Source organism: Musca vetustissima, unplaced genomic scaffold, assembly GCF_032173495.1.
Source record: "Musca vetustissima isolate MV318-11 ecotype Yass unplaced genomic scaffold, APGP_CSIRO_Mvet_v1 utg4053, whole genome shotgun sequence".
Lineage (NCBI taxonomy): Eukaryota > Metazoa > Arthropoda > Insecta > Diptera > Muscidae > Musca > Musca vetustissima.
Genome location: NW_026874010.1, coordinates 2,165 through 146,343, shown reverse-complemented (window position 1 = coordinate 146,343; position 144,179 = coordinate 2,165). Strand labels below are relative to the sequence as shown.

The 144,179-nt window shown below is 34.3% G+C and overlaps 1 protein-coding gene across 1 annotated transcript; it reads left to right on the top strand.

The window, feature by feature from the left end:
• The first annotated feature begins 95,906 nt into the window (after positions 1-95,906).
• Positions 95,907-138,466, top strand: LOC133329953 (serine-rich adhesin for platelets-like). The gene is made up of 5 exons (XM_061538413.1): positions 95,907-96,094; positions 96,178-97,482; positions 99,973-100,098; positions 134,910-135,894; positions 138,219-138,466. Exons 1-5 carry the CDS (start codon positions 96,023-96,025, stop codon positions 138,365-138,367), a joined length of 2,637 nt encoding a protein of 878 aa, XP_061394397.1. The 5' UTR covers positions 95,907-96,022; the 3' UTR covers positions 138,368-138,466.
• The last annotated feature ends 5,713 nt before the right edge of the window (positions 138,467-144,179 follow it).

Genomic DNA, 144,179 nt, shown 5'->3' with positions numbered 1-144,179 from the left:
GACGAAAATATATATGGGAGCTATATCTAAATCTGAACCGATTTTCACGAAACTCAGCACACATCATTCTAGACTTAATTGAGTACGGTATGCCAAATCTCGTGCAAATCGAAAAATATATAAGGACATTGGTGCACCCTTTACCTAAAATCTGACGAAAATATATATGGGAGCTATATCTAAATCTGAACCGATTTTCTCCAATTTCAATAGGGTTCCTTGGGCCAAATAAATGAGCTGTGCCAAATTTCATCCAATTCGAATCATAAATGCGACCTGTACTTTGTTTACAATTTAACATGGACAGACGAACGGACGGACATGCGTAAATCGACTCAGAGTGTGATTCTATGCATATTCTCAAAAGGAACCATAGGTCTATCTCCATTCCTTTTGCCTGTTAAAAGCATTTGCACACAGACATAATACCTCGTACCACAGTGTGGTGAAGGGTATAAAAATTGAATAAAATAGATTTCTTTCCAAAGGTCGTCTATAGGTAAAAGGCATTCCATCAACCTATAAATACGGGAGACTTACACATGTATTCAATGGCCAGATCTTCCAAAAGTGTCCTTTGGAGACCTGTAGTATGTCTTTCCAGTTTTTCCATTCTCACAGAAGACCATCCACAGGTATTTCGCAGGCAGTGAATATTAGACAAATCATTCACAGACAGAAGATATTCAATAGATCTTTACTGGATAGAAGACCTTCCACATGTGGTTCATAATACGATGACATTCCTCAAACTAATAGGAATTCTACAGTGAGGTAGAGAACCTTAAACCAGTATTCATAAAGAACGACCTCCATTGAGCTTCCACAAAAATTCTTCATATAAAAAACCTTGTTCATTTTATACTAAACCATCCAAAGGTTCCTAGATAGGACCTTCTGCAGATCCTCTATATATTATTTTTAACCGATCTTCATATACAAAACCACCTCCATTGGCGTTCTACAGAAAGAAGTCCTTCCACAAGGTTTCTACTAGACCTTCCACAGTTGACAGAAAATCTTCGAATGAATGCAGAACATGAACGATTTTCCAACAGAAGATCTTAGGCAACTTTTTCACAGACAGAAGACACATAACAGGTCTTCAACGAACAGAAAACCTTCCGCAGGTGTTTCATAAAACGTAGGCATTCCACAAAGAGAAGGTATTTCTTAGGATTTCTATGGTGAGCATACCTTTTATATATAGATAAAAAGCCTTGAACCGGTATTCATAAAGAACAAAATCCAATGGCATTCCACAAGACTTCTTAAAAAATAAAACCTTGTGCAATTGTTTTACTAAGCCTTCCACAGGCCCATTATAACAATAAATCTTTCAAAATATATTTCTCTACAAGTAGATAAACTATAACCGATCTTTTAAAACGAAACCACCTCCACTGCTTTTCTGCAGACAGAGTTCCTTCCACAAAACTTCTGAATGCATAAGACCATCTACAGGTTTTCTACTGGACCTCCCAAAGGTTCTTTTGAAAATGCAAACTATAAATCTTTTATAGATCCTCCGTACGCAAAATATATTTCTCTAAAAGTAGATAATCTATAACCGATTTTTTAAACGAAACTACCTCCACTGCTTTTCTGCAGACAGAGTTCCTTCCACAAAACTTCTGAAGACATAAGACCATCTACAGGTTTTCTATTGGACCTCCCACAGGTTCTTTTTTGAAAATGCAAATTTAAAATCCTCCACAGTATGGATGTCTTCAATATGTATTCCATTTTTAATTCTACGGAAAGGGGTTTCTACAAGTTCTTATATAGGACCTTTATTAATAAAATTCAGGTCTTCCATCTCCTATTGATTTCCTACAAGCAGAAGGTCTTCCACTTGTGTTCTTCAGATCATACCTTCTAAAGGTTTCCGAAATGCCTTCCATATGTCTTTAACAAACTCCTTCTATAAGTCTCTCGGCGTTCCTTCTGGCCGTCTTTATTCAACTAGAAGACAACCGGAATTTGTTCTTGGCAGGAGACAATTTTCTAAAGGCTAAGAAGATATCTAAAAGATGGTATGCATATATTTATACACAGACCTTTCATATGCCGAAGTTCCTATTCTCCGCCATAAGTTGCAGTATTAAGTTTGTCATTCCATTGGCAACACCTCGAAATTTTCACACGATACTGTATATAATGTATATACATATATACGATAATGTATATACATATATGTTTTATCAGTATAAAATTCTATGTCGATTTATGCATGTCAGCGGACGGACAGACGTCCGCAGCCGAATCGGCTTTAATTTCGTTATCATTTGGTAACAATTGTTATTAAGGTCCCGAACGATTACTTTCATTTTAAATGACCAACTCATGGTGGAGGGCTTGTCTGTTGAAAGTTCGGAATTAGAAGATTTTAGCGGCATTTTCTAATAGAAGTGGATGTAATGAGGCATGCCGGATTCTTGGTGCTTAAAAAATTATTCGTAAATATAAGTTCACGTTTTGAAATAGCCCCATATAAATGTCCCTCTCTACTACCCCACCTTAGCTGTGTTGTAGGTCCTAGCCATATTATCCAACCTGTAATTTGGTGTTAGTTCGATCCAACATTTTCGTTTATTATTTCCAATTTTCTGAAACTACCATCATTCCATTGAAAATATCGAAATATCCACACTTCAGAATTTCCACTACTGATGGTGTTGTTGTTTTTCATTCATTAACAGTTTGTTTTGCTTTTTTTGCCATGTGTTTTCATTTTCATGGATGACAGACCGACAAACTAGTCTCCATTGCCCCCTTTTGCTTTGGCTGTAGGCTGGCTAGCCTCTTAATCATAATGTTGTTGTTAGTCATTCAAGCGTTTAGTGCAATCAATTTTAACTAATCAACTGGCCAAGCAAATAAGAGGAGGCATCTCTTACTGGGTCCTTGCATTTTTTACTGCGTTCTTCATCATTTGAGTCCTTGTTTCGGTGTCGTTGTTGTTGATGTTTGCGTAATTGACAGTTTTGAGTTTGTTGTTTCTTCTCCCCTTCTTATATTGTTTTCTATTACTGCAATTTTTCTTTCCTTGCTTACCAAGTATTCGATGAAACCCCCTTTTACTCCACTTCTTACGATTTAAATTTTTTATGTGATTTTTTGTTGACTTTGTTTAATGTTTACTCTTTCTTTCCTCTATCAATTTTTTTACTCTGTAGGTGGCTGTTTGTTTGACAAGTTGTCTATTTTTACTGTTTGTTTGTTTGTCTATTTTTACTGAAAGTTGTTGTTTTTGTTTTTTCTTCAGCTTGGTATATCTGGTGTTACTGATCGGTTAAATTCATTAAATTCGCATGGATACTGCTTGGGAGGGAGTGTTTGTTGTTGTTGCTGCTGATGTGATTACCTTTTTTCTGCTGTTGCAAACTCTGATTGTAAGGGGTAAACAATTTTAAAGTTGTTTGATTTTTTTCCTAAGCGTTTTCTATTTTTTTTTCGTTTTCTGCCTCCTCATATCTGTCTGTCGCCTGTCCGGGCCTGCCTGCCGTTTTTTTGATATCCTTGGCGTTTGTGTCTGCTTTTGTTAATTAGTTTTGACATGTGTTGATTTTGTTATCTTTCTTGTGATTTTTCATGTCTGATATCTATGATTTTCGTAGTTTTTTTTTCATTTTATTTTTCGTTGCCGCCTGCAGCTATCGATTTTCGTTTACTTTGTTTTTTGTTAGATGTTATTTTCGTTGCGTTAATGGGAAATAAGCCGAAAATAAACTTTAATTTTAAAAGAATACAACAGAAGTAATAACAAGTATTACGCAAAGCTAAATTATAGAAATTTTCAACACCTCAAAATACCGGAGCTACTCCCTGGGGTCTGGATATAGTGAATACAATTTTATACACCAGTACTCGTGAAAACCCTTTGCGATCATCTATTTGGGAATTATTTCAATGAACCTAATAATAATCTGGATACTGTGAGCGGACCTTGCAAAAATTTGTTCATTATATGCAGGTAGTTCACTATATCTTCCTCAGAATATCATTCTATTTCGATTTAACTCTGACCGTCGGACTGTTATAATCACGAAAAAACTCGCAGTATTTAAGATAGAGCGTTACAATTTTGCACATACATTGCTAAGACCCTTTGGGTGTTGGGGCAATTAATAAACCCGGGTACAACGGTCAATGTTTTAGTATAGTCTACATATGATACGGCCCCTCAAGGAACATTATCAATATATGCCAACTTTTGTACATAGCTCCTCAGCATTAGTATATTGACGTCACACAACAGCTCATTTGTTTGGCCCAAGGGCGAACCATATTGAAATTGGTAAAAATCGGTTCAGATTTAAATATAGCTCCCGTATATATCTTCGTCTGACTTAAGGTAAATGGTGTACCAAAGTCCCTATATATCTTTCGATTTGCACGAAATTTGGCATAGCGTACTTAATTAAGTCTAGAATGATGTGTGCAAAGTTTCGTGAAACTCGGTTCAGATTTAGGTATAGCTCCCATATATAGTTTCATCCGATTTAAGGTAATTGGTGCATCAAAGTCCCTATATATCCTTCGATTTGCACTAAATTTGGCATAACGTACTGAATTGCGTCTATAATGGTGTGTGCCAAGTTTCGAGAAAATCGATTCAGGTTTAGATATAGCTCCCATACATAATTTCCTCCGATTTTATGTAATTGGAGCACCAATGTCCCTGTATATCTTTCGATTTGCACGAATTTTGGTATAGGGTACTGAATTAAGTCTAGAATGATGTTGCTAAGCGTCCTGAAAAGATCCATAGCTAGATCGATTGACACAACGTACTGAAGTAATATAAATTAGAATCTGGCAAGTTTCCCTGAAATCGGTTCAGATATAGATATATAACAAACACGCGACGTCTGTTAGAATACATATGTAGAATATACCCAAAGTGGTGTAGGGTATCATATAGTCGGCCCAGTCCGACTTTACTACATTCCTTACTGGTTTTTATATTGTTTATATCCACCTGTTGAAAGGTTTAACAAATTTGTCCCGTCCGAACAAAAGAAAATTTTAATTATAGTCAAGTAAAACGATGTTATGTTCAGCCACCCAAACTTTGGAGAATGACAATCGAAATATTTAAAATTAATGGGAACTCCTAGGAGAACATACCGAAAAATACATGAGAAAAAATATGAAGAAAAAGATTAATAAAGATGTTGGAAAAAATCAGAACCCAAAATACCATATTACAGCCAATTCATAGAAAAAACGTGTCAAAAATCCCCAGAATACCGAATCCCCCTGACACCCTGAAAACAAAATACCAAATCACAGCCAATTCGTTTCGAAAACCTGTCCAAAATATCAAGAATTGTGGAGTACCGTTATATAAGGTACCAAATATTGGCGGGGTACCGTTATATGGAGCACAGCCTGAAACTTATTCCAATATTAATAATTTTTTGTACGATGATGTGATATACAATGGTAAACCAAAATACCAAATTTCAGCAAGATAGTTGGGACAACCTGTTTAAAATCCCTAAAATACCGAATGTTGGGGGATATCGTTATATGGGGACTACCCTGATACTTGGCAATATTAATCCTTTTTGGTACGGAGATGTGCTATACAATGAGAACTCTAAATACCAAATTACAGCCAATTCGGTCCGAAATGGTGTCCTAATTCCCCGAAATACCGAATATTGGGGTGTACCGTTATACCAAACATCCTGGGAGAACTAGCCATGTCTGTGCAAAATTACAGAGCTCTATCTTATATATTACGATCTTTATCGTGACGGACAGACAAACGGACATGCGTGAATCCGCTGTCTGTCTACGAAAGCACTTGTATGTGAAGTGCTTTCGAAGGCCCTTTATCAGTAGATAATCTATAGAAGGTCTTCAGTTTATGGAAGAACTGAGGAATAGTGTCTGCCTACTGAAGGTCTAGAATTCTATGAGTGTATCTGTAGAAGATATTCTGTTTATGAAGGGGGTCTTCTAACTATGGAAAGTATGTTGACGCCTTCTGTCTATGGCTGTGTAAAGCCTGTCTATGTAAAACATTTAAATAATATTATTTCAATGCTAAATTTATTGAAGATTTCCTGACTGTCGCTTTCCTCAACTTCCATCGATAAAGGCTTCTTCTCAGTTGTCGATAAGAAGAATAAGCCGTCGTCGAGGCTAACCTGTTAAAGCCTTTTGCCTATGCTAAGCCTGCCTATGGAAGACATTTAAATTATATTATTTCAACGCATAATCTGTCGAAGACCTTTTTACTGACTCTTCGATATTCATCGATATAGACTTCTTCTCAGTCGTCGATAACTCCCATGGAACCCTTTGTCGAAGCGCCTACACATATTTTCCAAATGACAGCATATATTTTTTTCTAGTTATCTATAGAGTTTCTATTTATTAAGAAGACTTTTCAGTTCTAGTGATTTACGGTCATTCCTTTCGCTATCAGTTGTTTACAGAGTCACTAATCTTTCCATTTCGATTATTTTCCGGCAGTATATAATAAAACTATTTTAATTTTTCTATAAAAGAATCAACTCCTCCAGTTATTTTTATTTTTAAGTCGAAGTGTTCCCGTGCCATCATCCAACATCTGTCTTATTGAAAAATAATTCATAATAACAATAACTACAAATCGAATTTTATTTAATTTTCAGAAACTTCACGAGTCCATTACACCTCTCTTAATATTGAGAACTTTACAATATTTCAAAAATCTTTACTGTTTTCATTCCATTATCCCCCAGCCTCTGTTTAACCCACCTATGAATAATACAAAAGTAACAAGTTAACAACATCCCACTTTATCACCTGTGTATATACACATACATAAAAGTATATGTGGCGATGTATATACATGTGTGTGTGTGTTTGTAGGTTTTTTTATTTTTTGTAAAAATATTGTGCCATTAAGTTGTCACCACCTTTAAGCACCCACATTATGTTTTATGTCTTTCACTTTAATGTTTTTCCCATCCCCCTCTCTCTGATTACCACCTTTCAAGAAATATAGGCACAACACACACACACAAAAACTGAATGTCCAACAAATAATGTGTCATAAATTTTAACTCATTTATAACGATTTTGTTATTTTTTGTTGGTGTTCTGGCATACGGACGTCCTATTACTTGTTAACAGCAAGGGCAGCTATTGCCCAAAGTGAAAAGGGGGTGTTGGCATCCATTTAAGTCACCTAACTTCTCATGTAATTTTCTGGAACACCAATATACCGTAACTTATCGTATACTCTACTCGAATCTATACAGTACATTTCGTTAAAAATCGCTATGTGTGGGGACACACATAGTATGCACATGTGTGTATGGTTGTGTGTTTGTTTCTTAATGTTAAAGGTATGCGGTTGAATATGTTTCTGCTCCCTATTTTGACACCACTCATGTTTTTTGAACTGACAGCATACATAATACTTTAGTAATTTTAACAACGACAGCAGCAGCACCAACACCAGCAACAACAATAACTATTGCAACTGCAACAACATCAACACTTGCAACCAATTTGGTGGCAGTAGCCACCGGTATATATGGTGGTAGCTGAGTTGTTCGTAAAGAAAAACGAAACTACATAGCCTACCAGTAACAGTAATAGCTTTGTATTTTTTTTTTTTCATGGTAGAAAACAAACCGATATTTTGTGACTTTTTTCTTTGGGGACAGGCGAGGCGAATTTTATAATACCCTGTCAGGAAAAGTCTGAAGATTAAGTGTATAAGGGCTAATATTTATTGAAAGACCTGCAGCAGACCTTATATTAATAGAAGAATTTTCTATAGCGCAGATTTTCAATATAAGGTAGTCCTGCAGGAATATTCGATAAAAAGAGCTTAACCGGTATAAAGTCTGCTAATGAAAAAAAAGTTTTAAATACTGTAATTTAAATTGAGACTTATTCTGGAGTTATTTTCGCCACACCGATCTATGATGGAACTTTATATATACTTATTCAAGGGTCTTCAGTAGACCTACAGAAGAGTTTTCTATATCGAAGATTTTCTACATAAGGAAGTCCTGGGGAAATATTTCTTTAAAAGAGGTCAGCTATAAAGTTTAATGATAACAAAAACCCATAGAAGATTATCTCAATAAGACCTCTTGTAGAGTTATTCTAACCACAGTGGAGCTTATATAGAATTTTATTTCATAAGTACATTAAAAAAGTGTTTCTAGCTTCAAAAGCGATATAGGACGAACTATTAGTCGTATACTACAATCAGAAGTTCTCTAAGGGGGTTATATCTTGTAAAGGCAAAGGGAAGGTATTTAATAAATTAAAATAAGGGTCTTCTTTAGATGGACTACATATATACGGTCATCTATCACAGAATATAACAGGAGATATTCTTCTTATGTTCAGAAGCTACACAAGAGATATATTCTAATGTCCTGTGGGAGGTCTTAAACGATTAAAAATGTGTATAAGTCTTATTGGGGAGGTATTCTATTCATCTATCTATAGGAGGTCGTTTTTTCTTTAGAAAATATCCTTCAATAGGGATCGTCTTTATATATGTCGAATGTTCTTTTCAAATATGAGGCCTGTATTAGGCTATAAGTTCTTTTGTGTCTTTTGAAGTTCTTCTGTATATTACGGGTCTGTAGAAGGTGTTTTGTCTTTTTTATCCCTGTAGAACGTCATATATTTTAGAAGGCCTTTAGAAAGTCATATGTCTATAGAAGGCCAGTAGAAGGTCCTATGTCCAAAAAGAGGCGCCTTTAGAACTTCATATTTTTTTAGAAGGCCTGCATCGATCTATAGAAGACCAAGGGAAGATATAATGACTACAAAAATCTGTCTGTAAGGGATCTGTCTTTAGGAGATCTGTAGAAGGTGTAGGAAACCTGCAGGAGGATTTCTGTCGGTAGAACACATTTAGAAGAAGGCCGTCAGTCTATTAAAGACCTGTAGAACATCATATTCTTAAAAGATCTGTAGAAAGTCATCTGTCTATAGAAGGCCAGCAGAAGGTCTTATGTCAAAAAGGGGGCATCTATAGATGACTACAAAAAATCTGTCGAATATATTAGGGCTATAAAATGCCAATCAAAGGGTATATTTCCGTATATGTTCATCTGTCTATAGGGGATCTGTAGAAGGTGTAGGAAACCTGCAGAAGATCTCCTGTCAGCAGAAGACATTTAGAAGAAGGCCGTCAGTCTGTAGGAGATTTGTAGAAGGTGTTATGTTTGTAGAAAACTTTAGAAGGTCTTATGTCTATTGAATCGATTTGTAAGAAGATCTATAGGAATTGATATTTATACGAAAGTCTTGTAGGACTTCTTATTTTTGTAGAAGTTCTCTTGAAAATCGTATGCCTGTAGGAATGCTATAGAAATTTGTTTGTCTACAAAATGTGTCAATTAGAGGTCTATAGATGGTTCGGCGTCTGCAAATCAAGTCTGCTTTAGGAAGTTTTTCTCTATTTAGAGGATCTGGGAAGAATGTCTTCTTCTATGTAGGGGATTTCTAGAAGGTGTTATTTCTGTATTAATTCCAGTAGAAGGTCTTATGTCTATTGAAGATCTTTTTTAAACAATTATTAATTTAGAAGACCTCTAAAAATTCATATTTATATACAAGGTTTGTAGGACTTATTCTTTTTGTAAAGGTTCTCTTGAAAATCGTGTGTCTATAGGAACCCGCTAGAAAATAGTTTGTCTACAGAATTTCTCTATTAGAGGCATATAGGTGGTCTTCTGATTGATGGACGTTTCTGTTGAAGTTCTTCGTCTGCAAGACAAATCCTTCTTCCCGCAGAAGACCTCTAAAAGGTCTTCCCTACATTGGGAACATTTTTTAATATTTTCTAGAAGACCGATAAAGGGCCTAAGGTATTTAGTAGACGTGTATAGGGCTTCTAATCGTTAGAAACCACGTAAGAGATTTCCTTTTAGAATTAATTTTTTAGAATAATGTAAAAAGTATTATACAATGGGTACTTTTCTATGTGCGAATGGGAACTTTTCTGCTACAACCCTATTTTTTACAGAGGCTTTAAATATGATTTTCCCCCATATGACAAATCATTCCCAACTGTGACATATGCCATTGCTCTCCTACCCATACAACACGAGTGTTCATACACATATTTCTGCAGTCATACCAACAGCAACAACAACAACAGCCACATCAAACAGGGCACATAATGTTCGAACACAAATTTACTCATTAACTTGTTGACAGTTTAACTGACATTGGCGCCTATTCTTACATTGAGTTCTTGTGCTAGCTCCCTCCTTTCCACCTCCACCCTATTCTTGTACTATTTGCTTCCGAACAATTTTTTCCTACTGTTCTGGCTATTGTTGTTGGTCGGTCAGACGTCTGGTTAAGGTGGTGTCCCGTTAAACAGGACACCACCACAAAAAACGGCCAACCAATTGCATCGCCACTAAATGGTGTGTGTGTGTGTGTGTAGGTGATTGTTAAATAAAAAGTTGTGTCATGTTGTTGTTTGTTGGAAAAATAGGAGTAAGGGGAGCATGGAAAATTTACAAGACAAAATAAACGACCAAATTGGAAACAACAACAACAAAAAGAGTTTAAAAAACATTCCCAACTTTTCGTGGTGATATTATGAGAAGCCAATATGTCGTTAAGTTGTGCTGTCGCGCTGCTGTCACAGAAAATGGCAAAAGTGTTAAATGTCATGTAAACAATAATCTGCATAAATGCGGGGGACAGATGACATGAACACACACACATGTAATGTATAACGACAATGACGATTTAGCCCATCTGGGTGACAACTGTGAGAATGTGAATAGTTTTGGTTATCGTTTCGTTGGTGGGGAATGAGTGGGAATAATTTTTGATTAAAACTTTTACTTTCAATGCAGGGGAAGTGGAAGAAATAACTTGAAATAAACATACTGAATTAAATAAGACTTTGATTAATGATATGTGTAATATGATTGATCTGGCAACTCATCCCGATAACATCCAGACTATTTCCAAAAAAAAGAAAAATTGTAACATTTATCAATCACATTTTCTAATTGCGCACTTTTTTCTTCTTCTCTTTCCAGGTATGTGTTTCCTTGCATTCTGACAGGTATAAATATGAACAAGTGAAAAAAGCGTTAAATTAGGCCGGGCCGAACTTTGAATACCCTCCACCATATATATACTGACAGATACTTGAAATGTAAACATAGGGAACATACCAAAAAGTTATCACATACCGATAATTCTACAAACCGATTTATGTAAACCATTATGTACACCAAATATAAAAATGCAGCAATTTTTACTGGGAATTTTTTCTAAAAATCAGAAAACCCCAAAGCGTGGACTGATACTAATAACGCATGGTTGAGTATACAATCCTCAAACTACTCCACTTTAGATTGCAAAGTTATATGAGACTATGTCGAAAGGGGGACCAATATTGATTACATAATTAGCGAATATGTCAATTTCGAACTCAATATTTTAGTTTTTGGTTCTCAATTCTTTCCTTCAGGATGTATCATTACATGGAGGAGATGCCAAAATGCCTGCCGATATATTTCATTATTGTCAGGTTCGAGTTTTTTATCACGATACCTTTAGAAGGCGGAATGATTACAACAGATGGTCTTAGAATTCCACACTTTGTAGGGTAAAAACTGACTATCTGTTGAATAACGGCTATCCCCCATACTATGACAAAATACGCCTATATGGGGACAACCCCAACATATGGAACAAATCAGCTAACTATTTAAATATAAAAATGGGATAATATGGGGACTACCTCTAAAAGGGGTTGAATATTAATCATTTTTGGTAGAGAGATTTGTTACCATATACGACTACAAAATACCAAATTGCAGCGAATTCGGTAGGAAACCCCCGCTCACGAACCTCAAAATACCCTTATATGAAGGCAATCAGAAAAAATTTGACCTATATACCATTTTTCCGCGAATTCCGTTGAAAAACGCGCTAAAGAATCCCAAAATGCCATATATGAGAACTATGCCTAATCGTGGACCGATATAGCCTACCTTCGAACTTGACCTGCCTGTAGACAAATGACAGCTTTGTGCAATTTTGGCGATCTATCTCAATTCGTTTAGAAACTAGAGTGATTACAATCGACATACGGACATGCTTAAATCGTCAAAGATCATATGTATACTTTATAGGGTCGGAAATGATTATTTCGATGAGATACAAACGGAATAACAAAGTTAATATACCCACCATACTATGGTGGAGGATATAATCTATTTGAAAATGTATGTATCATAGAATTATTGAGGGCCTACAGACATATAAGTTAACAGTTCGGATGGGCTAAATATGAATGTTATCTAAACAAAATCTAAAATTTTTCACATAGCGCCCTTATAAGAGTATCGCACATTTCACAGATCCTTGTAAAAGAATTCGGGAAACTTAAAGCTTTTTGAAATTAAAAAAAAAAACTATCTGCTGGTTTTTAAAAAACGTCTTCATCAAGTTTTATCCCACATATATTTCAAGTGGTTCGGTGTTGATGCCTCGGTACTTAGTTCAATGTTTTTTTTTTTTCCAAAATACATTCCCATTATCTGCAACTACCATCTATAGGTTTCAATTCCAGCATAACAATACCTTCATTTATTAGCAATAACTTTGACTATCACCTAATAAATATAACAAGAAAAAAACTAATTAAATTTTATCGTAAATTTATGACCAACCCACCTAATATTCTAATTGAATATCTGACGATCACCATCAACAATCCAACGGCTTTGGATCTGTTTTGTTAATCTTAATCATGTTTTTTTTTTATAATTTTCCCACTATTTCTCTAAACCATGATTAAATTGGAAATTGAATTTCAAAGCAACAAACATGAACGTACAACAACATTTTCAACAAATTCTCTCACATAGCCCGTACCATGGCTATAATTATTTTCTAATTAAGCCAATGAATAGAAAACCACCGCAATCAGAGTCGCCACCCATAGCGAATTGTGTAGCAGACAAATTACGGTTAGCTTAAATGTTTATGGCAGAATCCATGTTCTGTAGCGTGGAAAACGAACGAAAAAAAAATAACGCCATGCCACCACTACTTGCATGCCAAGTATGTAGGTATGTATGTTTGTTGATACTCTCTTCATTCCGTTGACGTCTCTCTCGTATGGATGGAATAAACGGAAATTTAAAAATGCAAATAATCCAAATAATTGCAGGCTATGTACCTTTACACGATAAACCAACCCCAGAATGAACAGATCTTAAGAAGCTAATAAAGTCAACCTTAGTTAGCTAGGTAACACAATGCCTGAGCCATGTTAATAACATAGAAAGAAATGAGTAATTGAGAATGAGTAACCGGGTTAAGGTCGATCAGGTTGAAATTGATATACCCTATAATGAAATGATTTTAATTTGATTTATTCAAGGTCAATAAAAAAATTTAATATTTTTCACAGATTCAGAAATTATATTTCAAACTTTCGCATTCTAAGTCAGGATTTTTTTTAACCTCTTCGAAAAATAAGTGCCAAAAATTTGGACCTACATATATTAGAAAATGTGCGGGACCACATCAATCCAGTACTTAAAATGTTATGTGAGGTAGATAAAATTAAAAATTCCCAACCTCAACCTGCTTATCATGTTGAAGGACCTAAATAGCAAAACTGCCCCAAACTAACCCTAGAATGTTTTTTTTTCTATCTCGAGGGCGGGAACTCTCAAGATCATTAAAATTGCAATTTTGATTATGACAGGATTTGCTTGCTATTTGTTGGCCCCCTTAAATGAACGTTAATTGCAAATTTATGTTAACAACTTTACGCGATAGATGGAAGAGAGTGACATATCAAGAATCGAACAAAAAAACCAAAGCGGCCAACTGTGAGGGCGACACACACTCAGTCATCCAAGTTGTGTGTTTCTGTTTGTTTTTTTTTTTACTTGGCACTTATTATCTCTCTCCCTCGCTGTGGCCACTCGAGTCGAGTCACCTCGCCAATAAGCCAACAACTATAAGCTACAAGCTAAATTATTATCTTTCATCGCTTTGCAATCATAAATATGAAAATCGTATTGAAATCATGCTTAAGCTGGGGCCAAAATGAAAACGAAACAAACAAACCGACCGACCGAAAAAAACTACGAATAAACAATAAATCGGCAAAGCTTAAAGTTATAATTTTCCAATAACTCCTTCCTGTGGCGCAATCTGTAAGCTATGTAGGTAAATTGTTTGGGGGGGCAATTGCAACAAAAAAAGAGGGTGCTGCCGTTGGTTATACATAGGTGGGAGTGGTGGCATTTGTTTTCATTCGCAAAGCCATAACACTTCTTATTTTTTTACATATCAATTGTTGTTACAACTCATTGCAAGCTTTACAAGAGCTTACACAGCTGTACGAACGAATTGCGTTTTGGAGGGAGTCAGTTGCATTTTTTTTTATTGCTTCGAATTGATTGTTATTTACAAATATGACTCTGCAGTCGTGGAGTTCAAACGTCAATGGCTAATATTTACAACAAAATATTCATAACATCAACATAACAAAAAATGAGACACACACATATACAAACGTAGACATACGCATTTATGACATGACATTTTGGCAAAACAGAATATAACTAAAAGGTATGAAATATAATGTTCAATAATTTTTATGTACAGGGTCGGTGAGTAATAGGGAGAGAGAAGAATGCTGAGGGAAATTATATAACATGTATAATTTGCATTTAATATTCTTATAAAAGTTAATTTATTAAGATCAACCGTGGCGAACTTTAAACATCCTCCAACATAGGTATACTAACAGATACTTGCAAAGGAAATATAGGTAACACATCAAAAATTGGATCTATGACGAGAATTCTAGCAATCGATTGTTGTAAACCATAATGTACACCAAATAGAAATTTCAGCAAGGTTTAATAAGATTTTCTGTTAAAATCTCAAACCCACAAAACGTGGACAGATATAGATAACGCATGGTAAGATGGAACATAAATCCTCAAAATACTGCAACTTAGAGGGCAAAGTTATATGAGGCTATACCTTAGGCGGGAATTAGCCAATATTTGGGGTTATCATTATATGAGGGGCTATTCCTAATTAAAGACTAATATAGCTCAATTTCGAACCTAATATTTCAGATTTTTATCTTGATAACTTCATTCACGCTAAATAGAACATAACGAGAATCGGAAGGTATCATAAATAGGGGCCTATATGTGGGCCCATATATTTCATTCAGGCCAGGTTCGAGTTTTTTATCTCGATATCCTCCGAAGGTAGAATGATTACAACAGATGGATAAATCGTCTTTGAATTCTATACTTTGTGCAAACTGACAATTTCGAGTAAAGAATATCCCCCATGCTGCAGTGGAATACTTTATTTAAAACTTTATCTATGCATCCTAACAGTCCTCACATTTTTGAAGGAACATTGACATGAAATCGGACTAAATTAACAATGTGATAGATGTATATTTGTTTGTTTTTCCGTTTATAACTCAACGAAATAGCCATTTTCGACCCTATATTCTTGATGGGCGTAAAAATTCTATGACGATTTAAGCATAGTTATCCTAACTTCAGTACGTTGTGCAAAATTTCGGATCGGAATAAATTTGACTCCTTGGATCACCATTTACTAAAAATCGGACGAAAAAATATATATAAGAGATATATCTAAATCTGAACCGATTTTCACCAATCTCAATAGGGTTCCTCCTTGGGACAGATAAATGATCTGTGCCAAATTTAATCTCATTTGGATAATAAATGCGACCTGCACTTTGTTTACAATTTAACATGGACAGACTGACGGACGTACGGACGGACATGTATAAATCGACTCAGAAAGTGATTCTATGCATATTCTCAAAAGGAACCATGGGCCTATCTCATTTCCTTTTTTTGTTACAAACAAAGACATAATACTCTATACCTCAGTGTGGTAAAGGGTATAAAAAGGGGGTTATATGGGGACTACCCCCAAAATGTGGCTAATATTAATAATTTTTGCGAAGTACAAAATTTTAGAGAATTTGGTTGAGCTACGCGCCCAAAAATTGGTGTACCATTATATGGAGCTATCCGATGTGGAGAAATTTTGTAGTCAACAAGAATTCGAAGTACCAAATTTCAGTGAATTCGGTTGAAAAATGCGCTCAAGAACCCCAAAATTTGGGGCTATCCTTTAATGAGTACCCGAAAATATAGACCTATACTTATAATATTAAGTGCAGAGATTTGCTACCAAATAAGAACTCAAAGCAATAAATTACAGCCAATTCAGTCAAAAAATGCTACCAAAACCCCCAAAAAAGTTGGGGGTACCGTTATTGGGGGATATACGAACCCAATAAGAAATTATAGCAGTAAATTACAGTCCTCATAACCTTAAAATACTGAAAATTGAGGGGTGCCGTTATACGGGGGCTACCAAAAAAAAGTGGAGCTATTTTAATAATTTTTAGTGGAGAAATTTAGTACCCTATAAGAATGCAATGTTCCAAATTTCTGCAAATTCGGCTGAAAAACACACTCAAGAACCCCAAAATACCATAAATTGGGGGATGTGCCTAAAGGTGGTCTGATATATCCCATCTTCGAAATTGATATGCCTGCAGGCAAAATACAACTATGTGCTAAATTTTGGCGATCTTTTTCTATTCGCTTAGAGGCTAGAATGATTACAAAGACGGACGGACAGGTCTAAATCATCATAGAGTTTTAAGCAGATCAAGAATACATATACCTAATATGGTCGGAAATGAGTATTTCGATGAGTTACAAACCGACAAACAAACTTAATACTATGGTGATGAGTTAAAAAACGTGTCAAAAAGCTTCAAAATGGGAAAATTTAGGAGGTGCGGGGCAGTTATATGTGGGCTACCCAACAAAGTGGTCCGATATATTCCATTTTCAAATCCAAACATTCTAGCACTAGTAACAATTTATGGGCACAATTTCAAATGAACATGTTCAATATTGTGAGCTCTATCATGATTTCAACTTACATACGACCGGACATAGTAAAATCGGCATAGGATTTTATTATGATCCTGTATATGTACTTTATGGAGTCTTAGTAAATATTTCGAGTTGTTGCAAACGGGATGACACCTTGTAGTGGAGTATATATGTTCAAAACCCTATTAGCAATGTACGTGCACAAATTATTATTATTATTATTTCTTCCAAAAAATATTATTAATTCGTATGACTATTTGACATACCTCCCAAAATCATATTATGACAAATAGCTGTCCAAACAAAATATATTTAAAATTTTAAAGAAAATCAATAAATTCTTAGCATTTAGAAGAAAAATGCCACATGTCAAATTGTAAACAAAAAAAATACAAATGAAGTGATAAATAATCAAAACATCGATTTATCAGAGATTAAAGCAATATACACACGTATATTTTTTTCAAAACAAGCAACATAAATTAATTATTATAAAAATATTTTCTGACAATTTATTGTGCAAACTAACAAATTCTGGCAAAGAGTAATAATGCCACACCGAAGCCGCAGGCTAATTTTTGAAATACAATAAAAACAAATGTTTCCAAAGCCTAGTTGAGGCGGGGCAGAAATATACCTCTCAGCCATGTATATGCCTGTAAATGGCAAAAGCAACAAACATAAGGATGTTGAATAAAGGGGCCCAACCAGCCACAATGTAACTGCATCTACATTCGCCGAGCAATAAGACCGTTTGTATGTGTCAATGTTTCGTTTCGTTTTTTCGGCAACATAATTAATCAAAAGGTCATTTAGTTATTATCCATGGCATATGCCAACCAACCAGCCGAACCAGTACGTAGTATTGGATTTCACAGAAGGAACGAACGAAAAAAAAACATCTAATATTTCCAAACGCAATTTTATTGCCAAAGAACGTCAGATAAACCGTGGCTAGCCAGCCATTTGAACTGAGAGAATCACCTGGGCCACATGCAAAATAGTTTACGAGGCAAATAACAATTTTTGAACATTAGACAAACGACCATACGGTGATGTTGCAACAATTGAATGTTCATAAACCCCAAAAAAAAAAACAACAACATTGAAACAAACACTCAAATAATAATAATTGTGTCAAATTGCTGCTAAAAATTAATTCATTTCCGACAATGTTTTTGCTGTTATTTTTTTTCTGAGTAACTCTACTGCAACATTGATAACAACTGCAACATTTCCATTTGCAATATTTGTTGCATGTTCACCTTTGCCGAACTTTAATAAGCAAACAATTGGTCTAGCTGCAGGTTAGCTTTTCCTGTGTGGTTTCTCATGGTTAGAGTTGCCATGTGGTAGTCTTTTAAAATTTTGTCGATAGATTTATATACTTAATAAAAGTGAAATAAAATCTCTCAAAAAAAAAATCGACTTGGATCGATATAAATAATTTTTAGTGCGGAGATTTGGTGATGCTGTTATTAGAACCCAAATTACAAATTTGATTGAAATCCATGTCAAAAATCCCCATATTGGGGGTACCATATTATACGGGCTATGGGGTTAAATATAAAAAATAAAATACGGAAAGGTGCTATACAATGAGAACCCAAAATACAAAATTACAGCCAAGTTGGTTGAAAAACGTGTCCAAAATTCCGAATACGGATATGTGCTATGCAATCATAACCCAAAATGCCAAATTTCATCCAAGTTGGTTGGAACACATGTCCAAAATCACCAAAATACCGAGAATTGGCGAGAGACTACCTAGACTACCCTACTACCTACCTACCTGAGACTACCCTATATAATGGGGACTACTACTACCTACCCTGAGACTACCCTATATAATGGGGACTACTCTATATAATGAGAACCCAAAATGCTAAATTACAGGCAATTCGGTTTGAAAACTTGTTTAAATTCACCAAAATACCGAATACCACAACGTGACCCGATTTGCATCCTAGGGGGTGCTAGCAATGTCTGTGCAACATGTCAGAACTCTTTCTTGAATATTGCGATCTCTATCGTGATATCAACAGACGGACATAATACATAGAATTTCATTCTGATCAAGAATATATGTACTTTGTGGGGTCTCAAATTTAATATTGACTCCACCTTATGATCGAGGGTATAATTAGTATTCGGGTAGGACACTTCAGTCGAAATAATAACGAAGCGATTTGAAATAAAGTGAAGAATTTTTATGGACTTTTGTATATCGTATTTTTGGGAGGACCTAAGGGCTTATATTGGTCACTTTTATTTTGACCTCTTACAGCCCATTGGTTTGGTAAATGAAACTATAACCCTAAATATACCTAAAATGGTGCGGAATATATCAAAAAGTACAATGATTTTATGAAAAGATTAGTAGCCTTTAGGACCAGCAATATATAAGTCTTTAATTGGGACGGGAATTTTTGACAATTTCATGCCTGCTATATTTATTTCCCGACGAATATCTTCTAATAATAATGACATGAATGTATTTATCATAATGTGGGGAAACGAGTCATGGCAACCCTACATCCAACGTGTGTGTGGCAAGAACAACAAACATTTTTTTGCGTTTTGATATTGATATTTCTATTGTTGTCGTAGAAACAAAATATTTATCTTTACATGGCATCAAAATATGAATAAGTTTTGAATTTTGTTTTTATTTATATCAATTTTTTCACATTTGTAGTATTACAAATTGTAAGCGGTATACTGCTGGCCAGTACCACGCCAACATACGTATATATTAGATATACAAACCGATAATAGAAATTGGAAAACGAAATGGTAAAAAAATGCTGAAAGTTTTTATTTAGAATTACAATGAGCCTATCATGCTTCAATTATAGTCAAATAATTATATCGAAGAATATATAACAGAGAGAGGTGGAGAGAGAGATGATTTTCAATATATTCACTTTATCCTCTAATTATTATTATTTGTTCCCCTGGTACTAAAATTTTTAAAATTCCAAATTTTGTGGGCTTGAGCTTTTAATGCCCGCTATGGCACACTATTCACTATTCCGAGAAATATAACTCTGTTGGTTCTCTTTCTGTACATATCCGCACAATCTGTATAACACTTTTTTATACCCTCCACCATAGTATGGAGGGTATATTAACTTTGTCATTCCGTTTGTAACTCATCGAAATATACATTTCCGACCCTATAAATTAAATATATTCTTGATCAGGGTAAAATTCTAAGACCATCTAGCCATGTCCGTCCGCCTGTCCGTCCGTCTGTTGTAATCACGCTATCTTCTGAAGGAATTGAGATAGGGTGCTGAAAATTTGCATAGGTTTGTCTTTTGTATGCAGGCAGGTCGAGTTCGAAGATGGGATATATCGGTCCACGTTTAGGCATAGCTCCCATATAACAGTACCCCCTTTTTGGGTATTTTGGGGTTATTGAGCGCATTTTACAACGGAATACGCTGAAATTTGGTACATTGGATTCTTATTGGGTACTAAATGTCTCCACAAAAAAAAAATATAAATATAGGTCCACTTTTTCTGGTAGCCCCCCATATAACAGTATCTCCTAATCTTCAGGCTGCAATTTAGTATTTTGAGTTCTTAATAGGTACCAAATTTCTCCACCAAAAAATAATGAATATAGATCCATTTTGTCGGATAGCCCCCCATATAAGGGTACCACCAATTTTCGGTATTTTGGGGTTCTTGAGCGCGTTTTTCAACCGAATTCGTTGCAATTTGGTATTTTGTAGTCGTATATGGTAACAAATCTCCCCACCAAAAATTGTTCATATTCGCCCCTTTTGGGGTAGTCCCCAAATAAGCCCCTTTTTATATTAATTTTATATTAAAATAGTTATCTAATTTTTTCCGCGCTTTGGGTTTGGTTCTAAGAGTATGTCGTAATCATTTCATCTGCGGAGGATATCGAGATAAAAAGCTAGAACGTAAGGTTTGATAATTATATATATCGACGCCTCTGAACCATAGAAGCTCTCAAAGTATGGAAGTTTCATATATCTTACGGGCCATGTTAAGTACATTTTACCAAAATTTTAGAGAATATAAATTAAGGACCGTAGTATCTAAAAACGTAAAGAACTTTAAAACATGCTAAGTCGACTTAGCATACTATGGTTCGGAGGCGTCGATATATGAACTATAAACCGCATTTAGGCCCTGTGTGCGAGGTACCAGAAGGAGTGGACCGATATTCCCCATCTTCGAACTAGAACTTGAAGTTTGGAAGAAATAATATGATTGGCAATGTTTGGATGAAATCAATTCTGAAACAAATTTGTCCAGGAAACATGGGGTCAAGAACCAATATTTCCATGAGGCACCTTTTCACCTTGTCAAAGTTTATACACTCTCACCAGCCATAAGGCTGAGGGTATAATATTCAACAATTATCAATTACAATTCTGAAATTTGTATCATGGTTTACATAATCGGTTTGTAGAAATGTCGGTATGAGTCCACTTTTTGCATTTTCCCTGTATTTTCATTTCAAGTACCGGTCAGTATATCTATGGTGGAGTTTATATTAAATTTCTTATTCATTTTGCCTCGAAATATTCACCTGAGATATATAAAGCCGTTGTATTTTTTTTTTTTTTTTTTTTGAATTCAAATATTTAGGATTCAATTTTCTCACACTTTTCCTAGACCATCCATCACTTTGTAATTTTCACGGCCAAATATGATCTCTTATTCCCAAGGAACATAAACACATTAAGCAAAACCATAACATAATTGAGCTAAAGCTAACCGAAAAAAAACGAAATTCCAACTAATCCTGACAGTAGTCCAGATGTGCACCAACAATCTGTGCTAACTTCTTGTACACGGTATACCTACTTTGTGTCATTTTCTAAAGTTAACGCTATATGGCCTGGGAAAATCTGGCTAAAGTTAATTTAAATTGGAAAATTATACAAAACTATTTGGGAAAACTGTACATAACACAAAAATAACAACAACAGCAACAAATCAAACTATTAAAGTATTTCAAATAACTACAACAACGACATGCAGCAATTGGGGAACCAACCATTGGTTAATTTTATTTTCCAGGTCTATAGCTGAGAGATAGCTGCAAAAAGGGGGAACCACATGGCAGCAATGAAAAATTTTGTTTCTAAAAAAAAATAAACAGAAAATCTAGGAAAAATTGCAAACAAACTATTCAATCTTCTATGACCAGGCGAAAATAAAACAACAACAACTTACATACATACCACATGTATCCCAATTGGCAGTGAACAACACCAACAACAACTGTTAAATATAACGTCACGTTTTCACGCTCCAAAACCTCAGCTGCAAACCTTTAGCCATGTTTACCTTGCCTGGTTCCACATTCGTTCTGTGGCTATGTCGTACCTCCCCTAACTGATCACAGGGACCATTGAGAACTAACTACATAATAGTTTCATTTCACATTTGTACATTCATCAGTTAGTCCATCAGCCGGTTTGGTCCCTATTGGCGGCAGTATTGCCTTGAATTTTTTTCCTCCTTGCGATTTGAACTTTTTTTGTTTTTGTTTCTAATTCCAACAACAGTTACTTAATATTTAAGTTTAATTTTTAGCTTGAAAATCATTTTCAAGTGATGAAAATAGAAACAAACAAAAAGAAACAGAAATCAGGTTGCTGTTAATACAAAAAAATATATTCTCAGTTTGTTTTTTCTCATAACTTACGATTTATAAGCCGCCACTCCGCCGACCATCTATCCAACCAATAATGTGATTATCTTTGCAAATTTAACACGATAATACATTATTTGTATTTGAAATAGTACAGAGAGTTGTTATTGTTGTATTTGTTTTTGCTTCAAAATACAACCTACCTATTGACGTCGAGTAAGTCAATATGGTGTCTTATGTTTTGTCTTGGGAGTAAAATACTGGCTAATCAATAAATAAATTATTTCCCCAATGCCCAGTGAACATTTTCGTGAATGAGTCGAAATAATTAATCCGCTGGGAATCACAGATTGTCAAGGTGTAAAAAAATGATTTTCTTAAATGAAACATAAATCACTTGTACGAGGCTTGTTCCCAGGTGGATAGTCGAAAATGTAGGTAAAATTCCGAAATATAAAAAGTAAATAAGAAAAGTCCGAAATCGAATGGGTCCGAGTTTATAATAACCTTCAAAGAATTAAGTATGTACAAAAGGTGGTACAAAATTAGAATTTTATAAAATCGGACAAAAATGTATATATTAAATCTGGACCGGTGCACGCAAAATTTCACATCAATCGGACAAACATTTGGTGAGCCATATCTTTAATAGAACCGATGTCAAAAGAATAAGTTCGCCCCAATTAACGAAACCAGGCAATTACATGAATTCGGACGAAAATTTATATAGAAATTATATAAGACTGAACCGATTTTAAGATAAATTAAGCAACGAAATTTTTGTATACTGTGCCTGTGTATATACCGCTCCAGGTTTTGATGTAGGCCCCATATAAGGGTACCCCCAATATTTAGATTTTGGACACGTTTTCGAACCGCATTAACTGTAATTTGGCATCTTGGGTTCTAATGGTGTAGCTCATCAGTGAAGCCCCCATACAACTGTATCCCACAATGTCCGGTATTTTGTGGTTTTTGGACAGGTTTTCCAAGTAGCTTTAATTTGATATTTTGGATTATATTATGTATAGCACATCTCTGTACCAACAGCTATTAATACTGACTGAAGATTCAGGACATCCCCCATATAACGGCACCCCCAATATTCGGCATTCTATGCATTTTTGACACATTTTTCCCACCGAACAGGCTGTAATTTGTTTTGTTGTGTTTTGAGATTCTCATTGAATGAACGTACCAAAAATTAATAATATTGACCCAAGTTCCTGGGTAGCCGCCATATAACGGTATCCCCCAGTATTCGGAATTTTGGGGATTTTGGACACGTTTTTTTCCAACGAACAGGCTGTTATTTGGTATTTTGGGTTCTTATTGGATAACATATAGCCGTACTAAAAATTACTAATATTGACCCAAGTTTCAGGGTGGCCTCTATATAACGGTACTTTCCGGCATTCTGGGGATTTTGGACACGTTTTCCCCCGACTAGATATTTTGAGAATTTCAATAAACTTTTTCTCACGTATTTTTCGGTATGTTCATGGTCCTATCATAATATGAGTTTTCTTCTAGGAGCCATCATTAATTTTCGATATTTTGATTGTCATCTTCATTTTGGAGGATATAAGATGATCAACCGGGCCGAACTTAATAACATTTTTACTAGTAAATTTGTCGTCTTTATTCTTAGTATTTTTTTATCTAACGAGGGGTGTGAACAGGTCAGCATTTATAATCGGAAAGCTATTTTTATGGCTTATCGCTTCAAAGAACTTCGTTCCCGTTCATTGATTCGCCTGGAGACTATATAAATTGACCCCTTTTAGCCCCAGACGGAAATTTTTGGCTATTGAATTCAGAACTGAAATCACGAACTACATCTGAAGGTTAAGTGGTGATAAAACTTAGTTCTCATTCCGGTAATATGTGGCGGGACTGCATTTGACTATAAATGCCAAGACTTCATAATCTTTTGGAGATTCATGATCAGAAAATACACCCATATACGTATAGATGATAAGGCTTCATAATCTGTAGGAGATTGCTGCTCATGATCAAAAAAAATACAAGGAGAAGAAAATTGAAAATGACAAAATGCATACGAAATGACAAAATACATACATCCAGTTGAAGTCACTTCTACGGAAAAAGACAGTGGCCTTTAAAGCTCTTTAAACTAGGCGGGACGGTTATAATATCAAAACATGAATCCCTACCTCCTTCTTATTTATTTTATTGAAGGGAAAATTACAATTTTTAGAGTTCGAAATGCCAAAACGCTGAAGCCAATTCTATGGAATAATATTGGCAAGAGTTTTTGAAGCTCATGAATCCAAGTGAAACCATTATATGATTATTATATGAGAGAACTTGAACTAATTCCAAAATAGCACTAGAAACCTCAAAATTGTGCAGTATCCTTATATGTCGAAACATGTATCTCCATTGAAAATAAAAATGTGGCGATATTTTAACTTCTAAAAACGCAAAATCTCAAATTATAGACACAATTGTTGCAAAGTGCAGGACCTTCTACATTCTAAATTCCTATAATGGACCGGTAATTTGGAATGCCATAAAAAATTCATATAAACAATAATTTTTTCCAGCGTTTGGTTTTGATTGTGGGTTATTTGGATTCTATTTAAGCATATACAATCAAGTACGTTTAAATGAACACCGGTTATAACGAACTTTTCTTGTAGCGAACACATTACCTTGTCCCGAAGTTTAAGGAGATATTTTTCATACAGATATTTCTCTTTTAGCGAACTACGGATATAGCGAACTTGAATAATTAAATAAATTTATTTAATTATTTTTTAATATAATTGATTATAGTTTTTCCACCTAAGCCTCTGCTTTAACTTACCGTGGATACAACGAACTTTTTCTATAACAAAGTTACTTATCTTGGTCCCTTGGTCAAATAAATCGCCATTAAGTTGGTTAAGTTTCACTTTTTCCATTTATTGGTTCGTTGGGTTATTTGACCGTTTACGAAAAAAATCCCAATTCACGCATTCAATTATTTTATTGTTAAGTTTTAGTTTTTCTTTAGTGTCTATCGTCTATCCAATTTGGCGTTTTGGTGAATTGTTTGGCTCGCCAATAGTTAAACGATTGTCGTTTAACAAAAAAAACAACAACACAACACAACTCAACTTGGCTCAGTTCAGCTCAACAATTTTTTTGCTATTGATTTTTAATATATGATCGCGCAAATGTTTCAAACATTAAAATCCAATAAAATTGTCATGTTAATAGAATTTAATGTAAATTTATTTTCCAACGAACAGTAAACTATTCCTACACTCAAACATTAATAACCAGTGTCGATGTGTGTATGTGTGTGTGTCGGTGTTTTATTTGTTTGGGTAGTTTGTTGGTTCGTTATCTTGGTTAAGTTTTTTTTATTGTTGTTCTGTTACAGACTCCGGCCGCCAACTGACTTACACTCAGTCTCCATGTTTTTTTTTCCTACAAATGTTTGAAGGAAATAAAAATTATAAAACACGACAATAAATATTGTTAAAGTTAAATAAATTATCATAAATAACATTGAAATTGAAATTTTTTGAAAGAGAGTGCAAAAAAACAATACAAGTAACAACAACAATACGAAAACGTCTATTGTTAATTGTGTATGCGAAAATATGAAAAAAAAAACTTGGTGAATGTGTGGCATTTGTTGTTTTTGCTTTTTTGCAAAAGATCAAATGCAACATTCGGCTTGAGTAATAAATATATAAACAGAAGTTAATACGTTGTAGAATGTACGGTTATCTACTGTTTTATGGCATTATGTGAAAGGGTTCTCAGGTCATTTCGAAGTAAAAGGTTCAAAATAATTGAAGATTTTTTTTTTGTAAAAAAACAACACACTCCTATATACTCATAGGCGTGGATTTTCTAAATAATATTTTAACATTTAGCCAAAGGCGTGAATTAATAAAATAATACGTTTTCCATACAGCCAAAGGCGTGGATTTTTTAAAAAATATTTTTTCATGTTCCCATAGACGTGGATGTTTTAAAAAATATTTTTTCATGTTCCCATATGCGTGGATTATTTAAATTATTTTTTCCCTTATTGCCTAAGGCGTGGATTTTTTTAAACAATATTTTTTCCTCGTTGCATAAGGCGTGGATTTTTTTAAATAATATCTTTTTCCTTGTTGCCTAAGGCGTGGATTTTTTTAAATAATATTTTTTCCTTGTTGCCTATGGCGTGGATTTTTTTAAATAATATTTTTTCCTTGTTGCCTAAGGCGTGGATTTTTTAAATAATATTTTTTCCTTGTTGCATAAGGCGTGGATTTTTTAAATAATATTTTGTCCTTGTTGGCTAAGACGTGGATTTTTTAAATAATATTTTTTCCTTGTTGCCTAAGGCGTGGATTTTTTTAAATAATGTATTTTTCTTTTTGCCTAAGGCGTGGATTTTTTTAAATAATATTTTTTCTATTTGCCTAAGGCGTGAATTTTTTTAAATAATATTTTTATACCCTTTACCACACTGTGGTACAGGGTATTATGACTTTGTGCATATGTTTGTAACAGGCAAAGGGAAACGAGATAGACACATGGTTCCTTTTGAGAATATGCATAAAATTACTTTTTAAGTCGATTTATGCCTGTCTGTCCGTCTGTCCATGTTAAATTGTAAAAATCGGTTCAGATTTAGATATAGCCCTCATATATATCTTCGTCCGATTTAAGGTAAATGGTGCACGGAAGTCCCTATATATCCTTCGGTTTGTAGGAAATTTGGCATAGCGTACTGAATTGAGTATAGAATGATGAGTAGTGAGTTTCGGGAAAATCGGTTCAGATTTAGATATAGCTTCCATATATATTTTCGTCCGATTTTATGTTTATGGTGTACCAAAAGTCCTTATATATCTTTCGATTTGCACGAAATTTGGCACATCGTACTGAATTAAGTCTAGAACGATGTGTGTTAAATTTCGTGAAAATCGGTTCAGATTTAGATATAGCTCCCAAATATATTTTCATCCGATTTTATGTAAATGGTGCACGGAAGTCCCTATATATCCTTCGATTTGCACGAAATTTGGCATAGCGTACTGAATTGAGTCTAGAATGATGTTTGGTATGTTTCGTGAAAATCGGCTCAGATTTAGTTAGGTATAGCTCCCATATATATTTTCGTCCGATTTTATGTATATGGTGTACCAAAGTCCTTATATATCATTTGATTTGTACGAAATTTGGCACAGCGTACTGAAATAAGTCTAGAACGATGGGTGTTAAATTTCGTAAAAATCCGTTCAGATTTAGATATAGCTCCGATATATATTTTCGTCGGCTTTAAGGTAAATGATGTACCAAAGTCCTTATATATCTTTCGATTTGCACGAAATTTGGCATAGCGTACTGAATTAAGTTTAGAATGATGAGTAGTGAGTTTCGGGAAAATTGGTTTATGTTTAGATATAGCTCCCATATATATTTTCGTCCGATTTTATGTAAATGGTGCACCAAAGTCCCTATATATCTTTCGATTTGCACGAAATTTGTCATAACGTACTAAATAAGGTCTAGAACGATGTGTGTTAAATTTCGTGAAAATCGGTTCAGATTTAGATATAACTCCCATATATATTTTCGTCCAATTTTATGTAAATGGTGCACCAAAGTTCTTATATATCATTTGATTTGCAGGAAATTTGGCACATCATACTGAATTAAGTCTAGAATGATGTGTGTTATGTTTCGTGAAAATCGGTTCAGATTTAGATATAGCTTCCATAGATAAGTTTGTCAGATTTAATGTAAATGGTGCACGGAAGTCCCTATACATCTTTCGATTTGACATCGCGTACTGAATTGAGTATAGAATGATGAGTGTTAAATTTCGTGAAAATCCGTTCAGACTTAGATATAGCTCGGATATATATTTTCGTCCGATTTTATGTATATGATGTACCAAAGTCCTTATATATCTTTCGATTTGCACGAAATTTGGCATAGCGTACTGAATTGAGTCTAGAATTATGTTTGGTATGTTTCGTGAAAATCGGTTCAGATTTAGTTAGTTATAGCTCCCATATATATTTTCGTCCGATTTTATGTATATGGTGTACCAAAGTCCTTATATATTTTACGATTTGCACGAAATTTGGCACATCGTACTGAATTAAGTCTAGAATGATGTGTGCTAAGTTTGGTGAAAATCGGAGCAGATTTAGATATAGCTCCCATACATATTTTCGTCCGATTTTATGTAAATGGTGCACCAAGGTTCTTATATATCTTTCGATTTGCAAGAAATTTGGCACAGCGCACTTAACTGAGTCTAGAATGATGTATGCTAAGTTTCGTGAAATTCGGTTCAGATTTAGATATAGCTTCCATATATATGTTTGTCAGATTTAATGTAAATGGTACACCAAAGTCATTATACATCGTTCGATTTACACAAGATTTGGCACAGCGCACTTAATTGAGACTAGCTCACACATATATATATATATATATATATAGACTTAGATAGACTTAGATATAGCTCGGATATATATTTTCGTCCGATTTTATGTATATGATGTACCAAAGTCCTTATATATCTTTCGATTTGCACGAAATTTGGCATAGCGTACTGAATTGAGTCTAGAATTATGTTTGGTATGTTTCGTGAAAATCGGTTCAGATTTAGTTAGTTATAGCTCCCATATATATTTTCGTCCGATTTTATGTATATGGTGTACCAAAGTCCTTATATATTTTACGATTTGCACGAAATTTGGCACATCGTACTGAATTAAGTCTAGAATGATGTGTGCTAAGTTTGGTGAAAATCGGAGCAGATTTAGATATAGCTCCCATACATATTTTCGTCCGATTTTATGTAAATGGTGCACCAAGGTTCTTATATATCTTTCGATTTGCAAGAAATTTGGCACAGCGCACTTAACTGAGTCTAGAATGATGTATGCTAAGTTTCGTGAAATTCGGTTCAGATTTAGATATAGCTTCCATATATATGTTTGTCAGATTTAATGTAAATGGTACACCAAAGTCATTATACATCGTTCGATTTACACAAGATTTGGCACAGCGCACTTAATTGAGACTAGCTCACACATATATATATATATATATATATATATATTGGCCCAATTTAATGTTAATGGTGCACCAATTTTCCAATTGGCACGAAATTTGGCAAAACGTGGTTGTACGTACCCATAGTGGTGAAGGGTATAATATAGTCGGCACCGTCCGACTTTTGAACTTTCCTTACTGGTTTCCTTGTTGCCTAAGGCGTGGATTTTTTTTTAAAATAATATTTGCTTCCATATTGTCTAAGCCGTGGATTTTTTTTAAATAATATATTTGTATTTTGATAACATTTTTTCCAATATCCGGGTCATGCTAATCCCCATTCCTCAAAATTGGAAATAAAACGCATTATTTTAAATTCCTCAACGGTAATTTAAATACCAGCACCAATTTGGTTTTTTTTCTTTGTTGTTCTTGTTTTTTTTTCTTCAAGCATTTTGCATTTTGATTAATTTGATTGGTCATTTAAATTGTCATTCGGTTTAGATTTTCAATTTCAGGCAAAATGCAAAATATCTATGTTCGACACCACCACAACACAACAATCACAACAACAATTTGTTATTAACAAATTATACACGTTGTGTGAATTAACAAAAAAATGCCACAACAACAATAAGAACGAAAAATTATTTCTTGACATTTTGTTTGGCGTTCTGTTCGCACGTTCTGGTGCAGTGGAATAAGACAACAACTTTAAATTCTTAAATTACTTTAGGGGGGGTCCAACAACAACAACCAAACCACCAAAATGAAACCAAATTATGTACAATTTTTAAATGTGCAACAAATTGTTTTCTTGATTATAGTATTGAATTCAAACCAAAAATGGAGAAAAATATTGTGTTGTTGTTGCTTGTTTTTTCACTTATTAACATGAAGTTGTTGTTGTTGTTTTTTGATACGAGGGATACAAGTTAATAATGGGCAGCGGGTTTTGTGTTTTTTGGATTTTTGTTATTTTTTTGGACTTTAGAGTCAGTGTGTCTGGTAATTTGATAGTGAGAACAAAATTTTCTGTACACAATTTTGAATTCAAAATGAAAAAATTAAATATTTGATAAAGGAATTTGGTATAGACATTTATAAATATTTTCAAATAGTTCAATAATTTTGACTTTAAAAGATATAATCAAGTTGTTCAATAATTTCAATTTTTGTTCACTAATTATTCCATAAAATTTAAATTTAAAACAATGACTCATTTTGAAAATCAAAATCTGTTACAATCAATTTTAAATTTCAAATTGATTTCCAATAAGAAAAAAATATTAATTGATTCCCATGAAAACAAGCCCTTAACAATTACAGTGTCGATATTTTGTATTGTGTTGTTTTTTTTTAATCTTAAAGTCATTTTAACATTTAATTGAGGCAATTTTACATAAATTATTTTTATCGCAGAATGTTGCCTACCGCCGCCCCCTGGCCTCACCTACCTTACCTAACTGAGATATCATGTGCGCCTATATATTTACCATGATTACGAATTGTGTATTTTGTTTTTAATTAAAATACCTTAAATATTACAAAGACACACACATCGATACACACATATGTATGTGTGTTTCAGTACACTTATGAATGTATATTTCATGCCTCAACACCATAACTGAAACCGTCAAATGGCCAAAACGTCAACTAAGTAACCCGGCTAATAACTATGCTTGGGTGATTTGTATCTTGCAGCAACACCAACAACAACTACAACAATGCAACGCTGATAGGAACATTACGCCCGGTTGCGTTGTATTGTTTTCCGATTTGTGCTGGTGGAACCCACCACTCCTTTCCGCCCCCATATCCCCGCCAGCCTTTGTTTTGCCAATCAAAGGCATGATCTTTCATTCGATAGATTTGTATGTCATTCCGTTGAACGTCAATCGACGTGAACAAAATGAGTGAAACAACAACAACGAAAAAAACGAAATAACACGACAATCCGACAATGTTGGAAGTCATTTAGAGTGTTGAGCGGTGGAACTGTGGTTTGGAAAGTGAAATGCCAAACATAAAGTTTTTTAAAATAAATTTATTTATTTATTTTTTTTTTGTTTGGATTCATTTTTTACGATATTAGAAAAATATTTCGAATTTTACAATATTAGAAGAAAGAGTAAAAAACGAAAATGTTCAAATATTCGATATTTTAGAGATTTTTGACACGTTAGTATGGATTCCCTTTGCGTATCAAGTCTTCAAACGTTAAAGTAGGTCCAAACCAGTGAGCGGAACAGTATAGTCGGACGGGGCCGACCATACGATACCCTACACAATTACCACGGAGTTCTAACTCTTCCGAGCCTGGGCAATATTTCGTGATATTTGCACCCTCTTCCTCGATTAAAGTCAACAACAAATTTTCCTTGCACTGACATATTTTCCGAATATTACTAATATTCAGTACAGCCCTTCTAATTACTTGTCCCGATTCCCTTCACTGTGGGTTGTGTTGTGATGTTCGGCATATAACTGTAGCCTAAAAATCGAAACCAAAAAAAAAAACACAAAAAATAAGTTTTCGGTCCACTTCATCCCAAAATTATTAACAATTAACCGAAAATTATAGGCATTATCCCTGATCATACCTGTATCCTCATGGAAAATTTCCAAGCGATCAGCGCTATATTTTCGCCTTCTAGTGTGGTAATGGGTTACTAAATAATATATGAATACGTAAGCACTTGCAAATATTTAAGTGTAACTCCCACATCCATACGATAATAAATAGGTATCAATTTAAAGGTCAAACACTCCTCTTGGATATACTATCAACTTCTCGAGTCTATGTCCTTCATTGGTAAATATATACGCTACAGAATACAAATTTTGTGATTTTTCACACAAAAGTAAGGGTCCATTTGACCCGCTAAATATTGACCGATCTTTATCAAAACAGGCAAGCATAAACTTTGGTCCGATTCCCTTCTCCATGTAAAAATTCGCGATGTTTGAGCCATAATTGCGGCCTCTGGAGCGACTAGAAAAACCAACAAAAATTAAGTATTTGGTCCATTTTATCCCCTAAATATCTTTACCAAAAACAATAGGGGTCTTCATTGTCCAGAACCCATCCTACATGCAAAATTTCGTGACGATTGGTTAATAACTGTGGCCTGTATCGTGGTTACAAATTATAATGGACAGACGGATGGACAAACATATCTAGATCGACTCAGCTAGTCGAGATATGACGATCGGTAGACTTAACGGTGGGTCTAGGACCAATATTTCGCGGCATTACAAACTCTTGGGGCTGCACACAGCTATAATACCCTGACAACATATTTGTGTACGGTATAAAAATCAGAATTCGGTCTCATCGGTATTATAAAAGAAGAGCTAAAAATAGAAGACACGTGTATCGACATTTTGTATATGTACGACCGAAGACTGGACTTTTTGGACGTTTTGGATTAAAATTTCTTGCAAATGAAGCATGCTATACCCTCAGGCTTTATCGAATTACCGTTTTTGGACCCCATGTTTCTTTGGACCAAAAACCGTTTCAAACAATTTGGAGTCGATTTACAAATGTCCGTCTGTCTGGCCGGCGGGTACGCATAATAATTATCGAAGGAAGTTACCAAATTCGTCCAAACTTTACACATCGTAATATTGCTACCAAACTTAGTTCAAGTTCGAAGATGGGGAATATGGGTCCACTTCTTCTGGTTCCTCCCCCACAAATTGCTCTAAAAATTAATTCTAAAATATCATGCGAATGGATAATCCGATTTAACCAAACTTTGTACAGCCTATTACCTTTTCCTTAACTAGATCAAGTCCGAATATGGAACCCATTCGTCCACTTCTTCTGAAACCTCCCCAACAAATGATCAAAATTTGGAATATTTATAGATCCAGTATCAGGCAAATAGAATGTCAGATTTGAGCCGAATTTTGCAAAACCTATTACCTTTACAAATCGAATATCCAGTAGAAAAATGGGATCCATTTGTCCACTCCAGCTGGTAACTCCCCCACAATGGGTAAAAATTGTCAATATTTATAAATCCAATGTCAAGCGAATGGAATGTCCCATTTGAACCAAACATTGCAAAACCTATTGTCTTTACCAAGTCTAGATCAAGTCCGAAGATGGGACCCATTGATCCACTGCTCCTGGTACGTCCACCACAATGGATGGACTGACCGATTTGAACCAAATCCACAGCCCATTACCTTTACTTGATCAAGTCCGAAGATGGGGCCCATTGGTGCACTTCTTCCGGTACCTCTCCCACAAAGTGTTAAAAATTTCAATATATATAAATCCAATATCAGGCGAATTAAATGTCTTTTCAAAACCTATTACCTTTACCAAGCCTAGATCAAGTCCGAAGGTGGGACACGTCGGTCCCACAAAAGGATCAAAATGTTCAAAACTTGTAAATTTAATTTGAAGCGTAATGATATCGTATATAAAGAAAGCGGTGTGTGATTCCGAAAACATCCGCAGTCCATATGCTGAGGGTATATATCTGACGGCTACTCCAACTTTAAACCCTTCACCAGGGTATTATGTCTTTGTGCATATGTTTGTAACAGGTAAAAGGATTCGAGATAGAGCCATGGATCCTTTTGAGAATCAGTTTCCATGTATTTTTGTGAGCCAAGTACAGGTCGCATTTATAATCCGAATTCGATGAGATTTGACACAGTTCACTTATTTGGCCCATAGACGAACCCTATTGAAATTGGAGAAAATCGTTTCAGATTTAGATATAGCTCCCATATATAGTTTCGTCCGATTTTGAACCAAAAAAAAATTGCAAAAATTGTCGGATTGAACCAAGATTTTGCACAGGGTACTGAATTCAGTCCAGTTTGATGTCTGTGAAGTTTTGTTTGAATCGATTCAGATTGAGATATAGCTCCCATATATAGTTTCGTCCGATTTTATGTAAATGATGAATCAAACTCCCAAAAATTTTCCGATTCAGTCGAGATTTTGTACAGCGTATTGAATTAGGTCCAGATTGATGTATGCGAAGTTTTGTCGAAATCGAGTCTGATTTTTATATGGCTCCCATATATAGATATATTCGTCCGATTTTATGTAAATGGTGCACCATACTTTTAATGTTTGTCCGATTTAGACAAAAGTTAGCAGCGCGTATTTAAGTTCCTGGAGGTTGACGTCCGTGAAGTTTTCTTGAAATCGATTTAAATTTAGTTATAGTTCCCATATATCGTTTCGTCCGATTTTATGTAAATGGAGCACCATATTGGCAATATTTGTCCGATCGAGGCAACATTTTGCACAGAGTATTGAATTAGGTCCTGATTGATGTATGCGAAGTTTTGTCGCAATCGGTTCAAATTTAGATAGATAAAGCTCACACATATTGTTCCTTCGATTTTATGTATGTGAATGTGTTGGTTCTAGTTCAAATATCTATGTACTTTACACCGTAATTTCGTCCGATTCCATTTCAATGGTCATTCAAAGGATTTTAAACATATGAGCATCTCTTATATGTACCCAAAGTGGTGAAGTGTATCGGCCCCGTCCGACTTTATTACATTCATTACTGGTTTTACTTGTAGGCATGTATTTAGTTAATCACTTTGAATATATTGCTAATAAAAACGACTTTAATATTTTTGTCCAAAATATTAACCATCAATTGGTTCACTGAAGATGTCTCTTCGTCGACTTTTTCCCGCAATAATTGAAACGTCATTTAAAGGGTGGTTAAAGCAGGTTAATTAAATTGTTGATGATTTTTGTTTTTGTCATCCTAAACCCCATGTGTATCCAAACCACAACACAACCAACCAACCAGCCAGCTGTATCTAAAAGAGCAAACCGTAAAGATAGACAATCTTATTAACATTATTATAACTATGTAGTTGTAGTTGTTGTTGCTGTTATTGTTTTTGTTGTTACTGGTGCTTATATAATTTTGTGTAATTGTTGCACAAGTGGCGGCATTCTAGCTTATTTGTTATTTATATCTCTGTTTATTATTTCTTCTATGGCTAACAGCTTCTCGCATTGTTCTGGCCAGGCTTAAATGCTATGATGTGGTGTGTTCAGGTACTGGCTTGAATAGTTTCTTTGTTGTTGTTGCTGTTTCTGTTTTTCAAACGCAACTTATGCACAAAACAAAAAAAAACAACTTAAAAGAACTATTCAGCAGCAGGAACAACAACAATAGACTTAAATATATAATTTTGTTGCTGTTGTTTTTATTTTAATGCATTCTAAAAGAAACGAAGTAGAGGGAGAGGGAGAGAAGCAGAGAACGAGAACTACAAAAAATGTAGGAACAAATTATAAAAATAACAAATTAGAAAAAAATCAAGCAAGCAAGCCAGCCAACAACCACTGCACAGAACACATTTTTTCCTATCTTCAAGGTCATGTTTGACACGACTTTAGCTTCACTTGAGTCTTTCTCTCGGTATCCACACACACACAATCGAAGCGGTGCTTGCTGTTGAATATCTACATTCTGAGACTTAAAGTTTTTGAAAGGGGGTTTGAGGAAATGTCAGGTTTTTTAATTTTTTTATTTTTTCACTTATCAAGATTTGTTGCGACTACTGCCGCTGTGTAGATTATTCAAAAAATAGAAATAAAAATGTTTGCCAACAGCATTAGAAAACAAAATGCGTTTTTTTATTGGGTAGAGTGGAGTTGCGGAACAATGTTGTTCAACGTTCTTTGTTTATAAAAATTTCAAGTAGAGGTATTTAAGAGAATTGGAATTAGAAATAAAACATCAAAGTTTTGAAAAAAACGAAGAGGGGAAAAAATATTTCTTGTTTGCCAGCTAAGTTAGACCGGAGAGATTGCGATATATTCAATTGAAGAATTTTTCTGTTAAAACTGTCTTCAATCTATGGAAGACTTTTTAAAAGTTTTCTATATACACACCTTATATATATAGAATACCTTCTGTGAAGGTCCTTTTGACTATTAAATATCTTTAAGGATCTATTGACGGGTCTTCTACATATAGTGATCTTCAATATATAATACAAGCTGATAGGTCTTTAATTTTTACTACGAAAGGACTTGTAAATGTTGCTAAAGGTCATTCGTCTTCAGATTTCTGTTATCTATGGAAGGATTTGTAAGATCCTTTATAGGTGTTCGGTTTCATATATATTTTATATTTAAATACATTCGAAGAGTTATTTTAGCAATAGAAGACATTTCGGGACATTGTCTTCTATCATTAAAATAACTTTTGGACATATTTTCTATATATGGTAAGCCCAGTTAGAGATCTTCTATATATACATATAAAATATTTGTTAATAGAACCTGCTTCAAGACCTTCTAACTACGGTAGTCTCTATGAGATTTCCATACCCTTCACGAAAATGTTGAATTTATATTCAATTCATTGTGGTGTTACAACCACAAAATATTCACCGGAAACCCCATTATGTATTCTTGATCTGAATAAAATTCAATGTCGATTTAGCAATGTCAGTCCATATGTCTTTTAAAATCAGGATGGTGTGTGCATTATTGAAGATAGAGCATTGAAGTTTGGGACATGCCCTGCTATTACTTCTAGGGTGTTTGACATTGAAAATGGGATATATCTTATTTTGGAGTAACGCCCTTGTAATGATTCCGCACCATTTTCGGTATTTTAAAAATTCTAAAAATGCTATACAGAATTTGCTTATATTGGTCTAGGATTTGACATAGATTCCACTATATATTAAGTATATTTTTATACCTTCAGCCTTATGGCTAAATATTGGTTTTAGACCTCATGTTTCTTTGGACCAAATCCGTTTCAGACAATTCCGTTCGTTCCACCGTCTGACAGGATAACTCCCGACCGGAAAAACCAATTCCAAACTTTGCACATCGTAATATTTCTTTCAAACTTAGTTCAAGTTCGAAGATGGAGAATATCGGTCCACTCCTTCTGGTACCTCCCCACAAAATCTTCAACATTTTTAATATTTTGAAATTCAATATCAAAGGAATGGAATGCCCGATTTGAACCAAACTTTGTTTTCAGAACCTATTATCTTTATAAAGGCTAGATCAAGTCCGAAGATGAGACCCACTGGACCACTTCTTCTGGTACATTGCCCACAAAATGGTCAATATTTTCAAATATTTATAAAGCCGAGATCAAGTCCGATGATGAGACCCATTGGACCACTCTTTCTGGTACCTCCCCCACAAATGGTCAACATTTTCTGGTACTTCCTCACCAAGGGTCAATATTTTATAATGTTATGAATTTAATTTGAAGCAAATAGAATAACCGGTTTAATCAACATTAAATTCGAATTCTCCTTGATAAAAAAACATATACCTTATATAAAACGAATAATAAAACCTGTGTGTAATTCCGAAGCCCTCCGCAAGCCATAATATGATGGTCACCGACTGACAAGTTTGTACTTGTTTTTTATTTTATTTATTTATTTGTTTTCCTTTTTTTTGTAAATTGATATTTCCGTTTCTTGGATAAAGATAATGTTTAATATTGGTGGAAGATTTGAAAAAGGACTCACATAAGTTCCGACGCATTAAACAAATTTTATACTCCCAGCCGAATTTTCCAAGGAAAGGAGATGTAATTTGACATTTTTATGTCTAAAAACATATATTAGAATATTTTTGATATAGGTCCATATCTTGACATTGGTTTCATTTACAGTTACCACCCCATTTCTAGTAATTTTAGGATACGACCGCAGTGGTTGTAATATAACATTCAGTTTTCTTCGCAGAACATTTTCAATATAGGACTATGTTTTCTCAAAAATCCCATAAAATCTTCCCGCCCCTTTTATAGGTATTTGAAGAGTTTTAGGCGTATTTTCTTACCGAAATGTTTGCAAATGACTGTTCGGGCTCTTTGCGGGTAAACAACATTTTCGCAAAAAAATGTTCAATATATCAACATTTTTCGACATAACAAATGTTCTCCAATATTTTCGATACCGTGAAGATCGTAGCCGAATTTCCCAATCATGTTATTTACCCATCTGTAATTTGTTATGCAGGATATAAAAAAATCCGTTGAAGGTTTTGATACATCTGGGTGCCAAGGGTTGTCGCTTTGCAAAAAAAAAAAAAATCATCTTGGAAAAGGCTATACAAATTTCTGACCTCTCGAACTTAACGTTGTTTTATTTATCTTCAAACTGCTTCGTACTAAAATATTTAATCAAAATCTTCTGATAGAGGTTTTGATATGTTTTCAATTTTATATATGGACCATCAAAGCCATTCTCAAAATCGATTCTCTACTTAGAAGGCATTACTAAACTATTTAAATATTAAATAGTACGATACTTCAAAATAGTTCTACAGACCTTTCAATACCCCCACGTTTCTCTCTGCAGACAGCTTAAAACAATTGCCTTTTGTTTTAGGCCAAATTGTTTTTTTCTGGGTTTCTTTCTTTTCTGACAATTTCAATTCAAATTTTTTTCCAACTGGAACAATAAAGAATTTGCAAAAAAAAACAAAAAACAAAAAATAATCCATAACGAACCAAAGAAAAAAACAACTAACTTAAATATCCCAAATATACAAAGTCGTTATACAAATTCCACAAATTTTAGACAATAACTGACATATGAAGCGATAATTTTCGAAATGTACAAATTCCAAACATGCAGCGATAAAAACAATTTCATTTATGTGAACAGCAAAGTGTTTACAATTCATATTTTTATGGCCGCTCAAATGGAGCGGGCCGGGAGACGAACGGGCGGACAGCCGATACAACAGGCCGACAACTGGCCACAAATTTTATGGTGAAAAAATAACAAACGGAACACCACCCAACTTAAATAAGCCGATAATATTAGCAAGAGAGAAATAAAAATAACAACAACGACGGTTCCAAGTTAAGCCATGGCTGCTTCACGAAATGGCCACCACCTTTACTTGTCCAGTTAAATGAATGAATTTCAATATTCCCCCGAACCAAGCCAAAAGCCAACACTAATAACCGTTGCATGTGGCAAAAATTTTGAGATACGCTGCAATTGATAGTAAGTAGTTGTTGGGCTTTCAAACAGAGGTGCATTTCGTGCTGCAGCAGATTGGCGCGTGAATTTTGGGATTTGTGTTCTTTTTTTCTTTTTTGTGCATTCTCAAAACAAATGAACGGCAAAAATAATATGAACAAATTCGGGTTTTGCTCATTCATAGTTAGTTGATTTCTATTTTTGAACTTTTTTCCTTAGCTAAGAGAATTAGTAAAGTGCTGGTCAATTGGTTGGCATTTGTTGTAGCAGTTCTCCACCATACAGCCAGCCATTCAGCAACCGTGTGGCATCTGAGATAAATTTACATGAATCGCTTGATCATATTTGCAACATGACCAGTTAGTTACCCAAAGCAGCCAGCCAGCCTGCCCGCTATCCAGCAACCTGACAATCACACACAAGGCGTGTTTACACAGCCCACCACCAACCAATGACTTGGAAGAAATCGCAAAAATAGTAATGTGCCACTTGGTTATAGCCGCAAAAATTCCTCATGTTATTCCGATATTTTTTTCTATTTGTGGCAACAAAGAAAAAAATCATGTTTGATTACTTGTTAAGATTATATGAGTGGAGCACCATTCATGCTGTTGTCCATTCATATTTCAACGCAGTGGCATTTACACAAATACTTTAATAATGTTGAACATTTGTTGTGATCCACAAAACTAACGCACAGATTCGGATTCACACAACACTAACAAACAAAAAAGAAATCTCAACACCCAGATATTTGAAGAAATCTATACAAAAATTATACGAAAATATTTTGTATACACATTAAGAAATTTAGTGTATTGAGATCAGAAGTGTGGAAATGTTTCCCATGGAAATAAGGAAAACCAGTAGGTTAGGTTAGGTTTGGGGATGTGCAGTCAGTTATGTGGCTGCAGCGCTCTGAGACCGGTTAGGACCGTGGTGGTCATCCACAAAAAGAGATATAGTGAAGAGAAGAGACAAAGACAGATCTGTAGGGGAGAGAAGATTGGGGAATTATAGGAGATTTGAGAGTCTTATATAATAGGAAAACCAGTAAGGAAAGTACTAAAGTCGGACTGGACCGATACTCTTCACCACTTTGGGTATATTCTACATTATACCCTAACAGACATGAAATAGAACTAACTTAAATATGTAATCTTTGTCTATATCTAAACAGACTAACATCAATCCATAAATATGCCATTCTGCAACCTATGTTCATTCGGGCAGATATAGAGTCAATTGGGCAAACATTACCAGTTTGGTGCACCATTTACATAAAATCGTACGATTTCAACGAATCTTGAAAAAGATTAATTTATAGTAACTTAAGTACATTGCACAAAATTATGTGCCAATCCGACAAAATTTAATTTAACAGAAATCATTACTGACCCAATTCAGTACGCTATGCAAAGTTTCGTGCAAATCGAAAGATTTATAGGGACTTTTGTACACCATTTACATAAAATCGGACGAAAATTTATATGGAACCTATATCTAAATTTGAACCGATTTTCACGAAACTCAACACACATCATTCTAGACTTAATTCAAATCAAATGATATATATAGGGACTTTGGTACACTAATTACCTTAAATCGGACGAACATATATATGGGAGCTATATCTAAATCTGAACCGATTTTCACGAAACTCAACACACATCATTATAGACTTAATTCATAACGCTATGCCAATTTTTGTGCCAATCGAAATATATATAGGGTCTTTGGTACACCATTTACTTTAAATCGGGAAAAAATATATATGGGAGCTATATCTAAATCTGAACCGATTTTCACGAAACTTAGCACACATCATTTTCGTGCAAATCGGGACTTTGGTAGACCATTTACCTTAAATCGGACGAATATATATATGGGAGCTATATCTAAATCTGATTTTCACGAAACTCAACACACATCATTATAGACTTAATTCATAACGCTATGCCTATTTTTGTGCCAATCGAAATATATATAGGGTCTTTGGTACACCATTTACCTTAAATCGGGAAAAACTATATATGGGAGTTACATCTAAATCTGAATCGATTTTCACCAAACTTGACAGACATGACTCCAGACCCAATTCAATACGATGTGCAAAATTTCGTGCACATTGAAAGATATATAGGGACTTTGGTACACCATTTACACAAAAGCGGACGAAAATTTACATGGGAGCTATAAATAAATCTGAACCGATTTTCACAAAACTTAGCACATATCATTCCAGAGTCAATTCCGTACGCTGTTCCGTGCAAATTTATATAGTACATAAAATCCGAAAATATATATAGAAGCTTTACTTCTGATACAACACACATTATTTCAGACTTAATTTAGTACGATATGCAAAATTTCGTGCAAATCGGAAGATATATAGGGACTTTAAGGCCTATATCGGCGAAATATATCAAAAACTGGACAGATTTTTCCCAATTTCAATAGGGTTCGGCCTTGGGCCAAATTTAATGAGATGTGCCAAATTTCATTCAATTCGGATCATAAATGGGACCTGTACATTGTTTACAATTGAACACCAACAGACGGACGAACATGCATAAATCGACTCAGAAAGTGATTCCATGCATATTCTCAAAAGGAACTTTGAGTCTATCTCGTTTCCTTTTGCATGTTACAAACATATGTCCAAAGACACAATACCCTGTACCACAGTGTGGTGAAGGGTATAAAAATATTCATTCCGAGAAATGGTGGACAGCAACCATTTTGAAAAACCCCAGAAGAGCCGACAACGTCGTGTCCTTGCTGATTGCTCCTTGAAATGCAAAAAAAAATATCCGGAATTCCAGGGAAAATTTGTATCGAGTGATGTCGTCCATTTCAACCTCGCCAAGCAAATTGTCTCATCAGTGGCTTGGAAAATCCGAGAGTTATTGATGGAAAGCCTCTCCATCCTCATCATGTTATTGCTTGATGCAGTTCATGGTCCGACGGGGTCATCGGAACTAAATTTTTCATCTCTCGAAGAGAACATCACAATTTTTCACCGAACCTTGTGAGTTCATACGATAAAAATGAATTCTACACCAATCTATTAAAGATCTCACATATATAATTTGCAAGGTGCAAATCAATTCGTGGTCATAATAGAATAGAATCCTTATTTAAAAATTTACCTTTAAAAATACAACATTAAGTCCCTTGTACAATACTTCCTTTTCTCAGTGTATGTGCACCAATCATATATCTGCAACAGCAAATCAAATCCCAGCTCATTTATTTTCTGTTACGCTTCATATCCACAACCATTTTCTTCTTTTTTCCCCTCCATCTCTCTTAACAAATCAATTTGTGTATCTTTTGTCTGTGTAAATATCTTTACACTTACAGCATGTCAATTAAATAATTCATAAATATATTTTGTTTCCTCTTCACACACATTGTGCGTTTTCCGTATCTCCAAGGTATTTGAAGAAAAAACCCGCATTTCATATCTATGATCCGCATAACAAAAACACTAAAAACATGTGTAACAAATAACACAGCTCCTTTCTTTCTTTCATTCGATGACCATTAAACGCTAACATATTTTACTCGCTTGATGATTAATAAATAAAGAAATAAAAAATAAAAAAAGAAAATCTAAAAGAAAAAGCATGAACAGCGAATAGAAAAATGCATGTGCGTGTGTCTGTGGTGTTGGTCATCAATGATATCAACACGTGCCTTATTTGATATCGCTTTATGCGGTTAGCTAGTTTTCTGGCTGGATCGCTGAATGCTTAACGATAGCTAGCTGGCGACAAATTGAAAATAAGTGTATGAAAAAAAAAACTGCAGCTTAAGTGTAAGCCAGTTTTGATTTGATGTCAATTGTTAGTTACGATATGTGCGCCTATGGTGATACCATATGTGAGAGAGAAACAGAGGAATCTCGAATCGTAATTTATTTTAAAATTTCTTCGCAATCGTAAAAAAACATTGAATGATCTAAATCGATCGAGTACATATATATGAGCTATATCATCGTCAATATTCTAGGCGTCAACAAGCTTAATGCACTATGTTCTAGGCCCAATCCGTGCAAAATTTCGTCTCAATCGACCTAGGTGTATTATTGTCAATATAAGATCTATACATAAATCTGAACCGATTTGCCCCAATAGGTCAATGAAGAAATGCAGAAAATTGTTGAAAGAACATCCGATTGCAATCGACTGTGTTGGTCCAAATTCAACGACAGTTATTCGTGCAAGAAGCACTTCGCCTGTTTCTTCAGAAAAAAAACTGGTCATGTGGTGATACCTTCGATCTTTTGAACGTCCAAAAAGGGAAATTGATCGGTAAACGGTCAAATCGCAATGAATTGACACCCAGTAATGATTTGTTTTTTTGTATTCCCTCACCCAAAAAGATTCGATTTTTATATGAAGGACTGGGTCAAATTATACATCTGTATCAAAAATGTTCTTCATAGATGTATATCAGACTCTAAGAAATTGTAAAAATTGCCTAAAACCTTAATAAATACCCCAAATTCGACGGGACCTTTATATGGGAACTATGTTCAACCATGGTCCTATATCAACGATATTCTGTACAGATGTTTCTCACCCTCCAAGAACCCGGGAGACAAATTACATCCACATCGATGGAAAATGCGGAATGTGTGCGAAAACGTTTATAGCGGTCGTGAAGGGACCGCACAAATGTTTTTGGAACTGTGTGCTTCCTTCGTTATAAACAATTTCGACTGCATTAGCACACCTAAGTCGCCGATATCAACAGGATCAATTTCAGGCATATACAAGTCGGAAATGACGGTTACTTTCTCGCCGACATCATGTTTGTATGGAATATGGACCGAATAATTTCAGATGTTTTGTGGGGGAAGCGTCGATATTTAGCCCATATTCGATATTTCAACCGAACCATTTTCCATATGTTTTCAAATATAGGTCAAGTTTTGGCACAGTCCCATATAAGGATACTGCCACATTTTAGATCTATTAATGGATTTAATTTTTCATTTTCCATTCCTGGTTGATAAAAGACTTTTTCGCAGATTCCGCCTATTTTTCGGTATTTTGAAAGATAGTAAGCACATCCCCAAAGGCCATTGTGGATTAGTGGGGATTAAAAAATTCCTTACAAAGGTCCATACTTTGACATAACCTGTTCTATTTTCGGTATTTTTTCTGAAGAAATTTTCAATAAAAGCCCCCGTATTAAGGTTCCGAGAGATTATTAGGTTTTATATGGTCCTAGGCGTATTTTCTAATCAAAGTGGCTGCAATGATGTCCACGTTTTGACATAACTGTACCGCCTGTTTTTTGGTATTTTTAACAAAAGCGGCTGTTTGTCGCATTGTGGGATATTGGAAAAAAAAACTTATTATATAAGTCCATGCTTTGACATAGCCTATTTTTGGTATTTCTAAAGAAATATTTAATATGTAGGTTAGGCGCGATTATAAGTATATTTATGGTCCTAGACGTAATTTCTAACCAAGGTGGGTCCAATTCGGCATTCTGGCTTCTTGGTGGCTATATAACTTCTTTGGAACACTTTTGGTATTACGGTACTACCGGGTTTCCGGTATGTTCAACAAATATTGTCCTAGGCCCTTTTTTAAACCGAAGTGGCTTCAATTTGGCCTTCTGATTCCTTGGTAGCTAAATAACTTCTTCACAAAACATTTTCACATTTCTGCAGAAAAAAAATTTTTTTTTGTATGTCAAACCGAAATGGCTGCAATTTACATTTCTATTTGGTCTCCTGAGTCCTTGGTGGCCATTTTCATAGCCTCGATATATGGTCCTTGACGTATTCTCAAATAGAAGTGACGGTAATTGCACATTCTCGGTTCTTAAGAAACTCGATCACATATCATCTATATATAGGTCACATTTTCAATATTCCGGATGTTTTTAGCACATTTTCCAACTGAAGGCACTGCAGTTTGCCATTCGTGTTGAAGATCCTAGGCGAATTTTCCAACCGACGGGTCCGCAATTTGCCATTATGGTGTTGTAGTAGATATAAAAATTATTCGCAGACGTTTTAAAAAGTAGGTAATTTTTTTAAAGGTCCCATCTCATTTCCGGTATGTTGATAGTCCTCCCAAAGGCAATCTATAATGAATGTACCTTTTGAAATCCGCATTTCGTGACTTTTTATACTCTTCCACGATCAAAATATAAGTCTATGGAGATTGTGCCATTTCCATCCCTATGCTGAAATCACAATAACGTTCGCAATATTTAAGATATTTAACATACTTTGTTAGGATGCTTTGTATTGAAAATGGGATTTATTTCGGCATATATCTCCAAATTTGAGATTTTTAGCACGTTTTTTTAAATCGAATTGGCTCACATTTTATATTTTAGGTTCTCGTTGCGTTGAAAATATTTCTACCAATAATTATTCATATTGGTTCACGTTTTTTGGTGGAACCATACATCCCAAATTTCGATATTTTCGTAAGTGTTGCCACATTTTTTACACAAAATTGTAATTTTATACTTTGAATTATTATTGAATAAAAAATCTCCCTACCGAAATTTATAGATATTGGCCCAAATTTCGATACCACCCCATTATTCGGTATTTTTATGACTTCGGGTTCACTTTTGAACCCGAACTTTTCTTGTATTATTGTCGATCCTCGCTTTGGTATAGTCCTACATATAAATAATTTTGAGGATTTCGATATGTTCAAGGTCTTGTATCGAGCCCAATTTATCATCCTGAGTGTCAGTAGTTTGATATTTCGTTTTATTTTTCCTGTCAGTAATTTACCATGGTATATCTTCCATATAAAAATCCCGATCGATGTTGGGATCCTCCCGGCTGCACTGAACTTTTTTTATTTAGACCTCCGAACTTTTTATTCAGTCTTCAGAGACATATCTGTAAAAACATATCCACACTTCCAAATGGCAATAATATTGCAAATATTTCTTTTCGCCATTTCTTTAATACACACTCCCAGCTGATGATGGTCACAGATGATCAGTTTCTATGGCGATCATGGCTCGAACCACGTAACATACCTCCACTCCACACATTGGTTGTTAATATTCATTTCACACATTCATGTTTTGGGCTACAAATTTCCAAACACCATATGAATCGAGCCATTTCGGATTCGATGACCAAGAAGACTGGTCTGGGCACCAATTGCGTCTGTCTGTATGTCTGTCCGACTGGAAAAGTGTGACTTGGATCGAGTGGCACATATTGAGTGTTTATGAATTGTTATTGCCTCAATGTTGTCATCGTTTTTGTGATTTGTTATAATTGCTTTTACATGATAGCGAAATGATCTTTTGTGTTGTCGTCCAGATTGGAATTGTTTTCTAGCTGTGGTCACTTTTTTTTAACATTTTTCCTTCTTCTTTTTTGCCGACAATTCAAATTTTATTTTATGATAATATGTTTTTTTCTTTAGCTGCGAATGACTAGATATAGATGATGGTAGAGGATGTTAATAGTATTGTGTGTATGAGTGTGTTTGTGTGTGTGTGTTTGGGTCACATGGGTTTTATTCAAATTACCTTGTTAAGTTTATTAGTGAAAAATTATGAGCTGAGAGCTGGAGTTGACCATAACAATGTATTTTAATTGGGCAATTTTTGTTTAAATTTAAAGGGAGTAACTAAATAACCTTTAATGTTAAATGAAATCAAAAGATGACCAGCTGTTGAAATTTTATTTGTTTGGTCTTTATTTAACAATTTTTTTTTAAATCTATTTTAATAATGTCCAGTAATAATTTTGTCTCTCTTCTTTTGTTTTCTTTACAGGTAAACTTTTTTATTTGCATCCATCCATCCGTCTAATGCGTAAGTTTTGAAATGCGTGGGATAATTTTGAGTTTGTCCAGTCTTTTCAAACAAAAGCTACATATCCTGTTGTCCAGGTAACCAACAACAACAAATACCTTCATTGTGCGTAGACATACCTCAATTGTCTGAAGTGTATGCTCGCCTTTTTTTTCTAAACTGACCATTGTCCATTGTTTAGAAATTATCCCCCATGGAATACAAAGAAAAATATTTTGTCCGGTAGACGAAATTTAAATTTCGCACAAAAGGTCAAGTGTGCGTCTGCTTCCGTTTAAAATTTGAATACGAAAAACCAAACATATGGACATTCACCAAAGAAAGGACATTTAGACAAGCAACAGAAAAAAAACAAAACAAGTGGTTGTCTGGTTGGGTTCTCGTTTTTTGTGGTTTTGTCAATGTCCAAATTTATTTTTTGACCTTGAATATCAACAATTATCCCACACTTGAGGAATAAATTTTAATTTTTGGCGTACCAAAAGGAAGATTAAGGCAACCATCGAAAGGCTTAATATTTGTAGTGAAAAAAATCTTGTTACAGAAGACCAGAAATACCTTTTTATATTAGAGCAAAATGACATTTTATAAAAGTCGAAAAGATCCGCATTATAGAAACACAAGACGGCTTTATACTGGGTAGCAGAGAGTTTTCTTTTCGAAGAACAAACAACATTATCTTATAGAAGAACAGAAGGTAATCTATAACTAAGAGCAGAAAGATGAGCAGAGGATTTCTTAGGAAATAGTAAAAGGTTTTGAGGGCCAGAGTATAGAAGACCAGTACATATAGAAGACAAGAATTTTTTCCCTAGAATGTTTTCTTCCTACGAAACCAGAAGGTATTTTTCACACAACCCCAGAAGCACCGCTTTATAAAAGGCGAGAAGGTTTTCTTTATACATGACCGGATATTCTTTGCTATTATATGAAAAGTAGAAAGTCTACTTACAGAAGAGCGGAAATCTTGTAGAAGAGCAGATAGTTTTTATGGAAACATGACGGCTTTTTTTCTTTGGAAACCATATTCTTTTTTCATTGAGAACCAAAGTTTTTCTTCATAGAAGAAGATAATCACATAGGACCAGAATGTTTTCTTCATATATGATAAAAAAGATTTCTTGAAAACTGGAAGGTCCTACATCCGTCAACAGTTATTTTTCCAAACAAATATTGGTTGGGGAAAAATAATCAATTATTTTTATATTGAACTATAGGACTTCGGAATGTCCAATTTGGGACCAAATATGCACCGTTTTGTCGTATGATTTGTTGCCATTTTAAAGGTAACTTCATAATGCCTCTCTCATAGAAGTCCTGCTCTCTATTTGCAAAAAACTCTAGTAGTCGATGCAAGAGAAAGATGATAATCGCTTGATGCCAAGTCCGGACTGTATGGCGTATCCATTAAAGCTTCCCAAGATCCCGAAGTTTCTAGCGAGTCACTGAAGATGTGTGGCGCCTAGCATCGTCCTGAACACGACACCTCTCCTGTTGGCCCATTCTGGCCAGCAGAGATCAGAATTTAGCGTTTGGCCATATGGAAGCAACTCATAATAAATAATCCCCTTCCAGTCCCACCAAATGCATAGCAGAAACTTTCTAGTCGTTAGTCCTGCTTTGGCCACCGTTTGAGGTGCTTCACCGTTCTTTGATCACGATCGTTTTCGCACTAGATTATCCATATGTGATCCATTTCTCATCTCCAGTCACCATCCTTTTAATAAAAGGATCCCTTTCCGTTTGGCCAAGGCTTCGCAGATGGAAATTCGATACATCCTATTTTTCTATTAATTTGTGTGGCACCTAAACATCGAGCTTCTTTTTGAATCCAGCTTTGTGTAAATGGTTTAAAACTGTTTTATGGTAATTTTTTTAGGTCCTGGGCGATGTTACGACTTCTAACATGCCGGTCAGCTTCGATCATTTCTCCGATTTTATCGACCAATGGATTTCTTTTTCCCCAATTTAATATTTACAAAAAAGAGATATTTTCAGCAGGTATATTTCTTCTAGACGAACAGGATTTTATTTGAAAATCCGAAAGGTGTTCTTATAGAAGACCTAAGTGCATTGTTGCAAAAATCCAGAAAGTCATATTTTGGTAGATCCGAATGTCTTCTTCATAGAAGAACAGTAGCTATTCTTCTAGAACACCAAAATTTATTCTTTGAATATGATAAGAAGGATTTCCCAAAGACAGTTAGGTCGTTCACCTGTGAACACATTTTTTACAATTTGTTAACGACTGACGATCTATTGTGACTGGACACCTGCCACACATCGACTTCACTTATACTGTTCGTTAACTCTGGTTCTCGACAATTTCAGTGATGAAGTGAAACACTTATCCATATGGTGTTACGAAGTGAATGAGAATTATGATGTGCATAAATGCACTGAAGATAAATAAGGAAATGATAGATGTTTGTTTGGTTGTCTTGCTGATCGCACAAATAATATGTGTTGTTGTAATAGTGGTACGGTGGTAAGGATATTAAAGCTGACAGTAATAATAGTATTTTACCAGGAAAATCTATGAATATTAGGAAAAATATATTGTAGTGGTAGAGCTAGGTGACGGCCACGTTACATGTTATTCATAGGAAACCAAAATGTAATCTTGCCGACGGGCTGGATATATTCTTCTAAAATATTCTTTATTGCAGAGAAGGAGGTGTTGGCTTTTCTTCATAGAAATCCGGAAGGTTTTCTTCATAGAAGGCCAGAATCTTTCTTTATAGAAGTCCATAAGGTCTTTTTCATAGAAATGTAGAGGGTTCTCTTTATATGTACCATTTGGAGATTAGAAGTTTTACAATAAAAAATCGAGAGATCAAATGCATAGAAGTGTCACAAATTCCCTAAATCCCCAATAGTGGGCTACGGTTACGTGGGTTTTACCCTTATGCATCTCATATTCGAAGACCTTTGTATTAAAAGTCAGAATGTCCTTTAAAAATGGAGCAAAAGGCATTCTGATAGAATAAAATGTCTACTAAAGGTAAAGAAAAAGGAAGAGCATGAGCTTTAACCAGCAAAAAGTATCCTTCATAGCAAAGAAGATGGTAGTGGATTTTCTTCATAGACATCCAGAAGGAATTCTTCTGTTAATGATCAAAGGCATTCGTATTAAAGGTCAAAGGGTATTTTTATAGTGAAGCAAAATGCATTTTGATAGAAGAGATAAAATGTCTTCTATAGAAAAAGAAAAAATTATTTTCTATAGAGGTCGATGATTGTTGTTAGTAATAAGTCTATTGGGCTTATTCCACAGCATTTGTCTTCGCAATAGGTTGTCGCTGAAGTTAAAAGGGGGTTTCTTCACTATTTCTATTCCTTGTATCCCAGTGGTTCACCTGATGTAAATATTTAACAAAAACATAAAAGATCTTACCACAAAACAAATCTGTCCCTACAATTATGGTCAAATGGACTTCTTTAATTATTGAAATTATTATTTTTTTGCGCATTTCATGACAATGTTGTTATCCTTTTAACATTGTTTTACTTGTCTTGTCCTCAACAACTGTTGTATGCGACAAAAACTTTAAGAAAAAACCAAATGCTCTCTGAAATATGTTTAATGTGACCACACATATCAGGTATGACATGACATGGCCAATGACCACAAACACGCAAATCCTTAACAATACCTCATTTGTCTGCCAGTTTGTTTTTTTCCTCCTTTGTCAAAGGATGTTTTGCTTTGTGTCCTCTCTCTCGTCAGAAAAACTATCAAGAAAACAATTTAAATTTCACTCCTTAAATTGTATGGCATTTTTTTCGTTCTGTTTATTTTGTCTCCTTTCAGGATGTCTAGTAGCACGCATCCTATAGCAACCAGCAAAAAAGCAGGATAACATCAAATTCAATTTACTTTGCATAAGCTCTGAGGATCCTATTGTCTTGTGTAATTTCCCTTTGTCGTATCCTTTAAGTTTTTTTTTTGGTTATTATTTGCTAAAGACTATTGATTTGTGCTGCTTTTTTTTTTGTTGTCCAAAAAAAAAAATGTTCCAGACTGGTGTCACTTTGACAAGTTTGGGGTTTCTATTTGTTGTGGTTTCTGGTATGACAAGTGTTTTTATGCGGGCTAGAGGTAAACAAGGGAATTTAAATGGGCATTTGGAAAACGAAAAAAATATATAATAATAGGCACATTATGGGATTGAATTGTCAGATATATGATAGAAGAATGAAGAGAAGAAAATCTCAATGGTCTTGGAAGACCTTCTTATATATATGAAGACCTTCTGGCAACATATGGGAGATAATTCGGATTATCTACCCTTCTGCTTCTTTTTATAAAGAACCTTCTGATCTCCTAGAAACAAATCGATATTTCTTTTTCATTGAGTACCAAAGTTCTTCTCCATAGAAGATCAGAAAATCATAGAGAACTATAATGAATTCTTCATATATTATAAAAAGGATTTCTTGAAGACAAGAAGGTCCTACATCCGTGAACAAATTAAAACAAATATTTGCAGAAAAGCAGAAGATATTTTTTTCCAATCAGAACCAATGGTCTTATTCACACAATATAATTTTATTTGAAAATTTGAAAGATGTTCTTATAGAAGTCCTAAATGCCTTGTTGTAGAAAACAAGGAAGTCTTATTTTGATAGATCCGAATGGATTCTTCATAGAAGAATAGAAGTATTCTTCATAGAAAACCAGAATGTATTCTTACAAAAGAGCAGGAGATATAATTCCAGATAAAAAGGTAGTGTATTTTCTTTATAGAAGTCCAGAAGATCTTCTTCATAGAAGACTAGACGCTTTCTTTACAGAAGTCCATAACATATTCTTCATAGAAATGTGGAGGGCCTTCTAGTTTAGAACAAGTTTTTATAATAAAAAACGATACATTTAGGAATAATGGAGTACGGTTACATTTTGTTTACCTGAAACACCTCATATTCGAACCCCCCTATTAAGTATCAAAGATCTTCGTATTAAAGGTCAGAAGGTCTTATTATAATTTTAAGTTTTTACCCTTCTGCTTCTTTCCATAAAGAGCCTTCTGACCTTCTATAAACAAGTCTTTCTGCTCCGGTAGAATAACAACCTTAAATGTTTCTTTAAAAATATAAACTTCTACTCTTCTATAAGAAAACACTCCTGGTCTTCTATAAAATTTGAGATTTTCTATAAGGAGACCATTATGGCCTTCAATAAAAATATAACTCTGCTGACCTATTATACGAACACCATTCTGGTCTTCAGTAGAAATATGATTGTGGTAATCCTTCAAGGACCTTTCCTGTCTGTAACAAGTTTTGGTAGGGAAATAAGACAATTGTGGACTCCATGCAAGTTTCTCGAGTCAGGATTTCAACCATAGCGTAGTCTCGAACCATCATTATAAGGACTAAGCCTTTATAACTTGTTGAAGCGCCCAGGTATCAAGAAGATTCCATTCGATTACTATTGGTACTCTTAATATAAACCCTGAAACGCAGATGGATAATAAGTCGACTACCAGCACAGCTTTACATACACTCTGTTAGAACCTTTCCACTCTGTCTTCAGTACTCACCTAGTCCTTGTTCGATTTTCTGCTCTTCTATGGAAGAAGACCTTCAGCTCTTCTATAAAAAAAATATCTTCAGCTCTTCTATGGAAGAAGACCTTCAGCTCTTCTATTTAAGAATACCTTCAGCCCTTCTATGGAAGAAGACCTTCAGCTCTTTTATGGAAGAAGACCTTCAGCCCTTCTATGGAAGAAGACCTTCAGCCCTTCTATGGAAGAATACCTTCAGCCCTTCTATGGAAGAAAACTTTCAGCTCTTCTATGGAAAAATACCTTCAGCTCTTCTATGGAAGAAGAAGACCTCCACCTCTTCTATGGAAGAAGACCTTCATCTCTTCTATGGAAGAAGAAGACCTTCAGCTCTTCTATGGAAGAAGACCATCAGCTCTTCTATGGAAGAAGACCATCAGCTCTTCTATGGAAGAAGAAGACCTTCAGCTCTTCTATGGAAGAAGAAGACCTTCAGCTCTTCTATGGAAGAAGAAGACCTTCAGCTCTCCTATGGAAGAAGAAGACCTTCAGCTCTTCTATGGAAGAAAAAGACCTTCAGCTCTTCTATGGAAGAAGAAGACCTTCAGCTCTCCTATGGAAGAAGAAGACCTTCCGCTCTTCTATGGAAGAAAAAGACCTTCAGCTCTTCTATGGAAGAAGAAGACCTTCAGCTCTTCTATGGAAGAAGAAGACCTTCAGCTCTTCTATGGAAGAAGAAGACCTTCAGCTCTTCTATGGAAGAAGAAGACCTTCAGCTCTTCTATGGAAGAAGAAGACCTTCAGCTCTTCTATGGAAGAAGAATACCTTCAGCTCTTCTATGGAAGAAGAATACCTTCAGCCCTTCTATGGAAGAATACCTTCAGCCCTTCTATGGAAGAATACATTCAGCCCTTCTATGGAAGAAGACTTTCAGCTCTTCTATGGAAAAATACCTTCAGCTCTTCTATGGAAGAAGAAGACCTTCACCTCTTCTATGGAAGAAGAAGACCTTCACCTGTTCTATGGAAGAAGAAGACCTTCAGCTCTTCTATGGAAGAAGAAGACCTTCAGCTCTTCTATGGAAGAAGAAGACCTTCAGCTCTTTTATGAGAAAGAAGACCTTCAGCTCTTCTATGGGAAAGAAGACCTTCAGCTCTTCTATGGGAATGAAGACCTTCAGTTCTTCTATGCGGAGAATACCTTCAGCTCTTCTATGATAAGGAAGACCTTCAGCTCTTCTATGGAAGAAGAATACCTTCAGCTCTTCTATGGAATAAGAAGACCTTCAGCTCTTCCATGGAAGAAGACCTTCAGTTTTTTTATGAAGAAGAAGAACTTCAGATCTTCTATGAAAAAGACTTTCTGATCTCCTTCTATGGAGAATACCTTCTGATCTTCTGTAAAGAATTCCTTCTGCTATTCTATGAAGAAGACCTCTTCAGCGAAAATGACACTTCTGTTATTCTATGAAGAAGAAGACCTTATGTTCTGTACATGGGATATATCGGATCATATTTTGATGTAATATTCCGTATTTTCGGAAATTGGATTGATTTATTATTTTGGAAAAACGATGAATATGGACATACGTTTCGGGATAGGTGTCATATAATGGTACCTCCATATTTCCGTATTTTAGGCATCTTTTTCATTTTCAACATAATTGACTATAGTTTGATATTTGACGATTTCTTTGGGTGTCAAATTTTGCTATCAATAATTTAACAATGCATAGCCCATTTATGAAAGTCCCTATCGATTTTAGGTATTTTGAATGTCCATCATATTTTGGTGCATATAAAAAGTTCAGTTAGGCCTGCTAGTTTGGAGTTATTTTTCTATATACGCCCTGCTAGGTTTTTAAAATAAAATATTATTTAAAAATCCACTCATTTTGATCTTCCATAAGAACAGTTTTTACTACCCTCTAAAACGGTCTCCGCTTAATGACTTATCCAACCCCTGGAGCATATAAAGGAATGATGTCGTCGTTTTCCATTGTAAATTGGATTTCGATGGTAACTCCTTGATTTTATCCTTGACATCATTAAATTGTCGACCTGCCTTTCGCAAAAATACCTCATTTTTGCAACACGTGTCGGACAATCCAAAAAGGAATCCAGATAACAAATCCACTTCCTTCTAAAAATATTAACTTTTTTTATTTAATTATTTTAACCATTTAAAGATGACATATACAGCTAATGAACCGAAACCATTAACTAAAATAACTCATTAGATTTATTTTTGTGTGAAACAAATCATCAAATAGATTATTTCCTCAAACAACTGTTAACGATTAGATAATTAAGTTTTATTAATAAACCACAATTCATTAAAAAACCAAACAAACAAAAAACTATTCACATTCATCACAACATTATGTACGCAGTGGAACAACAACAATATCATATTCCACAACTACAAAAATTAAATAAAAACTATAATGAAAACATAAAACAAAACCATTGTGGTAGGCCGACGAACTGTTGTTATGCTGTTGAGCCTATTGAAATGTGGGCCATTAAAAAAAAACCGAACAACAAAAACACTCGCACTCACAAAATCTACGTATCTACGCATTTTTTGTTTTTCAAGTTTAAGTTCATGTTCACATTTTCAAGTTCAAGTTCATGAGCAACAGCGCGCTGTCGGCTGATACGCACAGCATTGTGTTGGCCCCATACAATCAGCAGACAACAACAACAAGAGCAACGAAGTGTCGGGTAATTTGGTTTATTTTTGTAATCGAGGAGGCCGGAGGGAAGGCAATCAATGATATTCTGCTGATAAACGATTACGAATTATACGATGGCAACAATAACAACAAACACACCAAAAAATCATTCAAAAGCAACAAGATATCAAAAGATCAATGGCAACAATGTTGCTGTCGCTGACGACGACAATAACAAGAACTCATACTGGCTGCATCAACGGCAAACCGAGAAAAATGCCACAAAAATCATGCCAAGCCCCCACAAATCTGTTAACCTTGATGTGATGTAAATAAAAACGACGACGACGACCGATGTCGACAATAACAACAACATCAACAATACTACGCACTATAAATGATTAGCAATGCTTTAGCCGCTACGCACAGCAACAGTGTATGGCCACGATATACGGCATACAGATTTTGGGGGGAGGGGCACACATTTAACGAGGTGTGTGTAAAAATTATTGGTAGGGAAATATGAAAACTGTGGACTCCATACAATTTTTTTGGGTGAGGATTTTAAATCGACCATGGTATAACCTCGAACTATCATTTAATGATTTGGCAACTAAGTTTTAATAAAGTGTTGTTGTTCCCAGGTATCAAGAAGTATCCGTTCGATTACTGTCGATACTCTGCATATAAACCCTGAAATGCTGATGGGCACGAGGTCGCCTAACAACTTTTTATTTTAAAATAATAAAGAAGATCGGCGTCATAAATCAAAAATTGACTCTGATATTCCTTTAAAAATTAACATTTCATACAAAGCCAACTTAACCGGCCAGGCCTAAATATTCATACGTGCTTCCTCCTTTAGAATAAGATTGTAGGGGCTCTGTAATATTCTCCGAAATTCTCCCGCAAGTCCCGCTGAATGTCCACTCCTGCTTTGTCGGATTCGGAGATACTCAATGACTGTTATTGGTCTTTCCACTATCCACAATCTGAGAACGTATCCCATAACATTCCGCAGACATAGACATGGACTTATATTGATAATGTTTCGTGAATTAGCTGTTTACTCGAAAAAAGTCCCGGAATGCCAATGTATGTGTACTTCGTAATGCTAAAATGCAGTCGCTTCATTCGAAAATTATGACTAGGACCATCAAAATAGATCTGAAGAAGCTAGACATTTATTTGTAGGCTATACAAAATTTTTTGCCAAATTTTGCAGAATGTCCGCTCCTGCTTATTTGATTCAATGAATGTTATTGAGCTTACCAATGTCCGCAAACTATGGACGCGTCCGATAGCATTCAGCTCTGCTCTCCCAAGGCATACACATGGACTTATATTGAAAATGTTCCATGATTAAGTTGTATATCAAAATACATCTGACAATCCGGACCATTATTTGTAGAACACCAAGATGTGTAGCAGAACCTTAAATGGACTTATACCGCCTTTAAAATAAACGACTCAATTATTAGTCTGATTGTAATGAAGCCCTAGACAGCAAAAAATACACACTTGTTTCATTATTACAAGGGGTTTAGCTTACATACAACCTCTGACCTTGGCAATAAAATAAACCAATTATTTAACTTTTTTATTTCAATAAAAAGGGTGATAATTTGATTTCACTAATAACAAGCAAATTCAATAATAATTTTAAGGAAATAATTCATTATAAAGTGTCAATCGAAGTAATAAAATTGAAAAACAACACTCTAACAATCTAGACAAAAAAGTTGTTTATACCCCATTATATATATATAAGTTACATTTTTTATTATGAACATTTACATAAATTACAAGTGATAATAGATGGCAGGGGAAAAATACTACTGATATTGAAATTCTTTCTTTAACTTCCGATTTTGTGCAGACTTGTCGGATAATCATCATTTCGTTTGTTCGGATTGTTCTATAGCGTGTAGGGAGATATCTGAACTTGAGGATGCATTTATGGACTTCATTTTATTATTTAACAACGTATCTCAATGCAACTAAACGTGTCACTCAATGCAACTAAACTTATCATACCACACCTCGTATTAGACAATAAACATACGAACGTATATGCGTATCGCAATCATCCACGTGTTGCGTATACATAATTAAAAAAAAACGCTAACGGCATTTTTTTATATTTCTCTTATCTGTCAGATTGTTGTTGCAATATATGCGTATGTCTAAGCAGAGTTGTCGATCTGGGCAAATTTTCGACCAATATTTGTGGAAAATTTTAAAAATTGTGGTAAATTGTTTGTTTATAGTATTCGGGTATGTTATTTTTTATTCTAAACGATTAATCTACCCTCGGAAATTTTGGCCCAATGAGATCATGATTTTCTCTATTTATATCCTTCACTTCATCATTACTAAAATGATCTGGAATTCCGTCTAGAGAGAATCCTCTTCAACCTCAATATTTAAGTATTATGGTCCGGTTGCGTCGTTGGGCATTAATTTTTTTAGTGGATTGCGACATCGGCATTTATGGAATAAGTTTTTCGACTTCATCCTTTGGGGCCAAGTGAATGATCGAATTATGACATAAGTTCAATGTCGTCCATATTTAATATGGAGTTTTGAAATTTTGCCTAGTGGTTGCTATACATAAGATTTTTGGTATTGGAAATGGGATATGTCGGTCTACTACTGTTAGAACACTCAAACGACGTAACTCCACTAATATTTTGCGTTTTAAAGGTTTTAAACAGATTTCGGGTTTTTTGTGGGCCATTATTTTTAGGTAGATCCATATAAATGTCACGGCCCGTCCTGCCCTGGTCTCCTTTGAACCTTTGGAATTTACTGTTTCGCAGAAAGTGGTCAATATAGGACCATGTTTTAGCATAGCCTCCATATAAATGTCCCGCGCCATTTTAGGTTTCTGTAATATTGAATTCCCCGTTTCCATGTGGGTAGGCATTTTTTCGCACAAAATGTTCCCCATATGTTTATATTTTGACATAGACTTTATGTAGATGTTCCGCTTAATATATGTATTTTCATGGTCCTAGGCACATTTTCCAACCGACGGATTAGTAATTAGATATATAATTTGGTATAATTGGTATAATTTGGTATTATCGAAAATGTCGATAAAATGTGGGAAATTATCGAAGTTGGCCGGCATGTTAGCAGACGTAACATCGCACAGAAGCTAAAAATCGATCATAAAACTTTTTTTAACCATTTACACAAAGCTTAATTCAAAACGAAGCTCGATGTTGGGTGCCAAACAAATTAACAAAAAAAAAATGGATGGATCGAATTCCCATTTCTTAAACGGATGGTGACTGGAAATGAGAAATGGATCACATACGATAATCCTGTGCGGAAACGATCGTGGTCAAAGAGCGGTGAAGCACCTCAAACGGTGGCCAAACCAGGACTAAGGGGCAGGAAGGTTCCGCTATGTATTTGGTGGGACTGGAAGGGGATTATTTAGTATGAGTTGCTTACATATGGACAAATGCTAAATTCTGATACTACTACTGTCAACAACTGGACCGTTTGAAGATAGCCAGAAACCAGAAAAGGCCAGAATCGGCCAACTCCATCTCCATCTCCAGCTCTTTCAAAGAAAGAAGAATACCTGCTGCTCTTCCACAGGAAGAGGAATACTTACAGTTCTCCTCCGAGAAAAAGAAGTCCTCCAGCTCTCCTGTAGTAAGAAAAATACCTCCAGCTTTCCTATAGGAAGAAAACTACATGCAGCTCTCTTATGGGAAGAATACTTCCAGCTCTTCCACGGAAAAAATACTAGGTGCAGCTTTTCCACAAAAAGAATAATACTTACAGTCCTCCTCGAGAAAGAAGAAGACATCCCGCTCTCCTCTGGGAAGAAATATACCTCCAGCATTCCTATAGGAAGAAAATTATATTAAGCTCATCTACAGGAAGAAGAATACATGCAGCTGCAGCTCGTCCACAGGAAGAAGAATCCTTAATTGCGGCTCTCCTATTGGAAAAAGAAAACATCCTGCTCTTCCATAGAAAGAAGAATAGCTGCAGCTCGTCCATAGGAAGAAGAATAGCTGCAGCTCTTTCACAGGAAGAAAAATATCTGCAGGTCTTCCGCAGCAAGAATTATCCTGTAGCTCTCCTATAATAAGAAGAATGACTGCAGCTCTTCCACAAGAACAATAATAGAAGGAAGAGTACCTCCAGCTCTCCTATAGGAAGAAGAATACCTGCAGCTCTTCCACATGACGAATAATACATGCAGCTCAGCTATAGGAGGAAGAGTACCTCCAGCTCTCCTACAGTCAACTTAATATCTGCAGCTCTTTCAAAGGCAGAAGAATACCTGCAGCTTTGCTATAGGAAGAAGAATACCTGTAGCTCTTCCATAGGAAGAATAATACCGACAGCTCTTCCACAAGAACAATAGTAGAAGGAAGAGTACCTCCAGCTCTCATATAGGAAGAAAACTAGCTGCAGCTCTTCATCAAGAAGAAGAATATATGTAGCTCTTCCATAGGAAGAATAATCCTGCAGCTCTCCTATAAAATGAATACCTGCGTATGTCTAAGAAGAATACCTGCAGCTCTTCCACAAGAAGAAGAATATTTGCAGTTCTGCTATAGGAGGAAGAGTACCTGTAGCACCTCCATAAGAAGAAGAATACCTGCAGCTCTGCTATAGGAGGAAAAGTACCTCTAGCTCTCCTATAGGAATAAGAATATCTCCAGTTCTTAAATAGGAAGCAAAATAAATGCAGCTCTTCCATAGGAAGAAGAATAGTTGCAGCTCTTCCACAGGAAGAAGAATCCTGCAGCTTTCCTATAAGAAGAATACCTGCAGCTCTTCCACACCAGGACAACTCTAGGCCACACACATCTACAGAGACTCGACAGAAACTTTGGGAGCTTGGTTGGTAAGGTTTAATGCATCCGCCATACAGTCCGGACTTGGTACCAAGGGGTTATCATTTTTTCCTCGCATCGGAAAATTTCTTTAATGATAACAAATTGGTATCTAGGAAGGATTGTGAAATTCGGCTACTATAGTTTTTTTGCAAATAGAGAGCAGGACTTCTATGAGAGAGGCATAATAAAGTTGCCTTTAAAAAGGCAACAAATCATACAAGAAAACGGTGAATATTTGTTCCAAATCGGCCATTCCGAAGCATGTTAAATAAAATCATATAGTTCATCTAAAAATAAAGGATTCCCTAGCCTAATATTTTCTCCAGGCACCTATAAAAAATTCCTGATTGGTGATAGTTAATTTGATGATCCATTGCTTAGTGGAGGGTATAAAAAGTTCTACTCGGCCGTACCTTACGACTATTTTACTGCTTTATTAATTCTAACTTAGATTCTAGAATCTGTGATATTGGTCAAATAATTAGGTAATATGGGACAAATACCAAGTGTCTAATATTTATAAAAGTAAGTAGGAGAGCCATTATTGGAACCGAACCAATTTGTTGGTCGATTTTTGTCCAAGAATAACTTTATTACAAAAATCTTTATTTGGCACCTCAGTTGTTTATGCCAAACCCATAAATCTGCAATAATCATTGTCACCCATAATCATTATCACATTCATACGTTTGTTCACTTCAACCATTTGGCCCACAATTATATCAAGATTTTTTTCATAAAACGAATTCCCTCCGAATCGATATCACCAACGAAACGCATATTCCATTTTATACGCACACACGAATTTCACTGTTTGTCTGGTAAAACAATTCGACAAACAGACAAACAAAATGACAACACGTCAATCCGCCAGATATTCAGGCAGCCGAATGGTTGGTTGGTTGCCAGTTAACAATTTAGTATCATCAAAAGTAAATATAATGCGTAGTACTGTCGGTCTGTCTGTCAGCCTGTCTGTGTGTCGTTATTGCCAACTATTTAACGTATGAATGAATAATACCAAGACACACCAACAACAAAGACACTGTGACGGCAGGCAGCAACAACAACAGCAGCAGCGACAACGATAACAACTTGTTGAATGTGTCGTCAATAAGCTTAACAAATATGCCGGCGACAGCAACAATAACAACAACAGTGCCAAGAAAAATTTATATATGTAGGCCTGTTAGTGTGTATTCACGCATTGCTAATGGGAATGCGTATTTGGGCTGTGAGTTGGGAATTAAACATATCACCTGCACAGTGGCATAAAATTGAGAAATATTTTGGGAAATTAAAAAATATATATTCGGGTCGCAGCCGAATGGGTCGATTTTATGCTCAACCCAAAATCTGCATTAATTTGTATTTTGATTTTACTCACAAATATTAATTTTTAATTTCATATCTTATGAACCCACTGTGACACTGGCTTGTTAAGTGTTTGACACAATGACACACTCTTAATCAGTGTTACACATTCAAAAGAAAGCAAAAAACGAAACAGAATTAAAATGAAATACAACGGGGTCTTGAAAAAATACAACACATGACAAACGGAACACTGACTGCACAGCTGCACACAAGTGACTAGTGAAGTGAATGAGCCTGAGTGAGTGAGTGCACCGGCCAATAAATAAACAAATAATTCTTCATATCAGCAAAAATTCCAATATTTGTTGTCCAGTTTGCAAATTTTTTTGAATTGCGTAGGCTGAACAAAGAGTTCGCTTTTATCTTTTTTGCTCGCTCACTCACTCACTCACTTGTCTTATCCTGTACGGGTGTAAATATGAACACATGCAATCGTATATTTGTCACGGGCTGTATAAGTAATATTTATTTAACACCATGTAATACAATATGTGAGTGTGTGTGAATGTGTTTATAAAGTCGGAGAAAAATAGTTATTAAATTATTTTAATAAAATTTAAATTAATGTAAAATATTTTAATTGAATTTGGTGGTGAATACAAATTTTTGAAATTTCGAAATTTTAATTACGAATTAATGGACTTCCAGAAAACATAATTAGGAGTCACTTTGGCTGTTTCAAATATCCTAAGCCTTCTATGGTCGCATGACCAATAAATTCCCAGAAGTCATAAGACAAAGAATTTTTCAATCTTCCTCCCTGGAATTCTTCTAAAGGGTTAAAGAGAGGTTTTTGTATATGAAAAAAGTGACTTCTTGAGGATTTATTTCTATAATGAAGAACCTCCCTCTGCAAGTGAGCAATTTTTTACTTTGATTATAAACAGGTGCCTTGACAGCCAGCAAAAAAGTGATTTTTCAACAATAAATCTAAGGGTTTCCGAACTAAAAAAAATCTACGGTTCTTCTAAAAAGAAAACCTTCTGTTCTGGTCCTGTTTTTGAGCTATTTTTACCACACAATATTTGATGTCCTCGAATGTAGGCAGATGGGTGGAGCTGGTATATGCCTCAATTTTGTAAAACCCTGACACCGACTCCGCTGTGACTGTCACTGGATCAATTGTTGGGAGGGGTGGGTGCATTGTAGCTACCAAAGTCGTAAGATGTCACCTTATCTTATTATCCCCTTTCAGCGATTGTTTCATTGTAAATAGCCTGCAAATATTAGTTCTAATGGAAGTAGATTCTGCTATGAAACTGGGAAGAGGCTATAGTCTGTGGGTGACCAATCTCGAACTGTTTGTGGTTCTACTAGTAGTAGCTTCGGCTATGAACATTACCCTAGGTCTTCGAATCTAACCTGGCAGTTGGTGTTGGCCCTTCGAGGGAGCATTGTGCTGGAGATGATTTATACCCAAATCGCAGATAGAGCTTCGGCTCGTTGTGGAGTTGAGGTGGAGTTTTAGATGGGCTCCGCTCCTTGTCCAAGGAGGTGATCTCGTTCGATCGATTGGTACCTGAATTTTGGTGTGGGGGCTTTATAATAACTGGTGTTTGCAGCACCGTGCCCACGTACTTTACGTACCCACGTACTTTCCGTATATCTGTCATGGTTGATAGTGCACTGCTGCATTTGCCATGGTCGTGGGAGTGTTGTATGTGCTGGGGAGGGGCATGTGACAGTCAACATCGAAGATTGTTGTTAATCAGTTTTCATCTTTTTTCAAAGGTTATTCCATTTTGGAGATCTTGCAGTTATTAATATAAATGCTAGTAGTTTCTAAAACCTGTGGAGGCCTTTCTATTCTGTCCCGAACTAGCAAGCGGCATGGCAGGTAATATCGAAAGATTTTGGTAGTCACTTTTGCTTTTTATTCCCATTCAGCGATTGTTCCATTGTATATAGCCTGCAATTGTTAGTTGTAATGGTAGTTGCTTCGGCTATGAAGCTGGGCAGCAGCTATTGACTGTGGCTGACCAGTCCCGAGATCCTCTGGCCTTTGTTTCGCCTATGAACTTGACTGAAGGTCTTCGATACCATGATTGTCAGGAGTTTCATTCTGGAGATTTTGCAGCTATTTATTTAAATTCTAGCAGTTTCGACAACTGGCAGAGACTGTTCTGTCTGTAGTCACTTTAGCTCTTTATCCCCGTTCAGCGCTTGTTCTATTGTATATAGCCCACAATTATCAATTGTAATGGTAGTAGATTTAGTTATGGAGCTGGGCAGCGACTACAAACTGTGGGTGATCAGTCCCTAGAGGATTAGAGATTGTTTCGGATATGAACTTGACCGATAGCGCGGGTGCCAGAGGCCCTTAAGCTCGCGAAATTGTACTGTAAGCGATTTATGCGGGTCGAATTTCGGTTCGTTGTGTAGTTGTTTTGCAAACGGGTGTCCGAACCATAGAAATGCAGGAGTTGTAGATGGGCTCAGTTTCTCACCAAATGAGGTCATCACGCCCGAATACGTTTGATCGATTGGTACCAGTACTTCGAAATGGAAGCGTTGGCTAATTCCTGGTAAGGTCTAGTGTTCAAAGCATCCTGGGATCACACTACCCAAACTCTTAGCATCTCTAATCAGAAATTCAGAGTTCTCTTTTGAAATCTAGACAAATCTCGGAATATCTCGGAATAAAAGCTTTTATTTAATATGGGTCATTCTGTTGATTTAGTCTCCATATAAAGGTCATTCCAAATTTGTGGTATTTTGATGGTCCTATGTATATTTCATGGTCTTGGATATTTTGATATATCTACAATGGTTTTTTAGGGATTCAGGGTTCTGAGTCATATTTTGATATAGCCGCCTATATCCAGATATTGCAATGCTGGCGAACAAAGAGAAACAATGATCTGGGGCACAAAGTGTCAAAGCTGTGAAGCAGAAAAATAACTTCCCGTCAACGGACTAAGTCAGGCGAGACTATATCAAAAGTCTACGGACAGAGATCGGCATAGCTGAAATATTCCGTAAAGACTTGAAACCCTAACAAGGCGAGACTATTTCAAGAGTCTATGGACAGAGATCGACAAGGCGGAAATATCCATAAAGTCCTAAAAAACCGGACTGTACGGAAGAGGGGGATTGGCTGCTGATATTTATCAAGTCCAATTATTTACCAGGGTTGCCTTTTTTCAATTATTTTTAATATGTTTTTGTTAAATACCACTTCAATGCTGAATCACACTATATCTCGTTTTTTGACTAATGACTTCGAATTGAAACCAATAAAAAATCTCCAAAATGTTCACACACAAAAAAAAACTTTCAATAAAGCGTGGGTAATTATTTTTATGTTTCTCACCAAAATAACAACTGCAATATTATTTCAGTTAAAAATAAACAAAAATTTAAACCCAAAACAAAAACAAAAAAAACGCAAGCAACAACCTTGAATTACTTGAAACACCCAAATAAAGGAAATAAAACATAGAAATTGTTAATGAATAATTTTGATAGATTGCAGCTATTTAATTGGACAGGCTGGCAGGCAGGTATGACGAACGTGGTGGCGTGGTTTGAAATCAAACGCATAAAACAACCTTAGCAATTTATTGCTGTTAATAATTAAGAAAACGAAACAAAAAAGTTTTAAAATAAGGAAATTATTTTAAAAACAAGAAGGCAATGCAGTGCAAAAAATTAATACAGGTGAGCCTCAGAGACTACGATATGCAATGTTTCGAAATCCAAAAGCGTTAATGAATTTATTCGTTTTTTTAATAATGCGAAACCAGTCTCTGGAAGTAGAGGCAAAATCGTGTTTCGAAAATTTTTCAGTTATCGTGTTATTTGAGGGCATCCAGTAAATTTAAATTAATGTATTTTATAAAAAAAAAAATCTACCGTCAAGTCATAAATCAAAATGCCATCATCAATATAATAGTCATCAACATAAACGATACCATTGAAAATTAATCATAAATGATTTGCAAAAATAATCTTTGATTGATTCGATTCGAAATGTTATTAAAAATTAACATATTCAGAAAAAACGAACATTTAAACCACAACTAATAATTATGATAATAAAGCGGTGAGCGGTGAACAAATCCGGGAGAAAAATCCCCTACATGGAATATATAACACAAATTTACAAAGACAAGCTAATGGTCTCTTAATATAGAAGATCAGAAGCTCTTCTAAGGTACTTGTTCGGAAGATGTTCCTCCAAAAGACCTGAAGGCCCTCTTCATCTTCCTAGAAGAAGTTCTTAAAACGACTTTTTCATAGAAGATCAAAATGTCTTCTCTGAAAATTGGACCTTAAAGTTTTTAAAGTTCAGTTACTCAAGTCGGTCAATGAAAAACAAAGCGTTTACTTATCTGATTGGGACCTTAAAATTAATGAAAATGCTGCGGAATTTCATACAATAATCAACAAATTAAATTGTTGCATCTAGGGCTCAGAAAGCCCAAAATCTTTTGTTGAGAAATCTCTCCAATTTCAACCTGTTACAACCGGCGGAGTTGAGGCTACTTTTGCAAAAATGCCATTGTATCCGCAGTTAGACAAATTGTTCTATCGAAAAATAAAATTTATTGTCGAAGTTCGATAAAAAAAAAATATTACTGAGACGGTGTGGAAATTGGCATCGAGAGGTGTTTTGTTTTTTTATCTGTTCTTCATCTTCATTTAACGGTTATTCCATTGTGGAGAGCATGCAGCAATTAGCTCAAGTGGTAGTAGTTTCGGCTACCGAAGCGTACAGAGGCTTGTCTACGAAGAACCATTCCCAAACAAGCAGGCTTGTGGAGAAATTGTTGGGCGGGGTGAGATGCATGGTGCTACCAATGTTGTAAGATGTTGGTGGTGGTCACTTTCGCTTTTTATCCCCCTTTTCAGTGATTGCTCCACTGTAGAGAGCTAGCAAATATTAGTTCTAATGGTAGTAGTAATGGTAGTGCTGTGAAGCTAGGCAGATGCTATAGTCTGCGGGTAACCAGTGTTGAATCGTTCGAGGTTTTACTGATAATATCATCGGCAATAAACCTGACCGAAGGTTTCGTAGCTATAGTCTGTGGGTGACCAGATTCGAATTGTTTGGCATTCGGCTACGAAGGTTTCGGTAGTACGGGTGTTAAGACTTCTAGGTCTTCTGATCTTGCCTGGCAGTTGGTGTTGGACCTTCGGGGAGCACCGGCTGGAGGTGGTTTATACATGAATGGCGGGTAGAGCTTTGGCTTGGTATTCAATTGCATTACAATCGGGTTCCTGACACATATAAAGGCAGGAGTTTTATGAGGGTCGCCGTTCCTCATCCAAGAAGGTGATTGCGTCAAAAGGTCTTCTGATCTAGCCTGACATTTGGTATTGGACCTTCGGGGAGAACCGGCTGGAGATGGTTTATACATGAATCAAGGGTAGAGCTTTGGCTCGGTATTCAATTGCATTACAATCGGGTTCCTGACCCATAGAAAGGCAGGAGTTTTATGAAGGGTGCCGTTCCTCATCCAAGAAGGTGATTGCGTCAAAATACCTGTGATCAATTGGTACTTACATTTTGGTGTGGGGGCATTGGTTGACGCTTTGTATTAACTGGTATTTACAACACCGTGGTAGGTAATCAAGTTCTCTAAGCATCTCTTCGAACTTGGATGATTTTGATCGGCAACACGTTTACTTTCAAAAACGTTTGTCAAATTTCATTAATATGCTACGGTCCTGAAAGCGTCCTAGTGACATTGGATCTCAAACAAATTTGTCACTTTTCTTGGAATACAAAAAAAGTTCGAAGACTAAAATACCTTCATATGGAAACCCCTAAATTCATCTTCTTGGAAGAACAGTTTTTCATGAATGGAAGACCCAGAATGTCTTCTTCATAGGAAACCTGCAAATTTTCTTAATAAAGTCCATAAAGCCTTCCTCGTATAAGAACCGAAAATGTTATTTAAAAAAGATCAGATCATCTTCATAAAAGAAACGAAAGTCTGACATGTATAAGGTCATAAGATTAACTTGAAAGAAAAGCGGAGTATCGATTTTTAGAAGAGCAAAAGGTATATTTCATAGAAAAGTAGGTGTTCCTTATAGAAGAAAAATGTGTTCTTTATAGAGATCCCAATATTTAAGATAGAGCTCTGAAAATTTGCTCAGACATCGCTAGTACTCCTAGGATGTTTGGTATTGCAAATGGGATGTATCAGTCCATGTTTTGGTGCAGCCCCCCACTATTCGGTATTTTGGGGACAAGTTTTCCAACCGAATTCGTTGTAATTTGGTATTTTGGGTTCTCATTGTACAGCACATGTCCGGTCCGTACCAAAAATTATTAATATTAACACAATTTTCAGGGTAGCCCCAATATAACGGTACCTCCCACTATTGATATTCTGTATTCTCATTTGCTTCAAGACTACCTTAAGATGCCGAAATTACCATTTATATCATAGATCAGGTTACACAGCTTCAAATGATTTCTAATACCATCACCCATCCCACTGGCTATGACCCAGCCCTCACAGAAACATGCATTATGTTCAACTAATCATTAGTGAGCTCAAATAAAAAAATATCTCAAGCTTTGTGTGAGACTGCGTTTGCTAGTAAATGGTACTTTTGTGTTTGTTGTTGGTGTTGTATTTTTTGCAATTTCATGTTTTATTATTTCTTCTTTTGTTTTTGCTCATTCCATGTGTCAGGCACTACATATTGCGAATAGTTAAATAACTAATGTGATAGGGCGGATGCGGTTGCTGGTGGAGGATGAAGAGGAGGAAGAGTGACGCAGCGGCAGCCAAGCAAGAGGAAATGCAGGGGTTGAAACTACAACAAAATCACATTTGAGATATATGCCATTATTTGTGTATGATTATATAAATCAAAAGCAAAAAATCAGCAGCAGCAGCGACAGCCCGAGAACGCATAACAGCAACAATCCGCCGACCGACCGACCGACCACCATAGCAAATGGTTACTTAGCTTTCAGAGCAGAGACTTTGATGGTGCTAAGCTTAGCGCGTCTAAATGAATGACTCTGTATGGATAGATGGATGGACGGATGGCGGGACAAACAGACAGACAGCCAGTCTGTCAGATAGACGTACATACATAGCGACCGAACAAATGTGTGTTTCTATGCTCCGTCAATCTTATTTATTGTTCCGCTGTTAAATTTTCAAGGTCACAATGACGTTTTGATTAAATGAAATAAAATGGAAAAAAAGGCGTTCATTGCATGTGCCCGCCGCACACACACCAACATACACACTTATTTGCACACACACATGTACATATGTACTGACACTTAAGTTGTTGATTTTTGTATTTTTTGCACACTCACTTAACTACACACAGCCAGGCACACACTCGCAGAATGCGCACTGATTCTTTGGGTTTCGTTTCTGAAGCGTATCTGGTTTTACGCTTATTATATTTCTTCAGGCGTTTATTTCATTCTGTTCTCGATGTGAACGTTATGCAATTTGTTTTACGTACTTAAGACGGCGTATTTTTTTGTTGTTGTTATTGTTGCCGCTGTTAATTTCATCTACACTGGACGACAATTAGAAGGAAACAAAAATAATAATAAATTTATATATAAATGGTGTAGTAGTTGAGTGGATTGAAGTAGGGGTCTAAAAGGAGGATTAGTGATAGAAAAAGGGCTAAAATGTAAGGCTGAGTGGTATTTTAAGAATAAGTTGGACTGTTTTCGTGCTAATATTTCAATCGGTTTTTTTTACATTAAAGACCGAAGACTCTTCAAAGTTCCGAAAAAAGCAGAAAGAATTATTTATAAATGAAGACTGCCGAAAAGACAACGACACCTGCCCAGATCACCCTTAGTTCTAATTGATTGAAGACCAAGCTATTACATCCCTATGAAAGCAATAGGCTTTTTCCTATAAGACCAAGAGGTCGTATCCCTATAAGTCTAAGAGATCATATCCTTATAAGACCAATAGGTTATTCATTGAATATCAATAGATATATCTTCATTAACGATTAAAGCGCATTTTCCATATAAGACCAAGAGAATTGGGACCATTAGACCTCTTAATGTTAGGAAATCAAGAATTCTTATCCCCAGAAGACCAAGAGTTACTATCCGCAGGTAGTCTTATCCAAGAGGTCTTATCCATTGAATGTCAAGATATATTTTTTCCGTTAAATATTAAGGGACATTTTCCATAGAAGACCAAGAGACCAGGGACCGTGAGACCTCTTAATGTTAGGAAACTAAGAATTCTTATCCGCAGAAAACCAAGAGGTATTATCCACTCAAAATCAAGATGTTTTCTCCATGCAGCATAAAGAGATTTTCTCTATAGAGTACCAAGATGTCTATTCCATAGAAATCTAAGAGGTCTGCTACATAGAAGTTCAAGAAGTCGACTCAATATCCATTGAATATCAAGACGTATTTTTTCGTAAAAGATTTAAGGACATTCTCCACAGAGACCTAGAAACCATGTCCATGAGTCGTCTTAAGGTTAGAAACCCATAATTCTTATCCACCAAAGACTAAGAGGTATGGACTAGGAGGTCTTCTCCATGCAACATAAAGAGACCTTCTCCATAAAGTACAAAGATATATTTTCTATAAAATTCTAAGAGGTCTTCACTATAGAATTCCAAGAATTTTTCTTCATAGAAGACCAAGAGGTCCTCTCACCGAAGCCCAGGCGGTCTTCTCCATAGGAAACCAAGAATTTATCTCCATAAAATGTAAGAGATTGATGACCAGAGGTATCATAAGTTCAGGAAACCAAAAATTATTTTTCAAAGGAGATCAAGGTATCGTATCCTGGGGCCTTCTCCATAGAATATCAATAGATTTTCTCTATAGAAGAAGAAGAGTTCTTCACCATAGATGTCCAAGAAGTCTTCTCCATTGAAGACCAAGAATCCTTCTACATAGAAGACAAAAAGGTCCTCTCTCCGAAGCCCAGGCAGTCTTCTCCATAGGAAACAAAGAATTTATCTCCATAAAAACACAGGAAGTTGGCAACCTCTTAAATTTATGAAACCAAAGTGTCATATCTTCAGAATCAGAGGTCTTCTCCATAGAAGTCCAGTAAATTTTCTCTAGAGCTCTTTACCACAGAAGTCCAAGAAGCCTTCTGCATAGAGGTATGAGAAAACTTCTCCAAAGAAGTTTAATAAGTCGTATACATAGAAGACCCAGAGGTCCTTTCACCGAAGCCCAAACGCTCTTCTCCATAAGAAATCAAGAGTATATCTCCAAATCTCCAGATGACATGAGACGCCTTAAGTTTAGGAAAGACCAAAGTGTCGTATCTCCACCATCAGAGGTCTCCTCTATGGAAGACCAATAGATTTTCTCATTTTCCCCCCTGGGCTTCTTCTCCAAAGAAACGAAGAGTTTATCTCCATAAAAACCCTGGTGGTTGATGGCCATGAGACTTCTTAAGTTTAGGAAACCAGGAAATCTAGATTTACATAGATTAACAGTAGATAGAAGAACAGGAGTTCTTCACCATAGAAGTCAAAGATGTCTTCTACATAGAAAACCAAGAGAACCTCTCACCGAAGCCCATGGGAAACAAAAAAATTTTCTCCATAAATACCCAAGAAGTTGATGACCAGCCAAGATTTCCTATCCAAAGCAGATCAGATCCTGGGACTTTCTCCATAGAGGACTAGCAGATTTTCGCTATAGAAGAACAAGAGGTCTTCACCATAGAACATCAAGAAATATTCTCCATAGGAGATCTCTTACATAGAAGACCAGGAGTTGAGTCAGAAATCTTCCCCATAGATTTGCCGTTTCCTTAGATGATTAAGAAATCGAAACCCTAGAAGATCAAAAGGCCGTATCCCCAAACGGACAAGTAAGCTCAAAAAAATACCATGTCCTTTATAGAAACCTACGAAGTATTTTCAATAGAATATAAAGAGATGTGTACCACAGAAGGCGAAAAGGTGTGCTCCAAAGCATAGATCAAAAGGTCATCCTTCTCCATAAAAGTTAAAGGTATCCTCTAAATTAAAATTTCGTGCCAATCGAAAAAACGTGGGGTCTTTGGTGCAGCATTTACATAATATCGCATAAAAATTGTTATTTCAAAATTGGAATCGATTTCAACAAAACTCTACACAGGCCATTGTATTCTCAAAATTTCGTGTCAATTGGAGGAAAGTTGTAATTTACCGTACGTCAATAACTTGAAATCGGAGGTAAGAATATATGTAAGATAAGTCTAAATCTGAACCGATTTAAAGCAACACATATCATTCTAGACTAAATTCAGTGCAATATATCAAATCAAACTAACGTTTGATAAATCTGATAGGGTTCGTTTTTGTGGTGGAATTCCACCACGCCAGGGAGACGGTTAGCCTTAAAAAAGTGTTTCTGAAATCCCAATATTACTGCACTTTAGAATCTTTCAAATTATTTTTCATTCTAAACCAACCACTTGACTCTGTGATCATGCATTTTTGTTTTTTATTCTATAAGAGCCATCATATTGAAAGCTTTCCACAAAAAAAAAATCAACTTCAAATTCCACAGCACTTAAGCCAATTGACAGATAAACAGGAGAACGGTTTGGCGGAATCGTAAGTGATTTATATATTTTATGAGTTTGGCATTTGCACCTAATAAGATAAAGACTATGATCGGTAATATAAAACAAACAACAACAATTACAACAACACAAGAAGTTATGCAGACGAAAGAGAAAGGGAATGAAGGTGTTGTTATAAATATACAACAGCACAACAACAGCAACAGTGCAGTGAAGTAAAAAAAAAACAAAAGACTTAAGAACGAAACTTGAGTTCTAAATGAAGAGAAGGAGAAAAAAACTGAAACAAAGACAATAAAGTTGCCAGCTCCCAAGCAATATGACAGCCCGGTCGGCCAGACAGATAGACATAGAACTTAAAATAAAAATCCAGAAGCAAAAATAAATAAAAAGTGAATACAATCACGCATGCGTAACAAAACCTGCAGCAGATATTAATTGCAATTCTTTCTTATTTATTTATTTTTTAAGGTTCACAATTCTGGACATATTTTTAATGGTGTTTGTTGTTGCGCAATATTGTTGGGATAATGGATAAAATTGTTGTTATTGGATTGTGGAGCCTTAAGAAAAATGAAACTATATTTTTGCCATTATTCTTCTACATCTTTTTTTGAATGAATCGTAGAAATCGGGGAGTTTTCGAATACGTCCAGCCTTAGGTTGTCCCAGTAAATAAATTGGCCACTGTTTTCTGCGATTTTTTTTTTAAGAACACTCTCAGCCACTTTTGATAGTCGCATTTTAGATTTGATGACGATTTTATGAGTTGAAATGGAAATTGCAACGCCTCCAGACACGCAATTTTTTTTTTGTCTACGTCTACTACTATCTTTACTACAAGTAGTTTGTGGCTGACCATAAAAATTATTATTGTGAATGCTGGAAGATTTTCCTCGCTTCAGTACTTCACATTGGCGTAGTTGGGGGAATTTAAGGATGGAGGGATTTATTTGAACCGGCAAATGTTCATTAAAGAATGCGACTAAAACCTTAAAAATGCCGAACATGCGGCGGAGTCCTTTATATATGTTGACTGATATAGATTCGTAGGAAATTCGAAACCCCATAAGAACTTAAAATATAAAATTAAAGGCAAATCGATTTCCTTTGAAGATTTCAGACAACCTTAGTGTCTGCAGATTGATACTCCAGACCCCATTAGTAAACTACGCCCATCGTCTTCATCTTCGCTTAGTATGATGCAAGTTATTCTTAGCTAGGATTATAATTTCCGTGTTTAAAATCTTTGGCACCACTATTCTGCTTCCTTTTTGTTTTGCAATTTATTTTCGCATTTCCCGCCATGTGTTAAATATTGTCGGAATTCTTTGGAAATTATCATTATCTTGGCAATTTGTTAATTAGTCTTAGCTTTAACAGGGTGATTATTAAGTACTACAATTAGATAAGGTAAGGTTTATGGAGAGCAGTTTTTGTTGTTGTTGTTGGAAATGAAAATTCGGACGGGGCCGACTATATGATACCCTTCACCACTTTGGGTATATTCAACAGATGAATCCTAACAGACGTTTTTGAAGGACCAGTAAAATGAAATTGGATCCATAAAAATGTCATTCTGCAAACTATACAAAATTTTTCATTCGGTCAGATATATAGAGTTGCTTCTTACAATGGGACAAAATTATGTAAATCAATTTAAAGCAAATACCAATCGGACACCCGTTGATTATTTTGATAAATATCTGATAAACATGAGTAGTTTCGTGCACCATTTACTACAAATCGGACGAAAATGTATATAAAAGTTATATAGAAATCTAAACCTATTTCATAGAAACTTGTCACAGGTTAGGTTATATTAATTTCAGTATGTTTTGTGTATATCGGCCAGATTTTGAGTTCTTGGTGCATCATATACTAAAAATCGGACGAAAGTATACATGGGAGCTCTATCTAAATTGGAACCGATATTCACGAAACTTAACGCACAGCATTCTACTCTTAATTCAGTACGCTATACAAAATTCCGTACAAATCGAATGATATATTTTATACATTAAATCGGACGAAAATATATATGGGAGCTATAACTAAATCTAACCCGATTTTTAAGAAACTTAACACACATCGTTTTAGACTTAATTTAGTATGCTATGCAAAATTTCGTGCAAATCGAAAGATATATAGGGACTTTGGTGCACCATTTACTTAAAATCGGGAAAAAACTATATATGACAGCTATATCTAAATCTAAACCGATTTTCACGAAACTAAGCACACATCATTCTAGACTTAATTCAGTACCCTATACTAAATTTCGCGCAAATCGAAAGATATATAGGCACCTTGGAGCCCCATTTACATAAAATCGGACAAAACTATATATGGGAGCTATATTTAAATCGGAACCGATTTTCTCGAAACTTTGCACACATAATTCTGGACCTAATTCAGTACTCTATGCCAAATTTCGTGGAAATCAAAAGATACATAGGGACTTTGGTGCATTATTTACCTTAAATCGGACGAAACTATATATGGGAGCTATATCTAAATCTGAACTGATTTTCTCGAAACTTTGCACACATCATTCTGGACCTAATTCAGTACTCTATGCCAAATTTCGTGCAAATCGAAAGGTATATAGGAACTTTTGTGCCCATTTATCTTTAATCGGACGAAAATATATATGGGAGCTATATTTAAATCTGAACCGATTTTCTTGAATTTCAATAGAGTTCGTCCATGGGCCAAATAAGTGTATTGTGCTAAATCGACTTAGAACGTTATTCTATGCATATTCTCAAGAGGAACCATGTGTCTATCTCGTTTCCTTTTGTGTGTTACAAACATATGCACAAAGGCATAATACCCTGTACCAACGTGTGGTGAAGGGTATAAAAACGTCATCAATGGCCAGATAGGGGTTTAGGATAGGGTATGAAAGTTAAATTTTATACCTATAAATTTTAATATATTAAAAAATGAGATGCTCTACCTTGTAGTTCTAAGACCAACAAATCTATTTAAAATTTTAAATAAGCCTTAAAACTGACCTCTTAGATGCCAGTTTGAAAATCAATGAAAGCCTTTATTGCCGAGATTATAAATAAAAGGCAAGGAAGTCTTTTTAAACGTAACTCCCTTGGTTATTATTGGTATAATTGAGCGAGAGTTTTTATTGATGATCTAAATATCTACGAGTTTTTATATCATTTTATTTATTTAAAATATATTTCCCTTCTCCCGGAACTCGACATTCAAAAGCCTATTTGAAGACTCCGAGAACACTAAATTACTCATTAGAGCCATATCGCTTGAAAAATGAAACACACTTTAATTGGAATTTCTCTATAACACAAAAAATTGATTTCTTTAATGGAACACATAGACCTTATATAAAGATTGGCAGTTTATGTCTATTACCTTATATTTTCGTATTATTATTGACTTATTTACAAATATCAAGCTCTCTTAAATTATAGGCAATCTCAATATTTTGCCAAATACTCTCCTACCTAAACCATAATATAATTCCATTAACCAAAAATATAAATTGCCATAATCAGTCAGTTTAAAACAATGATGATGGGTTATCAGCTGTAATGATTCTATGGACCACCAAGCAGCATTTTGTTTTCTCTACAAAAGAAAAATAAGAAAATAAACTTTTCTGTAAAAATTGAATTATCCCCAATAAACATTGAGCTAGAATGAATGCCTAGTATTAAGACATCAAATATCAACAACAACAGCAACAATAAATTTGGCAAGAAGTTTTGCGATAACGTTGGCTATTGTAATGCAATTATCGTGTAAAGGAGGTGGGTATGATAAATGATGGTTTAAAGAGGTGTATAATGAAATAAATTCAGAATAATTTTTGAAAAGTCTTTCAAAAATATCATCAATTATATGGTAAGGTTAGCTTGTTAGTCTATAGATCCTTGATAAAATATTCGTTTTAAAAATAAACGCATCTGTCGATCCTTGAAAAAGTATTCCAAGCCTATTGTCCTGGAAAAAATATTATTTTAAAAATCGTTGGTAAAAATATTCATAAAAAAAATCTCATCCTATTGTTTAAAAAAAAAACATACTCATTGTCCTAGGAAAAAATATTTGTTTAAAATAGCCACTTAAAAAATCCACGCCTCTTGTCCTTGGAAATAATATTCGCTTAAAAAATTAACGCCTCTATATTTCCTTAGAAAAATTATTCGTTTAAAAAATTAACGCCTCCATATTTCCTTAAAAAATTATTCGTTTAAAAAATTAACGCCTCTATATTTCCTTAGAAACCATATCCGTTTAAAAAATCCACGCCTATTTTCCTCGGGAAAATATCCGTTTAAAAAATCCACGCCTATTTTCCTCGGGAAAATATCCGTTTAAAACATCCACGCCTATTTTCCTTGAAAAATATCCTTTAAAAAATCCACGCCTCTTGTCCTTGGAAAAAATATCCGTTTAAAAACTCCACGCCTATTGTCCTTGGAAAAAATATCCGTTTAAAAAATCCACGCCTATTGTCCTTGGAAAAAATATCCGTTTAAAAAATCCACGCCTATTGTAGATGGTCCTTGGAAAAATATCCGTTTAAAAAATCCACGCCTATTGTAGATGGTCCTTGGAAAAATATCCGTTTAAAAAATCCACGCCTATTTTCCTTGGAAAAAATATCCGTTTAAAAAACCACGCCTCTATAGATCATTAAAAATGTTTCCAGTAAAACATATTCTTTTAAAACATCCACGCCTATTGTCCTTGGAAAAAATATTCGTTTAAAAATTCCACGCCTACAGATCCTTAATAAAATATTCGTTTAAAAATTCCACGCCTACAGATCCTTAATAAAATATTCTTTTAAAACATCCACGCCTATTGTCCTTGAAAAAAATATTCGTTTAAAAATTCCACGCCTACAGATCCTTAATAAAATATTCTTTTAAAACATCCACGCCTATTGTCCTTGAAAAAAATATTCGTTTAAAAATTCCTCGCCTACAGATCCTTAATAAAATATTCTTTTAAAACATTTACGCCTTTTGTCTTTGGAAAAAAAAATATTCGTTTAAAAATTCCATGCCTATTGTCCTAGGAAAAAATATTCGTTCAAAAATTCCAAGTCCATAGACCCTTAATAAAATATTCGTTTAAAAAATCCACGCTCTTAAATCCTTAATATACTATTCGTTTAAAAAATCCACGCCCATAGATCCTTAATAAAATATTCGTTTAAAAATCCACGTCTCTATAGATCCTTGATAAAATATTCGTTTAAAGAATCCATGCCTCTACAAATCCTTGATATTCCTTTAAAAATCCACTTCATTGGGAAACATATTTGTTTAAAGAATCCACGCCTATAGTGCTTGTTAAAAATATTCACATAAAAATCCAAAAATTTTTCGTTAAAAAAATTCATAAAAAAATTTGTTGTTCCTTTAACTCGCCCTAATGTCATTAAGGTCATGACAAGATCGACGTTCAAAAAAACTGAGCAACTGCATAGGAATTGTTCCAAAGTTTCATTGTCATGCCTCTGCTATGCTCTGCACATGCTCCTTCTGATGCATCAAATTTTGTGAAAATGTTCCCGCAGTCTAAGTTGTTCGATGACCTACATTTTTACTTGTGTTTTATGACCGAAAATTATGCGGGACCATTGTATGATGGATATTCAAAGAAATTGACTTAAATTTAAATTTTTCTGGAACCTACATTTAAATTTTCACCAGGAATCTTGAATGTCAAATTACAGACAATTCGGTAGAAAATTAGCCTCATTTTCAAAAATTGGCCGAATTGGCTGTAGAACTTCAGTAACTTTAAAATACCGAAAATGTAGAGGGACCTTTATATGGAGGCCATGGCAAAACATATGAAATATTCTGTAAAGATGTTTTTTTCCGGAAAGCCAATTTACGGCAACTTCGCTGAGAAATGGCGGTCAAAACTGTCAAAATACAAAAATATGAGACGAGATCTTTATGTGAGGCATATATCTATAATTTTCTGTGGAGAGACTTTTCACCATCCCAAATGCTAAATTACAGCAACATCAATGAGAAAATTCGGCTAAAGCCTTCAAAGTACCAGGACATATGAATTGTTCTTTAAAGATGTTTTTCCCGAAGGCCAAATTACAGCAACTTCGATGAGAAATGGCGGTCAAAACGGTCAAAATACTAACAAAATGAGAAGGGATCTTTATGTGTCGACAATTTTCTGCGGAGAGGTTTTTCACCCTCCGGAATGTCAATTTACAACCACTTAAATGGACTTTAATAACAAAACATGGACCTATACCGATATATTTCTTCAAAGATGTTTCTCACCCTTCTGAAAATGCAAATTACAGCCACCTTGATGGGAAATGCGGCTAAAATCTCCAAAATACCAATAATCGGTCGGAACCTTTATATAGGTTGTATACCAAATCCTGGACCCATACTAGGCAGCTGCATAGGAATTGTTCCAAAGTGGCATGCTGTCATTATCTACACATGCCCTTTCGGACACATCAAATGTCGTGCAAATGTTTCCGCAGATTAAGCAGTAAGATTTAAGTCTCTACACAGTATTTTCTTTTTTCCCCTCGGAATTATTAAGGATTTTGTGAGACCCTATAATTTAAATTTTTTACTTGTATTTTTATTTAGTTTTTAACAAAGGCTCTATTTACGCACACGATTTTTGTGAGGTTGTTGTAAAATGAAATCTTTTCCGATTCCTGATTTCTTGAATCTCGTAACGACGAATCTTGCGCTGAAGCCTTGATTTCACTCACATTTTTTTCTTTTGCTCCTCCACAAATTTCGCCCTTAGCTTTGACCATAAAGACCATGATGACCAAAACAAATAAAAGAAAAATCCCAACTATGAGGCATTGTAATCTTTATCCCACAAGAAAAAACAACGAAAAATAAAACAAATAATATTATGCAGCTATAACAAAGCTTCTTTTTCTTCTTCTTTACCTTGTCGTAGATTTTTATTATAAGCCAAGATCAAAAAGCTTAAAATCATAATAATTTACATATTTGTAGGCAGCCGAAGCAACAGCAGCAGCTGTGGTCCACACAGATTTTGACAATGAATATAGCTAGAATTGACTTGCCATAGAGGTAGCCATTGCTAAACTAACATAACGCCATACAAATGGTGGCGGTTGTATTGGGAGGGGGGTTAATTTTACTATACATGTAGTTATGGTGGTGGTAGTCCTTCCCTCCTCTATTTTGCAGTTATTCTTCTTCTGCGACTAAACCAAACCTAATAGAAATGTTAACCTTTTGGCATTCTCTTGTTCGAGTTTTTTTCTTTATGTTTTGCTATTGGTCTTTGGTGCGGGTTTCTTTTCCAATTCCACTACCGGCAAAACTGTATGTTCCTGTGGCATTTTTTAATTTTTTTACAATTTAATTCATATTCATAGGAGTGTGTTTTTGTACCCACTACCACTTACACACATGGTCGTTCATACCACCGCACCAACAACAACAGCGGCTGCACAAGAGTCCACACGAATAACTATTGAGGCACTATTTGACCACAAAAACAACGCCTACTGTCCTTTTGTTTAGTCGTTGCGATTGCAGAACTTTGTTTTTTCCCCCTTAGTGGAATTTTCAATAAATATATGTATGAGTTTGTGTGTGTGTATGTGCGTGTGTAGTATTAGCAGCGATAAAGAAGTCGCCTAGCTTTTGTATTGTATTGAGTATTTAGTTTTTGCTTTTTCTTCTTCTTCTATTGGCTAGTCACACCCTATATTTGCAAAGGAATTGTGGTTGCAAAGTTTTTTTCGTATTTTTTTTTATCAGGGAGTAGTTTTGCAAACACCACCACCACCAACAACAACAACAGTCGGCAAATATTTTGTAAAACCCCCTTAAGGGTTTTTCTTATTGTAATTGCGGTTATTGTTTAATATTCTCATTTTATAATGTGCATTATATTTACCATGGCAAACTAACTAACCAACCAATCGCCGCAGATCCCGCCAGGCAACATATGGTCAAGCGGTCACCACCTTAAGGGTTATTTGCATTAGTGATATAGGTTTGTAAATACATGTGTGTGTGTGAGCATGTTGCTTGCCAGGCATATATTGTTGGCATATGTACTTGTGCTGGATTATTGTTGTTGTTGTTTTGGAGTCTATATGGATTATTGAAACTATTATCGAAATTAATTTTAGATATCCCAAACTTGATCGATGGTATAGAGGCATATATAGGTATATGGTATTTAAAATTATAAATGTGAGTTAAAGTTATAAATGTGAGTTGATTTTTTTCTTTCAAACACATCCTCACTATTTGTATATATTGTGGTAAAATTTCAAAGTCGGATATTTTGTCGCAACCTTCTTTACATAATTTAAAAAAAAAACCTTCTAAGTTGTTGAAATTGCGGGACCTTTATTTGTGGCATATATCGACAATTTTCTGCGAAGAGTTCTTTTACCATCCGAAATGCCAAATTACAGCCAATTTAATGAGAAAATTCGGCTAAAGCCTTCAAAGTACTTTCTCTCGAACTCGCAGCAATTCGGTAACTTTCAAAACACCGAAAATGGAAAACGGATCCTTCATATTGGGACTATGGCAAAACATAGGAAATTTTCTGTAAAGATGTTTTCCACAAGGCCAAATTACTGCCACTTCGGTGGGAAATTGCGATCAAAATTTTCAACATACAACAAAAATGAGACGAGATCTTTATGTGTGGCATATATTCAAATTTTTCTGCGGAGAGATTTTTCACCATCCGGAATGTTAAATTACAATCACATCAGTGAGAAAATTCGGCTAATGCCAGGACTTTTATAATGCGGCTACGTCGCAATATACCTATGTCGATATATTTTTTGCAAAGATGTTTCTCACTCCTCTAAAATGCTGGAATGCAAATTATAGCCAATTTGACTGGAAAACGCGTCTAAAATCGTAAAAAAAAACGAAAAATCGATCGGAACCCTTGTATGGCTGATATACCAAAACGTGAACCGATATACTTTAATTGCAATACCAATACCATCCTAGGAGTAATAGTAGTGGTGTATGTACAAAATTGCTAAGCTCTATCTAAAATATTTGGAGCTCTATAGTGATTCCAAAAGACGGGCAAGTCTAAATCGATAAATAATGTTCGGTAAATAATTCGTGGGAGGGTATAAATATAAATAATTCGTGGGAGGGTATATGGTGGAGGGTATAAAAACATGTTAACTGTCTGACGGACCGGAATTTGTATACCTTTCAGAAGAAGACAATCTTAAAATAGAGTGTAATGGATACTAATCAAACTACTTCATAGGATAGGAAAACTAAAGTAAAAAACCAACCCCTTCCACTATCGAGCATTGCCGGATGACGTCAGAAGTCATATTGATATGCGACAGCGTCAGCACCTTCATGTATGGTAGTTGTATTCCTTCGGGAATCTAATACGCTTCACTGATGCAGGCTTTCGCAGCAGACTGTTAGGGATTTGTCGTTCTTTCTCGTATTTGACCATGTTCGTGGCCTGTGTGGGACAATAACTGAGGGTTTTACGGAAATTACCCTTAAGTCATTTGTAGTTGGTAGTCCAACCGTCGTGGTAGTCATGGATCTTGACTGTTGAGGAAGCCCTTTCAGGTGTATTATGATGGAATTCGCCTTGAGTCACTTGTAGTTGGTAGTGCAGCCTTCTTCGAAGATCTGAACTGTTGAGGCAACCCTTTCAGGTGTATTATGGTGGAATTCCTTGTCAAAAGCTTTACTTAGGTTCTGCACTTCCGGGGACAACATTCTGTTTACTTCTGTATGATGTGAGGTATGTTTAATTATCAGTTTAAAAGGGTATGAGTTTAAAGCTCAACCACTCCTCCTTCAGGAGTATATATATACGCCCCCAGAATACAAATTTTGTAATTTTTCACCCATAAGTCCGGGTCCATTTGACCCGTTAAATATTTCCCGATCTTCATCAAAACAACCATGCTTATTCTATGGCCAGACTCATCTCTCTGTGTAACATTTTGTGGTGTTCGGGTCATAATTGTGGCCTCTAGAGCGACCTTCTTGTCACAAAGCAGACAAAAATAAAGTTGTTGGTCCATTGCATCCCTTAAATATTAAAGGATCATTACCAAAAAAGAACCCAACCTACATGCAAAATTTCATGGATATAGGTTCATAATTGTGGCCTGTATCGTGTTTATATATATCTAGATCAACTCAGCTAGTTGAGAAATTACGATCGTTATACCGAAAGGTGGGTCTGGGACCAATATTTCGTGGCGTTACAAACTCTTAGGGATGCACAAAGCTATAAAATCCCCTTACAACCTAGTTGTGTAGGTTATAAAAACGGCATAACCTACACTTTTCACACAAAATTTTACCATATGTTTTATTGTAGATTTTCAAGAAAATCGATGAGTTTTTGATCTGGTAACACTGTGCACATCGTTTACGAAAAATCCTTACTTTTTGTTTTAGAAAAAAACTTTCAAACTCAAATCCATACAAATTGATTCCTCATCTACCCAAACCAGGCCTCTATTAATTTCCTTTTTATGATGTTTTTTCTTCCTTGCATTGATTTCATTACCCATAGCTAAAGGTCAGATACAAATAACAAGACCATATGCTTAGGCTGGTAAATTTATTACAAATAATTTTTAATGATTTGTTAAAGCCAAAGATTTTCTAATTGAATGGGAGTTTGTTGTCGTTATAATTTAAGATTAATTTTTTCCAACAATCAAGGTATGTGCGGCCAATAATCGGTGACTGGAGGAGCTGTAGACATCCATATGGATATGTGGCGAGTTAATTTTTGGCGAGTAAATTTTCTGTGGCAAAGTGCCAAACATGATCTCCTTTAAATTGCATGCGGCAAATTCATTCAATCGAATGAGATGATGTTGTTGTTGTTGGTGACTGGTTGTTGGTTGTCGTTATGTTAACATGTGTGCGTGTGTGTTTTTGTGCCAGAATTTAGCCTATGAACGCCATCGGCATTCATTAGCTAAAGGGGCGTTATATGGCTCGTTATAAACGGCGCGATCAATTAAAGAGCCAAACTGTAATGTACGACAACGACGACGGCAAACAAGGCACATAAATACAGCGAAACGCCTAGCAGCCTGGCTGGCTGACTGACTAGCTGGCGGGCCCAAAAAGAGGGTTGGAATTTGCCATATATTTTGCCTGAGTAGCAGCACACATATATGGTTAACGACATAACTCCAACCGAACCAATCAGGAAATTTGATTTTCACTAATAATATGGTAAATAGTGTTAGTGTTTGAAAAAAGTATTTTTTATGTTTTTGGCTTGGAAATAACATCTACGCAAATATTTTTTGGTGAACATGAAGTAGACACTCGAAGAAAAAAACTGAAATATTCTTGTAGAAAAACTTGGGAAAACTCAGAAAAATATACAAACGAAATATAAGAAAAAGAAACGTGTATTAAAGCCTCTTCTATGAAGAAGACCTCCAGCACATCTATGAAGAAACCTCCATCTCTTCTATGAAGAATACCTCCAGCTCTATCTATTTAGTCATGTCCGTCAGTTAAAATTTCGTTAGAGATCGCAGTAATTAAAATAGAGCTTTACAATTTTTCAGAGACGTTGCTATTACTCCCAAGATGTTTGTTATTGCAAAAAGGGGTACATCGGTCCTCGTTTTTGGTATAGTCCAAACACAATGATCCCACCCAATTTTCGGATTTTTTTTTTTTTTTTTGCTCTAATTTTGACTTCGGAATTATAAAGGATGAAAAATTTCATTCCAGAAAATGTGTGATATAGATCCACAAGTTCCCGCCCTATTTTCCAATCGCAGTGGCTGTAATATGGCATTCGGAGTTCTAAGTGTTTAAAGAATTTATTCGCAAAAAATGTTCAACATTGGTTCATGTTTTGAAATAGCCCCCATATACAATTCTCTCTAAATTATTGATATTTTACGGTCCCAGATGCATTTTCCAATCGAAGTCTCTGTAATTTGGCTTTCTATGTTGTCAATTTGAAAAAAAATTCTTCACAGAAAAACTTTGGTATAGGTCCATATTTTGGTTCCTCACATAAAGGTTTTAGTCGCATTTCCTAATCGAAGTGGCTGTTATTTGCCATTCTCTTCACATAAATTGAAATATACACCACCTTTTGGAGAGTATAAAAAGTTCGACCCATTGGAACTTAATAATTGTTATACCCTACTCAACTACGTTGTCAGGGTATTACAGCTTTGAGCAGCCCCAAGTATTTGTAACCCCTCGAAATATTGGTATTAGACCCATCTTTTAGTACACCGAATGTAATATCTAAACTAGATATCTATCGACTCTTGACATTTAAATATTTAGGGAATGAAAAGGACCCAAATGTTATTTTTGTCTATTTTTCTGGTCGCCCCAAAGGTCGCAATTTTGAACCGAACATCACGAAATTTTACATGGAGAAGAAAATGTGGCTAATGAATAAGCATGACTGTTTTGAAGAAGATCGGTCAATATTAATCGAATCAAATAAACCTAGATTTTTGTTAAAAATTACAAAATTTGCATTCTGTGTATTCGGAATTATTACCCGAACATCACAAAATTTTACACGGGGAAGGAAATCAGACCAAAAAATAAGCCTGACTGTTTTGATGAAGATTGGTCAATATTTATTGGATCAAATGAACCCTGACTTTTGTGTAAAAAAAAAATATATTCTGGGAAATATATATTTACCCCTGAAGGGCATAGACCCGAGAAGTTGATAGTATGTCCAAGAGGAGTGTTTGACCTCTAAATTGTTATCAATTATAGAGTTATATGTAATCGGATGTGGGAGATATACTTAAATATTTACAGGGGCCTATGTTTTATTATAATGTTTAGTATTATTCTCACTCCACTAGAGGGCGAAAATGTCGCACTGATAGTTTTGAAAATTTACATGAAGTTTCGAATATGGTCAAGGGCGAGGTCTACAATTTGATGTTGAGATGATATTTTGGGGGGAGCAATGAAGCGGAACCATTACTTTTGTCAGATTTTCTTGTCGCTCTAGAGACCATTATTACAGACAGCACAACATCACATATTTTACACGGCGAAGGGGATCTGACCAAATACTTAGAACATATGTTTAGATGATGATCGGCCAATAATCCGAGGATCAAATCAACCAAAACCTAAAGTGATCAAATTTTTATTTTATGGCGTAGTTATTCACTTCGGGAAAATTAAATTTGGATAATATGTCATGGTTAAAAAGTGGAGCTGTTGACCGATAACCGATCAGAGCTCTGCTCACTGGTATTACTTATAATATAAAAGTTCAGAGGTTCTATTTGAAATTATGAAACAAAACTTGTTGACATATTACAAAAAAATAATAACAAAAATCCTTTGCTCTTTTGTAAAAAAAAAAAACAGTATTTCCTCTGATTTGTAAAAAAGTTCGACCCGATCGAACTTAACAATTTTTTAAATTTTTTTCTGGTTTACCTGAAATGAGAAGATGATATAATAGCTCAGAGTTTCCCTTTGAAATTATGAAACATAAAATCGTTTGCAAAATTAAATCTTAATAAATTTACAAAATCTTTAATAACAGTATTCCCTTTGATTTGTATTTTATTTGTTAAGTTCAAAAGAAATTCATCTATGCCAAACGTGTGACTTCTTTGAAAAAAAAAAAACGTTTCAAAGACTTAATGAAAATTTCATAACACAATTACGTATATATACGCCATTTCCCTCTACCTCCTTTTTTCCTATTTATTTTCGGTCAATTTTAGATTTGCGTGTAATAATCTCTGAAGCTATGTTGGAAAGTGTACATATGTGGCTGCCAGGCAATGCTGCTACACTGTCACATACCAGAAATAAGCGAGAATTTATGAATAGTCGCCGAAGGGGTGACATGAAGAAGCCATGCACCACTGTACATCAAATACTCACAAAAAATGACTCGAGGCAATATATTTTGTTTTATTTTTGTTTTAAGGTAAACAAAAACGAATAGAAGAACATACACACTTTTTTAAATAAATTGTTAAACAAACTGTCTATGACATATGCCACAGCAAATAGCTGGAAAACATAAATTCCAATGAAATTGTTACAATACTCCCCTTGGTTACTATAATTCATCATTTCGATATTTGCATATTTTTGGTGTTACAAAAAAAAATAAATAAATGAACATTTACAATTTTTGCAAAAACTCCTAGAAGTTTTGGGGGCGTGTTAGTTTGTTAATTTAAGCTGACAGTTGCCAGCATAAGCGTTCTCTGGCGACTATTGCTTCTGCACTCAAGTCTAAAAACAAACAAAGAATAGTTTTTTTAATTGTCTTACATCATTGACCATTGCTTGTAATTTTTGTTGGGCATAAATTGTGTGTTTTTGTAAAAGTCAATTAAATTTGACAGTTTTATGGTACGAATCTCTTTGAATTAACATCTTAATAGCATTCATGTGAGATTATTTTTCCATGGAATATAACATATATTAGCCTTAGAAAATTTATGATAAAGGATAAGGGAAACGTTTTTATGGGATCTTCGCGAAAATAATAAAAAATAAAATTAGAAAAAAAACATGTTCAGAGCTTAAGCACCTTTTTTATGGCCTAGGCGCCTATTATATTTATGTGTACTATTAAAAAATACATAAATGAAAAATGAAAACAATTATCTTAATCCATTCAATAAATATATAATTTAATATTAAAAATGTAAACAAATAATATGAAATCTACCGATTTATATTCAATTTGAGAAGAAAATAATAGTAAAAAATAGTAAAAAATAGTAAATAGTAAAAAATCCAGTATATTTTATATCTTTTAAATTTTCCTTAGGGAAAACTGAGTGTCTGATGTAAATCAAGGAAAAATTTAAATCACGGGACCCAACCTCTGAGAATTTGTTTCTTCCTGAGATTCCAAAATCATTGAAGAATACTTAGTCTACAAAAAATTTCCCAGGGTTCAGAGGAATTTTATTATACCCTACACAACTATGTTGTCAGGGTATTATAGCTTTGTGCAGCCCCAAGAGTTTTTAACGCCGCAAAAGATTGGTCCTAGACCCACCTTTAAGTATACCGATCGTCATATCTCGACTAGCTGAGTCGATCTAGACATGCGTGTCCGTCCGTCTGTCCATTATAATTTGTATACACGATACAGGCCACAGTTATGGACCCATCTTCACGAAATTTTGCATGTAGGATGGGTTCGACCCAATGAAGACCCCTATTGTTTTTGGTAAAGATCGGTTAATATTTAGGGTATGAAATGGACCAAATACATAATTTTTGTCGGTTTTTCCGGTCGCTCCAGAGGATGCGGGAATTACACTTAAATATTTACGGGTGCTTACATATTCAGATATTATTTAGTAACCCATTACCCCACTAGAGGGCGGAAATATACCGCTGATCGCTTTGAAATGTTCCATAATGTTCTAGTTATGTTCAAGGACAATGTCTATAATTTTCGGTGATGATCAGATAATAATATTGGAATAAAGTGGACCGAAAACTTATTTTTTTGTATAGAAAAACAAACCCGTTTTCGGAACATTTGTATCTAATTCTGTAGTAAAATAAGGAATCAACAAATAAAAAAAATTCCTAATATAAAAGGAAGTAATATTTTCTAGGGGAAAAGTAATTATTTTGAGTCTAAAGAAAATATTTTTCTTAAGAAATAATCACCTCTGACGAATGCTGTTCTATAATAGACATTTGTTTACCCAAGAAAATTCTGAGTAAAGTAATCTTCTGGTAATTTTTTTTTCTATGAAAAAAATAAACCTATGTTGGTTAGATTTTTTTTCTACAGAACATGAGAAATCATCTGGATGTCCAGAAGAATATTTTTTTAAAGCATAACATAATCCACTGATGGCCTAAAGAATTTTTTCATATAAAAAATGAACCTCTGGGAGACTAGAGAATTTTATCCATAAAAAAAATAGTTCTCTGTAGAAAGGAAGGATTTTTTATTAAAAAATGATCCTCTACGATAACATTTTTCTATATTGAGCAAGTAATCCTCCCCATGCGTAGATAAATTATTCTCTTCAGGAAAATAATCCTTTTAAGGTCCATAGACATTTTTTTCTATGTGAAAACGTAGACCTTTAGGGTCAGATAATTTTATATACTCCAGCAAAAGGTATACTCCTCAGGGAAATGTTTTCTGGCACTGGTTCTAAAGAGTTTTTTCCTACAAAAAATCTCGAAGTAATATATTTCTATAGATACAAGTTCTTGGAATAATTCTCGTGTGAATATAAATCTGGTTAGAATGAACGTTTTTTTATCATTAAAAAAAATTTACAAATATTATTTTCTATAGAAAACTGTTGCTCAAAAGGAATAAATTTTTTTCTGTAGGAAACAGATATGGAAGTTATTCGAGAATTTTTTTCTAAACAAAAAATTCTAAAAAGAAAAACTTTTTAGAAGAATATTTTTCATGACAAAAAAAAATAATTTCAAGTCTATCTTATCTATAAAAAATGCCAAGAAGGAATACTTTTCCCACAGAAAAAAATCCTTAGAGTAATATTTTTTGCAGTACCAAAAATTTTTTAATAAAAAAAATCCCATAGAAATAAGTTTTTCTATAGAGAAATGCCTCTGAAGCAAAATATGTTTATATAAAAAAAAATTCACGTGATGATAGAAACATATATAAAAAATCTGCAAAAGAAAAATAACAGTTTTTTTCTAAAGAAAAATCATCATAGAAATACGTTTTCTATAAAACAAAAATCTCAGAAAAATAAAGGAAAACCAGTGATCGGAGCAGTATTGTCGGACGGGGCCGACCATATGATAACCTATACAACTACCACGAAAATCTAACTTTCTGTGGTTCTATATTCTGAGTCTGGGCACTATTTCGCGATATTTGCACCCTCTTAATCGATTATAGGTCAACTGCTCCCCTTTCTAACCCTGGCATATTTTCCAAATCTTTTCTCCCCGAGGTGAATATTTACGCCATAAAATAAAAATATGGTTACTTTATTTTTTGGTTGATTTGACCCTCGGAATACTGACCGATCATCATCTAAACAACTGTCCTAAGTATTTTGTCAGATCCCCTTCACCGTGTAAAATATGCATATAATAATGGTCTCTGTAGCGACTAGAAAATCTGACAAAAATAAAGTTTTCGGTTCATTGAACCCCCCAAAATCATCTCAACATCACCGAAAAGCTACGTTTATATATCTACGTATAATTCCCACATTCGAGTACATACGACAATAAATTATCAATTTGAAGGTCAAAATCTCCTCTTGGATATGCTATCAACTTCTCGGATCTATGTCCTTCAGAAATAAATATATACGCCCCAAAATACAAATTTTGTAATTTTCCACACAAAAGTCTGGGTCCATTTGACCTCCTAAATATTATTATTATTTGGCCAGTTTCCCTTCCTGATTTAAAATTTCGTGGTGTACGGGTCATAATTGTGGCCTCTAAATCGACCAGAAGAACAGACAAATATAAAGTTGTTGGTTCATTTCATCCCCTAAATATTACCAAAAAGGTGTCTTCTTTAGTCAGAACTTGTCCTACATGAAGAATTCCGTGGCGATTAATCCATAACTGTGTCCTGTATCGTGTTTACAAATTATAATAAACAGACGGACACATATGTCTAGATCGACTCAGCTAGTCGAGATATGACGATCGGTATACTTAAAGGTAGGTCTATGACCAATATTTCGCAGTGTTACAAACTCATGAGGCTGCACAAAGCTATAATTCTCAAATGCCTACGGCTAGGATGTGTATTTCTATTGTAGACAATAAGTGCATACTCCCCAAAGTAATTACATTTTTTCTATGGAAATGTAATCTATCTCTCTATATAAAAATGTGTTATTTTTCTATAGAAAAAATCATCATAGCAATACTTTTTCTATAAAACAAAAACCAAAAAAAGGAAAATAATTACCATTTCCTATTCATAAATTTTTTATATTTCTGCCTAATAGAAGACTTCCTTATAGAAGAATAAGACATAAGTATATTTTCTTCTATAGAAAAAATATCAGTGAAATATAAACAAATATTTGGAATTTTTTCTGAATTAAATTAAATATTTAATGTCCGAGAATTTTTTTCCTATTTGGAGAACCTCTCCGGCTTGTATATTTTTTTCTATTGTAGACAATAAGTGTCAAAATGAATTACTTTTTTCTATGTAAACATTATCTATCTCTCAGCAGATATTATTTAGAAATGTATTTCATTCATTCATCGTCTCCCAAAAATTAATCAGCTCTATCTCTTCCACCCATACGCTCTCTACAAATCGTATTGAAAAGTACAAAATATTTTATTCTCAATTTATGAAGCGATACAAAATCAATTTTCTAAAGCTATTGCAAATATTTATGACGAGCAACAACGATTGGAAAGTAAATACAAAATAAAAAAACTTACAAAAGGTAATCTATGTCCCGACATCGCAATTACCAACACTCCTACCATTGAATAACCAACCACCACCACGACCAAACCAAACCTAATAGCTTAAAGGAAACTATGAAAATTCACCACACGCATTATTGGAAAATGTGGATATACCCCACATAACGCCCTCGACTCGAAGAGCTGGCATAAAATATGTATGCATTTGAATTCAAGAGGCTTGAGGAGAAATTAACCAAAGCAACAACAACAAAAACGAGAAGAAAATCGTGATGGCACACAAAACGAAAAGAAAACCTCACGAAAAACAAGTTCACACACCACTGCCGAATGGCGGGCGATTCAAGAAATATGGCATTGTTGGCAATGTGGCTGCATATCATTGCATAGCTTAAGGCGCTATGCAATACCATAGAACGTGTGCATGAGCGCATGCGTATGGGGCTTTAAATAGGTTTTATATTTTATGCTAACATAACTTTATTGTAGAGCGTGTGTTCTTTGGAAAACGCTTTTAAGCTCACATAAAACCACAAAGGGAAATTATGTCGTTTTTGTTGTCCTGTTGCAGGCAAGGCACAATGGGCGGTCCATAAGCCTTTTACCAAAAAAAATGACCACAAGTCGCCCTCAAGTGGACGACACTTATATCAAATTGATAACATTTCATTTTAGCTGCTATGTCACACACACACATTTCGTACAAAGAGAAATGTGTAAAAAAGTAGTACATTGCCGACACCTAACTTTTTTTTTTGGGGAAAGGCCAAATCTAGTTTATAGCATCTTGCCATCCATATCCCACTGCCAGCCAACACTTGCCGCTTAGATGTTCTTTAAATCTATGAATTCAGATTGTTGTTGTTCTCCTTTTGGGTGTTTACATGGCCAAAAAATACAAAGAGAAAAAACTGTCAACGCCCTCGCAAGCCTCAGGCGTTTGAGTTTTTTGTTTCTCAGTTCGCCTTCACCTAACCAACCTTAAAAAAAACCCCAACCATCACTTAAATATCTTAGTGGACAGACCTTAGTAACATTCCATAATATTCTATGCTGCTGCTGCTGATGATGATGACTCTACAATGGCGATGATTACATGTTACCACCGCCAATGTTGACGACAAGCATAGCAGGTTGGACAACCAGCTGCATTCATTGTTTGGCTAGTCCGCTCTGCTCGATTTACTTCAATTTTTCATTTTCAATTTTCTGTTAGCTCTGCCAATTGTTTGGTGTTACAGTTTGTAAGCAAATCGTAAATCTAATAATTTGTTGTTGTTTTTTTTCCTTAGCATATCATAAAAATATTTCACCACAAACACTCCTTAATTTTTGCCATAATTTTTACATTGACTGATGCATATATACAAACATTTGTGTGCCGAACATTGGCGGAATGATTTTTGTTGTCAATGGCATGATGGAAATTTTAAAATTATTAAAAACAATAAATCAATTTCTTATTTTTTTCTTGAAAATCAACCGAAATGATTTTGTTATTAAAATTGCTGAGTATTACTCCCAATCTATTGACCTTATTTTTTATTCTGTTGAGAAATATATGTGTAATACCTAAAAAGACTAAAGGCCCCCTATTTTTGTATTGAGACACAATGCCATTGTTTGGCAATACCTAAAAAGACTAAAGGCCTCATCAGTTCTCTCGGCAAACAATGCCATACATTCCCACTAATAAATAGTTGTTTTTTTATAAAAACAACAAACTGGGATTCAGCCTGACTATTTTGCAAAAACAAAAGAAAAATATTTTCCCTAGCCACATAGTATTGACGTTTTCGATAGATAACAATTTATCTGACCTCAGAAGATTAATTTTTCCTACAAATAAAAAGTACTTTCTATAATAAAATCCTAATGACCCACATTTTTCTAAAGAAAATTCTTTTAAACTGAGGCTTTATTATGGCCACAGTGGAGTAATTTTTCCTACAAAGGATGACATTTTTTATAGAAAGTAAAGTACTCCTTGGAAAAATTAAATTATTCTAGTCCACCTTCTCAGAGGAGAATTTTTTCCTACAAATGAGGAACACTTTTTATAATAAAACCCCTCTGAAGCTTTCTTCTGACCTAATAGGAGTACTTTTTCCTACAAAGGAGGAATACATATACAGAAATATATATACAGAAATATATACAAATGAGGAGCACTATCGATTCCAAATTGTATAAAATTTAGTACCATTTAGTACACATAAGAACAAATTTCCATTACTTCCTACATTATGCAATCCAATGGAAATCGTATTACAAAATTTCAGGATTCCCGAGCACTTTAAATCCAAATTGTACCAAATTGAATACACATTTCCAAAACTTCCTACTTCCCAATCCTATACCCCAATAATGATCCCAACTCCAAATTTAAGAATTCCAGCTCTATTGGTTTACCAAAAATACAAATTGTACAAAATTTAGTACACATAAGTACGAATTTCCCGAACTACCAACACATCTCAATTCTACAATGCAATGGTAATCTTATTTCCAAATTTCAGTTTTCAAGCTCTATCGGTTCACCCATATCCAAATTTTACTAAATATCGTACCATTTAGTACTTTTCGTACTCATAAGTACAAATATCAAAAACTACCTACATATTCCAAACCTATACTCCGACGATAATGTTAATTTCGGATACTTATACTTCGAATGTCTATTCTATACTCCATCAGTGGCCCTCATTTCAAATTTGGGAGTTCTAACTCTACCGCCAAATACAAATGGTACCACATTTAGTACTTTTCGTGCCATTCTAGTTCGAATTTCCAAAAACCCAGCCTTATCTGACACTTTTGGACCAAATTTCCAGGGGATAAACTTTTTTCTGTTAAAAAAATATCACTGTTTCGCCGGGTATTACCTAAATAGTCCTCTGGTGCACCAGATAATTATTTTCTTATATATGTAGAAAAAAATAAGACAGGACCATCACAGAATTCAATTTTTTAATATTTATTTTTTCCCCCGACTTCCAAAGAATTTGTATACCCTTCTAGATGATATCTTTAGGGTTGGACCTGTATATGGAGGCCATGTAAACCATATTGAAACTTGTATGTTTACCCTTTAATAACCCGAATTTAGGAATTTACTCCGCAGAAAATTCCAGAATGCCGAATCAAACTAATTCAGTTGAAAATATACGCCTGGAACCATCATAAATGCTAAATTTTGAGGGATCTGAGAATGGAGACTATGTCAAAACTTGGACCTACATTGAAAATGTCCCACAAATAAGTTGTTTTACCCTCCAAGAACCTGAATTTCAAATTACAGCCATTAGTATTGAAAAATACTGCTAAAACCTTAGGACCATGAAAATGCCTAAAATGGGCGGCATCTGTAAATGAAGACTACTCCAAAAGGGGACCTATGACGAATATTTTCCACCAACAACCAACCAATTCCAAATTAGAACATCATCGCATTGGAAAATTGAACTGGCAACCTCAAAATAACTTCAATGGGGTGCTAATTAGTATTTTACCAAAAACATGGACCGATATCGAAAAATGTCTGCGAACAAATTTTTTCGCCCACTAAACAACATATAATTCCAAATTACAGCTTCTTAGAAATACCGTCAAAACCTCCAAAATAAGGTAAAGGCCTCCATAGAAAGGGACCAACTAATATTTTTGATACGTTCTTCAACCAAATTGTTACGGTATTTAAAGTTTTCATGGGGTAGAAAGACTTCCTACCAGAAATGATCAATATTGGTCCACTTTCGAAGTACCTCAATATAGTGACTGTAATTTGGTATTTTTGGGTTCTGATTTGGTAGCATATCTTCCTAAGACAAATTATCAATCTGTTCCCAACATTCAGGGTAGCTCCCATATAACGGCACCTCCAAAATATCGATATTTTGGAGAGTTTTATGAATTTGGATTCTCATTGGGTGGAAAATCCCCTTACCAAAAATTATCAACTTTGGCCCTATATAATGGTATCCCCAGGTATCACGTTTCATAGCGGAATTTGTTATAGTTTGGTATTTCAGAGGTTGAAGTATAATCTTCCTACCAAAAATTTACCATGGCATAGCTCCCATTTGAAAGTCCCAATCGATATTAGTTATTTTTAAAGTTCATCTTATGGAAAGGGGTATTACAAATTCGGATCGTAATACCCGAAATTATTAATGCCATTTGCACTTCTTTGCCTTCATGAGAGATTTTTTTTTTAAATCAAGTGAACCTTCAGAAGATCACAATTTTCGTTTCTTTTTATCATCCGAAGAATACTTTTTTGTATTGAATAAAATCATGTGGCCAAACCTATAGGGATTACTAAATTGTTACTAGGGGACAAATCGTCTGACCCAACGAAGAATTACCAAAAATGTATTTTTTATTGAAAATATCATCCAGCTGATTAGTTTTTTTTTTATCAGGTAAACATTTTTCCCCAAAAAAAAATGGAGTATTACGTTCTTTTCTGCATGCCCGCAGAAAATGACCATTTTCAATAAAAAAAAATCGGCTGGCCAGCAGAGAATCACTTTTTGCGATAAGTCTTGTCCCACTGAAAAAACACTTCTTTGCAATATCATTCACGCCAAAATACAACCTTTTAACTCAACCTACAACATCCATGAGCCAACATTTAGGATTTGTTCGCACAAAGTGTTGATTTACCGGACAATTACTGCCAATGAAAAATTGCTATTAATTTTTTTCTTCTTATATTTATACTCGTCATGATGTGAATGTCTTCCACATAAACGGAGGACTGTGGTCATTTCAAGCTGCTGCACCACACAGCTTTACAAACCAAAAACTTTCTAGCATAGCATGGCCTTGGGCTGGAAAGCATAAATCTTATGGTTAACCTCATATTTACCCAAGTAAATTATTAGAATTGCAGTGTTGATATTTTGTCTAATGTCCAGTTGTTCCGTTCATCTATCGATCGGACGTTTGGTCGTTTGTTACATTATTAGACTGTCATTAATGGCAAATTATTGCTTGAGATCGTAATTTGTTATTTTAAAATTCCTAATTTTTTTTCTCTCTATTTTGTTTTATTTGCAGGTGGTCCTCTCGGCCTGTTCATCGTATTTCCAGAGCCTATTTCTGGACCACCCCGAAAAACATCCAATTGTGATATTAAAGGACGTCCGTTTTGCCGAACTACAAACCCTAGTTGAATTCATGTATAAAGGCGAAGTAAACGTGCAATATTGTCAGTTATCGGCACTGCTGAAAACGGCGGAGTCTTTAAAGGTAGGAGGGTGACAGAAAAAAAGACATATTTTTTTCGGCAAAATTATTTATTTGTTGTTTTCTTAATCCCGTTTTTCGATTAGGTCAAGGGTTTAGCAGAAATGACAAATCAGAATACAACCCTACGCGAGCCAGAACGTGAACCTGAACGTCTACGACCCCATTCACAGCCCTGTAAAAGTAGTAGCTCATGTGACAGTCCTGTCGACGCCACTCTATCGGGTGCCTCCACATCAACGTCCAATATAGTGGCATCAGCGACAGCCCCATCAATAGCAGCAACATCAGCCGGCGCAGCAGCAGCATCTACACCAACAACATCTGCCACAACAAATGCCTCCAGCACAACTTCGGCTGTCGTTGCCACATCATTAAGTTCGAAACGCAGCACCAGCCATGAACAGTCATCAACGGCAACAACAGAACGTTGCAGCCCCTCACCTCCAAAGCGAATTCATGTCAAATCGGCAGCCTCAATACAAGACCCTCAGCACAGGGGTTCGCCACAACCTCTAGATCTCTATCAAAGACGTTTGGATCAGCAACTGGAAGACAGCAAGGAGAATTCCCTTGTAAATAATAATAATGCCACCGTGACATCGGGCAGCGGTACCGCAACAACAACATTGTCGACATCAACAACAACAACTACGTCAAATGAAAAGACACGAAGTACAACACCTCAGAGTTCGATTAGTGGGACCATGTCGACGAAACAGCACCAATCCACACACGAAGGCGTGGATGAAACGGTAATGAAACAGGAACGACACGACAGTGATCGTGATACGGGTCGTGAATCACCCGATCAGCTGGGCGATGTACATAGAGGCTTGACCAGACGTGGTGAACTTGAGGATTCGGGGGTGGAGAAAATCGAAGATATTGAAGATGTCGATTATGGCGATGAAGAAATGGACTTGGACGATGATGGTGATAATAGTTCCGATGACATTGGCGGGCTAAATATGAAAATCGGTAGTAGTAGCTTAGCTGCCGCCTTAGTTAGTCCCAATTTACGTGTAGGCCTGGAAAGTGGCCTATGTTCGTTGAGTGGTAGTCGTGAACGCGATCGTGATCGCGATCATGGTGATGGTGGCGGCGGTGGTGGTGGTATGGAATCGTCACGTTCAACACCCCTAACCGGTAGTGCTGCACTCGCATTAGATTCGCATTCGTCGCAACGTCCAGCATCGCGCAGTTCTCGTGATGGTTCGGGCTTGGATCGTCCCAGTAGTAGGGGTGGTCTGAGCGGTTTACCCTCTACCTCTGGCACATCTCTGGCGGGTGGTCTAAGTCCCAGTTCTTCGACGGCAGCTGCATTGGGTTTGGTCAGTGATACACTTGCCGGACCGTCGGGTTTAGGTCCTGTGCAGTCGGTGCCCTTGGTAAGTAGGCGGGTTGTGTATATAACACAATTTATTCTTGGTATAAATTTAGATAATATTCGAAGCTAGGTAAAAGGTATAAATGGGTATAAAATGGGAACCCAAAATTCGTTCAAATTACAGTCCTTTCTTTTGGGATATAAAACCTTCAAAACACCGACATAGGACGCGACCTTCTTATGGGGGATATACCAAAACGAGGACCTCAACATTACATATCCAAGGAGTTATAGGACCCGCAATTTCCACCCATAGACAGACATAACTCAATCGATATACAGGGTTTTTTCAATAAGAGGTATTGTTTTGGTATCCAAAGAAACGAACCTTTTTTTGATAAATGGCCGAGATTTTGTTTCATAATATTGTCATATGGCTACCGCGAGCACGGACCACATTCCTGCCATGAAATTTTGAATAACCAAATAGGCTTTTGCTGTAGACATTTATTGCAACTGACTCCCAAACAAAGACCTATTACGGTCATAACTTCAATAGATATCACGGCCCAAGCGAGCAATAGCTTCGTTGCTTCAAATCTATCCCTATCAATACCAAGCATGTTCGAAATCATTAATCATCTCACGATATGGTCCAATGTTCTCTCATTAGTCCATTATGCTTTTTCGATAGAATTCCACAATATTTTCAGACTCTTCAAGGTGCCAGTTAGGAAAGTTCCGATGTAATTGAAGCACGGAGGACACTACATCCATCCGATTGGTACGAAAGAAGTACAGTCTTTACACTGAAATGAAGTGTTGCATATCTTCATGTAAATGGCGCCCAAATGACACTAGTTCGGTTCGACAGCCACGAATTGGTCCAATGGCCTTGGCAGACCATAAACCTCACAAAACAGTCAATAAAAACTCTTCTGTTTTCCGGGCTTCAGATGAGCAAACTTTTGCTTCTTGACATCACCACCGAGATGGAAATGGACCTCTTATTAGTCAATGATGCTTTTTCGATAGAATTCCAAAAAAAATGTGGGCTCTTCAAGGCCCCATTAGGCAAGTTCCGACGATATTGACGCACGAAGGACACTACATCCATCCGATTGGTAAGAAAGAAGTACCGTATTTACACTGAAATAAAGTGTTGCATATCTTCATGTAAATGGCGCCCAAATGACACTAAGTCGGTTCGACAGACACGATTTTTTTTGTACCGCGTACTGAATTGAGTCAAGATAACGGGTGTCATATTTGTTTTAAATCTTTGTATTTAAATCTTTGGGGAAAAAGAAATTATTGATCGGAGAAATGATCGAAGTTGACCGGCATGTTAGCAGTCCTAACATCGTCCAGGAGCTAAAAATCGGCCATAAAACAGCTTTAAACCACTTACACAAAGCTGGATTCAAAAAGAAGCTCGATATTTAGATGCTACAACAATTAACAGAAAAAATAGCCTTGGCCAAACGGAATGAGGTAGACCCATTTCTTAAACGCATGGTGACTGGAGATGAGAAATGGATCACATACGATAACCCTGTGCGAAAACGATCGTGGTCAAAGAGCGGTGAAGCACCTCAAACGGTGGTCAAAGCAGAAGTAACGACCAGGAATGCATTTGGTGGGACTGGAAAGGGGATTATTTATTATGAGTCAAACGCCCTATGGTCAAACGGTAAATTCTGATATCTACTGTCAACAACTGGACCGTTTGAAGGTAGCAATTGACCAGAAATTTTAATGCATCTGTCATACAGTCCGTATATAGCTCCAAGCGATTATGAGAGAGGCATTATAAATTTACCTTTAAAATGGCAATAAAACATAATACAAAACGGTGCATATTTAGCCCAAATCGGACATTCCGAAGTATGTCGAATGAAGACCTATAGGTCATATAAAAATAATGGAATTATTTTTCCCCAAACTAACATTATTCACCGTAGAAAAAATCGAAATACCAAATCACGGCATTATCATTCTTTTTTTGCATTGCAAATTTTTTAATGATAAAAATTGGTATATAGGGAGGATATAAAAATCGACCGGTTTTATGTCAATGAGCGCGCGACTTCTATGAGAGAGGCATTATGAATTTACCTTTAAAATGGCAACAAATCATACAACAAACGGTGCATATTTGGCTCAAATCGGACATTCCGAAGCATGTCAAATAAAATCCCATAGTTCATATAAAAATAATGGATTATTCACCGTCGGAGAAATACCTGTCCAATTAACATGGAATTTTAGAAAGTATACAGAATTGAGTATATAATGACGTGTGCCAAATTTGCTTTAAATTGGTTAAGTTCCAGGTATAGTCCCCATATATGTTATTTTATACGTTTTCATGCACATTTGGTATGAGTTTCCTACTTACGACTTTCATCTTTTCCTTAATGACGTAGTTTCTATTAGTGACCAAAATATCGGATAATTTTAAATAATAATTCCACTTTAAACACTATCTAATCAATCACATTATTTAAATTAATTTCTTAAAAAAATTAATTTCTTCCACCCATTATAGTCTCTTAAAAAGGAAATCGATTGCAGTGAAGATGACAACAGCAACAGTCGCCATCTACAGCCACGTTCCGCCTCAGCCAGTGGCATTCTAGGCGGTGAAATCGATTATCGAACCTCTCACGAATCGGTAAGTGTCCGTTTTTTGTTAACCCTTCAATAAGTTTTAGTTTTTTTTTTATTCTTTTCCAACGTATTCTACACTTTTGTTGTAACTTTTTTCTCTCTTTCTAAATATATATATACAAATCATAAAACTTATATACACATATATATTACTTTATGTATTTTTGCTATCAGTTGTCTCTTTTTAATATATATATATATATATTATAAAACTACTATATATCTATTTCATATACTACATTTATATATATTTATTTCCTTTCAATATATACAAAAAATCATTCGAAAACAACAACAACATTAAAAAAATACAAAGCAATTTATTTAAAAAAAATAAACTAAATATTTTTTTGCTCTTCGTCGTGTTCTTTGTCTATGAATTTGTTTTTTTTTAGTTTTACCTTAAATACTTTTTTTATTTTAGTTATTTTCACAACAACAACAGCAATCAGAAAAACCTAAACACTTTAAAATTGAATTGAATAGTTTTTTGTTCCATTGCTGTGAAAATTCAAAATAAAAAAAAAATTGAAAAAATCCCCACATTTGTTTCCTCTAAACCTCTGTACGTAAATACCAAATCCCAGTTTATAAGCCCACCTAAATAGTTATTGTATATTTTCCACCATCTGGAAGCCCTTCACCCCCCACTCCACCATTTCACCTGAAAATGAAATTGTTGAAATGGAAAAACTACCATTTTGAAATTGCATGTTAAATTGAAATTTAGTTTGTTTTTAGTTTTTCCAAAAACAAAACAAAGCAAAACCCCCAAAATATCCAGTACAAATTTTGCAGCTAGAAACCCAACAAGCCCCCATTTACACCCAAGCAAAAAAAAAACAAACCCAACTACTGCCCACCTATGTATGTTTTGCTACTAAGCCTATTAAAATATTCAATCTCCCCTTTATATAGAGATTTTATGCTAGTGATTCTCTTTTTTATTTTATTCTTGGTCCTATCTATATTTTGCCAACCAAGCCTATATTGATTTGTTTTATTTTCACTATTTCTACTATTTCGATTTTGAGTTTCCAACGTTTTTGCTCAACAAACACCAAAAAATGTCTATCCATTTTTTATATTTAATTTGTTGTTTTTGTTTCGTTGAACACATATTGTGTTATTCTCATAGAAATCACAATCCCCATTTGGGGAGGGTGACGCTCCCATAGAGCTCAACTATTATCATCATCATCACCCTGGCAAAGTAGAAAGAACCCACCTCCCCCCTATGATTTTGTTTTGCATTTTAGGTTATGCTGGTAACTTCCTCTCTTTCGACTACAAAACTATTTGTTTAAAGTTGTTACATTCTTCTTTTTTGTTTTTGTTTTTCGGTTTAGTTTTTATTATTTATTTGTCACATCGTTCATACATTTATAGATAGTCAGATATATACATTCGTATGTGTCATACACATACATATATGTATTTATACAAATACATTGAAAGAAGAAAAAAATATAGTAAATGTTGCATGTTTCCGTGTCCTCAATTTGTTGTATTTGTTTCTGTGTATACAAATTTTATTTGTTTTTCTAGATTTACTCTGTCTCTACTCTACATGACTCTTTCGCCCTCCCTCTTTCACTCTTTCTTTATCGTCTGTCGTTTTTTGTTGGTATTTTTATTTTAGATTTCCTGCTTTGATATTTTGTGATTTTTATCCACTTTGTATTTGCACTTCCGTTTTTTGGTTATTATTGTTAGTGTTTTTGTTTTTCTGTTTTTTATTTATTTCGTACAAACAGAGGGTGGTCTTTGTAATGTGAAATTTAGTATTAGAGGTCCTTATCACATTGATAGCGAAAAAGCTTTGATAGAGCTTTAGAGGATATTTATATCTCTAGAATTAAAATATCATCTTTCCATTTTGCTACCTACCGAAACTGTTTTAAATATAAAGATCTTTCTGAAAGCTTATTTGTATAACAAAGCTTTTAACATGTTTCTTTCCCTTCTTATAGAAGTTAGAAAGGCTTATTCTCTAGCAGAATTAAAATATCATCTTTCCATTTGGTTACCTACCGAAAATTTTTTAAATATATAGTTTTCTCTCTAAAGATCTTTCTGAAAGCTTAATTGTATAACAAAGGTTTTAACGTGTTCCTTTCCCTTCTTACAGAAGTTAGAAAGGCTTCCTTAGAAAATGTTTTGATGTTTGTAATTGAAATGTGTCGTGGATAAAAAAAGCTTTAGAAAAGCTTATATCATCTAAAGGTATTGATGATCATCAGGCAGAAAATTTTTGTTCTACACGGAAAAGCTACTTTTTATAAAAAAGCTCTTAGGGAGAAAGCTTAAACATCTTAAAAGGCTTGAAAAGTTTATTTTATATCGAATATATACCTACAGAATATTTTAGCAGTATTTGAAAAAATTTACATAGACAAAGGAAAAGCTTTAGTAGAGCTTTAAAAATTGTTATGTCCTACCCACTGAAAAATATAAATGAAAATCATTAATAAAGCTTTTTTGTAAAAAAAGCTTTTGAGGAAGAAAGCTTAAACATCTTAAAAAGTTGAAAACGTTTGTTGTATATCGAATATATCCCCGCAAAATGTTAAAAATTGTAAAAAGCAAAGGAAAAGCTTTAGTAGAGCTTTAAAAATGTGTATGTCTTTAGAAGTGGTTTTCGATAGTCTTCTATCATAAATATACAGAACGTCATTAAATATAATTGAAATATGACGTGGATAAAATAAAAGCTTTAGAAGAGCTTTTAAAATATTTCAGTTTTTATTATGGTTTTGAATGTCTTCTAGAAGTATTAAAGATCATCATACTATTTCCTAACCACAGAAAATGGTTCAAGTTTAGTTTCTGCACGGAAAAGCTTTACGAAGGCTTCTTTTTGTAAAAAAAAAGCTTTGAAGGGGGATATTTTGTAAAAAGTTTGAAAAATAGTTTTATATCGAATGTATCAACACCAATTTTTTGACATAGACAAAGTGAAAGCTTTATTAAAGCTTTAAAACTGTGTATGCTTTAGAAGTTGACTTTCGATAGTCTTATATTTAAATATACAGAAGGTCAAGAAATATAATTGAAATGTGACGTAGATAAAATGAAAACTTTAGAACAGCTTTTAAAAATGTTTCTGTTTTTATTATAGGTTTGAATATCTTCTACAGGTAATGAAAATCATCATACTATTTCATACCCACAGGAAATATTTCAAATTTATTTTCTGCGCCAAAAACTTTAGGCAAGCTTCTTTTTGTAAAAAAAGGCCGAAAGCTTAAACATTTCAGAAAGCTTGAGAAGTTTGTTTTATATCGAATATATCTCTTGAAAACGTTTATCAGTATTGACGACATAGGCAAAGTAAAAGCTTTAGTAGAGCTTTCAAAACTGTGTATGTATTTTAAAGTGAGTTTTAATAGTATCCTATTCAAGGGATTATGTTAGCCCTAAAATGTTTCTATATTAAGGTGATCTTTTCAAGTTCTATAGAGCAGCGTCCAAATCTTTAAAGGTATTTTGAATAGAAGAGCTTTAAATATATGGTATATACAGGAGAGCTTAAAAGCTCTCATAATATGGAAAATATGTAAAGGTATTTTTAATATCGGCGAAGTTTACAATTATTCTATGTGCCGGAGGTATTTTGACTATTGGTCAAGGGTATCCAAAATTTTATATACGGAGAGCTTTAAAATTTATATATGTACCGAAAAGCTTTCCTATTTATACATGCAGAGCTTTATAACCTTTCTAACTGCAGAAAGGTATTGCATTTTTAGAAGAGCTTTAAAGATCTCTTTATACAGAGCTTTACAGGTTTTTCTATCCATATAAATAGTTAAAGATTGTTCTATCTCTCGAGAGTTTTTAATGTATTCTATTGATGAAAAGTATATAAGGCTTTAATGAACTTTAGATATTAATTTTTAAAATCGAATAAAAATCAAACTCACTTTGAAGCTTCAGAAGTCGTCTACACATACGAGAGCATTTACTATATTCTATGTGTATGATAGAGCATGCCCTTAAGAAGGCTTTAAAGAGCTTTAGAAATTAATTTTTAATATCGAATAAAAATCAAGCTGCTTTTGAAGCTTTAAAAGTCATCTATATATTGGAGAGCTTTAAATATATTTTATCTTTATGAGTGCTTTAAAGGCGAAAAATGTAATGAACATTCGAAGACATTTTGAGTGTTTTCCTATAAATAGTCCTGATCGTCGATGTATAATAAACGACCATTGAAAGTTTGTTTCAACACTTTGAAATTTGTTTAATTTAGAAATAGCTTTTAGCTGATTTTTGTTCACAGAACAAATTTTTTAAAGTTGTTATACCCTTTGGAAGGCTTTTACTGATCATGTAATGGAAATGTGGATATTTATCCACAAAAATGGTTTTATATTTTTCAAAATGGTCTGACCAATTGTCTAAACATATTTTCCCACTCCGATTGAGACGACACTAAACTATGGTTCTTCTGGGTATGAAAATCGCTGATCACAAATTTTATTTCATTGTGAGCGTTAAAAAAAGAACTCATTGGGTGCCTAGTCAAGTCTGTTAGGCGGATGACCCATCATATTCACCTTTTAGAGGGTTCAAAAGGTCGATGTGTAGCTTTGACGTGGTTTTGAGTGGTAAAATTTTAACAAAGAACTACCGTTGGGCTCCATTTTAAGGCAACATGTAAAGGGGATTTCAAGAACAATTTCAATAGCCATTATCTTATTGATAAATTAAAGTAAGCAAACAATTGGTCGCCATTACGGGCAAATGAAGCAAAGCCCTTTAACACTATGCTTATACAAGCTATTTATATCTAGTATCGCTTGTCTTACATGATGATTCGTCTTCGAAGACTTACGCAAACAAATTATGATGTAACCCACAGAATTTAATGCAGTGAACTCTCGATAATGTGAACATCCGAACTCTCGATAATGTGAACTAATTAATGTTGGGGTACTTCATATTTTTGAATTTGTTCACATTTTCGATTCAACCAAATTATTTACCGCTAATTACCTGCTTTTTCCAATATTTTAATGTCAGATTGAATGTTCACATTATCGAGAGTTGACCGTTATTAAAATTGATTTATTTTCCAATGTTAATTTTATCGCATATTATTTCCCTCATAACTCATAATTAAAGAAAACCCAATGAAATTGTAAAGACTACCCTCCACATTCACACGAAAGCGGGATAGATCATTAACCTTTAAAAATGCGATTTTCATGTCGTCATTATTTACCTCAGTTTTTAATAACATTAATATGAATAATAATGACAATAATTTGTGGGCATACAATTACGAGGATATACAACAACAGCAATTATAATTTATATGAAAATATTTTCCCCCGGAATCCTTAAAACAAGCAATTCACTACATATATATTACACACCTACCCAATACAGAAGGATTGAAATGTAGAAATGAAATTGAGATTTCATTTTCTTTATTTCTTTGTTGGTAAGTTTTTTTTTCTTGCTACCGTGGTGGGGGCATTAAAAGTTTCCTGTTTTATGACATTCTTCCCCCGATGTCAATGCTATTTTGGTTCTTTTCTTTTATTTTTTTCATATTATATTTCATTTTCCAAAAAGGAACAGAACAATTTTGTGGACGAAAATATTTACGACAATATTTGTTGTTGAAATACATCAGCCATTCAGCCTCTCTTAATGTTGGGCGCCACTTTTACCCAGTGCCTGTGTGACAACTGGCAAGCGAGAGTTTGCAATGAAAGTTATAGCCTGGCGCGAATGTAAATGCCAAACGTAATTTAACTCATACTACGCACTTGGCCATAAAAACACACCTCAGTGTTCTCTGCTGTCCTGTCCTGTTTGCATTTCACTTTTTTTATTTCGTCTTCTTATTTTATTTTTTTCTTTTATTTCCAAAAAGTCTGCAGCATATTCATGACAGCTCGTTCGTTCCGTCGTTAGTTCGTTCATTCGTACGTTTGGTCGGTGTCTATGCTGTGCATAAAAATTTGTCGTACATGTGTTGACGTTTTCTTTTTATTTATACTCCTCCAACAACAAGCAGCAAAAAATAGTAAAAGGAAATTATATAAAAATCCTTATTTTGTGTGTGTCTTATTTTGGTAAAAATGAATTCTATATAAAAACGAGATTTTCTTTTTGTGTTCATGTGGTTGTGGATGGTGTGCCGTCACATGAGTGCCCGACAAAAAAAAAACGCAGAAAAAATGAGCAAAAATGAATCCAAAAAAATAAGTAAAAGTAGACTTATGTGCAGCATCGAAGCTTATAGTAAAGTAAAAAATAAATGAAAGAAAACCTCGAAAATTATATACCTTCAGGTTGTGCCAGAGATGAATTTGTTTTCTTGTTGCTGCTCTCGGTTTTTTTGTTTTAATTTTTTTTTTTTGGTAATCGCATGACTCTGTCAGGGGATATTTCGGTTTGTTTGCTTTATATTTTTTTGTTATTGTCAATGCAACTAGGGGTGATAACAAAAATTGGTGTGAGAATTTGACAGAATGCGTTATATTCAGTAGGGTAAAAGCATATATTTTCGTCAAACTCAACTTTCGCCAGAAAGTACAGTTGTGTACAGTGAAACATATGTTGTATATACATTTAAATAAATTGTTAAAAAAAATATTTATGAAGCCTGGACTTAATCTTTGAGAAGATTAACGGTAAATTTTAAATATAAGGATTACGGGACGCAAAATAAAACAAGCAGCCACGAAAAATGTCTCCCGATACTTGACACGCAATCAAGTAGCATCATTGGGCGCCACTAGAAACCAATCAAACAATGTTTAATTATAAAGATTATCTTTGGTGGTGTAGGTGAAAAATGGTTGGCATTAATTTTCTATAGACTTACAAGAGGTTACTACTGTTGGGCGCCATTTTCATAACATGAAGTTTCTTGATCGTTTAAGGTTATTTCTTTCCTGAAGAGCAGAACAAATTAAGCAAATTGGGCGCTTACGAAGGCTTTAAATAACTTTGGAAGCTTTTGAAGCTTTAAAAGTCGTCTACACATTAGAGATTTTAAAATATATTTTATATTTAGAAGTTATTTAAAGGCGATCAAAAAATCTAAAGAAATTTCGAAGACAATTTTAAATGCTTTCCTATCTATAAAGAGTCCTGATCGTCGATGTATAATAAACGACAATTGAAAATTCATTTGAAAGTTTTGAAAAAGTCTCTACATTTAGAAAAAACTTTCAGTTGATCCTAAAGATCATATTAAGCAAATTGGGCGCCATCAGAAGCAAACAAAGCATACGCCTCAAACATGAAGTTTTAAATGATTCATAGTTATCTATTCACCTAAAGATGGCGACCTAACGGAGAAAATACAATCTTAAATTACCAAAGATTCTCACAGAACAATCAAGGTCGTTTAAGGTTATTTCTTTCCTGAAGAGGATTGAGCTAGAAAGCTTTGTATGTTTTGTATTATAATGCAATTGGGCGCCATCAGAGCAAACAAAGCAAACCCCTAAAACATGAAATAGTAAATGCAAAAATCAAGTGACGGTTCAAAATATTAAAAAATAAATTTTAATATCCTAGCACACAGAATACCATATGGTTCACTTGTCGCTAATTCTAGAAATATTTATCGGAAGGAAAGACAAAGCATCATCCGCATTCGCGAATATTAATTCACCTTCCAATGGCTTTTAGTTCATTTGTCGTTTATAGTAGTAGTATTTATCGGAAGCAGACACCATGCACACCTCTCTCATAGAAGTCTCTCTAACTCTGCTCTCTATTTTCAAAAAAGAAGTCTAGTAGTCGATTTTCACAATCCTTCCTAGATACCAATTTTTTATCATTAAAGAAATTTTGTAATGCATGAAAAAATTGATAATCGCTTGATAATGACGTAGACATTAAAACTTCCCAAACAAGCTCCCGAAGTTTCTGGCAAGTCACTGTAGATATGTGTGGCCTAGCGTTGTCCTAGTGGAACACGACAACTCTCCTGTTGGCCAATTCAGGCCGTTTCTGGTCAATTGCTACCTTCAAACGGCCACATTGTTGACATTACAGATCAGAATTTAGTTTTGACCATACGTAAGCAACTCATAATAAATAATCCCCTTCCAATCCCACCAAATGCATAGCAAGTCACTGTACCGTTTAAGGTATGTGTGGTGATAAATTTCCTCTCCAGCGTTGAAATCCTAGTGGAAAGGATTCACAGATGGAAATTCCATCCATCCTATTTTCTTCTGTTAATTGGTGTGTTGGCCAATTGGTTTAAAACAGTTTTATGCCATTTTTAGCTCCAGTCATCATCCTCCGTTTTATCGAGAATGGATTTAGCTCCATGGAAATTCTATCCGTTAATTGGTGTGGCACCCAAACATCGTGCTTCTTTTTGAATCCAAACTTTTGTAAATGGTTTAAAACAGTTGTATGGTAGATTTTTAGCTCCTGGGCGATGTTACGACTACTAACATGCCGGCCAATTTCTATCATTTCTCCGATTTTATCGATATTTTCGAGGACCGGCCTAATGGATTTCTTTTTCTCCAAATTTTGGTCATCTAGAATTGTGTCCTTTCGAAACGAACTAGTTTGTAGGTATTATTCAGAGAAAGAAACGATTGGAAATAGATTCATCCATTTGTTTAATTATTTCTTTCAAATTGTCTAACTCCTAAATTCCAAATCGTACTCAAAATGTATTTTTATACATCTTTTGTCAATTTACTTATGTATTTCATCCCAACGATATTCATAAATGCATCAACACGAAACGATAAAAAGAGGAACTAGTTCCTTTCGTGAATAGGAACGAAGAAGATCAACCCGCTTCGTAAACTGTATTACTTGTAACGTTGTGATATGTAATCCAAAGCTGTTCAATTGAAGATTCCCAGATTTACCACACATTTTTTGGGAATAGCTTTTTTAAGCATTAGATTGCTTTAATATCGTTACGGGACGAACCAGTTCGTATGAATTATTCACATAATGGAACGCTTGGAACTAGATCCATCCTTCTTACTTAGTTATTTAACTCCTAAATTCCAAATCGTTCTTTTACAACAAATTCTAATTCTTAAAGGTGTATTGTTTCTATACACATTTTTTTTCAATTTGCTTATGTATGTGATCGCAACGATATCCATAAATGCATCAGTACGAAACAATGAAAAAGGAAACTAGTTCCTTTCGTGAATATGAACGACAAACATTTTTTGCAGATTCAATATGTTGCATGCTCTTAACTCTTTATCATAGAACAATTTTCTGTTCACAGATAAGATATGAAAAAAATTACATCGCTACATCCTTGCATTAGGGAGATACAGTACATTTTTTCTAAAAAATAAAAGTCCAATATCAAGAAATCCAAATACAAAATCAACGGAAAAGTCAGTTTGAATTATTCTCTATATTTTGTTTTACAAGAATCTGAAATGAATCTGATGGCAGAATTCGTACAATTCGAATACGAAACGGTTTGAATAATTTGGACTGTATATACAAATTAGTACTGTACACATTTTGCCCTCTTCTCTATCTTGAAAAGATCATAACTTTACAAAAAAATTTAATTTTTTAGAATTTTCTTTTGATATGTGTCGTCCATAATCTGGACTTGACATATAAAATCCAATGAATATAAATCTACAAGCTGTATAATAAATATAAGCTCTAAAACATTTTGCTGCCTGTGGGCAACACTGGGTCAACATTGGAATTAATTGAACCACACATGTATTTCGGTTCGATATTTTCCGATTAGCTGCGCAAATGGAAGTTGATCATTCATTTAGTTTGGTTGGTACACGTCAGTTTTGTACCCGAAATATATACCATTAATTCTATTTACAATTTTCCGATAGTTTCATTTAACAAAACTGGTTCAGACGCACCTTTGATTGAACCGATAAACAGAACAAGGCAGGTCAATCGGAGAGTGTCCGATTTACCACACTTTTTTTTGTGAGAACATTTCTTTTCCTAAAAGGAACGAGAAAAATCGATCCCCTCCGTGAACTAGATTGCCTAAATCGAATTGGTTACTAATACGTAGTAGAATTGTGTATTTCCGGAACGAACAAGTTCATAGAAATTACTCAGAAAAAGGAAGTACAGGTTTAGTAACGACAAACTTTGTTTGCAGGTTCAATATGTTTATTATTAAACAATGGTTTAGAATGGTTGGATTATACGCTGTCTACCCCCAACAATAATCGAAAAAAATCGATCCCCTCCGTGAACTAGATTGCCCAAATCGAATTGGAATCGCAGTAGAATCGTGTCGTTCCGGAATGAACTAGTTCATACGAATTATTCAAAGAAATGAACTAATGGTTTAGTTTACTAATTAGTTATTTAGCATTGTCTAGCTCCTAAATTCAATATCATATTTTTAAATAAACTCTATTTCCCATAAGTGATCAATCACCTATGTATGCATCAGAACGAATTGATGAATAGGGAAACTAGTTCCCTTCGTGAATAGTAACAACAATCTTTGTTTGCAGGTTCAATGTGTTTATTATTAAACAATGATTTAGAATGGTTGAATTATACGGTGTCTACTCCCAACAACAATTTGGTGGTACCGTTAGACATATAGTTATTATTTTTGGTAGATTTTGGAGCTATTAAGATCTGAAAATATCAAACTGCAACTAATTCCTCTGAATAGCTTGCTCAAAGTCGCTAAAAAAGGAGGTCAATATCAATATTGAGAGATTTAGTGCCGAATAAAAACTCAATGTATCAAATTCGATCTAATTCCGTGGATAGCTCTGCTTAAAATCGCCAAATTACTAAAAACTGGCGAACCATAGAAAATTAGATTTTCGTGGAAGTTGTGTAGGGTATCATATGGTCGGCCCCGTCCGACTATACTGCTCCGCTCACTGGTTTTTAACTACAAAATAAATTCCAGATGTCATGAAGTAGGTGGTATTCACTATTTTGTTAGCAAATTATTATTCCAAGTGGAATTAACGTTTCTCGGAAATATTATCAACACCTCTCCCAGTATTTGGAAATGGCTACATCCTGTCTATCATTACGCATTTCACAATACGAGTCACTCAACCCAACCCCATCGATGGAAATATTTCTTTTTTTTAACATTAAAATATTACCACTCATTAGCATAACAATGACATCAAAGAGAAAGCGAAATACTGCAACTTCATATAAATTCCAGACCAATAATGAACCATACTTGCAGCTCACTCTCTTTCTCTCCCACCTTCCCACTCACTCTCAATGGCACCCATTGTGAAAATATTACAGCCACCGCAACCATTAGCCAAAAAAGGCAAAAAACAACAACAAAAAATTATCCCAAACGTGAAATGCGTCTGTATTTGTTGTCTGCTATTGCCAGTAATGTCCTTCTTCGTCTATTTTCCTAAAGGTCTGTCCCTTTGAAGCCCGACACTTCTACTACCACCTCCAGCCATTACATCTAAATTACAGCAAAATGAACACTCCAAAATGTAACAGAAATTCAAATAAATAAATGCAACGAATTGTGCTGGGAGGTGGTGGTGATGGGAAAAAAATAATTATTATAAAAATGTCGAAAGTTTTGTTTTTCTTGTTACAGTGTGTGTGTGTGTGTTTGTTTTTTAATAATATATACTAAAACGTATGCAAATATTTTTATGTTTGAATATTACATCATCAGTCATATATAGGAGGTGGTACACCATTTATAATATCCATAGAATATTTGGTCTTTATTTTTTTGTTTGTGTATCACTGTGTTTGCCAATCGGGATATATGAGTGAATGTGGATGGCGAATGGACTTGAACTCCGCGCTTATGTCAACACCCATATGCCTGGTAAGGGGGGAGAGCTTCCACACTTTGTTGTAGCTTGAAAATTTGTCATTTAATAATGGCCATTTGTTATATGTATTGTCTATTCAATACTATTATATTTGTATATGTGTCTATATACATATGTGTGTACACATAAATAAAATGGCTGAATTGTGTAGAGAATAGTTGGCTAATGGCATTATTTGACCAAATCCATACCATCAGTTAAAACTTTAATATTTGACAATCATTTGAGTTCTTTGAAATTAAGGCGCAAATATTACATAGAGAAAAACTTAAAGCACAAATATTATATAAAGTTTACCAAAAAACATAATTCAGCTGAGCTAAATTCATGTTTACCCATGAACAAACCTAATTCAGATGGCCCAATTTCTAAGTCTATATTCAATTTTAGTTATAGCAAAACTATAGGAAAACTAATCCAGCTTGGCTAAATTGGAGTTTACCTATAAGAAAAATAATTTAGCTTGGGTTAATTGAAGTTTACCTATAGGAAAACTAATTCAGCTAGGCTGAATTGAAGTTTACCTAAAGGAAATCTAATCCAGCTTGGCTGAATTGAAGTTTACCTATAATTCGTTGGAATAAATTCAAGTTTACCAATAGGACACATAATTCAGCTGAGCTAAATTCATGTTTACCCATGAGAAAACTAATTCAGATGGCCCAAATTCTAGGTCTATATTAAATTTTAGTTATAGCAAAACTAATTCAGCTTGGCTGAACTGAAGTTTACTTATAAGAAAACTAATTCAGCTAGGCTGAATTGAAGTTTACCTAAAGGAAAACTAATCCAGCTTGGCTGAATTGAAGTTTACCTAAATGAAATCTAATCCAGCTTGGCTGAATTAAAGTTTACATGTACGAAAACTAATTCATCTAGTCTGAATTGAAGTTTACCTACTGGAAAACTAATTCAGCTAGGCTAAATTAAAGTTTACCTATTAGGAAAATTAATTCTACTAGGCTGAATTAAAGTTTACATGTACGAAAACTAATACATCTAGTCTGAATTGAAGTTTATCTACTGGAAAACTAATTCAGCTAGGCTGAATTGAAGTTTACCTATTGGAAAACTAATTCAGCTGGGCTGAATTGAAGTTTACCTGTTGGAAAACTAATTCAACTAGGCTGAATTGATCATTACGTAATGGGAAACTAATTCAGCTGGGCTGAATTGAAGTTTACCTATTGGAAAACCAATTCAGCTAGGCTGAATTGAAGTTTATTTATAAAATAATTAATTCAGCAAGGCTAAATTTTTGTTTACCTATAGGAAAACCAATTCAGCTAGTCTAAATTGAAGTCTACGTATAGGAAAACTAATTCAGCTAGGCTGAATTTGTGTTTTTTCATGAAATATAATTCATCTGGGATTTTTAAAAGTTTTCATGGGCATTTATCAGCCAAGTCATTCTTAATGAGCCTTTAAATGAACACATTGGCTTTAGGGCCCATTCGGAAATATTAAATTGAAAAGAAATAATATTCATTGTCATTGCCAAATGATATTTTGCTCATGACAAAAGCAACAATGGTTTTGGTGTGGTTAATGTATATTCTAACCCACCTTCCCTCTAACCCACCAGGAAAAGTTCTTATCCATTAAAATGTTAACGAAAGTACCGTAACTGTATCCCTGATGGATGTTGCTCTTTTTTTTGTTTTTGGTACGCTTATTTTCGAATATCAAACGATGCGTTTGAATGCATTCAGACTAATTTGAATGCATTTCGTAAAAAATAAACAACAGCAACAAAATTGCAACGTTGTCGTTAACGACGACGACAACAACGCCTTTTCCCAACCACCAATCTCAGTTCCAATGGCTGTGAAAAAAATATTAATAAAAAATATCCTTTCCAACCTTTCAAACAGACCCGAAGAAATAAAGTAAATAGCTTTGCTTTATATTGGAGATAAATAAACAGAAACAAAAATGAGCCTAGCCAAAAAACACACTCGCACACAAACAACAGCACGTGATATCTGCCCAAAAAGAAATCTATAAAATGTTGTTGTGTGCATTTAGGCGCATTCCCTTTCGCTTTGACGTTTATTTTAATTAGTTCTTGCAAAAATGAAAAAAAACAACACACAGAGATTCGTATGAAAATAATAATAATAAAAATCTATGGTATTTGGAGGATGTCTACGCTGCGTTACATTGTGTGAGCCGACTAAAAATAACTAGGCGGACCCTGCGAAATCTATCTGTCTCATTCCCCGGGTGTAGGTTTTTTTCGTTTTTTAATATTCACCCATGGTTCAGGTTCATGGCAAACACATCGCATGTGTCGCGTAGACAGATACCAAAAGAGGATTCAACAAATTTTCACAACGCACTGCATCCGTCCATGGTTAGGGAAAAAAGTAATAATAACAAAAAATCACAAAAAAGTGAGTAAACAGCTGAACGACAACCAAATCCTATGCAAAAACGCCTAAAAAGCCACTTCACTTTGTGTGGAAAAAAATACACACGTACGCTGGAACAAAACACAACAAAAAAATTAACGAAAATTATTTTTTTGTGATTTTCTATTTCAATGGCTTTGACACAAAAAGATAAGCAGGAAAACGGAATAACATGCGTGGGGTATGGCAAAAGAGGTAGAATTTTTTGAAAATCCCTTGAAATATTAGATGTTCTTGGATGCTCTAACTTTTCCCAGACCTCACGTTTATTTATTTAAAACATAGACGCACACATACTCACTGAATATTGCAATATTTTAAAATATATTTAAAACTCAAACATACACACACACGCTCTGATACCAATTGTCATCCTATATTTTGGATGCGAACGTACGTGGAGATCAGGTTCAAACCCAAAGGCAGCTGTACTCTAAGTGCGTTCTTTATTCTTGTTTTAGGAACATTTGTTGGCGTAACTATCCATTTTTTGTTTTTTTCTGCGGACTATAGCAGAAAAGCGCTAGAACACACAGACCCTAGAAATACTTCCAATGGAGTTTTTGTTGTTGTTGCACATAAAAAATAAATATCTCTCTACACCTCATGTATTTATTTCACAGTTCAAGGATTTTAGAGTTTTTGAAAAATATGCAAGGATTTGGTTATTTTTTTGTATCAAGCCAACGTTGTCTATTCTGGTGGCTCTGCCATAGATATTTTATTTTAATTATTTTTCATTTTTTTCAAAAACAACTTATGTCTGGATTTTAAATAAAACTGTCAGAAACATTTCAAAATAAACATGCAAACTTGAAAATAGTGGATATTTAAAGAGAAAAATTTAATTCAGCTGAGCTGAATTGGAGTTTTCGCAAAAGAAAACTAATTTAGCAAGACTGAATTATAATTTTTCACCTAATAAAGCTCATTCAGCTAGGCTAAATTGAAGTTTACATATTGGGAAACTAATTCAGCTAGGCTAAATCAAAGTTTACTTATTGGAAAACTAATTCAGCTAGGCTAATTTGAAGTTTACCTATTGAAAAACCAATTCAGCTAGGCTAATTTGAAGTTTACCTATTGAAAAACCAATTCAGCTAGGCTAAATTGAAGTTTACCTATTCGAAAACTAATTCAGTTAGGCTGAATTGAAGTTTACCTATTGGAAAACTAATTCAGCTAGGCTGAATTGAAGTTTACCTATAGGAAAACTAATTCAGCTAGGCTGAATTGAAGTTTACCTATAGGAAAACTAATTCAGCTAGGCTGAATTGAAGTTTACCTATAGGAAAACTAATTCAGCTTGGCTGAATTGAAGTTTGCCTATAGGGAAAACTAATTCCGCTTGGCTGAATTGAATTTTGCCTATAGGAAAACTAATTCAGCATGACTGAATTGAAGTTTGCCTATAGGAAAACTAATTCAGCATGACTGAATTGAAGTTTGCCTATAGGAAAACTAATTCAGCATGACTGAATTGAAGTTTGCCTATAGGAAAACTAATTCAGCTTGGCTGAATTGAAGTTTGCCTATAGGAAAACTAATTCAGCTTGGCTGAATTGAAGTTTTACATATAGAAAAACTAATTCAGCTAGGCTATTTTAAAGTTTACCAATTGGAAAACTAATTCAGCTAGGCTGAATTGAGGTTTACCTATAGTAAAACTAATTCAGCTAGGTTAAATTGAAGTTTACCTATAAGAAAACCAATTCAGCTTGGCTGAATTGAAGTGCTCGTAAAAGAAAAAATTTCAGTTTGGCTAAATTTAATATTTCTTGTGTAATTTCAGTAATTTAATATCTGTAATATGACCTCTCATCTTTGACCTCTGTGACAATATTAAATTCAAGGTTAATATCCTTATATCAGTATCATGTTGCAATATAGGGAAGATTGTTTTGTATATTTGTGTGTATTTGTACAAAATTTGGTCGTAGACGATTGAAGAGTTCCTTGACACCAATCAAAGTGTTTTTCTTGATATTTGTCGGGAAAAACGAAGGCAGAAAATTGCACGAAGAAAATTAAAAGACGACGTTAAAAGGTTATTGACTCACTTGTTTTGACTGCTAACAAACAAATTCTTATATATTTATACATACAGTAGACCCTGCTTATATGCCATCAGATTTGTTTAATTGTATTTTCGGCTATGAATTTTGATTTTTTTCTCGGACCAAGCAATTTCACATTTCGATGTTTTCATTACATAGCCAACACCGCCTGTATGTACATCTGTATAAGGGAGATACACTAAAATACGCACACACACACACCCACTAGACAAAATGACTATCATCAAACTAAGGCAGTTCATTTGCCGGCATAACGATGTCAACAAAGACTAGAATGACGACGACGAAGACGACAAAGACAACACACCAGACGCATTTGGATCGATATTTGATTATTATTTTATACAAAAACGCACATACACACACAAAAACATAGATGGAGACGCATCTAGCCATCCACGTTAAGGTTAAGGGTCTAATGGGCTATCCTAACAGTGTTGCCGTTGATTTTGTAGAAAAATATTTTGTTTTACGATCTAAGGACTATAAAGGCTTAGATTTTTATAAATGCGTAGATTTGTTAAATAATTTTTTTAAGGACCAACAAGGCATAGTTTTTTTAAAGATTATTTTCTGAAGGACCAACAAGGCGTAAATTTGTTAATAAATATTTATTGAAGGACCAAAAAGGCGAAGATAAAATATTTTTTCAAGGACCAAAAAGGCCTTGATTGAAAAAAAAAATCAAGGACCAGAAAGGCCTTGATTAAAAAAAAAAAATATTTTTCAAGGACCAAAACAGACCTTAATTTTTAAATAAATATGTTTTCAAGGACCAACAAGGCGTAGATTTTTAAAATAAATTTTTATTATGACCTAGCTAGGCGTAGATTTTTAAAATAAATTTTTATTATGACCTAGCTAGGCGTAGATTTTTAAAATAAATTTTTATTATGACCTAGCTAGGCGTAGATTTTTAAAATAAATTTTTATCAAGGCCTGACGAGGCGTAGATTTTTCAAAAGAATATTTTTTCAAGGCCTATCGAGGCGTAGATTTTTCAATAGAATATTTCTCCAAGGCCTATCGAGACGTAGATTTTTAAAAAGAATATTTTTTCAAGGCCTATCGAGGCGTAGATTTTTCAAACGAATATTTTTTCAAGGACTATCGAGGCGTAGATATTTCAAAAGAATATTATTTTTTCAAGGACTAACGAGACGTAGATTTTTAAAAAGAATATTTTTTCAAGGCCTATCGAGACGTAGATTTTTCAAAAGAATATTTTTTCAAGGCCTATCGAGGCGTAGGTTTTTCAAAGGAATATTTTTTCAAGGCATATCGAGACGTAGATTTTTCAAAAGATTTTTTTAGATATTTTCAAGGCCTATCGAGACGTAGATTTTTCAAAAGATTTTTTAGATATTTTCAAGGCATATCGAGACGTAGATTTTTCAAAAGATTTTTTTAGATATTTTCAAGGCCTATCGAGACGTAGATTTTTCAAAAGATTTTTTAGATATTTTCAAGGCCTATCGAGACGTAGATTTTTCAAAAGATTTTTTTTTTTAGATTTTTTTAAGGTCTATCGAGATTTAGATTTTTCAAGAGAATATTTTTAAATTTTTTCCTTAAGTATTTTTCCCTTTTCGAGGCCCAGATTTGTTCCCCAAGGTCTTTCGAGGAGTAGTTATTTTTAAGAATATTTTTTAATGGCCAATAAAGGCGTAGATTTTTTAAGGAATATGAAATGTGGTAACTCTACGCCCACATCATCCAACTGACTGGCATATTGTCACCATATCCTTATTGAATTTTCATTTCATCACACATTGCACATTATCAACACATTTGAAGGACCCCATACCCCTGCAGACACAACAAAATTAAATTGCCAATGAGCCGTTCAATGGCATGGATTTTCTTCTCTCTTGTTTCCATTTTCCATTCGAAGACATTCGAATGAGACTGCCAAGAATATCTCTTTAAAAAATTGCTCTTTATGTCCTTTTTTCCATGATTTTGTTTTTTTTCTCCTTAAAATGAAATTTCTGGATACAAAAAATTATCAAGTTTGTTGTTTATTTTTCTCTTACGATACGATGGCCGCCGCTGGCCCTATTTGTCTCAAAGTCAAAGCATAAAAGTGAGTACAGCCCCCCTCCTTCCCACCAATAATTTCTCTATAAAAATGCAAGGTTTTTTTCTATTTCGGATTTTTGTAAAAATGCGAGTTCACTGTCCTTTAATTGAATTTTGTTCAGTGAACTTTGTTAGATGCTATATACGTATGTGTGTGTGTGAGTCATACATATATATTTGTATTAGAGACAGTATGACGAAAGCCCTTGTCTCTTTGTTTGATTGCATAGAGGTTTTCGACATACATATATATATAGTTATTTTTCTGGCTTTGTGTTTGTGGGTGTAGCCTGGGTGTGTGTGTGTGTATGTGAGTCGGCTGTGTTTCGCCCATTCACTTTTCTTTTCGTATTTTCCCTTTTTACGAGAATTTTGTATTATTAGTTGTTGTTTATGTTTTCAGGGCAAATGACTTCTTTACGCGTGTTCTTGTCATCATTCAGCTAATGTTGATGACTTTTCATGCATTCGGAATTTTGTTATTGTTTGTGAATATTTTGATTTTCAAAGGACAAAGGATATTTTTGTGGTTTATGGTTTAACGGCAGCGAAATGTGCAATATTGAAAAGTTATTTGACATTTAATACGTTACATAGGAGAATATTTTTAAGGACAAACAAGGCGTAGATATTTAAAAAAATATTTTTTCAAGCACCAGAACAAGTCGTAGATATTTAAAAGAATATTTTTTTCAAGGACCAAAACCAGGCGTAGATATTTAAGAGAATATTTTTTTAAGGACCAAAACAAGGCGTAGATATTTAAAAGAATATTTTTTCAAGGACCAAACTAAATTTTTGACTGAAATCTCTTATTAAAGTTCATGTTTTTAATTCCATCTCCTTCCACTTGCTTTTTAATTTTTTCGCCAAAAAAATCTAACCAGTTAAAAAATTGTCTTTAGGTCATGAATTCGGTATCAAACCACCACTATAATGAAAATTCATTATTTCGACCACACCCCCAATAGCCTAGAAAGTTTAAAGTACAACAAAAAACATAGTCATCAAAAACCCCGTACTTGGTCAACCATCCACTTATGCAGAGATTAACAGCAACTCCAGCAATTTAACAATGTTATCCACGTTGTTGTTGTTGTTTTTTTTTATTCGCAACAATAGACGGCGGGTGGAGACCTTAAGTTATAGAGCTCAACTCTCAATCTGCTCTAATAGTTAGCATTTAACATTGACCACACACATCGAAACATATTCGCCATTCACGATGCTAAGGATAATTCACTTACAGCCAGGGTAAAACGTTATTTCAACCATGCATCCAGCATCTTAACGGTGTGGGATTATGGATAGGAACAGTTAACAGAGAGGTAGCAAAAAATTTGAAACAAAAAATTATGTCAACCAGGAAAAATAGAAACTTCCCTGGAAAGGCTGAATTGAAGTTTACCTATAGGAAAACTAATTCAGCTAGGCTGAATTGAAGTTTACCTAAAGGAAAACTAATTCAGCTAGGCTGAATTGAAGTTTACCTAAAGGAAAACTAATTCAGCAAGGCTGAATTGAAGTTTACCTATAGGAAAACAAATTCAGCAAGGCTGAATTGAAGTTTACCTATAGGAAAACAAATTCAGCAAGGCTGAATTGAAGTTTACCTATAGGAAAACAAATTCAGCAAGGCTGAATTGAAGTTTACCTATAGGAAAACTAATTCAGCAAGGCTTAATTGAAGTTTACTTATAGGAAAACTAATTCAGCTAGGCTGAATTGAAGTTTACCTATAGGAAAACTAATTCAGCTAGGCTGAATTGAAGTTTAGCTATAGGAAAACTAATTCAGCTTGGCTGAATTGAAGTTTAGCTATAGGAAAAATAATTCAGCTGGGCTGAATTGAAGTTTACCTATAGGAAAAATAATTCAGCTGGGCTGAATTGAAGTTTACCTATAGGAAAAATAATGCAGCTGGGCTGAATTGAAGTCTACCTATAGGAAAACTAATTCAGCAAGGCTGAATTGAAGTTTACTTATAGGAAAACTAATTCAGCAAGGCTGAATTGAAGTTTACCTATAGGAAAACTAATTCAGCAAGGCTGAATTGAAGCTTACCAATAGGAAAACTAATTCAGCTTGGCTGAATTGAAGTTAACCAATAGGAAAACTAATTCAGCTTTGCTGAATTAAAGTTTGCTTCTAGGAAAACTAATTTAGCTTGGCTGAATTGGAGTTTACCTAGGCTAAATTGGAGTTTACCCAAAGAAAAACTACTTCTGTTCGGCTGATTTGAAGCATATCTTTCCCAAAAATTATATTTCCAACTACGCTTCTGCCACAAAACCATGTCAACTTTGCCCATCATCCAAATAATATTTTTTGCTGTTTTTGTACAATATCAGAGTCAAATCATCATGTTTAGCCTTAATATCTAAAACGGTATTAGATTTGGGGGTCTACTGGTCTTCTTGCAACAGGCCATGTCACCATCGTCCACATCGCCGTGGTCGTCGTCATCGCCATCATCATCAACTCAATTGCATATTCATTGTTAGACGACAGCGATGTCAGGCGAGCTCCAACAACTCCATCCTAATTCCTGGGATTCAGAGTTTTTTTGGTCAACGATTTTTTTTTTTTTTATTTTTTATGTGATGGCCACAAGGAGTTTTTATGGAGACTTTTGCTTTTTGCATATCACGATTGCAGCATCTAAACTTCATAGAGAATGTGCTGGTCGTTTTTTCGTAGAAGTTATCTGGCATAGAAAACATGGTTACAAGTGGAGAAAAAATTGTTAACTTTTCTAAGCTAACATCGTCAGCGTTAACACACCTCCCTCTTCACTCTGAGCTCTAAACGCATTTAATAGAGTTTAGTGGCCAGAGATGTTTTCTTTTTTTTTGCAAAAATTTTTTCTCCAACTGAATTTTCACTTTAACCATATGGTGGTCATGATGTTAGTTTCTCATTGAATTTTAGGTTAGGTTTTCCAACTTTTTTCTTCTTTTGTTACGGTTTCATTGCATAAAGGTTCGCCCCACATGCCTATGCAAATTACTAACTGCTGCTGTCGTGCGGTCATCATCAAATGATGTTAATCGTAAGCTCTCCTCTATATTGACGCAATTTACCAATGTGTAACAGCAAAAAAAAAAACTATCATGCCACAATATTCTGTTAACCCTATCAAAAACGGCGTAACTTTTTCTTTATGAGTTCTAGATAGGCCATTCTATTGATATCGATTGATTTCAGCGAGTTCATAAATGTACGTTGAGGGGAAAGGTGGAGGGAATTTAGTTTCCTAAACGTTTGTTGTAACCTTTAAGGTTTTTGAATTAAAGTTTTTATTTTTTTTTTTTCAATTTACTATTGGATCCCTGATTCAGCTAGCCAAATTGTAGGTTATCAATGCTAAACACCCGGAAAAATACTTATAAGAAACCTTATTCAGTAAGGCTGAATTAATGTTCTCCTAAATTAACACCTGTTAACAAGCATGAGTTGAAACTTTCCCATAAGAAAACTTATTCATCAATGCTGAATTTAAGTTTTTCTATAGTAAAATTGATACGACAAAGCTAAGTCTGTGTTTTAATTTCATAAAACATATTCCTCTAGGCTTTATTAAATTATAATAAAATATATTCAGCTTGCTGAATTAAAGTTTTATTGCAAGAACACATATTAGCTGGGTTGCATTGAAATTTGTCTATAATAAAACATATTCCTCTGAAATTAATCACCTTTTTTATAAGAAAACGCATATTCAGCTCAGCTGAATTGCTGTTTTACTATATTTTCAGCTTAGATAAAATGTAAGGAAACGTATTCAGTCAATTCAGCTTAGCTGAATAGAAGTTTTACTACAGTTAACCGAATTCAGCTCAGCTTAATTGTTGTTTCACTACTGTTAACATGGTCCATCTCAGCTGAATTGCTGTTTTACAAGAGTTAATCCAATTCAGCTAAGCAAATTTATTATTTTCCTCATGAGATCTGTATGAAAACGCATTCAGTTAATTCAACTAAGCTGAATTGAAGTTGTATTGCTTTTATCGTAATTCAGTTCAGCTAAATTGCTGTTTTACTACAACTAACATAATTCAGCAAAGCTGATTTGTAATTTTTCCTTTAAAAGCACATTTTTAGCTTAGCTGAACTCCAGTATAAAGCATTAATTTAATTTATTAATTCAGCAAAGCTGAATTGCAGTTGTTCTTCTGTTATCGTAATTCAGCTCACCTGAATTGCTGTTTTACTACAGTTAACCTAATTCAGCTAAACTAATTTGTAATTTTCCTTTCATAGAACATTTTGTGTTTAGAGCAGAACTGTAGGAAAACGTATTCGGTTAATTCAGCTAAGCTGAAATGAAGTTGCAGTACTGTTATCGTAATTCAGCTAATCGGTATTACTGATTAACAACAGTTAACGTAATTCATCTAAGCTGATTTGTAATTTCCCTTTAAAACAACATTTTCAGCTTAGCAAAACTGCAGCATAATAATTCAGATTAGCTGAATTGAAGTTGTACTACTGTTATCGTAATCCAGCTCAGCTGAATGACTGTTTTACAACCGTTAACCTAATTCAGCTAAGCTTATTTGTAATTTTCCTATCATAGAACATTTTAAGTTTAGCAGAACTGTAGGAAAACGTATTCAGTTAGCTCAGCTAAGCTGAATTGAAGTTTTACTACAGTTAATCTAATTCAGCTCAGCTGAATTGCTATTTTAATTCAGTTAGCCTTATTCAGCTCAGCTGAATTGCAGTTCTACTACAGTTAATGTAATTCAGCTCTGCTGAATTGCTGTTTTACAACGGTTTACATAATTTAGCTAAGCTGATTTGTAATTTTCCTTTAAAATAACGTATTCAGTTAATTCAGCTAAGCTGAATTGAAGTTTTACTACAGTTATCGTAATTCAGCTCAGCTGAATTACTATTTTACTACAGTTAACCTAATTCAGCTCAGCTATATTCCAAATTTTCTTTCGAAAATCCAACAGGTTTCACTTAATAACTTTAATTACGACGTCCTTTTATCGTTTTCAGATCGAGAAGACAGATCACAACATAAATTTTACAACAAAAAAAAACATCTGGGCTCTTGTAAGTTTAATCATGAGAATAATCCGCCATCTCCTTTGAAATTGTTTTAGTCCTCAATACCAATACAGAGTAATATCGTATGATCTTCGTCGTTAGCATATTTTCCATATTTCTCTTAATGGGTTCTTTTAAAAATACGTACAGAAAAAATAAACTCTACTGATATTAGGGTGTAACGATTTCAGCCACTAAATAATTGCTGTAATTTAGCATTTCAGGTTCATAGTTGTTGAACAACTTCATCGCAGAACATTTTTAATTTCGATCCACCTCTTGTTATAACCCTTTTTATAACCTAAACATTTTCGGTATATTGATGAACCTAGCAGTTTTGACATAGCCCTCTTTTGACTCCAATATTTTCCGTATATTGATGATCCTTGCAGTTTTCTCAGAGGACATAACCCTGATAAAGGGAAAATCGCAACGATGTTTTGTCATAGCTCTAAAAACGGGTTTTTACCGACTTTGAATATCCATCTTCTGGTGGCCAAACTTTACTCACTATCCACCCTAATAAATTATACCCTGCTTATTATTTTTCTAACACACACACTTACATTTTAGCAGGACATATATTTATTTTGTTTTAAATAAATAAAAATCTACAAGACATCAGTCATGTACGATTTTAATTGAAAAAATATTATTGAATGATTTGATTGCCAATATTCAATGACTTGTTTCTGTCCGGCCAACAAAGAGGCCTTTGAGGCTAACAACAACAACTGCTGGTGGTCAGTAGCCACAACACAAAAACGCATTGCGACAAAACGTAAATTGAATTGAAACTCAAAAAAGCAAAAAAAAAAGAAAACATCAACTGCATCATGTCCTTCATAATCGAAAAATCAGCTATCATTATGGTTTCTGTTCTGTTTCTGTTTTTGTTGTTGTCGTTTGTAGTAAGACGACTTCGACATCATCATCAACAAAATGAAGTTGTCACCAAAAATTGTCATCAACTTACCACCACTTTTGAGGCCAAACATTATCAAATTTGTTTGTAATGTAATCGAAATAAAAAAAAACCTGCTACTCATTTTCTGATAGACCCTACTGACCCACAAAAATAAAATTTTTGTGATGGCGCCTACTATGCATTTTTTGGGGAGGTGGGTCATTCTTACTGCTATTTACCATGGCAAATTGAAAAGTCATTTCGGACAAAAACATCTATGTATTTACCCTTTTGTGGTCATGATCTGCATTTTGGCTACGATTAGGTAAACACACATCCATGCCGGGCAATGGTCACTCATTTTGTGCCCAGCATTGAATGGAAACTTTGTCATTGATTTTCGTATTTTTGCTGCATCATATCATGAGGTAATATGGTAATTGGGGGAATTTACATATGTGGTGGTGGTAGTAGTACTACACACGTAATAGATCTTTGGATCAATATTAGTCTAATGTAATTTACTTAATGGAGATGTAACAGAATATAGACTTCGTGGGGAGTGTGGTGAGGTTTAAAATTACTAATTTAAGGTTGCACAGAACGTAAAATTTTCCAAAAAAATAGTGAATAGAAAATATTGAAAACTTCAGTTATAAGAATTGTAATTTTGGTATTGAAAAAATATCCTCTTTTTATACCCTCCACAAAATTTGTCATTCCGTTTGCAATACCTAGAAATATTCACCGGAGAACTCAGGATAGAGATCTCAATATATAAGTTCCAGCTCTGTAATTTTGCACAAACATTACTAGTCCTCCTAGGATGATTGGTATTGCAAAAGGGATATATCGGTCCACGTGTTGGTGTAGTCCCCATATAACGGTACCCCCAATATTCGGTATTTTGGGCAGGTTTACCAACCGAACTGGCTATAATTTTGTATTTTTGGTTCTCATTGTAGATCACATATCCCTACAAAAAACCAATAAGGAAAGTAGCAAAGTCGGACGGGGCCAACTATATGCCCTTCACCACTTTGGGTATATTCAAGAGATGACTCCTAACAGACGTCGCAATTTTAAAAGACCAGTAAAATGAAATTGGATCCACATACATGTCATTCTGCAACCGATACTAATTTTTTCATTTGGTCAGATATAGAAGCTATATCTAAATCTGAACCGATTTTCAGGAATCTTAACACCCATTATTCTAGACCTAATTCATTACGCTGTGCCAAAATTTCGTGCAAATCGAGAGATATATAGGGACTTTGGTGCACCATTTATCTCAAATCGGACGAAAATATATATGAGAGCTATATCTAAATCTGAACCGATTTTCAGGAAACTTAACTCACATCATTCTAGACCTAATTCATTGGGCTGTGCCAAATTTCGTGCAAATCGAGAGATATATAGGGACTTTGGTGCACCATGTACATTAAATCGGATGAAAATATATATGGGTGCTATATCTAAATCTGACCTTATTTTTCCTAATTTCAATAGTGTTCGTCCTTGAACCAAATAAGTGACCTATGCCAAATTTCACCCAAATGGGATCATAAATGCGACCTGTACTTTGTTCACAAAAATACATGGACGGACGGACAGACGGACATGCGTAAATCGATTCTATGCATAGTGATTCTATGCATATTCGCAAAAGGAAATATGTGTCTATCTCTATTGGACAGGTTTTCAAATCGAACTGGCTATTATTTGGTAATTTGGGTTCTCATAGAATAACAAATATCCCTACCAAAAATTGTTTTTATTGGCCCGAGTTTCAGGGTACCACCCATATAACGGTACACCCAAATATTCGGTATTTTGTGCCAAAATTTCGTGCAAATCGAGAGATATATAGGGACTTTGGTGCACCATTTATCTCAAATCGGACGAAAATATATATGAGAGCTATATCTAAATCTGAACCGATTTTCAGGAAACTTAACTCACATCATTCTAGACCTAATTCATTGGGCTGTGCCAAATTTCGTGCAAATCGAGAGATATATAGGGACTTTGGTGCACCATGTACATTAAATCGGATGAAAATATATATGGGTGCTATATCTAAATCTGACCTTATTTTTCCTAATTTCAATAGTGTTCGTCCTTGAACCAAATAAGTGACCTATGCCAAATTTCACCCAAATCGGATCATAAATGCGACCTGTACTTTGTTCACAAAAATACATGGACGGACGGACATGCGTAAATCGATTCTATGCATAGTGATTCTATGCATATTCGCAAAAGGAAATATGTGTCTATCTCTATTGGACAGGTTTTCAAATCGAACTGGCTATTATTTGGTAATTTGGGTTCTCATAGAATAACAAATATCCCTACCAATAATTGTTTTTATTGGCCCGAGTTTCAGGGTACCACCCATATAACGGTACACCCAAATATTCGGTATTTTGGGGATTTTTAACGCGTTTTCCAACCGAATTGGCTATAATTTGGTATCTAGGATTATAATAGAATAGCAGATCTCCGTATCAAAAATGATTAATAATGATCCAAGTTTCACGATAGCCCCCATATAACGGACCACCCCCAATATTCTGTATTTTGAGGATTTTATACACGATTTCCAACCGAATTGGCTGCAATTCGGTATTTTAAGTTTTCACTCCATAGCACATATCCGTACCAAAAATTATTAATATTGCCCCAAGTTTCACGATAGCCCCCATAAAACGTACCCCCCCCCCCCAATATTCGGTATTTTGAGGATTTTAGACACGATTTCCAACCGAATTGGCTGCTATTCGGTATTTTAAGTTTTCATTGTATAGCACATATCCGTACCAAAAATTATTAATATTGGCCCAAGTTTTAGGGTAGCCACCATAAAACGGTGTCCCCTAATATTCGGTATTTTCGGGATTTTGGACAAGTTTTCGAACCAAAGTGGTTGTAATTTGGTATTTTGGGTTTTCATTGTATAGCACACCTCCGTACCAAAAATTATTATTATAGAGTCAAGTTTCAGGGTAGGCCCCCGTATAACGGTACCCCCAGTATTCGGTATTTTGGGGTTTTTGGATAGGTTTTCCAACCGAATTGGCTGAATTTTGGGTTCTCATTGAATAATATGTATCCATAGCAAAACTAATGAATATTGACCCAAGTGTCAGGGTAATTTAATGATTCCCCACATGGATCCCCATCTTAAGAATTTAGAGTATTAATTTTTTAACTTTCCAAAGTATGTTTTTGTTTACCTGCTGCCTAGCCTAATTTTAATTAGTAATATGCCTCTTCTTCCCCAGCCTATTTTTCACAAATTTCCCCATTTAGTAGTAGTTGCATCAAAATAATTAATATATTTAATTTTTTAGAATGTAATTTATATTTTGCTTACTTTTTTCCACCAACGCCATACCATTTTTGTTTTGTTACATAGCAAAATATTTAATGCACTCAATATTTTTTCAGAATAATTACATAGCAAATACAAAAAAAAATAATTTAAAATGAAAATATTTTATTTTTAAGAAAAAAAAATGAATTAATTAAAAAATATATTTTATAAAAAAATTGTGAAAAAACAAGAGGGGTGAACATTTCTAATTTTATTTCTTCATATTTAAACGTTGTCTGTGCAGTGTTTAATTTTTTTGGAAATCAAAATGTAAAAACATAATGGATTTGTCTTAACTAAAAAAAAGAAAAAACAAAGCTTTTGGTGTTGTGTGTATTGTTGTGTTTTTTTGTCTCAAAACTAAATACATAATATTAAGCGCAGTCGTAATTTACAACAAATGTGGGCAATATTTAAAGGAACAATATCATGTGAATTGTTCTCTTCATACTTTCAACAGAAAAATTTATATTAATTACACAACACATTTCTTTCTTTAATTGTTTACCTTTATTTCTCTGAGTGTATTTTTAGTTAATTTATTTTCGAACTCTTATGTGTGTGCGTGTGAAATGAAAGCTTTTACATAAAATAATTTTATTTAATTTTTACTCATGTGAATCATAAACAGTTTGATTGATTGAATTGGCATTTCAATATTTTGAAAACTAAAAAATTAATTGATTTCTTAATTACAATTCCGCCCCACACAATTAATTACTTAATTGTTGTTCAATTTAAGTTTTTTGAGATTAATCAATATTTTATGAGTGTGTATGTGTGTGTGTTTCTTATATGTTTTTCTCTATATATTTTTCTCTCTCTCTCTTTCTTGTTCTCTAAGTGTTTGTTCCATAACATATATATTGATGTGTATTTCTTTTATATATTGTTTTTTTATTTTTCATTAATTTTCTCCATATCGATGTGTATGTTTGTGTGTTTTTTCTGTTATTTTATCTCTTTTTTCCATCTCAATGTGTTGGTGTATTGTATTTCTTCTCTGTCTCTTTTGGAAGATTTAAAAGAAATCAATCATAAATATAATATTCAATGTTTTTATATCTGTGTGTGCGTGTGTCTTATATGCGTCTAAATGTTTGTATTATTCTTACAATAAAAAATATACTATTTTTTCTAAAAAAAAATCTTCAACTCAAAAATTAGGATACTGAAATATATATTTTTGTGGATATTTATAAAGGTGGGAAGTAAATTAGTATTTCCTCGTTTCAAAAACAAAACATCAATTTGAATCTTTAAAATATGCTGTAACGTTTTTTTCGATTAAAATATTTCTTTTAAAAATCATATTAAATATTCTCAAAATTCATTTAAAATGTAATCGTGCACATGAAAATTTATCGTATACATGCTTAACATTTAACGATGTTAAGTTCGGCCCGGTCGAGCTTTTTATACCCTTCACAATGAGGATGACAATCAAAATATCAGAAATTAATGAGGGCTCCTAGGAGAAAACTCATGTCATGATAGAACCTTACATATACCGACAAATAAGTGAGAAAAGATGACTGAAATTATCAAAATATCTAATAGTGGGATTACCCTAATATGGAGCTATAATAAAACGGAAATAAATATTGATATTTGAGAGCCAATGATAATACAAAATACCAAATTAAAACCAATTCGGTTGAGAATCGTGTCTAAAACTCTCAAAATACCGATTTGGGTCTTAATTAATAATTGTTAGTGGTGGTGATTCCGTTATGAGAACCCAAAACACCAAAATGCAACCAATTTGATTGAAAACAGTGTCAAGAATCCCCATATTAAGGGTATCATATTATGGAGGCTTATTTTTAATTGTGGGTCAATTTTTGATCGGGAGATTACATCCAATTCGGTGGGAAAACTTGTCCAAAATTCCCCTAAATACCAAATATTGGGGGGGTGCCGTTATACGGGGGCTACCCTAAAACTTGGGGCAATATTAATAATTATTACTACGGAAATGTTCTATACCGTGAAAACCCAAAATGCGAAATTAAATTGGCTTTGATTGGCTTTAATCGGTTGGAAAACGTGTCCAAAATTCCCTAAAATTCCGAATATTGGGGCTACCGTTATATAGGGGCTACACCAAAATGTGGACCGATAGATTCCATTTGCAATACCAAACAAAATTTCAGAGCTCTATCTTAAATATTTCGATCTCTGTAAACCGTTTTGGCATTGATTTGACTAATTTGGATGTTTCATCTCCTTGGAGGATATTTTCCGCCATCAAATATTTTTTTCGGTTTTGCTATTTCTGAGTTATCGATCTCTACCATAAGTTTTCGATTAATTTATTATCAGGGCCAAAAGAGAGAACGTCTATCCAATTATTTTGAAACCACTCCTTACCGACTTTTGACGTATGTTTGGTCGTTATATACATCTCTTCTTCAGCCCCGGGCAGAATCACGTTATTTAATACGCCACGATACATGAAATTGTTTTACAGTGCCTTTGCACTGTATTGATCTAGCAATTCTCCTTATGCTTTAAATTAGACTGAGATACGTCAGTCCAGTCCTCCATTTTGGATATTTGAATTGAAATGTACGTTGTCGAATTTATGTACTGAATAATTCGGCCTCTAACACCTTCTTCAAATTCTTTCATAATTTTTAAAACTAAGCGATTTCTTATTTGCTTAGCAAATGTCATGCAAAATAAATAGTTAGTTCATTTAGCTATTTGAACTCGATGTGCTATGTTGCCAACCGTGAGAAATATTACTAGAAAACATTTGACAGATAGTATCCGGTTCTACGGATCCGGTTAATACAAAATGGGTATCATTTTAAGGGTTATAGCTTTCCATTAAGTGGTGATATGATGGTGCTATCTCAAACCGTTTTGGAGAAACAGTCAAAAAAATGTGTTTTGGTCCCCGATTATTTTGAAAAACTCCCTAAATGTCGAATTTGGGTCCATTATAATCCTTCTGCAATCTTGACTCAAATAACAGACCACAATTTGCCCTTTCTAAAACGGAGCGATATTTAAAATAATATATATTATATTAACCGGGTCCGCAGAACCGGATATAACTGGGTACCCGTATCCGAACTTCCGAGTCAAATAATCGGGTATGTCCCCCAAGAAAAAATATATTCCCATAATTAGGGTAAAAATACCTACCTCTGGAAAAAATTTCAGAAAAATCTGATCGTTTTTAATAATTTAGAGTTAAGACCAAATTTTAATTGATTTTGCATTTGTCAGTAAAATTCGAAAGTCAGTTTTGAACACGGTTGACAAAATTGAACTGTCGACTTTAATCAAAGGCCAAACTCGAAAAGTCTAAAAAAGTCGACTTTTGCAAGGCTCTTCTCTGTAGCGACTCCAGCAAACCTACGCGTAAGATGGCGATTCCTTGATTGCTACCCACTTCCACTTTCGAAAGTCGGGCTTTTCCTTTTAGAATTCTCATTTCTTTTGAAAGATTCGTCTTCTTGATATTAGAGCCAGCTATGCAGCCCTCAATCGATGGATTCTCGAGCCGACGGGAATCTATTTTTCTTTTAAGCGGGCTTGACACTCGTCTCCTCTTCCAGAGATCTAATGATTTTCGTCTCTTCCGAGGAATTGAAGCTTCGATGAATTCTCTAGCCGACGGGAAGCGCTTTTTTAGGTGGGCTTGGTACTCGTCTGTTCTTCCGGAGACCTAATACTCTTTACCGCTATCGACGAAGTAAAGGAAAAGTCTAGTTTATTTATCTGAGCATTCACTTGCGGTTCGCATTTAATCCTCTGTTTCAATTTGGCCAGTGTCCCAGATATTCTGCTTTTTCGTTGTTATGAGCCCGGCGATTACCTTACTAATTTCCCTTGCTATCTTATCAATCTCTTCACTCCTCCGGTATTCTAAGACGGTAATGTTTGTCATAACCACATGTTCAGAGTCGGAATTTGAGTTCCCGACAGTCACGAAAGGTTGGATCGAGATTTTTCTTCCCCTCTGCTTCTTAAATTCCTATCCATTTTCGGCCCCATATCTGTGGAAGATGTTTGCTCACGGTTGCAGGATGGCAACAGGTCGTGACTCGTGGGCAGATAAACGACAATTTAGAATTGCTTCTTTGGTCCACCCCTTATTCGAACAAAGCAATTGATACGTCTACATTACTCATCGACTTTTCTATCATCCTATATGTCCGGCTGAGGTTTGAACATTGGTTCCTTTGGCATTTCTCGATTGTTGTCCGGCGTCTTGGCGCTCAAAGCCACCTCTTCCTATGGTTGCACAATATGCAGTTGTATACCATGAAAGAAAAATATTGTAGATAAATCCGTCACTACAAGAAAAATCACCTCTGAAAAGGGATGTTCTGGTATGATGTCAAATGTCCAAGCCATGACACGGTTGACTTTAATTCGAAGATACAATTTCGTAACAACCTTCGACATAAATTCAACATATTAAGTAACAACATTTGTAAGCCACATTGCCCAATATGCCTGATGAGCCGCTTAACTAATGGTGGAATGCGTGGAATAATGGTGGGACTGTAATATCTCATCTCGAAAGAGAAATAAAGGAAACATCTTTGTTTTCTAAATAGGTATATAACGCCTTGGAATAAATTGTTGATATAGGGATATATTTTTCTATAGCCCCCTGTATAGCGTTACATAAATATTTCAGGAAGTTTTAATCAAGATTCAAGTGTATGAGGATTTGTATTTCGTATTCGAAATACCAAAATATTGACCTACCTAGCGGAATTCTCTGTAATTCTAAATCAAAATGGTTTCATCAATGTTCATTAGTATTGTACAAATATTCCCCTCTTAATACAGTTCGTGATTGGGCGCCAAATAACAACTTAAAAACTTGTGCAAAACTGATACTCCTCTTTAGCAACTATTTTATATTAATTGTTAACTTATAAAAATCTCTAATTATCGATTTTTTATGGAAATTAGAAATCTTCGATAATTTGAAGTTATCGATAATTAATTATTAATTATCGAAAACCTAGTACTATCAGAATTAGTTAGTATGTGAAGAGCTTGTGAGTTGCCAAATTAACACGCACAGCAATAATGTTTTGCCTAAAAGTAGGCAATAGAATATGAACACACAAGCAATTGATGGTTTCCCATTAAAAACGACTAATCAGTATTTAGGGTTACCAATGCTCTCAATAAGAATAAATAATTGTTATATGTTATAAAGAATAACAAAAATATCCACAAAAATGTCATAGAAGTGTAATATTAAATTTACAACAAAAGCAAATATATTCTTAAAACCTATTTTATTTAAAATTAATATTTTAATTATGCAAATCACAAAACAAAAAAAGAATCAGCGCAAAAATTATGATTATGATTTAAACGGAAAATATTGAAATTATTGTCAAGAAGTTGATCTACGTTTTTTGGAAATGGCCTATTTAATTAAAACTGACATTTAAAAAAGTCTAAATGTGTTATTTATTTTAATTATCATTTTTTTGTTACATTCTTTCTTTCAAAATAAATGTTATTAAATGAAATGAAATAAATAAAAACTTTTTATATTTTTAATGCTAAGAAAACGTCAAAAAAGAAAAACAATGGAAAAAGAGTGGCTTACAATAAGGCAAGAAAATAAAAATAATTTATTTATATATATGAAATGCATATATATATACAATAAATTGTTTTTTCTTATACATTTTATGTTAATATATAATATGATTTTTGAAATATAAAATAAAACAAACTCTGTGGAAAAACTTCTTGAAAATATTTATTATATAACAACAAAAAACACTTGGAATTAAATTATAAGGAAATTAAATATATATTCGGCTTAGTATATTCTTTTTGGAAAAAATACTTTTTTTTTGGTTTTGAATGACATCCCTTTGTATATGTATGTATTTTTTGTACATATGTATGGGGGAAAATATTCATAAACTATAATCTAGAGCAAAAAAAAAACAAAACCTCATTTGGAACACTTCAAAATTGGCATAGCAGTTAAATTATATTCAAAAAATTTTTTTAAATGAAAAATTTTATATTTTTGTCTATAATTTATTTTTTTCAAAATTTTTGTCTTAAACTAATTGTATTAAGAATGAAAAAAAATTATCATCTACGACAAACGCTCTTTTTTCACCATTTGTTTGTATATGTTATGTTTAAATAAAAAAAATTAAAAAAATATATATGAAACAAACGCGGTTTAACCAACACACACTCGCTAAGTTTTTTTTTTTTGGAAAAGTGCGTAAAAATAAAATAAAAAAAAATACGAAACACACGTTTCTTTGACAGCGCCCAAACAAAAATCGAAATTCAACTTCTTGAGAAAAAAAAATAAGTAAATAAATGAAATAATAATTTAAAATATTAATTTTAAACAAAATAAAAGGATATTAGCACCACTAATAAACAACAACTACTTCTTAAGCAACAGAAACAACAACAATAACAACGTTCAGATATGAAAAATAAAAGAAAAAAATAAACGCTGAAACACCCTCTTGTTTTTGCGAAAATTAAAAAAAAAATAAGAAAATCTATTTTTTTGTTCAATATTAAAAAAAAAAACAAATCTATATTTTCTCTAGTATTTGAAATATTTTTTACAAATAAATCTTGGTATGAACTGAGTAAATGAATTACAACAATTACAAAAGTATAACCACATTCCAATACTTTTTTCCTTTCATTATAATTTTCCCACCACAAATGGACTTAGTTTTGAATTTGAAAATCCCCCTTAATTTCCCATTTTTTTAAATAAATATAGATTTTTTGTATTTGTTTTTTTTTTCTAAGACTTAATTTTTCTGTTTCCACTCTCCTTTTTTTTAATTTTTTATAAGAAATTTTAAAAATTGAAAATTTATTCTATAAAATATTTTTTTTCTATAAAAATCGTTATTTTTGAAATTAACGACAAAGAAAACGAAGAAGAAGCTTAAAAAAACTTTGTATTTCAAAAAAAAATTTTTCGAAACTCACAAAAAATCAAAATTAAAAACAAAACTGAAAAAAAAAACGATGAAGAAAAAGAAGTTGATGTTTGGATTTTTGTTTGGTGTTGTTGCAGGAAACGTCTGAATCGCCACATGGCTTAGGCTCTGCTGGCATTTCCAATGCCGGTGGCATTGGTGGTGGGTCCATTGGCAGTGGTGGTGTGGGCGGTGGTGCTGGCAGCAGTAGCCTCTGTCCCAGTGCCTCATCGTCCATCAACACTGCCTCCTCCTCCAGTTACATGCATGATCATCCGCGTACACCACCACCCTATTCCTGTGTTTATTGTGCTGCCGGTTTCCCCACCCAGAGTAAATTGACACGCCATATTCTGTCGCATTCGCTAAAGACATTGGAATACCGTGAAAGCGCCGCCACCCATCCCCTCTTACATCCGCACCTGTTGACGCACGACTTAAATATGTCACCGTTAGCATACCAAATGAACGCGGCCATGGCAGCCACAGCCGCCGGGGGTGATCCCCAGGAACAGGCGGCTGCCGTTGCCGCCATGGCCATGGATATTGATTTTGCCGCCGCCATAGCAGCGGCTGGTGGTTGTGCTTTTTCCTCGCTTGCCAGTTGTACGGGTCGTGGTTTGGATCTCGATGGAAGTGGTGGTGCCGGCGGCGGCGGTGGAGGTTCATCGTCATCGGGACGTGGTGGCCGCGATTCCAGAGGCGGTGCTGGCGGTGGTGGTCGTGGCAGTGGTCTGGACGATGATAGTCGCACCTCATCCGGTAATGGTGGTTGTCCCTCGAGCAGTCTATCGCTGTTAAGTGGCGCTGGTTCGTCAACATCGGCTGCAGCGGCGGCGGCCGCAGCTGCTGCAGCAGCAGCCAGTTCATCGGCCTCATCGCTGCTGGGTTCGTCCGCAATGTCGTCCAATGATCCGAATAGTGTTGTTCTATGTAAATTCTGTGGTAAGAGTTTTCCCGATGTTACCTCACTCATACAACATTTGCCGGTGCATACCGGTGATCGGCCGTTTAAGTGTGAATTTTGTGGTAAAGCGTTTAAATTGCGTCATCATATGAAAGATCATTGTCGTGTTCATACAGGTAAGTGTTGCGGAAATTTTGTTTTTTTATTATTTTTTTTTTCATTCTTTATTTGAAAAAAGAAACAGAAAGAAATTGTGAATTTTGAGATAAAATTTTGAAATTTTTCTGTAAGGCTAAAAATTTAATAAAAGAGTACTAAATGTGGTACCATTTGTATTTGGCGAACCGGTAGAGCTAGAACTCTTAAATTTGAAATGAGGCTAATTGGTAGAGATTTTGCAAAATCGAACTATAAGTATCCGAAAAGTACTAAAATGTACTAATTTGTTTAAACACAAATTTAGTACAAAATGTACTAAATTTGTTACAATTTCGTTGCATGTGAACGGGCAGAGCTAAATATTTGAAATTTGGAATGCGAATTAAGGTTGAGAAGTAGGGTCGATATGAAGAGGTGGGAAGTGTGTACACGAAAAGTACTAAACCGTACTAAATTTGGTACAATTTGAAATTAACATTACCGTCGGAGTGTAGAGTGGGGATATCCCGATAATTTTGTTTAAGAAGTAGGGCCGATATAAGGAGGTTGTTTTGGAAGAGCGTACGAAAAGTACTAAATTTGGTACAATTTTAAAATAACATTACCGTCGGAGTGTAGGGTTGGGATATGTAGGTGATTTTTCTTTAAGAATTATGATCGATATAAATAGATGGTTTTGGAAGTGTGTACTCATATATACGAAAAGTACTAAACGGTACATAATTTGGTACTATTTGTATTTGGATGAACAGATGGATGGAAATTTGAAACTAACATTACCATCGGAGTATAGGATAGGGATATGTAGATAATTTTGTATTTGTGTACCTTAGTGTACGAAAAGTACAAAATGGTACTATGTTCAGTACAATTTGGATTTGGGCGAATCGATAGAGTTTTCATACAGAGAATTGGAAAAAAGATTACTACTGCATTATAGACTTGAGATATGTAGGTAGTTTAGGAAATTCGTACTAATGTGCTCTAAATGGTACTAAATTTGGTACAATTTGAATTTTGGGTGAACCGATAGACCTGTAATCTTAAAAATTGAAGTAAGGATCGCTGTTGGAGTGTAGTTTGGGAAATTCGTACTAATGTGTAATAAAGGCTGGACCTTAGGAAATATGATTTCCTTCAGTTGTATGTTATGTATGATATAGGTAGTTTTGGAAATTCGTACTAAATCGTACTAAATTTGGTACAATTTGATTATTTATGTAAACCGATAGAGCTGGAATTATGAAATTTTTTGTTAGGATCAGGTTTGGGGTGTAGGATTGGAATATGTATAGTTCTGGAAATTTGTACTAATGTGTACTAAATGGTACTAAATTTGAATTTAAGTGAACTGATAGGGCTGGAATTCTAAAAATGGGAAATAAGGTTTCTATTTGTTGTATGATATAGGTAGTTTTTTGGAAATGCATACTAATGTGTACTAAATCGTACTAAATTTGGTACAATTTGAATTTTCAGGTAAACCATTACATTTGGAAATTTGGAATTAGGATCGCTGTTGGGGTGTAAAATTGAGATATGTAGGAAGTTTTGGAAATTCGTACTAATGTGTACTAAATGTGATACAATTTGGAGTTAGGGTTAACCAATCGGGCTGGAATCCTGAAATTGGGAAACATAATTTAAATTGAAGTACTTATTCTTATTATTATTTTTTTGGGAAAGCGATAGAGCTGGAATCCTAAAATTTAGTGTTAGCATCACTGTTGGTATTTTTGGAAATTCGTACTAATGTGTACTAAATTTGGTACAATTTGGAGTTAGGATGAACCGATCGAGCTGGAATTCTGAAATTGAGAACTATGATTTGTAATGGCTATATGATATAGACAGTTTTACAAATTTGTACTAAATGGTACGAAATTTGGTACAATTTGAATTTTGGTGTAAGTCGATAGAGCTGGAATCCTGAAATTTGTTGTTAGGATCACTTTTGGGATGTAGGATTGGGATATGTTGGAAAGTTTGGAAATTTGTACTAATGTGTACTAAATTTGGTTCAATTTGTAGTTAGAGAAAGTCAAAACATCCGAATGATACGAATCAAGACTTCACGGCGAGCTTGCTCCTTTACACAAGAGACCCCTAGCAAGAAATTTACTATATTTACTAAAAATACATACATGTTCGCTACGTGAACAAATCTATTATATTCGTGTGCCGACAGTACTCGTGAACAAATCTATTATACTCGTGTGCCGACAATACCCGATAGTACCCGATAGCAAGATTTCTTTCTGTTTCTTGTATGTTTTTGTTTTTTAATTTTTTTTTTCTTAAGAGCTATATATCTGAAATATGTATCTTGATCTTGATTTAGGTGAACGTCCATTTCGATGTCAAATGTGCGGCAAGACATTTTCACGATCAACGATATTGAAGGCGCACGAAAAAACTCATTTTCCCAAATATGCCCGGAAATATTTGACCCCAAGTCCGGTGGATACAAAAGATGAGTTGCCGCAATAGTGAAACGATTTTAGTTTATTATTAAATTATTATTATTATTACTATTATTATTATAATAATAACAATTATAATATAATAAACCAAAATAATAACAACAACAATAATGGCAACATCATCAGCAGCAGTAACAACAATAATATTATTAATAATAATAACAACAACAATAATACCTACAATTACAACAATGTGAATATTAAAAATGACTATGATAACATACCACAACAACAACAACAACATCAAGAACCATCACCACCACCAGCAACACAACAACAACAACCACAGCAACAATATCAGTATCAGTATCAACAACACAACTATTACTAAAACAAAACAGTTGTTACTGATTTGAACGTGAAAACGGGGGAAATTTGTGATATTTGGTGGAAATTTTCCCAAAACTGAAATTTTTTCCCATTAAGGGAAAAAGAGAAATATTGTAAAAAAAGTGATTTTTTATATATATGTAACCCAACTGTATAGAAGACCCTTTAATTATGCATCAAAGGAAAACAAAATGATTTTAAGAATATTTTAATTCAAAATCGAGGGGGAAGAAAAATTAATTTAAAAATTTCATCCCCCGCCTGAAACCCAAAAAAGAGACCGACCGCCTCTCCCCCTTATGGGATTTTAGTGAAGAAATGTGTAAAGGAAATAAGAATATCAATTGAAAGAAAATATAATTTAAATCCAATAAGACACGAGAAAACTAAGAGTTGAATGTATAAAATACATACAAACAAATATATACTTATTATATATACATATATATAGAGTATATGCAAGGATTATACATGGATTTTTTTGTAATAAAAATTATCAAACAAAAAAAAATTATATATCTATATTTAGAGAAACTGAAAGAAGAAGATGCTGAATACATATTGAAATTTATGCCTACATACATATATATAGAAGAAGATCAATATATATATAGAAAACCTATAAAGACAAACCAAAACTGTTTCACACACACACAATATGACATTAGGATTTATAGGCAAAAATAATATTTAAAAGTAAAGACAATGAAAAAAATAAAAACAGAATGCTTTAGCAAACACTCCCTCCTGGCTTAAAACAAAGAGAAAAAAATAAGCGGACAAGACCTGCTAATAGATAACAAATTATATAGCATTTAGAGACAAAAACCAATAATATTTGCTAAACAAAAAATTATTTACCTAATTTCCTATTGTTATGTTGTGTTTTAAAAATATCAAAACCAAGATGATTTTTTTTACTTTTTTTAAACAAAAAATCCGATTGGAATCATTCGGAACAGTCTAACTGTCTTTTTGCAATAAACCAACAATTTTGTATACAGGCAGAAAAAAATATATAATGGAAATTTTCGGTATAAAATTTTTCCATAAAAAAATATTTTTTCTTTAATTTTCATTCAAAATTTGACATACACCACAACAAAAACAAAATATAAGTAAATTAAGTGAAGGGTTAATATGAAAGTTAAAAAAATTAGGATTCTCAAAATCAGGTCGCCACCATCAAATAATTGGTGAATGTATTAAAAGAAAATTAAAAAAAATCAATAAATCAAATAAAAATTAATTTAAAATTTTTTTTCAAAAAAAAAACAAAATATTTTGGGGGGAATTTGAGAATGATTTAATTTTACACTGCACATTTTTCAACAGTCAAAAATTCAAAAAAACTATTAAAGAAAGATTTTAAAATAATTTTAACTTTTTCAATAAAATATTTGGAGGTAACTCCTTTGGGTGATTTAATTTTAAATTACAAAAAAAAATCCTTGGCCATTTATTGAAGCCCAAAATCCAAAATAAATTTCATAAATTTTCTTTTTGGAATTATTTTCCTAAATTTTCCTACAAATTTTGAAGTGATAACACAAGAAAACTAGTGAGCGGAGCGGTATAGTCGGACGGGGCCAACCATACGATACCCTACACAACTACGACAGAGTTCCAACTTTCTAAAGAAGTTTATTCCGAGGCTGAGAAATATTTCGTGACATTTGCACCCTCTTACCCGATTAGTGGTCAACAGCACATCTTCCTTACATTTTCCGAATATTACAAATATTCACTACAGCCCTTCTTATTACTTGTCCTGATTGACCTTAGGTTGTATGGTGATGAAAAAAATTAAGTTTTTGTACATTTCATCCCAAAATTATTATCTGATCATCATACGTAAGCACCTGTAATTATTTAAGTGTAACTCCCACATCCAAAAACATACGACAATATAATTGGTATCACTTTAAAGGCCAGTCACTCCTCTTGAATATACTATCAACTTCTGGGGTCTATGTCCTTAAGGAGTAAATATATACGCTATAGAAAAAAAAAATTGCCACTTTTCACACAAAAGTCAGGGTCCATTTGACCCTCTAAATATTGACCGATCTTTTTCAAAACAGGTATGTGAAATTTCACCATGTTCGGGCCATAATTGTCGCCTCTGGAGCGACCAGAAAAACCGACAAAATATTAGTATTTGGTCCATTTCATCCCCTAAATATTAACCGATCTGTACCAAAAAATAGGGGTCTTCATTGGCCAGAACCCATTCTACATGCAAAATTTCGTGAAGATTGGTACATAACTGTGTCCTGTATCGTGTTTACAAATTATAATGGACAGACGGACGGGCACACATGTCTAGATCGACTCAGCTTGGGGCTGCACAAAGCTTTAATACCCTGACAACATAGTTGTGTAAGGTATAAAAATGTTAAAACTTCCTTACCCACTTCAATTTTTTAATAATTTCTAATATAAAACCCTTGCCTACAAAGGCAATTTAAGCTATTTTAATATTTTTTAAAATCAATTCTCAACCTCCCCAAAAATACCAATTAATATTGAGTATAATTAAAATTAATAATACTCATACGACACCTGCGTCCATTGTATTAAAATAACTCATACGAACCCATGGCCAAGAGAGTGAAAATCTTTGGTTTTTCATATTTTCTCTTCATTTAATTTGTTAGCAGACTAAAATCCGTAAAAAATTGTAGGCATACAAAAAAATAACTTAAAAAAATTCAAAACACTTGTTTTCATTTTTTTAATACATATATTCTTTTTTTAAATAATACCTATACTCTATTTTTTTAAGTATGTACACACAGACACACATATATATATAGACACAAAACGTATTACTTTCAACAAAATAGCAAACGATCTCATGTGATCCAATGTTGTTTATTTATTATAAAATTTTTACCATCATCTAACATGATGGAAAAAATTAACAACAACAACAATAAACAATGACACAGCATACAAGAATTTCAATTGGTTGTTACTAAAGTTATTAATATATAAAAATAATAATTAAATAAACCTTAACAATTACATTCACGTTAAAATCATACATATGTAAGTAAATAGTCTTATAGAAATAGTTTTTTTTTATTTTAAATATTTAACCATAACATAATGTTTGTTTTCTTCATATTAACTTATTGATTTTGTTTGTTAGTTTGTTTTGTAAAAAAAAAGAAATAAAAATAACCATAGTTAAAATTTATTACAAGATCGATCCCACATGAAAATGAAATAGTTAAAATACTAATAATAATAACAAACAATAATTAAATAGAATTGGTGCTATCCTACAGTGAAATAACTCCTTATTTTTTCTACATACCTACCTACATAAAGAATACCTTCTTTTTAAATAACAACAATAGATTTTTTCTAAACAAAACAAACATAAGCAATATACAACAACAACAAACAATAGCTTTCTTAAAGACAAATGAAAAAACAACAACAGAAAATTTGTTTTCAAATATTCACCATTAAATCAATGTTTTTTTTTGAAGGAAAATTATTAACAGTAAAAACATTGAAGCTACGAAAAAAAAAATTATTAAACCGGTTATTCGGGTCACCAAAACCGGTTACTCGGTTCACCAAAAACCGGTTACTCGGTTCACCAAAACCGGTTATTCGGTTCACCAAAACGGGTTATTCCGTTTAACAAATCCAATTACCAAGAGTACATTAATTGAAATTATTCGGTTTAACTTAGACAACAATTCACTATACGGCTATTCGTTGTAGTAAAACCAAATATACGGACTATAAATACCCGATTACTCGCTTTTCGAAAACTTAATTAAACGAACTATAAATAAATTAAATTCAATATAATTTATCGGTTTTATTTGAATTGATTAATCATTAACAAAAAAATGGTTACTCGGTTAAAAAATCCGGTTACCTTATCCATAATGGAAATTATTTGGTGCAACATAGCCAACGATTATTTATATTGTTACAATTGGTTATTTGGTTAATAAAACCCCTCCTTGCTATATCTTCAAAAATTTAATTACTCGATTAAAAAAACCAGCTACCTTGTCCATAATGGGAATTTTTTTGGTTCAACATAGCCAACGATTGGTCGTTTTATTAATATCGGTTATTTGGTTACTTCGTTGAAAAAAATATTCGGTTTCAACATCTATTTTTCAATTTACCAAAAAAAAAATTTTTGTCGAAGATATTTCAGTACGAATTATTCTATTTACCTAAACCGCTTATTCGGTTTTGCCAAAGTCGATAAATTTGTTTACTAAAAATCGATTATTATTTCGATAAAAATGCGAAAACAGCAGATCCCTTTTTTCAAGTTTATTGTCAAAAAATTCGTCAATTCACAATAATTGATTTTTACAGAAAAACTTAAAAACAGCTGATTAACCCCAAGAAAACAAAAAAACAGCTGATTATACAACTTGCCCGAGACCTATTTATACAGTCACTCAAAAAGCAAACAAGAACATGTGATTTTTCTCGTTTAATGTCCAACAACTTGGACGTTGTTTACGTTTCCAGAATGTGAAGTCAATTTACAATAATGGATTTTGACAGCAAACTTGAAAACAGCTGATTAATAGGCCTTGTCCATGGCCTTTTAAGAAGATCACCCAGAAAGCAAAAAAGAACAGCTGTTTTTCCATCTGTCTAATGTTAAAAAAGTTGGACGTGCTTTCATAATGTGGAGATATCAAACATGAGAACAGCTGATATGCAGATGATTTTCCTTGATGAACTTATTTATAGGCCTTGACCAAGCTCTTTAGACGTGAGTACTCAGCTTGGAATGCTAGCTGTTTTATCGATTACTGACTATCAAACAATCAGGAATATTTTCGTGGATGCCTATAACTGAGGTACACACTGTCAAACAAGCAAAATTTATGACAAACTGCTATTTTAAAATGATAGGGGGTACACCGCTTAAGCATACTACACACTATCCATTTCGACTGTCAGCCAGGAATATGTTGGCGAATGACGCCACTGAATGGTCACGCTATCTGTCACATTAACCCTGGACCAAAATAACTTTCAAAAGAGAAAAACAGCTCTTATTTCTCAATTTAGACTAATTGACTTGGTTTAGATTTTCACAAAAGTAGTCAATTCACAATAATGGATTATGACAGCAAACTTGTGAAGCAGCTGATATCCAGCTGGTGTCCCTGGATGACCTTATTAGTAAGACTTGGTTGTTTACATTTTCATAATATGAAACAATCCACTTGTCCAGTTCACATCTGACTTGTAGCTAATTTTTCTTGGTGACCTTATAAATAGACATTTTACGAAGATTGGCCAATTATTCGGCATACATTCGAAGGAAATTGACAATATAAATTACGTGTTTTATTAAAATAATTAGTTTTTTTAGAGAAAAAATCTACTATTGGGGTTGTTACATAATTATTGGCAATATGTACCTGGTCAGTCTTCAGCTTCAATTCGTTCCAAATACTGCTAATGATTTGCCTTCAAAAAAT

What these genes read in the sequence shown, in the direction of transcription:
- LOC133329953 (XM_061538413.1), top strand. Translation starts at nt 96,023, where the DNA reads ATGTATAAAGGCGAAGTAAACGTGCAATATTGTCAGTTATCGGCACTG. An exon ending in CTGTGCAGTCGGTGCCCTTG is followed by an intron (nt 97,483 to 99,972) that starts GTAAGTAGGCGG and finishes CACCCATTATAG; the next exon opens with TCTCTTAAAAAGGAAATCGA. An exon ending in TCATTGTCGTGTTCATACAG is followed by an intron (nt 135,895 to 138,218) that starts GTAAGTGTTGCG and finishes ATCTTGATTTAG; the next exon opens with GTGAACGTCCATTTCGATGT.